Source organism: Daphnia pulicaria, chromosome 7, assembly GCF_021234035.1.
Source record: "Daphnia pulicaria isolate SC F1-1A chromosome 7, SC_F0-13Bv2, whole genome shotgun sequence".
Taxonomy (NCBI): Eukaryota; Metazoa; Arthropoda; class Branchiopoda; order Diplostraca; family Daphniidae; genus Daphnia; species Daphnia pulicaria.
The window spans coordinates 3,333,544-3,455,439 of NC_060919.1; the positions used below are offsets into that span (position 1 = coordinate 3,333,544).

The 121,896-nt window shown below is 39.6% G+C and overlaps 26 protein-coding genes and 6 long non-coding RNA genes across 46 annotated transcripts in view; 17 read left to right on the plus strand and 15 right to left on the minus strand.

The window, feature by feature from the left end:
- LOC124349504 (E3 ubiquitin-protein ligase MIB2-like) overlaps positions 1-7,079 on the minus strand; it is an 11,930-nt gene extending 4,851 nt beyond the window's left edge. Inside the window, exons 1-7 of one of the 2 annotated variants that reach the window (XM_046800175.1) lie at positions 6,718-7,079; positions 2,293-2,608; positions 939-1,094; positions 802-877; positions 459-658; positions 293-395; positions 1-222 (exon numbers count right to left, since the gene is read on the minus strand). The exon at positions 1-222 is cut by the window's left edge and continues 153 nt beyond it. In XM_046800175.1, the coding sequence (XP_046656131.1) occupies positions 1-222; positions 293-395; positions 459-658; positions 802-877; positions 939-1,081 (744 nt within the window). In that variant the 5' untranslated portion in view covers positions 1,082-1,094; positions 2,293-2,608; positions 6,718-7,079. Of the gene's footprint in view, positions 223-292; positions 396-458; positions 659-801; positions 878-938; positions 1,095-2,292; positions 2,788-6,717 lie in introns of those variants that run through there. The other variant, XM_046800176.1, reaches the window with a different exon arrangement.
- A 1,089-nt stretch (positions 7,080-8,168) lies between these two features.
- LOC124350327 lies at positions 8,169-9,217 on the plus strand. Its single transcript, XR_006920779.1, has 4 exons — positions 8,169-8,331; positions 8,457-8,721; positions 8,776-8,944; positions 9,113-9,217. It is a non-coding gene; the product is annotated as an uncharacterized LOC124350327 (long non-coding RNA).
- Positions 9,218-15,165: 5,948 nt separating this feature from the next.
- Positions 15,166-18,164, minus strand: LOC124350411. Its single transcript, XR_006920917.1, has 2 exons — positions 17,422-18,164; positions 15,166-15,365 (listed from the first exon to the last, which is right to left on the minus strand). It is a non-coding gene; the product is annotated as an uncharacterized LOC124350411 (long non-coding RNA).
- A 7,565-nt stretch (positions 18,165-25,729) lies between these two features.
- On the minus strand, positions 25,730-27,906 carry LOC124348501 (E3 ubiquitin-protein ligase mib1-like). Its single transcript, XM_046798725.1, has 8 exons — positions 27,682-27,906; positions 27,400-27,612; positions 26,851-27,320; positions 26,586-26,745; positions 26,374-26,525; positions 26,174-26,282; positions 25,823-26,114; positions 25,730-25,740 (listed from the first exon to the last, which is right to left on the minus strand). Exons 1-8 carry the CDS (start codon positions 27,904-27,906, stop codon positions 25,730-25,732), a joined length of 1,632 nt encoding a protein of 543 aa, XP_046654681.1.
- A 40-nt stretch (positions 27,907-27,946) lies between these two features.
- LOC124350464 lies at positions 27,947-28,330 on the minus strand. Its single transcript, XR_006920991.1, has 3 exons — positions 28,312-28,330; positions 28,120-28,222; positions 27,947-28,038 (listed from the first exon to the last, which is right to left on the minus strand). It is a non-coding gene; the product is annotated as an uncharacterized LOC124350464 (long non-coding RNA).
- A 4,177-nt stretch (positions 28,331-32,507) lies between these two features.
- Positions 32,508-34,249, plus strand: LOC124349919 (inositol polyphosphate multikinase-like). Of its 2 annotated transcripts, XM_046800853.1 has the most exons (8): positions 32,508-32,579; positions 32,642-32,839; positions 32,896-33,072; positions 33,141-33,265; positions 33,331-33,466; positions 33,532-33,553; positions 33,617-33,948; positions 34,062-34,249. In XM_046800853.1, the coding sequence occupies exons 2-7, from the start codon at positions 32,746-32,748 to the stop codon at positions 33,888-33,890; spliced, it is 828 nt and encodes a 275-aa protein (XP_046656809.1). In that variant the 5' UTR covers positions 32,508-32,579; positions 32,642-32,745; the 3' UTR covers positions 33,891-33,948; positions 34,062-34,249. The 2 variants fall into 2 exon arrangements, with proteins under 2 accessions (XP_046656809.1, XP_046656810.1); XM_046800854.1 differs by lacking the exons at positions 33,532-33,553; positions 34,062-34,249 and having other exon boundaries at positions 33,617-33,760.
- A 1,837-nt stretch (positions 34,250-36,086) lies between these two features.
- On the plus strand, positions 36,087-44,213 carry LOC124349384 (Ig-like and fibronectin type-III domain-containing protein 1). The gene is made up of 21 exons (XM_046799937.1): positions 36,087-36,280; positions 38,029-38,098; positions 38,216-38,422; positions 38,495-38,524; positions 38,615-38,725; positions 38,802-39,044; positions 39,146-39,307; positions 39,426-39,670; positions 39,737-39,802; positions 39,873-40,027; positions 40,100-40,971; positions 41,037-41,354; positions 41,419-41,554; positions 41,621-42,060; positions 42,136-42,314; positions 42,371-42,508; positions 42,576-42,729; positions 42,794-42,940; positions 43,019-43,130; positions 43,266-43,468; positions 43,535-44,213. Exons 2-21 carry the CDS (start codon positions 38,050-38,052, stop codon positions 43,876-43,878), a joined length of 4,311 nt encoding a protein of 1,436 aa, XP_046655893.1. The 5' UTR covers positions 36,087-36,280; positions 38,029-38,049; the 3' UTR covers positions 43,879-44,213.
- A 4,058-nt stretch (positions 44,214-48,271) lies between these two features.
- LOC124350487 lies at positions 48,272-48,536 on the minus strand. Its single transcript, XR_006921017.1, has 2 exons — positions 48,490-48,536; positions 48,272-48,384 (listed from the first exon to the last, which is right to left on the minus strand). It is a non-coding gene; the product is annotated as an uncharacterized LOC124350487 (long non-coding RNA).
- An 823-nt stretch (positions 48,537-49,359) lies between these two features.
- Positions 49,360-51,927, plus strand: LOC124349538 (cytokine receptor-like factor 3). Of its 2 annotated transcripts, none has more exons than XM_046800228.1 (9): positions 49,360-49,696; positions 49,751-49,947; positions 50,018-50,356; positions 50,424-50,587; positions 50,667-50,868; positions 50,927-51,124; positions 51,185-51,412; positions 51,475-51,586; positions 51,646-51,927. In XM_046800228.1, the coding sequence occupies exons 1-9, from the start codon at positions 49,477-49,479 to the stop codon at positions 51,885-51,887; spliced, it is 1,902 nt and encodes a 633-aa protein (XP_046656184.1). In that variant the 5' UTR covers positions 49,360-49,476; the 3' UTR covers positions 51,888-51,927. The 2 variants fall into 2 exon arrangements, with proteins under 2 accessions (XP_046656184.1, XP_046656185.1); XM_046800229.1 differs by having other exon boundaries at positions 50,939-51,124.
- Position 51,928: 1 nt separating this feature from the next.
- Positions 51,929-53,174, minus strand: LOC124350125 (protein BUD31 homolog). Its single transcript, XM_046801144.1, has 5 exons — positions 53,038-53,174; positions 52,777-52,879; positions 52,395-52,517; positions 52,132-52,298; positions 51,929-52,073 (listed from the first exon to the last, which is right to left on the minus strand). The coding sequence occupies exons 2-5, from the start codon at positions 52,868-52,870 to the stop codon at positions 52,023-52,025; spliced, it is 435 nt and encodes a 144-aa protein (XP_046657100.1). The 5' UTR covers positions 52,871-52,879; positions 53,038-53,174; the 3' UTR covers positions 51,929-52,022.
- A 174-nt stretch (positions 53,175-53,348) lies between these two features.
- Positions 53,349-55,708, plus strand: LOC124349695 (V-type proton ATPase subunit S1-like). The gene is made up of 8 exons (XM_046800488.1): positions 53,349-53,533; positions 53,637-53,742; positions 53,803-54,067; positions 54,129-54,214; positions 54,273-54,448; positions 54,510-54,662; positions 54,727-55,014; positions 55,093-55,708. The coding sequence occupies exons 1-8, from the start codon at positions 53,430-53,432 to the stop codon at positions 55,259-55,261; spliced, it is 1,347 nt and encodes a 448-aa protein (XP_046656444.1). The 5' UTR covers positions 53,349-53,429; the 3' UTR covers positions 55,262-55,708.
- A 7-nt stretch (positions 55,709-55,715) lies between these two features.
- LOC124349394 (myosin-2 heavy chain-like) lies at positions 55,716-63,330 on the minus strand. 3 transcript variants are annotated; one of them, XM_046799956.1, is made up of 20 exons: positions 62,947-63,330; positions 62,387-62,723; positions 62,190-62,326; positions 62,053-62,121; positions 61,757-61,984; positions 61,495-61,685; positions 61,302-61,431; positions 61,062-61,245; positions 60,274-60,998; positions 60,027-60,208; positions 59,757-59,966; positions 59,560-59,694; positions 58,432-59,502; positions 58,287-58,338; positions 57,932-58,199; positions 57,505-57,811; positions 56,665-57,427; positions 56,449-56,590; positions 56,065-56,190; positions 55,716-55,981 (listed from the first exon to the last, which is right to left on the minus strand). In XM_046799956.1, the coding sequence occupies exons 1-15, from the start codon at positions 63,205-63,207 to the stop codon at positions 58,113-58,115; spliced, it is 3,999 nt and encodes a 1,332-aa protein (XP_046655912.1). In that variant the 5' UTR covers positions 63,208-63,330; the 3' UTR covers positions 55,716-55,981; positions 56,065-56,190; positions 56,449-56,590; positions 56,665-57,427; positions 57,505-57,811; positions 57,932-58,112. The 3 variants fall into 3 exon arrangements, with proteins under 3 accessions (XP_046655912.1, XP_046655913.1, XP_046655911.1); XM_046799957.1 differs by having other exon boundaries at positions 57,505-58,199; positions 60,027-60,196; XM_046799955.1 differs by having other exon boundaries at positions 57,505-58,199.
- Positions 63,331-63,377: 47 nt separating this feature from the next.
- Positions 63,378-65,493, plus strand: LOC124349547 (GPI mannosyltransferase 4-like). Its single transcript, XM_046800239.1, has 2 exons — positions 63,378-63,597; positions 63,671-65,493. The coding sequence occupies exons 1-2, from the start codon at positions 63,483-63,485 to the stop codon at positions 65,395-65,397; spliced, it is 1,842 nt and encodes a 613-aa protein (XP_046656195.1). The 5' UTR covers positions 63,378-63,482; the 3' UTR covers positions 65,398-65,493.
- On the minus strand, positions 65,484-70,263 carry LOC124349424 (histone deacetylase 6-like). Of its 2 annotated transcripts, none has more exons than XM_046800007.1 (17): positions 70,075-70,263; positions 69,854-69,984; positions 69,500-69,781; positions 69,262-69,435; positions 69,000-69,192; positions 68,694-68,753; positions 68,502-68,591; positions 68,322-68,428; positions 68,019-68,263; positions 67,873-67,954; positions 67,373-67,801; positions 67,128-67,317; positions 66,927-67,056; positions 66,374-66,858; positions 66,145-66,312; positions 65,952-66,080; positions 65,484-65,887 (listed from the first exon to the last, which is right to left on the minus strand). In XM_046800007.1, exons 1-17 carry the CDS (start codon positions 70,171-70,173, stop codon positions 65,813-65,815), a joined length of 3,069 nt encoding a protein of 1,022 aa, XP_046655963.1. In that variant the 5' UTR covers positions 70,174-70,263; the 3' UTR covers positions 65,484-65,812. The 2 variants fall into 2 exon arrangements, with proteins under 2 accessions (XP_046655963.1, XP_046655962.1); XM_046800006.1 differs by lacking the exon at positions 68,694-68,753 and adding an exon at positions 68,827-68,886 and having other exon boundaries at positions 70,075-70,262.
- A 1,250-nt stretch (positions 70,264-71,513) lies between these two features.
- On the plus strand, positions 71,514-72,247 carry LOC124348502 (speckle-type POZ protein-like). The gene is made up of 2 exons (XM_046798726.1): positions 71,514-71,531; positions 71,579-72,247. The coding sequence occupies exons 1-2, from the start codon at positions 71,514-71,516 to the stop codon at positions 72,245-72,247; spliced, it is 687 nt and encodes a 228-aa protein (XP_046654682.1).
- Positions 72,248-72,650: 403 nt separating this feature from the next.
- LOC124349730 (F-box only protein 9-like) lies at positions 72,651-74,948 on the plus strand. Of its 3 annotated transcripts, none has more exons than XM_046800540.1 (11): positions 72,651-72,845; positions 72,933-73,015; positions 73,085-73,167; positions 73,251-73,386; positions 73,466-73,635; positions 73,707-73,760; positions 73,828-73,875; positions 73,937-73,998; positions 74,068-74,224; positions 74,285-74,572; positions 74,650-74,948. In XM_046800540.1, coding segments are annotated over exons 1-11 (1,275 nt in total). In that variant the 5' UTR covers positions 72,651-72,843; the 3' UTR covers positions 74,842-74,948. The 3 variants fall into 3 exon arrangements, with proteins under 3 accessions (XP_046656496.1, XP_046656495.1, XP_046656494.1); XM_046800539.1 differs by having other exon boundaries at positions 72,652-72,849; positions 72,934-73,015; positions 73,463-73,635; XM_046800538.1 differs by having other exon boundaries at positions 72,652-72,845; positions 73,463-73,635.
- Positions 74,949-75,128: 180 nt separating this feature from the next.
- On the plus strand, positions 75,129-77,050 carry LOC124349909 (out at first protein-like). Its single transcript, XM_046800843.1, has 6 exons — positions 75,129-75,410; positions 75,499-75,657; positions 75,730-75,837; positions 75,909-76,055; positions 76,136-76,302; positions 76,369-77,050. The coding sequence occupies exons 1-6, from the start codon at positions 75,282-75,284 to the stop codon at positions 76,517-76,519; spliced, it is 861 nt and encodes a 286-aa protein (XP_046656799.1). The 5' UTR covers positions 75,129-75,281; the 3' UTR covers positions 76,520-77,050.
- On the minus strand, positions 76,780-78,739 carry LOC124350016 (ras-related protein Rab-1A). Its single transcript, XM_046800990.1, has 6 exons — positions 78,564-78,739; positions 78,161-78,233; positions 78,037-78,084; positions 77,919-77,966; positions 77,627-77,854; positions 76,780-77,551 (listed from the first exon to the last, which is right to left on the minus strand). The coding sequence occupies exons 1-6, from the start codon at positions 78,575-78,577 to the stop codon at positions 77,351-77,353; spliced, it is 612 nt and encodes a 203-aa protein (XP_046656946.1). The 5' UTR covers positions 78,578-78,739; the 3' UTR covers positions 76,780-77,350.
- A 226-nt stretch (positions 78,740-78,965) lies between these two features.
- LOC124349982 (transmembrane protein 179-like) lies at positions 78,966-80,386 on the minus strand. Its single transcript, XM_046800946.1, has 7 exons — positions 80,146-80,386; positions 80,030-80,076; positions 79,830-79,959; positions 79,641-79,769; positions 79,493-79,577; positions 79,315-79,427; positions 78,966-79,244 (listed from the first exon to the last, which is right to left on the minus strand). Exons 1-7 carry the CDS (start codon positions 80,244-80,246, stop codon positions 79,181-79,183), a joined length of 669 nt encoding a protein of 222 aa, XP_046656902.1. The 5' UTR covers positions 80,247-80,386; the 3' UTR covers positions 78,966-79,180.
- Positions 80,387-80,565: 179 nt separating this feature from the next.
- LOC124349410 lies at positions 80,566-85,631 on the plus strand. Of its 3 annotated transcripts, XR_006920283.1 has the most exons (8): positions 80,566-80,920; positions 80,989-81,031; positions 81,089-82,837; positions 82,898-83,205; positions 83,269-83,605; positions 83,667-84,911; positions 85,002-85,083; positions 85,164-85,631. XR_006920283.1 is itself a non-coding variant. In XM_046799987.1 (6 exons), the coding sequence occupies exons 1-6, from the start codon at positions 80,742-80,744 to the stop codon at positions 84,444-84,446; spliced, it is 3,396 nt and encodes a 1,131-aa protein (XP_046655943.1). In that variant the 5' UTR covers positions 80,566-80,741; the 3' UTR covers positions 84,447-84,914. The 3 variants fall into 3 exon arrangements, 1 of the variants encoding a protein (XP_046655943.1); XR_006920282.1 differs by having other exon boundaries at positions 85,002-85,631; XM_046799987.1 differs by lacking the exons at positions 85,002-85,083; positions 85,164-85,631 and having other exon boundaries at positions 83,667-84,914.
- A 237-nt stretch (positions 85,632-85,868) lies between these two features.
- On the minus strand, positions 85,869-87,158 carry LOC124349912 (synaptosomal-associated protein 29-like). The gene is made up of 3 exons (XM_046800846.1): positions 86,732-87,158; positions 86,558-86,659; positions 85,869-86,488 (listed from the first exon to the last, which is right to left on the minus strand). Exons 1-3 carry the CDS (start codon positions 87,050-87,052, stop codon positions 86,063-86,065), a joined length of 849 nt encoding a protein of 282 aa, XP_046656802.1. The 5' UTR covers positions 87,053-87,158; the 3' UTR covers positions 85,869-86,062.
- Positions 87,159-87,407: 249 nt separating this feature from the next.
- Positions 87,408-89,885, plus strand: LOC124349679 (TBC1 domain family member 10A-like). Its single transcript, XM_046800463.1, has 8 exons — positions 87,408-88,027; positions 88,098-88,194; positions 88,265-88,479; positions 88,549-88,729; positions 88,793-88,867; positions 88,942-89,056; positions 89,114-89,268; positions 89,333-89,885. The coding sequence occupies exons 1-8, from the start codon at positions 87,546-87,548 to the stop codon at positions 89,429-89,431; spliced, it is 1,419 nt and encodes a 472-aa protein (XP_046656419.1). The 5' UTR covers positions 87,408-87,545; the 3' UTR covers positions 89,432-89,885.
- On the minus strand, positions 89,579-94,085 carry LOC124349415 (trafficking protein particle complex subunit 11-like). The gene is made up of 13 exons (XM_046799995.1): positions 93,760-94,085; positions 93,518-93,687; positions 93,264-93,452; positions 92,798-93,202; positions 92,401-92,728; positions 92,263-92,341; positions 92,144-92,198; positions 91,665-92,078; positions 91,422-91,599; positions 90,529-91,364; positions 90,227-90,464; positions 89,957-90,151; positions 89,579-89,884 (listed from the first exon to the last, which is right to left on the minus strand). The coding sequence occupies exons 1-13, from the start codon at positions 93,958-93,960 to the stop codon at positions 89,858-89,860; spliced, it is 3,315 nt and encodes a 1,104-aa protein (XP_046655951.1). The 5' UTR covers positions 93,961-94,085; the 3' UTR covers positions 89,579-89,857.
- Positions 94,086-94,535: 450 nt separating this feature from the next.
- On the plus strand, positions 94,536-96,137 carry LOC124349889. The gene is made up of 6 exons (XM_046800815.1): positions 94,536-94,688; positions 94,751-95,015; positions 95,088-95,278; positions 95,346-95,590; positions 95,670-95,813; positions 95,877-96,137. Exons 2-6 carry the CDS (start codon positions 94,764-94,766, stop codon positions 95,966-95,968), a joined length of 924 nt encoding a protein of 307 aa, XP_046656771.1. The 5' UTR covers positions 94,536-94,688; positions 94,751-94,763; the 3' UTR covers positions 95,969-96,137.
- Positions 96,138-96,240: 103 nt separating this feature from the next.
- Positions 96,241-98,628, plus strand: LOC124349702 (vacuolar protein sorting-associated protein 4-like). Its single transcript, XM_046800497.1, has 8 exons — positions 96,241-96,461; positions 96,524-96,635; positions 96,697-96,841; positions 96,900-97,137; positions 97,199-97,542; positions 97,614-97,751; positions 97,836-98,064; positions 98,143-98,628. The coding sequence occupies exons 1-8, from the start codon at positions 96,438-96,440 to the stop codon at positions 98,242-98,244; spliced, it is 1,332 nt and encodes a 443-aa protein (XP_046656453.1). The 5' UTR covers positions 96,241-96,437; the 3' UTR covers positions 98,245-98,628.
- A 277-nt stretch (positions 98,629-98,905) lies between these two features.
- On the plus strand, positions 98,906-101,249 carry LOC124349592. The gene is made up of 4 exons (XM_046800331.1): positions 98,906-99,229; positions 99,304-99,476; positions 99,556-99,716; positions 99,876-101,249. The coding sequence occupies exons 1-4, from the start codon at positions 99,046-99,048 to the stop codon at positions 101,032-101,034; spliced, it is 1,677 nt and encodes a 558-aa protein (XP_046656287.1). The 5' UTR covers positions 98,906-99,045; the 3' UTR covers positions 101,035-101,249.
- Positions 101,250-101,659: 410 nt separating this feature from the next.
- Positions 101,660-107,502, plus strand: LOC124349533 (glucose dehydrogenase [FAD, quinone]-like). 4 transcript variants are annotated; one of them, XM_046800219.1, is made up of 9 exons: positions 101,660-102,092; positions 102,468-102,557; positions 102,648-102,961; positions 104,738-105,008; positions 105,364-105,599; positions 105,663-105,982; positions 106,051-106,430; positions 106,510-107,229; positions 107,300-107,502. In XM_046800219.1, exons 4-9 carry the CDS (start codon positions 104,886-104,888, stop codon positions 107,435-107,437), a joined length of 1,917 nt encoding a protein of 638 aa, XP_046656175.1. In that variant the 5' UTR covers positions 101,660-102,092; positions 102,468-102,557; positions 102,648-102,961; positions 104,738-104,885; the 3' UTR covers positions 107,438-107,502. The 4 variants fall into 4 exon arrangements, with proteins under 4 accessions (XP_046656175.1, XP_046656176.1, XP_046656174.1 ...); XM_046800220.1 differs by lacking the exon at positions 102,468-102,557 and having other exon boundaries at positions 101,660-101,805; positions 101,961-102,092; XM_046800218.1 differs by lacking the exon at positions 102,468-102,557.
- Positions 107,503-108,978: 1,476 nt separating this feature from the next.
- On the plus strand, positions 108,979-111,175 carry LOC124349696 (F-box/LRR-repeat protein 4-like). The gene is made up of 4 exons (XM_046800489.1): positions 108,979-109,100; positions 109,168-109,352; positions 109,412-109,578; positions 109,651-111,175. Exons 2-4 carry the CDS (start codon positions 109,290-109,292, stop codon positions 110,765-110,767), a joined length of 1,347 nt encoding a protein of 448 aa, XP_046656445.1. The 5' UTR covers positions 108,979-109,100; positions 109,168-109,289; the 3' UTR covers positions 110,768-111,175.
- Positions 111,176-111,811: 636 nt separating this feature from the next.
- Positions 111,812-112,874, minus strand: LOC124350027 (yemanuclein-like). Its single transcript, XM_046801005.1, has 4 exons — positions 112,807-112,874; positions 112,565-112,714; positions 112,399-112,482; positions 111,812-112,326 (listed from the first exon to the last, which is right to left on the minus strand). The coding sequence occupies exons 1-4, from the start codon at positions 112,810-112,812 to the stop codon at positions 111,967-111,969; spliced, it is 600 nt and encodes a 199-aa protein (XP_046656961.1). The 5' UTR covers positions 112,813-112,874; the 3' UTR covers positions 111,812-111,966.
- A 462-nt stretch (positions 112,875-113,336) lies between these two features.
- On the minus strand, positions 113,337-114,816 carry LOC124349881 (calcium/calmodulin-dependent protein kinase kinase 1-like). The gene is made up of 4 exons (XM_046800806.1): positions 114,674-114,816; positions 114,366-114,588; positions 114,187-114,300; positions 113,337-114,099 (listed from the first exon to the last, which is right to left on the minus strand). Exons 2-4 carry the CDS (start codon positions 114,583-114,585, stop codon positions 113,465-113,467), a joined length of 969 nt encoding a protein of 322 aa, XP_046656762.1. The 5' UTR covers positions 114,586-114,588; positions 114,674-114,816; the 3' UTR covers positions 113,337-113,464.
- A 2,846-nt stretch (positions 114,817-117,662) lies between these two features.
- LOC124350378 lies at positions 117,663-119,644 on the plus strand. 2 transcript variants are annotated; one of them, XR_006920862.1, is made up of 6 exons: positions 117,663-117,902; positions 117,977-118,112; positions 118,178-118,307; positions 118,388-118,571; positions 118,637-118,886; positions 119,606-119,644. It is a non-coding gene; the product is annotated as an uncharacterized LOC124350378 (long non-coding RNA). The 2 variants fall into 2 exon arrangements; XR_006920861.1 differs by having other exon boundaries at positions 117,664-117,902; positions 118,201-118,307.
- A 548-nt stretch (positions 119,645-120,192) lies between these two features.
- On the minus strand, positions 120,193-121,686 carry LOC124350373. The gene is made up of 4 exons (XR_006920854.1): positions 121,352-121,686; positions 121,146-121,288; positions 120,867-121,088; positions 120,193-120,456 (listed from the first exon to the last, which is right to left on the minus strand). It is a non-coding gene; the product is annotated as an uncharacterized LOC124350373 (long non-coding RNA).
- Positions 121,687-121,896: the final 210 nt, after the last annotated feature.

The window sequence follows — 121,896 nt, forward strand, 5'->3', positions numbered from 1 at the left end:
GAGAACGGGTAGTGTGTCCGGCTGATAATGCCCACCAATACCAGCCTTGGCAATTTTCAGATCCATTTTCCCATCCAAACCCACACAATAGGGGTAGGATTTATCCATTTCATCCGGCCACTGGACCCAAACTTTGCCCGGTTTCATCTCACGGCCGGTTGGTGCCGGCACCACTTTACCTATGGGATGGTTTGGCTTATTGTATAAACTGGATCCTCCATCCTGAAATGAAAGAGAGTTTAGATAGAATCAGTTTCATGATATTAAAAAATAAGAGGAATTACACACTCACTTCGTCACCGTAATTCCAATAGCAACCTCTCCCCACTAATGCGCCAGAGAAAATTCCTTTTAATGGGATTTTTGGCTTCTCACAATTTAAATGGACGATGATTCTGCGACGTGCGAATCAATTAGAACCAATTTAGATGATTAAAATAAAATAAATAATAATATACGGATCAGATGATGGGTGTTGAAAGCGCCTAAAATAGACGTTTCGTTGATAGTGTTTTCCGTTTGCGAAGCAAAAGGTGCACAAATCGAATGGCGTCGAACAATCAAAGCATTGCCACCTCAAACCAGCAATGTCTTTCTGGCCACACCCTCGACATTCGACACCAGGGTGTTTCACTCCGACGGTTGAATTGTCCAAAACCTTGAAAGAAAAATAAAAAAAAGTGCTGAACTTTAAAAGTGAAACAATGAAAAACAGGAAAAATGAAAACAACAAACATACAGTAAAAGGGAAAAAAAAAATTAAATAAAAAAAATTTAGTCAAAATAACGTAATGAACTTACGCGTAAATCGTAAGCGTCTTCGGCGCCAATGCGATAAATAAATGTTTGTCCTGAATCCCAACGCACTTTTACCCTCCTATCACAAATAATGCATTCAAAAGATGCATATGATTTTATTTTTTGGTGTGCATATTTACCGAAAATTTTGAATATTTTCAGTAATTTCAATGACAGTTCCGACGAATCCTTCACCGCCGTCCTGCGTGTCCCATTCCCAGTCGGGACCTCGCACGACTCGCAGTCCCACCAGTTCATCCTTGGTGTAACTAATAGATCCCATTTTAATCGATAACCTAGATAGAGGTAGACGTTCTAGACGTTGTTGACTAAAAAGTTAATAGAAGCCTAATATAATAACAATGATTGCTAAAAATAAGTTATTGAAACCCTCTACACTTATTAATGTGGAACATTTTTGATAAAGTTTCAGTAAAAGATCCTGAAAACGTTAGGTTCGATGGTTAGCGTATAAACGTCAATCACGAACAGTCTATAGCAGCGAGGCAACGCCATCGCAAATGAAAACTAACCAGCAGAATAAATGAAAAAGAACTTCTCTCAACGGAATAACAGAGACGACCTGGCCGCCTTGCAGCAGCCAGAACCTCTCACCCAACCCCTTCTTCCTCCCGTCTTCAGTAACACTTGACTACGCGCGTGATTGCATGCTGACGTAGTCACGTCTATTATTATGGTGGCAACGTAGAAACGTCCAACGTTTTCAATCGATTAATACCAAATATCAAGATGTAGAATATTCGATTTCAAAAATTTCTATAATTTCAAATGGAAATCAAGTTAATTAAAAATGACACGAGTAAAACAGATTTAATTTTAATAGTTTCAAATAGCTGCACTGGAATTTTTTTACTTCTCTGACTAGATAACAGACAAATTCTAATACTTTAGCCAATTAAAACCAACGCGTGAAAATAAATTATACGCAGACACCAATCTAGAAATCTTTCGCATAAAGATTCACATGATTTTTACAAGATTCTTCTCTCTCTTGAATATGAATATACCAAACAACTGGGTAAATAGTCGGAGTAATACGGAAAAGCTTTTAGCAACGCGACTTTACAAGTTGGCTCTCACGCTTTGCATCATCCCAATCTGTAACTATTGAATATTTTCAACGGTTCATTTTTTCACCATTTGCAACACAACTTTAAACAGTCCCGACAAATCCTTCACCGCCGTCCTGCGTGTCCCATTCCCAGTTACAACCTCGCACGACTCGCATCAGTCCCGCCAGTTAATCATTGGCGTAACCAACAGGTTTCGCCGCACACGCGGGACTAGCCTACAGACCCCAAAGATGACGAAAAGACTTGTTAAAAATTAAACTTCTAATCCTATAAAACTATGGCGGTTTGTTTAAACGAAGGACGCGGTAGCGGAATAACATCGGTAATGCAATATCAATTAAATACACACGCAAAAGTTGAGTAAAGTAATTGTAAACGTATTTTCAAATGAGTTACTTACACTCTATATGGTAGAGAGACACAGACAAGGCCAGCAGCGCAGAAAACTAACAGGAATAATGCAGAACAACCGCTCTCGACGATAAACCAGCAACGACTGCAGACAGAAGCCCCCTTACACAGCAACGTTATATTTATATTTCCTCCGGGCTTGTGTATATTCTGTCGTGACGGCGTGACCACGTAGTCGCGTTCTTGTTGCGAAATGGTTCGAGGAATCCCGCCAAGAACAAAACCCCGGGTTTATTAGGCTGGCTTTTCCATTTGGTCTTTATTTTATATTTTCGACGGTTCACTGCAGGCAACTTCTCATCACTCTAGAGTTACGCACAAAACAGTGAATAGTTAGTAGATCATTTCACGAGCGAGATTGGAAAAAAATAGATAGTCCCTATTTCACTACAAAACAGGAAAGCGTCAGTGCGGCTGCCTTTTCGGTTGACACGCAGTAACGTGATGGTCGGTTGCATCAGCGATTTTTTAAATACCCAGTCACTCAGTTTCTGTGAGTCTTGGATTTTCAATACTAGACTCTATAAAAAAATAAACGGGCGTGACAACATCCGTTTACGTATGAATCCTCCCATCTAGTGGGACGCCTTGAAATTTCGTCCTCTCCTACACGTAACTCATTCTAGATCTTACAGCGTCGAACAAGTTGAAAATCAGAAACTCGAAAATGATAACACGCAATCTTTAACTTTTAAATAATTATCACAATTGAAATTTTGGCTACCGTTTTTTACCATTACCGAAGTTGTATCTCTGCGCGGTGTATGTGTTTAGTGTTTACGAAGTCACGACGAAATGCCGAGTAAAATTAACATAAATATAAAAAGGCGACTCGTGCGACGACAGACGACAGAACAGCGAACTCAAAGCATCAGCACACAGACTGACAGACACTACACACACGTTTCATTTATTGAAGGGTCAAGAATTACGCTTCGCCGCTGGACCCACAATGTCGATGTGTGTTTTTTTGCTGTTGTCTGAGAGCGTGCTGATAACGCAGCCACGAAGAAACGAATAACCAGCCAGAAATAAACAAATTAAAATTCGACATCCACCATGGTCAGTCACAATTGCGAACTGGACTCGTACAAGACAAAAATAAAGTTGAAACAATTTTAAGATCAACGTCTGTTATTATGTTTGTCGGTTTTAACAAAATATAATAATCCGAGTAAAAACAATGATTTCAAAGTGGAAGCCAACTAATTAGAATATAAGGAAGGAAAACCGATCCTGATAACCAGCAATGCCTCGCTGTCACTGGCAGAACTAACTTGCATGCATTTATGCACTTAAAATTGTTCATTTAACTGCATTTTGATAATTATCAGGTGGCGAAAGAAGGCCAATATTACTCCCACGCCCTTGGGGAATCCCTCTCTCATTCAAGATCATGCAAATTTAAAAGCGGCACACTTTTTCCCACTTGATCGTATAAGTCTGAAATAAGTAACGTCACATTACGGAATACTGTCAGACTAATGTTCACACAAGTAACGACCATAAATAAATACTAATCATATTTAGCCTTATTGTACATTGTTACAGGTATATCGAACGTAAAGTGCGAAAGCTTGCCTCAAATAAGAGGCAGGCAACTATAGAAGGGGTAAGGTCGGGGGAGGTTGGCGTGCTGTCAAGTGAGTGTCTGTGAGACTGTGACGTCATATAACGTGAACTGATAAAGAATTAAAAAAGGGGAGGGGCAAGCGAAACGTAGACGGGACTGCTGGAGGATTCAGTTCATTCATAAAACCCCACAGAAAATCATTTACTCGTTGGCCATCTCCATGAACAGAGGTGATTTCGACTTCTCTTTCATTTTCGTGCGATCAGATAATAACTGCACGCCGCCGTTTTTATTCATCGCCTTTCCAACAAATTTACTGTAAGTAAACTTCAGCCTGAGTTCACTTTCGTCTAATTCTTTCCCCTTACAACATATCCATCCGGTTTTATTATAAACGTTGATCCTAATCAGATTTGTATTTGTGTTACTTCAACAGTCAAGATGCCTGAGCCATTGCAGTCATTGCTAGCGATCCACATTTCGTGGGAAGACCAGTGCGTCCTAGAAATTTCTTTGCTGGGATCGCTGCCCATCACGGTGTCTGCCGCCGAACTCGGGGCCGAAATATTTGTATGTGCCCGATACTTTTGGCGTGGATTAGTCTCGTTGACAGCAGCGTTTATTCCTCGAAGATAAACTTATCTCATTGAAAGCGCGATGTGATCGAGAGCCTTAATGATTTGGTTTAAAAATACAAGTTAAATTTGCACAGTTGTTGTTTTTAAATTTTCTACTTGAAATCATTTTTTCAAGACGTGATGAATTACAGGAAATAATTGGTAGAAGGGGGTATCATCGCAGATTTCAAAGGTGCGTTGAAACGTTAAATGACTGTACCAGTAGGAAGTTACGTACTTTTTTTTTCTTTCTTTCGTTGGCTTATCGGCAAAGCGTCGATAAGCCGAAATAAATTAATAAATTCATCCTGACATTCGACACCAGCTGCAATTACAGAAATCGAAAGTGTTGGAGTAGCGCCTGCATAACAGGATTCAATCATGATTTGAATGACGAAGTAGTTTAACGAATGTGAGCAAGTGTCAATCACGTGAAACGCCGAAACGCGGGCAAATGGACCCACTTGGCAAGGAGAACATTTTCCTTTTGGGTTTTCCCGTCCCCTCTGTTTTCGCCTGGGAAGGTGAAATCGTAATGTTAATGAAATAACTTTAATTAAAAGATCATCCCTGACACTGACTATATACAAGTGCATTTGACTACTACTTAGGTTTTCATTATAAACCAGAACTGTTTCTGTATGATCGTTATTGTTTTCTCCACCAAGACCCACCAAGACCACCAAGATTAAATGTTTTCAAACTCAAAACCCAACCCGCGCGTTACTTAATTTTCCTTTTCTACGTTTCCACGCTACATCGCTTCCTATAGAGTTATAAAGACAAGTGCGTGTCTTATTGGGGCTCTGCATAGCGGGGATATGCTCGCTCTAGGTGGCACGACATCTAGCGGTCAGCACTAGATTCTACAACATATAGTGCCAATAATGAGTCACGGCGGCCCCCGGTACAACATGTTTTAGATTAAAATCTGAAACAAATTGCATAGCTTATAATTCTTTGTGGATGTGCGGTAGATAAAGCTAAACACTTTTAGTATTTTGTGCTATTTAACAATACAAGAAAATCGGGGTGATGTAACAAATAAGATTTGATTTTCCTAGCCTCTTTGCACTAAACTGTTTGTTTTAATCGCCGGCTGCGGAACTATGCGTGTTCACGTTCGAATATTTTCGAGGAACCCCACTCCCGACGGCCTTGGTGGAAGCCCCTTTAAATGGGACGCATCATAGTGTTTTGATGTGTTTCGATTTACGTTTCTTGAGATAGTGCCAAGTTTCAAATGCGCCCCAACTCAGCTATAAAAAGGGTGGGTCTGGGTGGCATTGGCATTACACTAGCACTTGCTTGTTGCGTCTTTGGCGAGAAGGATCTCTGTCTCAGCAGTCTCTACGTTTAAGCATTGCTTGTTTCTTCACACATCCACCAGCAAGATTATTTTAAGGTAAATTTGCTACAATCAATTCTAAACCAATTTAACGTTAGGTAAATTAAATTATTCCTAATTGATTTTTCCAATTTTATTTCAATGAAGATGCCTCACATTCCGAATCAGGAAATATTTTCCTTCGATTTATATTTGGAAGACGGACGTTTGATTACAAGAATATCTTTACTCGGATTGCCACCTCTGGTTGTGCCGGCTGTTGAACTAGTGGTCGGGATATTCGCAAGCCTCCACTACCTTTGCAGCTCTCTTTACTAGCTAGTAAACCGAAGAAGAAAAATGGGCCAAAAATGACGGGAAGGTTGGCGTTTACGTGGTACTGAGGTGGTCTCCTTCATCCAATTCCATTTTCATTTCATTGTTTAAACTGTCTGTTGAGTAATTTACCTTCTTTTCAATTGGTTTCCTTATCCAATTTCAAATTGGTCGAAGATCTTTTCATTACTAGTCACTAGTTCATCTGGCTATTTATTCACCAGTGCCTGCAATACATTTCCTTCGATAAAATTGTCTAAAAAATTCTATTTTTGTCATTCGTTATAATTTTTGAAATAATATTGCCTCTTCAAAATTCATTTCAAACGTTTCATTTCAAAAAAAAAAAAAGCGCGACACACCAAAAACAATTCTCGGCGTATCTCTTCCCGAGAGCGTGATTACGTACTCACGCCACGACATACAAAGTAGCCTATAGCTTTAGGCGATTTTCCAATCGGCTCTACACACACTCCTTTCCCTTTCCCCCCGTTTAAACAAAATCGGGTTCGGCAATCAATTGAGCGACAGAAACAAAACAATTTAATGATTTTTACTCACATTCTTGTTGAATTCAAGTAAGTTGATAGACCTCCTGTAGATGATTAGGCAATGGTGACAAAAATTCTGATGCTGGCGGCAATCAGCAAAGGCACATTGTCACGCTTGACTGCTTGTGCACGCGCCTTATTTTTGTTGATAGTTCTTGATATTGGATATTGAGACGTCCTCGAATTACACCAAAACTATATCACGTTCATCTTCGTTTCCACAAGTTTCACATTTAGTAATAAGCGTTCTCACTTTGTCCCACGCTGAATATTTCAGTTACAGTTTTCACCACATTTTCAACTCGTCCATCATTAATTTTCAATTCACTAAATAACAACAAAGATTGCTACTAATGTTCTCTACATATTTCCTTTCTCAATGTTGTGATATCTAACGCACTTATCTTTACAACACTCGAGATTCATCCCAAAACGGGAAATGTACGAAACGACCGTAAAAAGATGAAACAAGGGATGGGGGGGGGGGAGAGGCTTCAGGAAAACACTTGTTCTATTGCAATTCCCGCCCTCTATTTCCACGTGTGAGTGGCGTGAAAACGTAAAAAATGAAGCACGTGCTGATTACAAGTACAAGTGAACGGGGCAACGGGCCCATACCACCAGACGTGATGTAACCAACAGTCGGGCTTCGAAACCCTTTCACACGCGTTTCTTTCATTTCATCCACTCAACAACGTTTCTACGCAATGACATCTCCTCCCTGTCGCATAAGCAGCACACGACAACAAAATATTCGGGTTGGAAATTGGAATACAAACAGTTAAAACTTAAACACTTCTTACACTAATAATATCACACAGCAGCCGACACAGGCACACAGCTGACAGTTAAAGAACAAAAACAACGCACCATAGCGGCAATAGAAATAACTAATAAAAAAGCAGACAAATGCATTAACAAATGTAAACAAAGGTTGAGTCTATTGCCATAGATTTAACCGTAAACAAACCTTTGCGTTTAGCCAATAAACTGAAAAAAAAAAAACATATTTCATTGGAAAATTCCTCATTCATCACGCCCTTAGGTTAAAACTAATACGTTCGGTTAACTACTTAACTTATTAAACAGAGAAATTTACATTTGAAACCCATGCTTTGTTCCAACTAGGAGGCTACTGTGACTGTCTGTCAATGTCTACACGTTTATACAGACAAGTGTCACAGATTACTGACAAATTATCCTGTGATTGTCCAGAGCACAAGTAGAAATACAAAACAAAATTTGAATTTTCGTGTATTCTGTAGGTCAATCAACACCAACATGGAAACCTGCAGTAAAAAAGCTTCGCAAGGACTTGGAAGAATACTTCTCATCCCTTCCTACATTGATAATATGTCATGCCAATCTCAAAGCTACAAACTTCACGAGTTCACACTTAATCAGAAGTTCAAAATAAAATAGGTAATCTCTATTTAGTTAATCTACTAGAACACCAAAATTATTTATAAGTTGTTGCAACACTTCCTTGCAATTCTTTCTGTGTGATGAACAGAAGATAACATTCACCTCTGTTGCTTTCAGTCACATCATCGAATTTCTTTAACACAAGGAGTCACAACAAAAATTAGATAATGGGAGTTAGTTATCTAGGCCCCATTAAGAGGTAAAGGTTATTGAGATGTCTTAATAAAATTCCTCTCACTACTTCTCCTTCTTTTGCTACTCGTTGGTAAAGTTTCCGATTCTATTTCGGTTGATTTTCTAACTCTCTTGCCCGTCGTTGTCAAGATAATCGTCATCACTGGTCGCCGGGTTGGTGTTGGCTGATGCTGCATCTCCGATTGGCCTCACTGTACCTGGAACATATTCGTTCGACATGGGAGGAAAAGAACAAAAAGTGAACTGTTACCGTGGTTGCGGAATCTCCAGTCGCCACTCCAAGGCAACGGATCTCGAAGTGACGTCATCAGTGTAACTGGCTCGTTTCCGCTTTCAACTCGGCATAGGATTTCGGGTTTGACCTCTGTCGATCCCATTCAAATGTTTTTTGCAAGTTTATCACCTACTTTTATTCACTGCTCATGATTGGTTTCATTTATTTCAATAGGGTGAGACCAGTGGTGACAGGGTGACAGCTTTGACTGTTCAAGTTCCGAGTTCTATCGAATTAGGATCAGGATAAATTTCGGTTATTTCCTTGTAGAGGAAGCAGTCGCCTATGAGTCGTTTTATGTAAAAAAACGTTAAATTTGGGAAATTCCTCTTTTTGTTACGAGGTAAGAGACAATGGTAGCGACGGAAAACAGATTTTTGCCAGAATAGTTAATTTTCAGTCCATTGTAGAGCTAATGAAGTGAAAGCGTAATTGAATGTTATAGACATCATTATCCCAGATAAACTCATATTCCGCTGCTGATCAATAATATTTACCTTGAAAATTGCAGGGGAACTTTCCTGATTTGGCCATTTGGAAGGCCTTTACCTTTCGCGGAATAAATGTGCAGCAATCAAATGGAGCATCACCCTTTTTGTCGATGGCCAGAAGGTTTGCACCGGCTATAAAACGGGAAATTGAAGCTCTGATAAAATTCCTATTAAGTGTTAAACTATAAGCTCAACGTTAATTTTTCTAATCCTTTTACCAAGACATTTAAAATTTACCCCAAAATTTTGTCTTGATTTCTTTTATTTTTTTTTTTTTTTAGTTTACTCTTGCTTTTGTTAAACTGGTTGTGAATTTGGAGTAGTGGCGATCGATGTACTGCATCGCAGATTCAAAGCTGTACTCTTCCTGAGTCAAGTTTTCTATTAACCTTTGCTACTCGAATTGCAATTATTAAAATTTTGAAATTCACGAAACACCTGACCAAATAGGAGCGAATAAAAGTTTACATTATTATAAATACCAAACCATACCTCGATCTCATCTGTCTCAAGGATAGCGCGCAAGAAAAATAACGAGAAAAAAAAGGAGAACCGATCCTTAAAGCCAACAAAACCTCACTAACAGGATTTCACCTTCATGCGTCGTAGTCTGAATTTTTGTGACTCCTCCTCCCGTCTAGTAATTCCCCCGAAGCTCAAAACGTGGCGCGTAGTAGTCTACGTAATCGTATAAAAGATGGAGTTCTTGAATTTGTTGTTGAAATATTTCATTCAAATACATAGGAAATATTTACAACGCTAGAATAAAATGTATTTAATCTCTTCAATGAACACAACAAAAATGAGGTCGCTGGTGATCGTCTCACTACTAAGATTATAATGGAAGGGACCATATGAAAACCTTTTTCAGAAATAGGATGTTTAGATGATTAGATTTGGGAGAATACCGAAAATAAAAGGAAAAGGGGAGATCGTTAACTGAATTAAAAGATGAAGGTTTATCAAGAGGTTTATTCCGTTTATAGAAGTTTACATAAATTCTTTGTTTTTCCTTTTTTCGTATTCTTTTTTCGTTTGTTGCTTGTTGATGGAACATCCGATTCTGTTTCAGTCGATTGTTTTCCTCTCTTGCCGGGCAAATGCTCTTCGTGGGCATTTCGGACTTGGCACGTAAATTTTTTTCCAGGATTAGTTTTCCATTCTTCTATTTTTCCTGCAAGATCTTTGACGTCAATTGTTCCTTTACATTTCTTTGACCCGTTTGGTTTGTTCGGAGTCGAAACGTTGGCCGTGCACTGGAAAATGTCGCTAACATCTTTCTTTTGTTGACTGTATCTCCTTCCACTTTCGTCAATTATGATCCAAGAAGTTTTGTCTTCAGCTGGTCCACCTTTTCTTTTGCGGAAGTGTTTTTCTTCAATTGTACATGTTACCTCTTCCGGGGGCCGAGTACTTCCGGCTGCTACACGATCGGCCGTGAAAGTATCAGCAGTCGGTTGGTCATTAGACATACTAATACTAGCACCTTCACTGCTGATTGTTTCGCCCGTATAGGGCACATGAGTTGTTGCCGGAATGAACCCGTTGTTGTCACTAGGTGTAATAAGATGATAATACCCACCACTGGTCGCGGTGACGGTGTTGGCTACTGTAGTTCCCGTTGGGGTCACTGTAACTGCAACATTTTCGCTCGTGATGTAAGGGGAAGAGTGAAAGGTATTCGACTGTTGCTGTGACGACGGAAATGGTTGTTGTTGCGAAATCGAACTGACAGAATAATTTACAGCAGTCACCATTCTGGTATCTTGATCGGAGGCAAAGGCTAACGCCTGGTGGTTATCTTCTCTCAAATTATTTTCGTGTTCTATGAATGAAGTACTGTCAGATTGATAGAACTGAGTTCCATACGCAACTTCGCTATTACATCCATATAATGTGTTTTGATGTATAGCCACAACAGTAACGCCTGAAAAAGAGTTGACGAGTGGTCGTTAAATATATATATTACATTTTTTGTTTTTGAGTTTAGTAATAAGTACTTAGGAATATTTATAAATTGCTCACCATTTATTTCACTCCATCTAGCAGGTTGAGAATATTGCAATGGATTGCCGACGTTTTGCGACATCGAATTGGGTTGATCAGGAAAAAATTTGATAATTTCGCCGTATAGGAAGTCGTCGCCAACGAGTTTTTTTAATTCTGGAAAGGTAATATTTTGAGGAATTCCTCCTTTTGCGACGAGGTAACAGATGATGGAAGCGAAGGGCAACAGATTTTCACCGGGATGCTTCGTTTCTAATTCATTATAGAGCTAAAGAAATAAAAGAGTAATGGAACATATACATTCATTTCCCGAATTAATTGATTTTTCGCAACTGCTGATAATAATTCTTACCTTGAAGATTGCAGGGGCAGTTTCCTGATTGGGCCAACTTATTAAATTCGTTTCCCCCATTTTTGTTCCTTTAAAAGTCGTTACCTTTCCTCGGTACAAACGCGCAGCATAATGAAATAAAGTATCTCCCTTTTTATCTATGGCTTGGAGGTTTGCACCGGCTCCGATCAGAAATTCAATCAATTCGTAGTTAAACTTCTCCAAGACAATCATCAACGGTGTCTTTCCTTTCTCGTTCGGTGTATCAATTCCCCACGACAGTTCCTCGTCTTCGATTTTATCCAAGTAAGACACCATTAGCTTGGCGATCTAGCGATAAACATAGCAATAAACATAGCGACTGCAAGAATTTGAAAATAGAATAATCTAACTGAAAACTCACCTGATTATGACTTTTGTCGCATGCTATGAATAGCGGCGTACCATCATATACGTCACCCTCACATGCCAATTTCTTTCCTTCCGGACAACTCAATAAAAACTTTGCTGCTCTGAATTATTATTTAAAAAAAGATTCCGTAAATATTAAACAGTGATACGACGATAGCAAAAAATGATACAAAGGTTTTTCTTACCCCAAATTATTATTTCCTGCGGCCAAGTGAAGAAGATTTTTCCCCCGATAATTTTTTTCAAATATGTTCAACTTGCCGGTGGCGCGAAACAAGTTGAACAATTCCACAGATTGTACAGAAGACTCAACGGCCAATCGGAAGGCTGTTTTACCACGATCCTGTAAATGAAAATCGTAAAATTGACTCAAAAGAGGTTGACCAAAAATTAATGGCAGTTAATAATTACTTTAAGTTCTAGATCACATTGCTCGTCTTCCAGCAATACCCGTACACATTCAATATGTCCTTTCATGGCTGCCAAGGGAAGCGGAGTTCTTGAATTCCAGTTGGTATCCGTAGGTGAAGCCCCGTTTTCCAGCAACAGTCGCAGTACTTCCGGATTATTTCTATATTTCAGTATTAGATTTGGAAAAAATAAAAGTGTATGTGTTTATACCGGTTATATGTGCAACAACAAAAGATGTCAATCGCAGGCCTATTTTAATTAAAATACCGTCACATACCTGATAACAGCGTGGTGAATGGGCTTTTGACCTTTGTTTGATTTGTCGCAATCTATTTTATCTGCGATGTCCACCGACGCCTTGTGCGTCAACAACAATTTCACCATCTCCACATTTCCTTTCTGGCAGGCGACGCTGAGCGCAGTAGAATTTCTTCCATTATAAGGACTTTGACAATTGATTATAATTGGGTAATTTTTCAGCAGGAATTGAACGGAAAGGATGGATTCTTTCTCGACCTCCGACAAGAGTAACTCGGCCAAATCTTTTCTAATAGAATCAACCTTTTCAATCACCGACAGATCAACGTGTTTGTCCTGTAGTTGACTAACAGGAATCCTTCTTGTAACATAACCATCGGATGTAAAGAATTCCATATCCACAGTTTCCCCATCGAGATTCACTTGCTTAACGCGTCCAAAATCGCCCGCCATCTATTAATTTTTTTAAAATGAGAACAATTAAATTAAATTGGATAGAAATTAAAAAAGTGTCCCGTACCACGTCTTGTTCCATGTCGATGCCACTTGAAAGTGATTGATCGATGACTTGCACCACGGCGCCAACTGGTGGCCACGGAATTAATCTTTGAATTGCCTTTACGGGAAGCCAAAAACGCTCCACATCATATAATGTGCTATTTCTTTCCACCTTCGCGGTGTTATTTTTGTTGTCAATCTTCTTAATTATCAAAATTTCATTAACCACCTGAAATATAGAATTAAACATTAAGTGCACCTTCCAACAATTGACACACATCAACCCATCAGTATATGAAGTTTACTACCCGTTTCATTATGTCAGGATGCCAGTAAATTCCGGAATCCACCACCATATTCCTTAGCTCCTTCAATCCGACCGCAAACTTCACCCTTTCTCCAACGACGAATGAAGGATCCGCAATTACGTCATTTGTTTTCTCGTTCACCCTCGGCTTTGAGATCACGAGAACGGGTAGAGTGTCCGGCTGATAATTTCCGCCGATACCAGCCTTGGCAATTTTCAGGTCCATTTTGCCATTCAATCCCACACGGTAGGAGTAGGATTTATTCACTTTATGCGGCCACCGGACCCAAACTTTGCCCGGCGTCATCACACAGCCGGTTGGTGCCGGTACCACTTTACCCAGGGGATGGTTTGAAGTAAAAATTGAACTGTGGTTTCCTCCTCCATCCTAAAATGAAAGAGAGAAAATTTTTGTTAAGAAAAAAATAATTTTCTTGTTATTATTTACGAACAGGAATAACAGACTCACCTCGTCATCATAAATCCAATCGGCACCAATCCTCACTAATGCGCCAGAGAAAATTCCTTTTAACTCGATTTTTTGCTTCTCAGAATCTAAACGGACGACGATTCTGCGCCGTGCGAATCAATTAGAACCAATTTATCATATTATCAAAATTAAATATGTAATAATATACGGATCAAATGACGGGTGATGATAGCGCCTAAAATAGACGTGTCGTTCATCGTGTTTTCTATTTGTGAAGCAAAAGGTGCACAAATTGATTGGCATCGGACAATCGAAGCATTGCCACCTCAAACCGGTAATGTCTTTCTGGCCACACCCTTGACATTCGACACCAAAGTGTTTAACCCCTACGGCTGAATTGTCCAAAACCTTGAAAGAAAAATAAAAAAGTAAATACAGGTGATGATAGAACTGGACTCAATTAATAAAACAAATTAGCAGTAGGTTCAAACAATAAATGGATAATAAAAGATGCAGGGCAACGCAACAAAAAAACGTATAATCATGCAGGACGAAGAAATAATGTGGTGGACTTACCCGTAAATCGTGAGCGCCTTCGGCACCGATGCGATAAATAAACTCCTTTCCTGAATCCCATCGCACCTTTACCCTCCTATCACAAAGAATCCATTCCTAAGATCTAATTTGTTTTTGTCTTAATATTGATGTACATATTTACCTGGATTTTTGTATATTTTCAACAATACCAACAACAGTCCCGACAAATCCTTCACCGCCGTCCTGCGTGTCCCATTCCCAGTCGGGACCTCGCACGACTCGCAGTCCCACCAGTTTATCTTTGGTGTAACCAATAGATTCCATTCATATACTCGACTCGAGCCAAAGAACGTAAAAAGACGTTTGAATGCTATAATAATATAATGACGATTAAAAATAAATGTGATTATGAAACATTTTACACTTTTGAATGCGATAGACGCCGATGCCGGCCGATGCAACACCGGGATCAATACAAAAATAGGAAAACTTCAAGTGCAGTATTGTTAATACGTATATGTTTTAACGAGTGTTTAAATGAATTACTTACAGTCTGTGTAGAAAGTAGACGGCAGCGCAACAAATATACTCAATAAAATAAGAGAAAAAACCGCTCCCAACAATTGAGGAAACGAATAGCAGTTGGAACTCCTTCCTCTTTTTCCCCAGTGATAACCGAGAGTGATTGCGTACTGCTCACGTCAACCGTCTTTTATACAGCTATTTTACCTGCACTGTATTAAACTGTTGTCTCTGATTAGATAAGGTAAACTGGTTACGTGATTATTTTACTTTCGTATCATGCAGCCAGTAAATAATAATGAAAATAATTTAGAAACGAAAATTGTGTGATGTGACGCAACGAAACACTGACATAAATAATAAATAAGCCTTGTATTAGTATTTGCCCATCGTTACAGAAATAGAGAATCATTGAGGTATATAGATTTCTTGTTGATTTCGATTGAAATAATTTTTCAAATTTATTTTGGCAATATTGCTGGTTTTTGTATCACTATAGCCATGGTGTTAGGGTAACATTTTTTTCCGCCTATTTCACGAAATGGACGCATCAAGTCGCATCTGAAAATAATAGCGTTAGAAAGTATATTCAGACATTTCCTATTCAGTTTAATTGTGACTCGTCATTTTTTTTTTCAATATCGGTTCACGTAAGTGGAAAGCGTAGAATCACGTTACGCTAGGCTGATTGCTGCCCTTAATTGTTATTTCCAAACAATCAAACATAGAGATATTTTAAATAATTCAAGATTACGGAGCTCCGGGAAATTTCAACCACACTCTCGGTTTAAATCGCAAAAAAGATGTTGACAAGGTTCGCTTGAAAATAACTCTTTTCGGGAAAATGTTAAAAAAAAAATTGTAAGTTCGTTTATAGATGTCAAACACATGATGTTAAGGCAGAATCGCATTCAACTTATTACACATACAAGTTTGGACCCTCTATGAAACAGTTATGAATTTTCCAAGGAATTTCCACTTCGCCGTTTATCTTGTCTCCCAATTGCACGTAACCACGTTGCCACAAAAAAACACGCTACTCATATCGTTGGTGAACCCCGGCAGTAAAAATAAAAAATACACCGTGTTTTGTGCTACTCCGCGCTTATCGCAGAGCATATCGCAATTTTGGTGTATTCACGTTCGATCGAATAATTTACTATCAGGGAACCCGATCTGCTGGCATTGGCGATGGCCAGCACCACCAACGTACACGTCACAGCCGTGACGTTACACCAACACATCATGTCGACTCAGCGTGCCAACTCAGCACACCAAGACGGCGATCCAGCCCAACCGACTCGCCGGTCCAGCCCAACTGACTCGCCGGTCCAGCCCAACTGACTCGCTGGTCCAGCTCAGCCAACTCGCTGGTCCAGCTCAACCAAGAACACGATCCAGCGAGTCTAATTACCCCACCCATTAATCTCACTATATATACACTGTACCCTAAACATGTGTCTCGCTCTCTTCTTGTACTCCCTTCAATAGCGACACACGTCAATTATAGTCTGCCACTTCAGCCAGTTTATTGTAAAGAAGTCCCATCTCTTTACAGGGGGAAGCCCGTGCAATTGAACTGGCCAAGTGTCCAGAATTTTTTTTTAAATTTATAATCGCAATTCGAACTTTGTTCACTTCCATGCTATTTCGAGATAACGAAACGAAAAAGAGTAGAAACGAGTTTTGCGGTTGTTATCACGCTACGTATAACTAAAACGTGTATAAAAGCGGAACTAATACTATGGTCGATTGCTCACTCGCTTGTTGACCTCTAACATTACTCAAAGCAATCGAGTCTCGAACCTTTCGCGTACCATTTCTCTGTATAGGCTATACCATTAGCGCTTAAGGTAAGCTTCCAATTAATTCTAAACATTTTAATCATTTTTTCCCCCGGCAAACATGATTCCTAATTGATTTTAAAATAAAAATTGTAGATGCCCATTCCAAATCTGCAAATATTTTCCATCAATTTTTATTTGGAAAATGGACGGCTAATGGCAGGAATATCTCTGCTCATCGGATCGCCTCCTCATCTTGTGCCCGCCGCTCAGTTGGTGATCGGGATATCCGCAAGCCTGCACTACCTTTGGCGATCTCTAATATACTAAACAACCGGAATAAGAAGAAAAATTGGGCGAAGAATGACGAGAAAATTGGCATACAATTCGCTGGTGGTATGTTTCATCCCAGATTCCCAGCATTTTTATTTCCAATTGTTTTATCAACCCTCTCGTTACCCAACAATTATTATAAAAGTTCATTTCTAGCATTTTGAACTTGATTGGTATCCTAAATTTGTCTTTTATCGAATTTCAAATTGTGAGCTTTATTTCCCAATAGTTTGACTGCCTTTCTTGTATTTCCTTACCCCTTTATTTTCTTCTATAATTTCCATTCCGAAATAAATTTCAAACGTGAAAAAAAAATCCTCAAAGTCCCTATTCCTGCTCAGAGCGGATAACGTAGTCACGGAGAAACAAATATATCGCGGTATAAAGCGCACCAAAAATTATAAGTTCTTATATCTTTGCACACCCTCAGCCAATGAAAATGAAATCAATGAAACAATAAAACCCAACCAAAACGATAATGATAAAAAGCAATTACTCACAGTCTTGTCGAATCTTCCGTGTAAAGTTGTTTAGATGATTAGACGACGGCGACAAAATTCTGATGCTGGCAGCAATCAGCGAAGTCAAATTGTATAACCTTGTCACGCTTAACTGCTTGGGCACACGCCTGTTGATAGTTCACGATAGTGGATATTAGGGATGTTAGTCATAGTCGAATTACAGTATACCAAAATTAAAACACATTGATTTTCGTTTTCTATATTCACGTTAATAACCGTTCAAACTTTTTCCCACGTTAAATAACTCAGTTACAATATTTCGTCAGAGCTCTGCACATTGTCATTTATTTTCAGTGCACTATGGTAACAACACGAGAAAATCCAACGCGTGTTCTTTACGATAGCTACCGGCGATAAACTTTTAAATTCCCGCCCTCGCTTTTGCACGTGAGAAACGTAGATGCGAAGAAACGTAACCATCACGTGCTAGCTATTACAGTAGCAGCAAGTATAGAGTGAATGCCACTGAATGTAATGTATCTAGCAGTGGGGCACTGAAAACCCCTGCAAGAATTTCTATCATGCCATCCATTCCACAACATTCTAAGTAATGACGTCACTCTCAGTAGCACAGCACAAAATCTTAAGCGTTAGCACACCAACAGTTAACATTTCTGTTACACTAAATCACACATCAACTATGAGAACATCTCGAAAGTCGAAATATTTAACTTAATTCAGCATTCAACCATTTCAACGTGACTCTCAGTCATCCGCCATGTCAGAAAGTAATCAGGAGTCATCGTTATCAGCACTAATCGCCAACGCCAGTGACGGATCATAGCGGAAAAAAACATAAACTAATAAAAAAATTACTGTAGCAGACAAATGCATTAAATAAATAAGCATTTTTTTGCGTTTAGCGAATAAATAGCAATAGATGCAACTAGATTTAATGCAAATTTAAAAGAATAAACAAACGGATAAAAAAATTGAAAGAAAATAAAGCCGAATAGAATGGAGAATTGTCGAGATAATATTTTTTAAAAGCAACGTCACCTCTTTTGAAAACATATATTTTTTTAAATCTTGTACCTACACTCAGATGTAAAGAGAGGGAGAAAATTATTTATCATTGTGTCACTCAAAGAAATTTGTCATTGTAAATGATGTCATTAGAAGATCAATTAGAAGAATTGATTACATTGGCATCATTAAGTGTTATTTGTTTCGTCATACAAATCGTCACATTCTACGAAAGTCTAATCCTTTCACACAAACATTGGAAAAAGAAAACAACTACTAGTCCCGAGGTAATGAAATCTCAAAGTCGTTTGAACGGCCCTTGTATTTTGCGCGCAAGAAACAATCCGCGCAAATTGGTCCGCGCATTTTACGTCGATTCGTCAACCTCAACCCGTTGCATGGTGTATTAGTAACAAGATTCTTTCGGTAATGTCCTTCGGGAATGTTTTTAAACGTTAAAGAGACAGAAAATCAAGGTTAAATAGTAGATAAATACATACTATTATGTTTGGAAAATTTTGTTTCCCTTTATTCTCTTAAATTAATTGATTCTTAATAACTAATTGACTAATAATCTGTCAATATTATCATAATATTCGTAATATTCGAAGTCGCACCACTCATAATATTATGAGTGGTGCGACTTAGGTGTGGCGGAGGATTCGCCCCACTACCCCACGTCGCACTTCATGTTTAGATTAAGTTAAAGTAACACTTATTACTATAATAACAATACAATTATATCATGCGGTCACATGTTGCATTACATGAGTCTTGGCTAATAGATAGTGAACTACCATCATACCTATTTTATCCCTTCTATTAATGTAACAATGATGGTCTAATGGTCATCAACCCAGGCTGCCATTCGCATGGTTCGGGGTTCGAATCTCAATCAAGTCGGAAAAGAAAACTAAGTTTGTAATTTTTGAAAAATTCCTCTTAATAAGCTTTCGGAGGTAAATGGAAGTGGAAGATCGGTGGTAACTCTTCACGACCGCAAGAAGATCTTGATGACCGAGGACGGCGAGGAGAGGAGAGAGGAAGAAGGGAGAGATGACCCAGAGCTTCAAAATGAATATAATCTAACATTTTTAAAATGTTCCTCAACTTCTTGGTTGATGACTTAACTGTTAAAAAAGGAGGCATAGAAATTTTACTGACAACCAAATTTATTAAAATCAAGAAAAAAATAGTAAACAAAAAGAGTTAATAATAAAACAAAAAGGGTTAAAAAAATAAAAGTGGGAAAATACAAAGTAAAAAGATGAATAAAGACGAAATCGAAATCGAACAACAAAAACCAAATCAAATAATTAATACTCTCCACTCCCATAGCAGAAAACTTGTCTTGCTAGGGAAGATCCAAACTTTTTTTTCTTTTTGTTTACACTGCTGAGCATGCACTGACAGTTGGAAGGTTACGCAAAAAAAGCGAATTCACTGCCTAGGATTCGGCAACCAGCTAGGTAACAAGTACGCAAATTAAATTTTTAAAACAGTAATGAAAACAAATGAAACCCCGTTAGGACATGTATCAAATTTTGACAGAATTATGTACAAAATTTGGTGACGATTGGTCATTCAGGGAAGAAACGTATAAAGGATAACTAAATGGACATTAAACCCTCTGAATTTCACTACTAGCTACTACTACCTTACCCCCTATACCCCACACCCTATATTGTTAAGGACCTTCGTATATAAATATACCTCAGGGATAAACGTATACTAAAAACGTATACTACGGTATATGCATGCATTTGTGCACTTGCAATTGTTCATTTAACTGCATTTTGATGATTATCAGGTGGCGAAAGAAGGCCAATATTATTCCCACGCCCTTGGGGGAATCCCTCTCTCATTCAAGATCATGCAAATTTAAAAGCGGCACACTTTTTCTCACTTGATCGTATAAGTTTGAAATAAGTAACGTCACATCACGGAATACTGTCAGACTAATGTACACAAAAGTAACGACCAGAAATAAATACTAAACATATTTAGCCTTTCTTTGTACATCGTTATATCGAACGTAAAGTGCGAAAGCTTGCCTCAAAAAAGAGGCAGGCAACTAGAAGGGGACGTCGGGGGAGGTTGGCGTGCTGTCAAGTGAGTGTCTGTGACGTCATATAACGTGAACTGATAAAGAATTCAAAAAGGGGAGGGGCAAGCGAAACGTAGACGGGACTGCTGGAGGATTCAGTTCATTCATAAAACCCCACAGAAAATCATTCACGCGTTGGCCATCTCCTTGAACGGAGGTGATTTCGACTTCTCTTTAATTTTCGTGCAATCAGATAATAACTGCACGCCACCGTTTTTATTCATCGCCTTTCCAACAAATTTACTGTAAGTAAACTTCAGCCTGAGTTCACTTTCGTCTAATTCTTTCCCCTTACAACATAATCCAACCGGTTTTATTATAAACGTTGATCCTAATCAGATTTGCATTTGTGTTACTTCAACAGTCAAGATGCCTGAGCCATTGCTGCCCATGCTTTCCATCCGCATTGTGTGGGAAAACCAGTGCATCTTAACACACATTTCACTGCTAGAATCGCTGCCCATCACGGTATCTGCCGCCGAACTCGGGGCCGGAATATTTGTATGTGCCCGATACTTTTGGCGTGGATTAGTCTCGTTGGCCGCACCGTTTATTCCTCGAAGATAAACTTATCTCATGGAAAGCGATGTGATCGAGAGCCTTAATGATTTTGTTTAAAAATACAAGTTAAATTTGCACAGTTGTTGTTTTTAAATTTTCTACTTGAAATCATTTTTAAGACGTGGTGAATTACAGGAAATAATCGGGAAAAGGGGGTATCATCGCCGATTTCAAAGGTGCGTTGAAACGTTAAATGACTGTACCAGCAGTACGAAGTTACGTACTTTTTTTTCCTTTCTTTCGTTGGCTTATCGGCAAATCGCCGATAAGCCGAAATAAATTAATAAATTCATCCTGACATTCGACACCAGCTGCAATTACAGAAATCGAAAGTGTTGGGGTAGCGCCTGCATAACAGGATTCAATCATGATTTGAATGTCGAAGTAGTTTAACGATTGTGAGCAAGTGTCAATCACGTGAAACGCCGAAACGCGGCCAAATGGAGCCACTTGGCAAGGAGAACATTTTCCTTTTGGGTTTTCCCGTTCTCTCTGTTCTCGACGGTGCGGAATCATAATGGTAATGAAATACCTTTTATTAAAAGATCATCCCTGACACTGACTATATACAAGTGCATAATTTCGACTACTACTTACGTTTTCATTATAAACCAGAACTGTTTCTGTATGATCGTTATTGTTTTTCACCTCCACCAAGCCCACCAAGATTAAATGTTTTCAAACTCAAAACCCAACCCGCGCGTTCCTTAAGACTCCATTTCTACGTTTTCGCGCTACAGCGCTTCCTATAGTGCCAATAATGAGTCACGGCGGCCCCCGGTACAACATGTTTTAGATTCAAATATGAAAAAAACTTGCATAGCTTAAAATTCTTTGTGTGCGATAGATACAGCTACACATTTAGTATTTCGTGCTATTTTAACAATACAAGAAAATCGGGGTGATGTAAGAAATTATTTGATTTTCCTAGCTTCTTTGCACTAAACTGTTGGTTTTAGTCGCCGGCTGCGGAACTATGCGTGTTCACGTTGTAATATTTTCGAGGAACCCCACTCCCGACGGCCTTGGTGGAAGACCCTTTCAACGGTACGATGCTATCAATAGTGTTTGGAATGGGAAATTCGTATCGTTTTACGTTTCTTGAGATAGCGCCAAGTTTCAAATGCGCACCCAGCGGTATAAAGGGTGGGCGCCACTGTCATTACACTACCACTTGCTTGTTGCATCTTTGACGAGAAGGATCTCTGTCTCGACAGTCTCTACGCATTGATTGTTTCTTTACACATCCACCAGCAAGATTCTTTTAAGGTAAAATTTACTGCAATCAATTCTAAACCAATTCAACCAGTTTGTGCGGTAAACAGTATTCTTAATCAATTTTCAAATTTTATTTAAATGAAGATGCCCAACATTCCAAATCTGCACATATTTGCCATCGATTTCTATTTGGAAGACGGACGTATTATGGCAAGAATGACCCTGCTAGGATTGCCACCTCTTCTTGTGCCGGCTCTTGAATTAATGATTGGGATATCCGCATGTCTGCAGCACCTTTGGCGCTCTCTACACTAAAGTAAACCGGAAGAAGAAAAATGACCCCCAAAAATGACGAGAAGGTTGGCGTTTTCGTGGGTCTCCTTCGTCTAATTCCATTTTTTTATTGAATTGTTTTAACTGTCTGTTGAGTAATTTACCTTCTTCTAAATTGTTTTTTTATTATTATTATTTTTTTTTATGAATTTCAAATTGGTCACATTTTTGGCTCATTTAAATTGGCTTTTCATTACTAGTCACTACTCACTAGTCACTAGTCTGGCTATTCACCAATGCCTTCAATATAAATTTCTTTCGATAAAATTGTCTCTACAAAATTCTGTTCTTGTCATTCCTTATTGATTTTTGAAATAGTATTTCCTCCTCGAGATCCATTTCAAAATGAGAAAAAGCGCGACAAAATATGTTGAGAGTTCGATTACGTAGTCACGTATATCCGCACACCAACAACAAAGTAAAAGGTGACGCTCGCACCCATTCTTCATTAAAATTGGGTCCAGCAAACAGCAATCAATCGAGCGACATAATCAAAACGATAATAATAAAAAATAAACTACTCACAGTTTTGTTGAATTCGAATTAAGTTGATAGACCTCCTGAAGATGATTAGGCAATGGCGACATAATTCTGATGCTGGCGGCAATCAGCGAAGGCACATTGTCACACTTGAGGCCGCCACATTCTCGTTGATAGTTCTTGATAATGGTTATTTTAGTCTTCGATCTCGAATTACACCAAAATTATATCACGTTGATCTTCGTTTACACAAGTTAATAAATAAGCGTTTCCACTTTGTTCCACGTTGAATAACTCAGTTACAAGTTTTTATTAGAGCTGTGCTCGTCAATCATTAATTTTGAATACGCTAGTTATCACAACTGAGATTCCTGCTAATGTTCTTTACATATTTCCTTTTTCGAGATTCATTCCAAAACGTAAAATGACCGAAACGACCGTAAGGAGATGCAACAGGAGGTGGGGGAGAGATTTAAGGAAACACTTGTTCTATTGCAATTCCCGCCCTTTCTTTCCCATGTGATAGTTACGTGAAACGTAAGTGAAACACGGTTACAAGTACAGTAGCCATAAAAACATAAGACGTGACGTAGCCAGTCGGGCTTCAAAAAACATTTCACGCGTTTCATTCATTTCATCCACTCAACAACGTTTCTACGTAATGACATCTCCTCCCTATCGCAGAAGCACACGATAACAAAATATACAGGTTGGAATACAAACAGTTAAAACTAAAACACTTCTTCAAGACTGATAATATCACACAGCCGACACAGCTGATAGCTAATAAGAACAACAACGCACCATGGCGGCAACAGAAATAACTAATAACAGCAGACAAATGCATCAACAACAAATGTAAACAAGCCATTGCGTTTGCGAATAAACTGGAATAAACATATTTCATTTGAAAATTCCTCATTCATCACGCCCTTAGGTTTAAATCCAATACAATCTCGGATTCGGAAATGTGTTAGATCCACACGCTCTTTCCCCCCCCCCCCCCTTACTCTGTACGTAGGCTATGATCACTGTCTAACACGCCACTATATAGACAGTCTGAGTGTCACAGATTACTGACCAGAGAATAAGTTGAGAAACAAAACAATTTTTGGATTTTCATGTTTTCTGTAGGTCAATCAACACCAACATGCAACCTGCAGTGAAGCTTCTCAAGGACCTTGGGGGAATCCTTCTCCCTTCCCATATGAGAAGATGTCATGCAAATCTCGGAGAGACAGCACACTTCATGAGTTAACACTTACAAAATCAGAATTTCAAAATAGGTAATCTTTATTTAGGTAATATACCAGACCACCAAACATATTTATTCTTATTGAAAATTATTAGAAAAATCCAAGAGTTGTTTCAATATGATTTCTTGCAATTATTTCTGTGTGATGGACAGAAGATAACATACATCTCTGTCGCTTTCAGTCTCATCATCGAATTTCTTTCACAGAAGAAGGCACAACAACAAACAGATAATGGGAGTTAGTTATAGGCCCCATTTAAGAGGTAAAGAAAATCAAGATGTCTTAATCTAATTTTTCTAATATGACGTCTTCTTTTTTCTTTTGCTACTCGTTGTTGGAGTGTCCGATTCTATTTCGCTTGGTTTCCTCTTGCTGGTCAAGTGCTCCTCGTGGAGATTTCGGACTTCGAACGTGAATTTCTTTTCTTTGTCTTTTTCCCATTCCCCCAGTATTACGTTCAGATCTTTCACGAAAATTGTTCCTCTGCACTTCTTGTAGTTTGATTTGTTGAGGGACGCAACGTTGGCTGTGCATTGAAAAATTCCGAAAACCTTCTGCTGACTATACCTTCTTCCATTTTCGTCAATTATGATCCAAGAAATGTTATCTTCAGCTAATCCATCTTCTTTTTTTTTGAGCTTTTTTTTCAATTGTGCACCTTACTACTTTAAAGGTCCGCGAATTGCCAGGGACCGGATTGTCGATGGAACTTCCAGCAGTCGGTTGGTCATTAATAGGCTCACGATTATTATTATTTGTTTCGCCCATGATTGACATGTCAGTTGTTTCCGAATCGGACACTTCGATTTCAAGATAATCGTCATCATTTGTGTTGGTTTCGGCTGCTGCATCTCCGGTTGGCGTCACTGTATCTGGAACATTTTCATTTATGGTTGAAAAAGAGCGAAAATTGCGCTGTTGCTGACGTTTCGCAATCGGGCCGGTTGCGGATTCTCCAGTCGCCACTCCTGCGACTACGCTTTGAGAAGGTAACGGATCTTGAAGTGACGTCATCAGTGTAACTGGCTCGTTTCCGCTTTCAACTCGGCCATAGGATTTCGGGTTTGAACTCTGCCGATCTCTTTGCAATGCAGATGTTTTTGCAGGTTTATCACCTACTTTTATTGACTGCTCACGATTGATTTCATTCGTTTCAATAGGGTGAGAGCCTTGACTGTCCGAGTTCTGAGCCATCGAATTAGGAAAAGGCAAAATTTTGATTATTTCGCCGTAGAGGAAGTCGTCGCCAATGAGTTTTTTCATTTCAGGAAACGTTACATTTTGGGGAATTCCTCCGTTAATGACGAGGTAACAGATGATGGCAGCGACGGGACACAGATTCTTGCCGGGATGTTTAATTTTCAGTTCATTGTAAATCTAATGAAATGTAAACCGGGATGAAAACGTAATTGAGTGTTAGAAATATGCATCATTGTCACAGATAACTCATAAATATTACGTTGCTGATCAATGTTTACCTTGAAGATTGCAGGGGCAGTTTCCTGATTTGGCCAATTGGGATGCCTTTTCTTTTCTTTGTACAAACTTGCAGCGTAATGAAATGGAGTATGACCGTCATCGTTAGTGGCTTGGAGGTTTGCACCGGATCCGATCAGGATTTCAATCAATTCGTAGTTAAATTTCTTCACGACTCTCATCAACGGCGTTTCTTTTTCCTTGTTTGGTGTATCAATTCCCCACGGTTTCCCGTTTTCGTCTTTATCCACGTTAGACACCAACAGTTTGGCGATCTAGCGATTAACATTTGAATCAAGAGTTTGAAAACTGAATAAAAGAAATGAAAACTCACCTGATTATGACCATTTTTACATGCTATGAATAGCGGCGTCCTATCAAGTCCGTCACACCCACGTATCAATTTCTTTCCTTCCGGACAACTCAATAGAACCTTCATTGCTCTTAGTTATTTAAAAAAAAAAAAAGGATTTCCATAAACACAATCGGTTGTAACCTACGATAGCACCAAATGGTATAAAGGTTGTTTCTTACCCAAAATTATTATTTTCTGTGGCAAAGTGTAGGAACCATCTCTCCGCAAAAGTATTATTCCACTTGCCCGTGGCGAGAAACAAGTTGAACAATTCCAAAGATTGAACAGACGACTTAACGGCTAGTCGGAAGGCTGTTTTTCTTTTAGAATCCTGTAGATAAAAATCGTTAAATTTACTAGAATGAGTCCGATCAAAAACTTGAATAATTACTTGAATAGCTAGATCACATTGCTCGTCTTCCAGTAGCACTCGAACACATTCAACGTGTCCTTTCATGGCTGCCAAGTGAAGCGGAGTTCTTTTATATCCATTGATTTCGATAGATGAAGACCCGTTTTGCAGCAACAGTCGCAATACTTCCGGATAATTTCTATTTTTTAGTGTCAGAATGGGGAAAATAAAAGTATATCTTGCATACAGGTAAAACAAAAATGTCTCGCAGTCGCATTACAATTAAAAATTTGTCACTCATTACCTCACAGCAGCGTGGTGAATGGGTTTTTTGCCTTTTTTGTTGGTTTCATCTTCGTCTTCGTCTGATTCGTCACAATCTTCTTCCTTATCTTCTTCATCTGCGATGTCCACCGACGCCTTGTGCGTCAACAACAATTTGACCATCTCCACATTTCCCTTCTGGCAGGCGACGCTGAGCGCAGTAGAATTTCTTCCATTGTAACGACTTTGACAATTGATTATATCTGGATAAGTCTTCAGCAGGAATTGAACGGAGAGGATGGACCCTTTCTCTACCTCCGACAAGAGTAACTTGGCCAACTCTTTTCTAATAGATTCCACTTTTTCGATCACCGACACATCAACAAATTTGTCCTGTAGTTGACTAACAGGAATTGTTCTTGTAACATTTCCATCAGATTTAAAGAAATCCATATCCACAGTTTCCCCATCGAGATTCACTTGTTTAACGCGCCCAAAATCGCCGAATGTCTATTAATTTATTTTTAAAGAAATGTAATGTAAATTAAATTGGATATAAATTTAAAAAAAAAGAAAATCTGTTCCATACCACGTTGTGTGCCATGTCGATGTCACTTGAAAGTGATTGATCGATGACTTGTACCGCGGCGCCAACTGGTAGCCACGGAATTGATCTGCGTAATGCCTTTACGGGAAGCCAAATACCATTATTCTTCCATTTCGAAGATACCACCTTCACGGTTTTATCATGGTTCAAGGTCTCCATTTTCAATTCCTCAATTATCAAAATCTCATTAACCAGCTGAAATATAGAATTAAACATTAGGCCTTCCAACGATTGACACACATCGCATCTTCAAAAATGCTTTACCCTTTCCATTTCACTATTCATCCAATTTAATTCGCAGTTCACCGACATTTCTCTGAGCTGCTTCAATCCAACCACAACTTTGACCCTGTCTCCAACGACGAATGGAGGATCTGCGACTACGTCATTTGTTTTCTCGTTCGCCCTCGGCTTGGAGATCACGAGAACGGGTAGAGTGTCCGGCTGATAATGTCCGCCGATACCAGCCTTGACAATTCCCAGGTCCATTTTGCCATTGAAACCCGCGCGATAGAGATTGGGTTCCTCTTTATCGGGCCACTGGACCCAAACTTTTCCCGGAGTCATCTCACTACCGTTTGGTACCTGCACCACTTTACCAAATGAACTGGATCCTCCATCCTAAACGAAAGGGAGAAATGATCGTTGAAATAAATTGGTTCCTTGATATTAATTACTAACTAGTGGAAATTACAGACTTACTTCGTCCCAGTATTTCCAAACGACACCTCTTCTCACTAGTGCTCCATGGAAAAATCCTTTCAACTGGACCTTTCGCTTCTCAGGGTCCAAACGGAAGACGATTCTGCGAATCAATTAGAGCCAATTCAAGTAAATACTACAAGGCTGCGTATAAATTAATTATTAAAAAATAATAATAATATTAATACATACGGATCAGATGACGGGTGATCAAAGCGCCTAAAATTGACGTGTTGTTGATCGTGTTTTCCGTTCGTGAAGCAAAAGGTGCACAAATCGAATGGCGTCGGACAATCGAAGCACTGCCACCTCAAACCGGCAATCTCTTTCTGGCCACAACCTCGACATTCGACACCAGGGTGTTTAACCCCGACGGTTGAATTGTCCAAAACCTTGAAAGAAAAATACAAAAAGTGCTGATAGAACTAAACTCAAATAATAAAACAAATTAGCAAATTTAAACATTAACTGGGTAAATGATGCAGGGCAACGGAGCAAACAAAACTTAATCAGGACGAAGAAATAATGTGGTGAACTTACCCGTAAATCGTAAGCGTCTTCGTCGCCGATGCGATAAATAAACTTCGGTCCCGAATCCCATCGCACTTTTACCCTCCTATCACAAATAATCCATTCCAAAGATCAAAATAGTTTTTGTCTCATTGGTTTGCAAATTTACCTTGAATTTTTGATATTTTCAACAACAGTCCCGACGACTCCTTCACCGTCGTCCTGCGTGTCCCATTCCCAGTTCGGTCCTCGCACGACTCGAAGTCCAACCAGTAGATTGTTGGCGTAACCAACAGATTCCATTTTAATCGAATCGACCCAGCAACGTATTACAGGATGGCATTAAAATTACACTTGTTTACGCAGGTCGGCAGGGAGTGTGAAGGGGAATATCACTGATGATAAGTTTGAAATAGCAAAAAAAAAGTCCGAAAACGTTAAATATAGTAATTGTATACTTTTTTCACAAATTACTTACCGCATTTGGTTGAAATAGCAACACAACTTTTAACAACACTTAAAGTTGAGGACCGCTCGCGAAAGAAGGACCACTCGCTATCACAGATCAAAAACGACTAATGCAGTCGGAACCCTCCACCGACCTCACATCGGTCTTCTCTACTGTCCACTTTATTACGTTGTTTGTTTTTTTCGTTTTTCGGCACCAAATGAAAACAATAAACACATTATCTTAAAGATCAATTAAAAATTTATCTTAAATAAAAATCAATCAATCATATGGGGTGCGGATTGAACACTTTTTCCGAAAAAAATGTTCAAAAATCGATTACCATATTTGATCTGAAAACAAATTGATAATCGATTCGAATATTGAAACCAAGTTGAAAATAAATTCAAAAATTGAAAATGTTTTGAAATTGATTTCATAAATTGAAAATGATTTTGAAAAATGAAAATGATTTCGAAAAACTAAAATGAATTTGAAAAACTAAAATGATTTCGAAAAACTAAAATGAATTTGAAAAACTAAAATGATTTCGAAAAATGAAAACGAATTTGAATATCCATACAATTTCGGGAGTACGATATGACACCACCCTACTCTATCCCCAGCTCTCTCCGGATGCTATAGCCACCCCGAGACAACCGACTAGCCATTGATGGCTATGTCGCTGATTCCAGCCAGCTAGGCCGTCAGCGATACTGTCAGCCCTTGCCGGGCGGTGCTGGCCACCGCTGCCGCCACAACGGCCGCCGCTAAAGTCTCTCTCGACCGCAGGCCGAGTATTCTACACAAAAATAGATTACACGATCCAACGTGAAAAGTTTCATGTTCCTGCAGTAAATGACACACAGCCTACCCAGCAACGATGAAGACGGAACGGCCGAATGGGTGGCTTTCACCTGAGAAAAGTTCCAGTCACGCCTCGGTATGACGTTCTCGCGAAGTTCTCGTCATTCCACTAACTGCCAACTGCCCGGAAAGAAGTGTTCTGGTACGTTTCGCTGGATAGGCCTATGCGTCCTGTACTGCTGCGATACTCTGCCGTTCAATCCGACGAGAAGAAGAAGGCGGACTTCTTGCTGACGTGGATCCTCATGTTGGTGCTGGCCCTGCTGGAAATTATCCGCTATCTAAGCGGATTGGGGAGCTGGACTTCTCTATTGTCTCTACGTCTTTGCCATGTGGTCCACTTGCGCCGGAAGTGTTACCTACCCGATACTCTACGGCATTTATATAAAATTGGGCCATTCCAAGGAAGAGTTCATTGGAAGGATGGCTCTGTCTCAGCTGCAGCGACGGATTGAACACCAAAAATTGGCGCAACGTCTATCTTTTCTACCATCATGGAGGCAGCGGACATGGCGGTGGAGGCCAAAGAAGAGGATCCAAATGGTCATGTTGCCCATGTCCGTTTCAACAGAAAAGCTTTTTTTTTCATGGCCGGCCTCAAATAAAAGTAGTCGTATAGGAACATGAAACTTTTCACGTTGGATCGTGTAATCTATTTTTGTGTAGGGTAATACTCGGCCTGCGGTCGAGAGAGACTTTAGCGGCTGCCGTTGTGGCCGTTGTGGCGGCAGCGGTGGCCAGCACCGCCCGGCAAGGGCTGACAGTATCGCTGACGGCCTAGCTGGCTGGAATCAGCGACATAGCCATCAATGGCTAGTCGGTTGTCTCGGGGTGGCTATAGCATCCGGAGAGAGCTGGGGATAGAGTAGGGTGGTGTCATATCGTACTCCCGAAATTGTATGGATATTCAAGTTCATTTTCATTTTTCAAGTTCATTTTCATTTTTCAAATTCGTTTTCATTTTTCGAAATCATTTTAGTTTTTCAAATTCATTTTAGTTTTTCGAAATCATTTTCATTTTTCAAAATCATTTTCAATTTATGAAATCGTTTTCAAAAGATTTTCAATTTTTGAATATATTTTCAACTTGATTTCAATATTCAAATCGATTATCAATTTGTTTTCACATCAAATATGGTAATCGATTATTGAACATTTTTTTTGGAAAAAGTGTTCATTCCGCACCCCATACAATCACTTATTTAAAAAAAAAGTTAAATCAAAATCAATCAATCACTGAAAAATATTTAAAAATCAATCAATCAATCGCGATTTGGATTTGCGATTTAAATAGTGAATTTTAAATCACAAAAAAATCGTTATTAAAAAAAAATCATTTTCATACTTCTTATGAATATGATTACATTACAAATTAGGGCTCTTCCCTAGTAAAACAGGTTTTCTGATATCAAAAAACGAAAGGTAGGCTTTTCTTGCTCTGTAGGCTTTTCAACGGTAGCAGGCGATGATGATTTCGATTGGTCGAAGTAAATGCACTCCGCAAAGTCCGCATGCTGCCCCCTGCTGGGAGCCTGGGACCCCTGAGCCTATTGGGCAGCATGCGGAGTGCATTCACTTCGACCATGCTTCGACCAATCGAAATCATTTTTGTCATGCACTCCCAAAGAGCAACCACATCGGCCCGAGCCAAATAAAAATCAGCTGTTCACGGCACCCCTTCACACTGCAACGCGCCGCTAGTGGGTCGGCTTGACCCATACATTTGGATACTAATAAGGTCTATAAGTCCCAAGGGTAAAAGAGGGTTGTAGTAAGCACGAAAAGGGTGATTTTGGTGAGCGTCGTCTACAAAGACCTCCCTTTCTCCCGTCAAATACATCGCACTTGAGCAAATAAACTTCTTTTCAATTAATCTCTGGAGTGTCAATTTTTTTATGGACACGAATAATTTTGCCATGTTTAGAAGCGGATATGTTCTTGTAAAATCTAACACTTGGCAACTTCAAGACAATCATCAACCGTGGCTTTTCTTCTTTGTTCGGCGCATCAATTCTCTATGATTTCCCATATTCGTCTTTCTCTACGTTAGACATTTGACGATCTAGCGATACAAATTTGAATGCAGGAGTTTGATGGAGTTTGAAAACTGAAAACAGAACCATTTTTAATTAATAGGCCAACCATTAGTAATCAAAAGGAGTCTCAAAAAGGAGTCTTCAACAACAGACACCCAAATACCCAATGCCCAAATGGTCTTTTTTTTTTAAATTACGTTTGAACGAGCCTGGTATTTTGCGCGCAAGAAACAATCCGCGCAAATTGGTCCGCGCATTTTACGTCAATAAGTCAACCTCAACCCGTAAGCATTTCGGCCTCAGTTTGGTTTGTACTTTGTAGATAATACTAGATTCGTGGTTTTGTTTATCTTTTTTCTTTTTCCCTTGCAAACCCGTTCATGTATCAGTAACAAGGGATTCGGTTTGGTGCATTACTTACTCTATTAGCTACCAGTGCCACAGATTTTTCGTCGTTTATTTATTAGTTAAACTGGTTAAACTGTAGGTGATTTTATTTAACACACTGCGAGTCGCTGCGAGTTTAACATTTACCAAATATTACCTTGCAGGGCATGGCAATTGGCAAGCTTTTGATGATTTGTTATTTTGGTTTTTAGGTAGGTTTTTCCTGTTTTACTTTGCACATTAAAATATATTTCATATTTATTTTTATTAGCAGGATTCTTCAAAAAAGAATTCAATTTACACAGTTTCCACAGTCTAAACTTAAATTCATCAATATTTCCGTCTTTGTGCTACATACAGAAATAAAGCTTAACTCTTATGATGTCATCTCTATTTGAGTTGCCTGATGAAACTGTTGTCTTGGAGCATCAAATTGCTGGTCACAGGCATGAACACGGAAAGCTTTACACAGGTATGAAAATATTCAATATTTAACCTACAGTCTCTCTCTAATGTTTTTGTTGTAAGGTATGTTGAAGCACATTGACGGATATGTTATGAAACCAGTCCAAAACAACCAAAGAGGGAAAACAGAAATAGAATTTTATGAGAAAGTATTTCAATCCTCTCATCCAGTCATCTCTAAACTTAAGCAAATTGTCCCACACTTTTTTGGTCTGCATCAGTTTGTTACTGATTCAGCTAGTAAGTCTGTCTTAATTGTCAGTATGCTATAAAAAGTGGTTAAACAATAACTTTTCCTATTTTATCAGCACATTACTTCATTAAGCTGGAAGATGTTGCTGCAGGAATGGCTAAACCGTGCATTGCAGACATTAAAATTGGGCGACAAACTTGGGATCCATATTCTTCCCCGGAGAAGCAACATGCAGAAAATGTGAAACAAATTTAACACATCCAATTTTTAAAAAATAATTAACTCATTTCAATTTGTGTTTATAGATGAAATATAGAGGCACCAAAGATCCACTGGGGTTTTGTATTCCTGGAATGTGTATCTATGATCTGGCATCTGATAAAGTACTAAAATTGGATAAACACTACGGGCGTAGTTTAAACTGTGATTCCGTAAGAGATGGTAACTTCATACCTTTTAAAAAAGAATATTTTAATAGAATTATGCTAATCATTTAAACACTTAAGCTTTTTTACTATACTTCAACAGGTAACACATTACAACCAATTTATCTGTATAAATCTTTTGGTAAAATTTGTCTTTATTTTCTAGTACGCAGGTAATAGAAAGGAGACTATTGGCGGAGGTGTTGAACCAATTAAATGCTGTTCGTCTTTGGTTCGAAGAGCAACGCCACTATTTGTTTTACGCAACATCATTGCTTCTCGTCTATGATGCTGACTTGTTAAAAAAAGGGTCCAACATCTTGAACGTTCGAATTCGAATGATTGATTTTGCACACGTTTTCCCGGCTCACGATTCCCAAGACTCTAATTACCTGGAGGGGTTATACAAGTTAATTGAAATAATCAGTTCAATTCAGTAAATTTTTAAAACATGTACAGGATTACTTCCAACAGAGATTATGCTGCCATCTATTGCTAGTAAGTGTAAAGGTGTTGAGGGAGTTGGGCCAGGTTTTTACACCTGTTGACTCTGTACTCAGTATTTACTACATTACTGTATACTCTATTTTTACTATGTCATCTTTCTATAGATTTACTACCGTTTCCAGCTCTGCCATTTCTAAGAACTATTGTCCGGAAGGGAAATGGATTGTTTTCCAACAAAAAAGAACCCGCTGCCTTTTGATTGATTGTTTGTTGTGTTTCTTTTATCAAAAGTATTTTCTGAACAAAAGTTGTGGAAGCAACTAAATAAAATATACCGGAATTACTGCTTCAATTGAATTCAAAATTGAAATAATTCGTTTGTTGTTCTGTCCCACAGAGAGATTTTAACGGAAGGTTTTTCCGCTTGATCAATTTACTTTCAATTCTTGTACGCGTGTGTAAATTTAGGTATCAGTGCCAGGCAGCGAAAGTGGTATGTGATAGAAATAACTTTGTATTATCTTTCAGTTATGTTCCTGTATCAGTGTTTTGTTTGACAGTTTGTTAACCCCTGAATCGCTTACTTCTTGTTAGGAGACCCGGAGAACTGTGCCACACCCTTGCACAGGTAAACTTGAGAAGTCGTTGACCTGCGTGGTGCATGTGCGCATACTATTCCTGAACTGGGATCACATTCGTATCTTTAGAATTGAATAACGTTGTACATTTGGACGTGCAACAATGACCTTGCAGGTAACAAATTTATTTTTTAAAACTCATTCTCACCACTAAAAATTTTTTTTTTAGTTAAAGCAAATGTTCCGTAATAATTTCAAGGACAAGTAGAAATAATTCTCATATATACGCTTCGTCCAACAATGGCCCAAGTCCATAACCTTGAAACATTGTTCTGCTCTTCATATTAATTGAACTATTTTATTTTTATTGATTTTCTGAGACACAATTCGAAACTTTCACTGTCGAACTTGAACAATTTGAACACACTTGTCCTCAGCGACCAAAGCCCAAGAAATCTGTCGTCATTTACGTTATTCTAACTTAAAGTCAAGTGTTATGAATTTTATAAGGAAAATTCATACATGTAATTATAGTCAAAACAAAGAGCGCTTGTTGACCTCGCTTTGTTAATCTGTTTGACTTTTTTCAAGGTCAATCTATTTCTTCTAAAAATTATTTCCCGTCAATATCCATTAACAAGAAACCAACTACTTGCAGCTCACATTTACTTCGTCTTTACAACGAAGACATTTATAGTTAATTGATGCGCTTGAACTTTGTTGAACTCGGATTCTATTTACAGTAATATTGATTTTCAGGTAATTTTCACCTATAGTTAATTTAAATAAATTTTCTTTTAAAAGTATTATTTGAAAATGTGCGTATTGGCATTGTCCAGCGAAATCGCCGATGGAACGAAAATGGTAACAGCAACGCAGCAGCAGCAGCACGCATCCATCTTACACACACACGACCTTGTTGGTTGCAACAAAACACCGACTATTGTATATTTCTTTTTTTTCCGTGATGATCCAGTATACCAGGGGACGAGTTTCAAGATAGATGAAGGTACGTTGACCTGCCGAATGAATGTATTCTTCGGTTTGCACCTGAAGAAAAGGGAGAGCAGCAGCAGCAGCAGTGTTTTCGTCTGCTGATGGAGTTGGGTGATAGGGAGGGAGTGGGTTGACCTTCGTGTTCATCTCTCTTCGGCTACCTCCTCTTTGGTTATATTTATTTCGTGTTTCGAGAGCTGCATCTTTTTTGGTCATCTCAGGCTTTATTTTTGCGCTTGTAATCCTAAAGAGACAAAATATCAATCGGTTTAAAATAATTGTCGGTTCTTTTTGAAGTATTAGCTCGTCCATTTTGAATTTCTATTGAATAACGTTTTAGTACAACAGTAACAAAATCATTATTTGACATCTCATTTGAGGTGGTCAAAAGTGACTTGTGAAATCTAAATCGACACAAAGGTTACCATACAGACCTGTGGCTTTAAATGTTGAGTTTTCGATATGTATTTATTTCGTATTGTTATTGCCCTCCTGTAGTTCTAACACAGCGCAATTCGCCTTTGATTTTTTAAAAGACCTTGGGACATGACCAGTTCGCGAGGTACTCCCATACTTATCTTGGCTGAATGTTGGAAAACTACCCTCAGTTGGTGGCCAGACTCCACAGACAACGCACGCATCGGCTCAGCACATGCTGTGAACGAATCTTTTTTACTCGACTACATTGTTATTTCATCAAAATATATATCTTTTAACTATAAAGCTTTCTCGCGTCAAGCTTATCAATTTAGAATTGTGATTCCCTTTACTTCATTCACTGGGTGAACTACAGCTGATCTCTGTTTCAGGTAAGTCAGATTATGGAAATGTTATTAGGCTATTATTTGAGCTCATTTTGAAGCGTGTTATCGATTAACTTAAAGCGTACAAAAAATTAAAATAAAGAATTTCGTGGAAACAAGTCAAAATGCAAATCAAAGCAAATCTATTATCCTCAAGGTCGTATTCATTACAGTACTTGTAAAGGCAGATTGACTATGTAACCTTCACTTTTTTCCGCCAAAAAGAATATAATCGCCAGTGTGTACAGCAGAAGAACTAACCAAATCGTGCAGGATCTAATCATCTATGTAAATCATTAATTTTAAATTTCGTAGGAACTGAGCACATTTGTGGGATTATTTAATCAACATAATGGGAGATTTGATTTTTGTTTTCTTCATTATTGGTGGCAACATTGTAGAATTATTACTTAATTAGCATATTCAATTTTATATTCGTCCTTCCAATGCGGTCTTGAGAATAATCAAAAAGCGATCAACATTTATTTATTTGTCGAATTTACTTGCCCAAAATATTTCTTTTTTGTTATTCTTTACGGTCATTCCACTTGGAAACTGCGTACAGAAAGCCAAGACTTGATGGCACAATCGCCAAATCAAATCGCGTTCTTCCCTTTTTTGTTTTTCAATTCGTTTTTCTTTTTCACGAACAGGTCCTTGAGGTAATAAAGTCACTGAATGTTTTAAAGAAGAGAAAAAAAAAGAGTTCCGCAAGCTAATGCTAATAGCCTCGCGTCAAGGTCTCGAAAGCCTGCGTAGTAGCCTAGGGCACAAAGAAGGTCTGTGATATTGGCATTGGCTACATCATCTTCAAGTTTTATTGAATATTCACGCAGTAAATCCCGAAGTTTTCGATTGTCCAAAGCTCAAATTACAGAAACATATCGATTCTGGTCGTCGTCCAATAAAAACTGAAAATTATGATGTAATTAAGAAATATTGGCCTTCACTACGACAATCAGCGGAAAAATAACTTGCGTTCTCATCGCAACAACACAATAAAATCTGTGTTTAACTAGCAATTTATTGATAGTTCGTTTATATTACTTTAGCTTTCGAATGTTCTTGACCCGATTTCTTTGAAAACTAGACTTTGTTGGTTTAACAATCGTTCGATGAGCAATTTTCATATCGAGCCTATTGTTATAAATGATCCATCCGGCCTTCTCCTTGTACGGTACGAAATTGCTTCCAGTCATTGTCAACCGTTGCGCTGTTTTCATTTGTATAGGTTGTCTTACAGTTTAACTGTAAAGCATTGATTCTTTTCTTTTATGTCATAAGAGCACTAATGCGCTAAAGGTTCTATTAGGTGCGCCAAAGACCCTCTATGCTTCTACTTGAAATCTAAAAATGAACTGTAGAAGTTAAGTCACCTCGAATATTTCTATGCGATTTACATGTAGTGCCGCCAGACTTGCCGTTAGCTCAATCAAGTTTTGGTCTCATTAAAAATCACGATCAAAGCTTTGATAGCGAAATCAAAACATTCAAAACCGTTGCTTGGTCGTTACGCCATCTAGCGGTTAAAAAAGATATCGGTAGACTTAGCAAGTTTTACCGCCAGATGTCGTGTAATCGCCACGAGATCTCTACCGCCAAAGATTTCAAAATGATTTGATTGCAGATGATTTGCTATTTTTTAAATTTTAAATCGATCAAGAACATAGAAATATTCAGCTTAGACGTGAACTGTTTGATTAATATCTTCTCATTGAAATGGATTTATTAATTAATGTTTCTTTTTGGTTCAGAATCGAATTACTTTGATCGAAATGGGGCTTCAGCTTTTAGTCGCCATAAGTTTTATCGCACTGACCAGTGGTAAGCACATTTCATTTTCATCTGACCATTTCTTAACAAATTGTATGCGTGTTTTATACTGTCCAATAACCTAACCTAATTTCTAAAATTCTAATGGAAACTTTTACAATTTCGTAGCATTGCCAACCTTGCGAGACAGCATTCGCCAACCCCTCCACGTTTTTGAAGGAGAGGACGCCCTACTGACATGTGTTGTGCGCAATCTTGAAACCAACACTTTATTATGGAAAAGAGAAGATAAGGAGCGTGGAGCTCCTCGCATTCTTACGGCTGGCGAGAACAGAGTCACTTCCGATTCACGTTTTGACATTCTCCACGATTCCGGTAACAAACAAACCAGTTCAAATCACAATATTTAAATTGGCTTATCTGTCTGACCTTTGTTCACATTTTTAGCTCCCAATGTTCCTGGAGGTGTAGCATCTGGTATGGATACAATTATTTCTTGAGATTTATAATTTTTTCGCATTTTTATAATCGTTTTTTTTTTTTTTTTTTTTTTTTTTTTAAATTTAGGTGGGGACGTGTGGGTTTTGGTCATTAAAAATTCTCGACCAACTGATACTGGCACTTACATCTGTGAAATTAACAGTAATCCAATCCTCCGTTCGTATCATTCCGTTTTTGGTGAGTCGCTCATTGTTTTTTTTAGTTTAAATTACGTAAAATTCAGATGCTAATCGTAGTGTTTATTTGGTGATAGTTGTTCCAAGCAATCTTCAACCGCCAACTGATTCGAAACCGGCCCCCAGCAATACGACAGGCGTAACCGATTCCACATCCAGCCAAATCATCGCTCACAACTACACAGAGTGTTGCATCAACTATAACGTTACTTCTGCCTGTATGGGCTTTTGTAATTTGAAAAATATATTGGACGGCACAACCGGACAAGATCCGGAGCAGTGTGAGGCCGATTTCCCTTCCATAGTCAAATGCATGGCTGGTAAGAGAAAAATCCTCTTAACCTACTACAGTGAAACTGCTATGCATCATCAATTTGTAATTTCTTCATTTTGATTTAAAATCATGTTTATTGTGTGATAGATGGTACGAATCACGTCCCGTGTTGCATTGAAGAAGGAGTACCAGATGTTTGCCAAGACATTTGTCGTGGCGAATACACAATCCCCACTGATGACATTCGTACACACGTCTCTTGCTCAACTTACACGGAAAAAACTTTGGCTTGCATCGCCGAAGGAATAGGTAAAGCTACTATACTATAAGTCTATTATTGGGTTATTTTGATCAGACACTTCTAAATTATCGCTACCAAAATATTTTTCTTGAATTAATTGTTAAAGCTATAATTTTTAATGCGCAGAGATTTTACCGAACGCTCCAGAATCCGTGTTGGTTGACATTCTGTCTGACAAGGCCTTGAAAATTTCATGGCAACGTCCTTTGAGGAACTACGACACCATCACTCATTACTATGTCAACATTTCTGCTTTGCCTGGTTTCGATTCGTTGGACTCTAAACCAGGGCTTTTCGACAGTGTTGGAAAAGATTCGGCTGGCAAGGGACTCATTGGTTTGCGCAATGAACCTTTCTTCATGCAAATCAAGGTTTGTCCATTTTAAATTACTAGGCTTCAATGTAACTAATCTTTTAAATATTCTCTTCAACTTTAGGTTCAAGCTGATCAAAACTCGACGACGGTTGACAACTTGAACTCGTTCACCATGTACGAAATCACGGTAAGTTATTTCCCATTCATACTCTTACTTAACATTAGCACAGATTATAATACATCAAATACTGTTTTAGGTGACATCGTACAACAACCACGGAAGCAGTTTGCCTTCACTAAAAGTTCGTTCACTAACCGAAACGGTCCAAAAGAATAAAACACCTGCGTTGACGGCGCCATCCCTTCCTGATATTAAGGAATGCTGCACTAAAAAGGGTGTTTACCACAACAGGCATGTATTCTTCCTCAGAATAAAATCTAGCAATGAAAAGACAACCATAAATTATTCTTTTCATTCTGACAGATGTGTAGACAAATTTTGTGATCCAGTCCGTACGGCCGATGTGAGTCTGCCGGATCTAATGATTTGCGCTCCGTGGGCTAGCGACAGTTTTTCGTGCTTAGCCAATGGAATCGACCACACGGCCTGTTGCAAGTCTCGTGGTTTACCAGAGCCTTGCATCCAACTGTGTACCGGAAATATTACGCGTGTGGATTATAATCAGTTCCGTTGCATCCAGTACATGAGCGAGCTCAGCAACTGCCTTCTACAAGGATACGGCGTCCTTCCAGGCCCACCAGCTGCCTTCCGGGTTACCAATATCAATCCGACGTTCGCAATTTTACGTTGGGAGATGCCAAAAATACTAGGCAAAACAGTAATGTCGTACAACATCCGATATCGACCCACTTCTAGCGACGGCGAATACAAAACTATCAACAGCAAAGCTGTGCCTTACATTCTAGAAAACCTGATGGTTTCCAGTGAGTACGAAGTCTATGTCAATGCCATCAACGAACACGGAATCGGCGAACCATCGACGAGAATTCTATTCCGCACTGCCGTCGGTCAAATGGAAGCTGCCTCATCGGAAATGGCTTACAACGTCACCGCTTGTTGTAACACGGTTGGAATCAGCAGCAAATGTATGCCTCTGTGTGATTACAGCGCCAAACTGAGCGATTTGAGACAACTGACTCAGACCTGCTCCAAAGAGTTTCCCAAGCTCCTGAGGTGTGGTGCTGGAGGACGGAATCACGTGAAATGTTGTGAACGACGAGGAATTCCACAACCTTGTCTTGGATTCTGCACTGGACATGTAACTGAAGAACTTATTGTCACAGCTGCCGCTTGTCTCCCGTACGTCGGCAATGTCATTCAATGTTTCGAAGAAGGTATGAATTTTAATTCTTTTTAATCATTTCAATTCATTTTGGAAATAATTTTGAATTCAAATTAGGCACTGGATTGATACCTGGCCCTATTATTGAACTGCGTGCAACTGCCATCACGGACGACAGCGTGACACTAACTTGGCAGCCACCAGTTGATAGCAACGCCGAGCAATATGTGGTCCATTATTCCATGATTGACGAGTTAGCTTCAAAAGCTGCCAGCACTTCTTTTGAAATGGATCAACAGCTCAATGTTACCAAGACTCAAGCAGTTATCACCAACTTAAAGTCCAAACAGCTTTACAATTTCTTTGTACTGGCTGTCAACGATCACGGCACTTCTCTCCCGTCGTCTGTAATTACGATCAACATCACCAAAGAAGGTTGACCCCCTTTTATTATTCTCGCCAATATAATAGACATATTATAACCCTTTTATTTGGATAGCTTTATCCAATGGAACTATTTCCGGCGTCCCATCAGCTCCGCAAGGAATTTCAGTCACTAGCCGAAGTGCCGATTACATCATAGTATCATGGCAGCAACCCGCACTCGTTCACCCCACTGACCGTCTCACCTACAAGTACAACCTATTTAATTTAAATGCAATTACGTAAATTTCAGTACGATTTTCTTTACTATTTCACAGTTTCTACTATCGCAAGAGGGACGAAAAATCTTTCAACTCCTCACCCACAAAGATTACTTCGTACCGATTGGATAATTTGACGGCTAGTTCCCAGCATATCTTTTATGTTACTGCTTCAAATGAAAATGGCGAGAGCCGGCCGTCGGAAACTTTGATGGCTTGGACCGATCCGGCGTACGAAGCGGTGGTTGAAGTGCCCACTATCCATCCGATGAACATTGTGCTTGAAGGAGGCAGCATGACTGTCATTTGCGCCGCTATGGGCACGCCAATGCCCATCGTCTCACTTTACATTTCAGGAAAATTAATCAAACAGGAAAAAACTCGACACATGGTTGCTGTTTTATCGAATGTTAGCCGCTCAATGAATCATATTACCTGCTATGCAAATAACGGATACGGTCCATCTTCAGAGGCTTTCAAACGTATCATCATTGGCCGTAAGTAGCTCATACAGTTTTACAATGTGGCCAATGAAGTTAATTCAATTGGTTTCTCTTATTGATCAATTCTAGGTCGACCTGGTATTTCAGGTTCGCTTATTACAATGGCGACACCCGGTGATGACGTTACCCTTGAATGTGAAGTTGATGCTCATCCAACGCCAAAACTGAGTTTCAGCCGAGACTCCAGTGCCTTGGACAAAATTGGCAACAGCAGCAAATACGACATCAGAATTCTTCGAGAGAGTCAAGTAAGTAATCACAGTTAGGTTAACAAAAAGGAGCTAAACGTTTCATTCCGTTACAGGAGCCCGACGCCAATTACATAATGCAGCTGACAATTAAGAATATGAACGCCTCCGACTCGGGAGTCTATTACTGCAATGCTCAAAACAATTTTGGAACTTTTGCTCAAGTTATGAAACTTCAAGCGCGTCAAAAAACGGTAAAATTTGCCATTTTTCAACTGGTTAAAAAGGATTACAGTATTCATATTGTTTCGTAATCTCTAGGCGCCTTCGGTTATGAACGTGGCGAAATGCTGTGAAGAACAAAATGTCACTTCTACCTGCTTAGATGCTTGCACTCTATTTTTAGATATTGAGAGTGTCATTGATAGGCCTGAATGTATCGGTGATTTCCACAAACTGATGCGATGTGCAGCTGGTAAATACTCGAAAATTTCAAGTTTGAAGAAAGTTTAGGTTATAATTAATGGCATTCTTAACAGATGGCTCAGATCACCGTGGATGTTGTACTCAATGGGGTGTACCTCGTCGTTGTTTGGATTGGTGCAGAGGAGAAGCGGTGTCCAGCACTGAACTGTGCGCTCTCGCTTACACAAAGCCCATCATTTCGTGTTTCCACGAAGGAAAAGGTACATTAATCGGAAACAAAGGGATCTATTTGATTGAAAGCTAAAATTGATGGTGTTTCTTGTTGGAAACATTTATAGAGCGTATTCCTGGGCCACCACGTAACGTACGAATTGAACTTGAGAAAGATAACTCGATTAAAGTTCTGTGGGATGCCCCACTTAAGAATCCTGACACAGTCGAACTTTACAGGTAACTAATAACGAATTGTATAAAATAGTTCTTTAAATTTACATTGCTACTATACAATTAGCTGATGATAAGTGGGCCAAATTATTGCATTTTTCAAATCAAAAATAATCTTGGTATTCCTGTTATTCTCAACAGGGTTTTCTGGAGAATTCAGGGTGTGAAACAAACCGACAAGAACGATACTCGCCTGACCTGGCTAAACCTTGCCGGATTAAAAGAAAACGTGCCTTACGAACTGGTCGTTAAAGCTGGAAACCGTGACGGGACTAGCACTCTGACGGAACCTCTTTCATTCACTCTAAGTGACAAATATATTATCTCGGCCAGCACTCATTCAAGTAACTTTTATTTTCGTAATTTTTGTAAGTTTCTCTCTCTAACCAAACAAATTGTCTATATTTCAGACAATCCGCACGTTGGAGTTGCCGTAGGAGTAGTGGTCGCACTGATCCTTATTATCTGCGCCGTGGTTGGCGCCGTGTATATTTTGCGGAAAAAGAACATTCTTGGTATCAAGCTTTCAGGATGCTCGCGTTTTGACAATCCTCCTTTCCGCGGAAGCAGTCAGCAACCCAACGATACGTTGCAAATTGTTCAGAATGAAGTCGTTAATGATACAAGTGAAGTGCCTAGCGCAGCTTGGAAACAGGAGTCCCTTCAGGCAGCTCCTGCCACGGAAGTTGGTCCAACACTTTACGAAGAACTGCGATTGGGGACTGACGGCGCGGGATTCAAGAGGCTAAAATAATTGGTAACAAAACAAAAAATATCTGAAATTGGAATCTGTTTCGATGGATTGGGTTCAATGGGTTGGTGGAGTACATAAAAAGTCTTATTGTTTATTTATATCTTGTTAGTAAAACAACTTTGTCACTCAACAACTTTCCATCTTTGTCTAATTAAAAACATTTACTGTATTTGTGTTAGTTTTACTTATTATTTTCAAATCAACGACGACGTTTTTTTTTTTAATTTGTTTTATTTTGCCGTTGGTATTTGCTAGTAATTCTGAAATCTGTGGAAATGCCAGGAAAATAGCCCTCTCCTTCTTAGTTAATTGTAAATAAACAAGTTTCTAAACAAGTGTGTTCTTTGATTTATTTTTGTTTGGAATTTGTATTTTCTGACGGCTAAATTTTAAACTTAAATGAAGTTGCCTGATTTTGTCATTATAAACGATTAACACAATTTTGAAAAACCCGCAATAATTATTCTTTATTGCCACCTAGTAGAGGAATTTTGAACTGCTCTATCGAATGATCGAATCATTCAACATGCATGATACTCGTCTGGCTTATTTCCACGTGGCGAATTGTTAGACCGAACGGCAAACACCGAAGAAAAGAAATTTTTACATAAATATAACTGAGATATCTTTGATCTTCTCATAATTATTTTCTAGAATTTTGTTTTTTAAAGACTACATAAAATGGAAAGAATCTAGACAAACAGTATTTTATTGTTTAAGACTCGACTCACTACTAGATGTCGCCAGTGTCGCCCATGTTGTTCTTTCATGGTGAGGCAAAATGAGCGAAACAAATTGTAGCTAATTTAAACTTATTCCTGTGATTTCAATTACCAAATTGAACTTCGTATCAAATGTATGTTTATCTTTACCTAGTTTCCTTAGTTTTTACTGTACTGTACCAACTTATTTCTTCAAATTCTAGATGCATACTGTCAGTCATTCCAACAAGTTGACTTATGATTTCCATCCATTAGGCCCATCATGCTGTCGAAAGCCTAAAACTCATGTTTGAAGCACACATATACTGGAATACAAATGTGCAGAGATAAGGTATTTCCCCATTATTGCTACCAGACCATTACAATTCAGATTTTTATTTAACATAGGTATTCTTGCTCATGAACCATAGGATCTTTTCTGATGAATCTCGCAATTTTGGTGGCGCACCCTGCAACAACATGTTTGTTGTTATTAATGTTTTTACTTCTGTTTAGAAGGCAACCCAGCTAAGAGATAGGTACAGATTTATTTCTCATAAGTAAATTTGTGTAAATTTGTAAATAACGTACCTTGTCCCATTTCCACTTAGAGTTTCAGAGACATGAATTGTGTGAAGTGAATAACCTGCCATGTGTATACACATGTACCGGATCTGCTTCATGAAAGTCAAATGCCTTACTAAATTCATCATGCATATGATAAAGGTAAGCATCAATTTTTACCACCTATCACCAAGCTAAGTTACAATACCTCATGACACTTTCTTTAGCATCAAGAAATTATCTCAACATATGGGGTAATGCTTTTGGTTACTGTGAATTCATTGTTGTATTTTCATTAATGTAAAACATTTTTTTTTACAGAGCACGCAGTTTCTTTATGGAATCGTGTGGTCCTGGCACGGAGATTCTTGTGCCAATGATGACCTTTGTCCATGACGGAAGAGGGATTTCCACCAGCGTCCTTCCTTATCTTCGCGACGCACGCTCATCTAGCTTCACTGCTTCTAAACACAATTTGTTTTACTTCACTGGCGACTTGGCGAGTTTCTGGACTACATTATCGCTTCTGTCCGCTGTGACACACCTGCAGTCACTCACCGCGGGATTATGGCCAGGTACCGGTCAATTGACTTATTTTCGTAGATTATCTACTAGTAATCCATTTGCGTTAAGCTCTCTGTCTGTTCTGTGTAATAATTCCCAAATCAGTCCCTTCTTGCGCGCTTAAGTGTTACTTAGACGTTTCTTTTTTCTAACGCTAGATGGCTTTTCGATAATTGTCAGCTGTCTAAACAGTTAGTTTCAGTTACTTTCAAATCACTTTAAACATTTATCGGCAGTTGTTGTGTGGAAATTATTAGTGGAAACTGACGATAACTATTCCACCAACAAAGCTCACTTGTTAGATTTTTAATAATGAGTTTTTGTTCCTACTTCCGGTTTGCTCATTTCAGTCAGTAGTTCAGTAAATATTCATCTGAAGTACAAAAGAATCACAAATTCGTGATCCTCGTCAAATTTGTGGTAAAGTTCATGTTTTTTTTTTGTACGTTTTCGTTCTTCCGGTTTTGAAAATTTTCCTGAACTATAGTTCAGGAAAATTCTCGATTTTGGTCAAATTTTGGATTTCGCTTAAATCACACCTAATCGACCCCAAATTTCATGGAGATCACGAATATGTGGTTTAATTTGATGACAGCTCAATGGTTGAGGCGCTGTGGTTACTTTCGGTATACTTCCGGAAAATTGTCAAAAAAAACTAGCAAGTGAGCTTTGTTCTGTTTACAGTTCTCAATATTGCAAGCTTGATTTTAAGTAAAAAAAAATGCATTTTTAAATCTTTGATCTAAAAAACCAGATTATTGTTTCTGATTAAATTTATAGCTATTAGATTATTGTATCTGTATTGTGTAACTTTTATTAGCATGTCACTAAATAAGAATTTTTTTTTTCTCTTTATTTAGGTAATGCAGCGGAAACGTCGAGAAGATGGACACCAAAACGTCGCCGGTATCTCCAAAATGTCAGCGCGGATCATCATTTGTTGTTGGTAATATGTTTTCTTTTGTGCAAGTTAACCTGTTGTCTGCCACGGATTTGTTCTCCCCTAGCTCCTTAGCACGGGTCGTGCTGTTCGGTCTCGTGGTTTTCATGCCGCGGGATCGGAAAGTCGCCAAGCCCAAAATTTGCCGCAAGGCGCCTGTTAGGCAATGCACTATAGTTCCCCCTTGTCGATTCGGTGACTTGTCAGCAATGGCAAGTCCCACCTTAGTCATGGATCCTTCAAACATGGCGAGTAGAGAAAAACCTACGGGTTGTATGGCATGGCAGCCAACGGGTTATTTTAATGTACGTATGTTTAGGTGTGTATGATTGTATGTATGTGACTGTAAAATGTGGTGGAATTGTGGGTGGAGGTGGGGGAAAAAATAGTAATTTTTTTTCTACATTTTGTGTTTGCAATAATTTTGTATTAATATATTTTCAACTCTAAATTCACATAAGTTTCCTAACTCTAAATTTCTATGAAGATCCAAACACTATCTGCAACTACTTTGTTACGCCAACTTAAGTTAAAACTTAACGTTTCTTTCGTAACGCAAAGCGACTCAGCAATAGAAGCGACTCCAAGATATGAAATAGTCGCAATGTCAAAAGGCTTAAAGGTGTTAAGAAAAGTCGTAGAAGATGTTTACCATTACAACATTTTCTCATTTAAGATCAACAACGCTTCCTAGTGACTAGTAATTGTTAAATATGACCGACAAATCTGAACACATATAAATAAATCAGAACTTTCGACAGTAGTATTTAGGAGCCTCTCTGTAGTAAACCGGAGAAGCGTAGGTTGTGATGTTATATCCAGGGGAACCTTGATGGTGTAGTAACTCGGGGCAGTGGAATACTTCGCAGCTTCGGTGCAGCAGGTCGGAACAGCCTAAGTAGTGATATAATACTTGAGTGCCTTGGTTATGTAGTACTTGGGAGCATCGGTATGGAAGCGGAGCATCGGTATCGTAGCTGAGGTCAGCGTGGGTTGTAGTGTAGTTAACTGGAGCCTCAGTGTAGTATTTCGGTCAAAAGTAGCACGAAGCAGCAGCCTCTGTGTAATAATTCGGGGCAGAGTAGTACTTGGGCGCTTCGGTGTAGCATTTGATCCCTTTGGTGGCGTAATAAGCTGGAGCATCGCCGCATCGGTGTAGTAGCTGGGAACGTAGCATTACTTGGGAGCCTCGGTGTAAAAGGCTGGGGCAGCATACGAAGTCGTGTAGTACTCCGGTGCCTTGCTGGTGTAGTACTCTGGTGTCTTGCTGTACTAAGTTGGGGCAGTGTAGGTTGCATTACTTGGGCGCTTCGGTGTAGTATTCGACAGCTTTGGTGGTGTAATAAACTTGAGCCTCGGTATAGTACCTGGGAGCAGAATAGTACTTATCATTAGTATAGTAAGCTGGAGCAGCGTAGGTTGTAATGTAATACTCAAGCGCTTTGGTGATATATCTCGGGGCAGAGTAATACTTCGTGGCTTCGGTGTAGTAGCTCGGGGCATCGTAATTTTTCGTTTAATACTCTGAAGCATTGGTGGTGTACTACATGAGGACCTCGGAGTAGTAAGTAGGTGTTGCGTATGTTGACGTTGTTGTGTAGTAAGGCGGCGACGTGGTGTAGTATTCTTTCGCTGCTGTTTCTTGGTATCCACCATGTACAGGAGACATCAGTACACCCATGGTCGACCCAATCATTAACGATAAAACACCAAACAGCAGCACGTCGCCATAGTTAACTAAACTATAAACGATTTGAACATTAATTATCGAATATAACTGGTCATATCAACTGAAAACACGATAACATTAATTCACGACTCGAAATAAAAATGAATATTTACCCATGATTCCGAATTGGTTGTACAATGAAGAAGGTAGATGCCAAATGTTGCGCTGCAGCTGTTGCCGTGTTGGAGACGCTCACTCGACTGATTTCAAACGCCTTTTCTCAATTCTCTCGCAATTTATACGACTTTTTCTCACCCTGACCCCTCTCTTAAGCCCTGCGGCTGTTGTACCTTGCCGTGCCGTGCTTGATAATAAAGCAAAGCAAACACTTCCCGTTCTCAACCAACCTCTACACCACCGCATTGAACATTGACAGTTTTACGTAATGATCTCCGTAACCTTCGAAAGTGAAGGACATGCAAATTGCAAACTAGCTTTTCCTTCTGCAGGTTGACGTTGACGGGGATGGGTCTACAACAAACAATATCAAATTAATACCAAATGGCTTAAAACGAATGGATTCACAATGCAGTACTCGTGCTCTTAGGTTATGCATGCAGTTATGCTGATAAGTAGTGTGAAACTAACTTTCTGTAAATACATCAAAGTAATCTTGATATTCATAGCTGCAAGTCTTGATTAATTGCGTTTAATTACATATCCGTACATTTCTAGATCTTGTTTTGCCATAAGGAGAAATGGTAGGAGGTGTAGTCTGAAATACAACCCGGCATGCATCGTGATAATAATCAGAATCAGAACACTTAACTATCAAGTTACACGAACACCACTCTAAATAAAGGCAAAAAAAAACTCTTGACAAGCTCAACAGCAACTAAAATACCTCATGTCCTGTCAAATTTGGCATATTTTCATCCACTTTTAAAGAGATTAACACGCGCTGAGTACACTGTACAGGGAGGGATGCCATGTAGCAAAGAGGAAGGATAATGGCTTCGAGAGAGGGGGCGGGGGTAGCGTCTGTTTTGTTTTCTGCGACACCAGCGCACAAGCGGTAATGAAGACTACTAACGAATAAACAACTTGACAGTTGCATCAAATGTAAACAAGTATTTTGTGTGTGTTTAAGCGAATAAACGATGGATACAACCGATGAATTTAATTTTCAAATAAATCACATTGTATCACAAAACGAAGCCGGATCGAATGTAGAATTATCTAATGAAATCTCTTTCAACAGCAACGTCACCTCATTTGAAAATATATCATTTTTCATTACGACCCACAAATACCCGACTGCTTTGAATTTGAATCAAAAACGAACTCTGAGAAAAGCTGCTACTAATTTCGCCCTTATTGGTAAATAATCTTCAGTTATGTAAAAATATGTGATTTGAAATTCATTTTTTTTAGATAACAAGCTCTACTATGTTGGCAAAAGCAAAACAGACAAAAGACTTGTTATCTTGGACGAAGATGGGAAGAAACAAGTTTTTGAAGATTGTCATGGGAGCACTTCTGAAGGAGGGCATGGGGGTCAGAAGAAAACACTGGAGAAAATAGAAAGCTTCTTCTTTTGGCGTGGAATGGTGAAAGATGTTGTCAACTGGGTATATCCTTGAAAAACCAAAATTTCAGAATAATTTATTTGATAACAATTACATTTTTTGCAATTTGCAGATAGCAGCCTGTGAAATTTGCCGTCAGAAAGAGGAGAAACGAAGTCAACTATGCAAAAAGGTCAAGACCATAGACTTCATTAGTGAAACAATAAGCCAGCACTCTCCAGATGTATGTCTAGATGATGCCATCACATGTAGTGAAACTGATGATCTTTATGATACAGCCAAGCACAACATGGAACAAATCCAATCCTCCCTAAAAAAAATTCAACACTATGAGAAGGAAATTGTAAACATGGCCAAAAAGGCTGATCTGGATATTGACGATGTTCTGGACTTCCTCTTGGCTAAAATCGTGAAACTAATCAGTAGGAAAAAACGTGAAATGAAAGCACAAGTAATGAATAATTCTTGTTTAACCAATAATGCAAATAGATACTAAACATTTCTTTACTTAAAAACAGGTTGAAGAACAGAAAAATAGATCTCTAAATTTACTCAAAACGTCTCGTAAGCAACTAGAAGGAAGATTCAAGACGACAAGAAAGTTCGTGTTGGATGTGGAGAAAGCTGCTAAAGATAATCAGCCGTGGGAAACACCGCTTAATAAATCAGCGATAACCGCGAAGTATTAAATTATATTAAGTCGTTCACCCCAGGAAATCTAATCAAGTCGTCCTGTTGAATATATATATAACTATATATAGTTTACCTGAAGTACCGCTAAAAGAAAACCTTGGTGGAATATGGAGTGTCTTTCATGCTGACAAAGCTCACACAGAAATCGAAAAAATTGTCATGTCCTGTGGCAGTATTTGCGAACAATCTCCGTATAAAATATCCAACGTTTTGCAACTACCAGCTTCACTACGCCTTACCATTAGCAATGTCCAGTCCCAACACCATCCCGTGAGATTTACTTCCTTAAATTATAAATGAATACATAAGTTTCACTTATTAAAAAAAGAGAATTCTAAAGTTATTTAGAGAAACCCATGAATCCCCGAGTTTTGTTCCAACTAGGAGTCTACGACTTTATCACTGTCTTCACAATCCTGACGTTGTTACAGACGATGACTTTGTACTCCATGAAAATCAAATTCAATCCATTGAGTGTTTCAGTGGAGATACTGAGGTCTTCCTCAACTGTCTCCAAACTCGTCAGGTACCTTTTTGGTATTCTTTTCTAAATTCAAAATTTCCAACGAATTTTTAAACGATTTAGGTTTACGCCATTTACATCAGCTACCGCGAAGAAGGGTCATCCGAGTGGTCACCATGGAGCTTTCAATTTCTTACCAGTACAATAATTCCTGGTTTTTCGTGGGAAGTAGCCAGTAGCGATTGGCAAATGTCTTCCGATCACAGAGTCACTACTAAAATCATAGATTCCCCCACGCCAATTTACTCGTCATCTGCGCAATATTTTCCAGGATGTCGCATCAGCTTCACCGTGAGTTCTAAATATTTTTACAAAATTATTTATTAATTTAATTCCATGTTCATCAAATTAAGTTGGACGAAGTACCTAACATTTTACACGCTGACGATGGGTTCGCTTTGATTGATCAGTGGGTGCAAGGAGGTACTCTAAATCAGGAGGGGACTCTCTTTATAAATGTTGAAGGTATTAACAATCAAATACCCATGCTCTATTAACTGATTATTCGTAATTTTCTCTTAAAGGGAAAATCTTTGTCAATGGAAAATTCATTGATGAATTCGATCCTCTTTCACTTGTAAGTTCTACCCTGACATTGGTTTGCCATCCACAAATTGAGAAGGTTGCCGATGGGATCAGAATAGAACTAACGATCTCCTGCCACAAAAAATCTCACTTAATTTACTGGCGCGTTAGGAACCACATTACCAACGTATACTTTGCCGCAAGGTTCCATCAGCCAGGAGCCCGTGTAACAGTTGGTTGAAAGAAATTTTAAATTTAAAGAATGTAAATAGTTGAATTAAATAAACGCCGAACTTACGTTTACTGTTCATTTTATCAAAAACAAAGTTTTGTCATAATTGTAGTATTAAAAAAATGGATCTCGTATTCGTAAACTTCATCCTGAGCAGCCACGGCAACCGCAATGGACACATTCGACAATTTTGCCCTAATTCAAGACAGCAGATTAGTATTTATTTAGAAGAATTTTAAAGATGTAGATGTACCTCTTCCATTTTAGCTTTGGGCACTCGGCAGATGCAGTTCGTACCAAAGTTTGTGTCTCTTGTTTGAATGCACCGGAGGCAACACAAGTTTTCGTAACCTTGCTTTTTCCATTTAGCGATGAGACTGGAATCGGCGATGTGCTCTTTTAAGCAATAGTCGTACAATTCTTAATTTCAAAAAATGAAATACAATTGTTAAGCCATGGAGTATGGGGCATGTGAAATGTGAATAATCTGCTACATGGATTGATTTGAATATTTACCTCGCGAAATAGCTTTACGCTTGTAAAAGAGATCAAAGATGTAACGGGAACGCTGATGGTGGATTTTAAAAATGGGCCACAATGCTTCAACCTTTCGTTTGCCTTCATGGGGATCAGTTTCAGCTATTCAAAATGAAAAAAATATTCAAGCAAAGTTTATCAACCGACCAATAAGGAAAAAAAAGTTAAGAAACATTAATTATCATTTAAACACTTTGATAAAAATTTAAATTTTTCATAATTTTTGTTGAATATTAACACAGGAATATGAATTATAGACCATTTTTCATGTACAAATCTCTATGATAACTTCAGACATATAGAAGCAGTCCCTGTTAAAATGAATGAAGTATTGTCAATACAAAAGGATCGTCATTCTTACCTTCCCTCATTTTTGCTTCCAATTCTTCTAATGTGGGTTCAATCAACTCCCAACCTTCTGGAGGAGGCTTCTTACTTCTCTTTACTTTGGGCATTGTGTAAGACTAAGTAAATAAAATGAAGCAAAATGAAATTATGATCAAGCAGATGTGTGCCAGTGCCACCAGAACTGATGTAACAGAACCAGTAGATGACAAGCTGAGATTAAATGCTGTATAACAGATTCACTACAACTTATTACTGAGATAATGGGAATTCAAACCTTAGAACCTGAGGTACGCCTTTAATTTTTAAAAGAAAAAAAGTATAAGATCTTGGCAGACAAAGTGACAATTCAACTTCAACAGCGGTAACACAAGCAGACTACACTTGTTCGAAACGGAACGCTCTCAACGACATAGATGCCATATGATAACATAATTTAAAATAATTTAATTGACACTACCCTAATTTTTTTTAAGAATTAGAATATTTTAAAAACTTCAATAAGCGACGTTTGGTAATTTTTTTTAGCAAAACGTAATCTAGAAATAAAAAGCAGAGTTGCACCGTCTGTGAATTTGTATCATGTGATCGCCCAGAAGTGACAGCTCGTGACCAGTCTTACGAGTCAATTCCGCAAGCCGACGGTCGCCGACGACATTCGCTTGAAAAATGATTCCTTTAACTGGAATCATCTCTTTGGTTATATTTACTCTATTTTCCAGTGCTTCGTGCTTTGAAAACAATGTACCCGTTTATATGTGGAATATCGACACGTAAGTCTTGAACGTATTGATTAAACGTATCTGGGTTGATATCAGTCTGTTAAACAACTGGTTACTAATGTCTCTTGAAATACCTTGTTATTTATTCATTTAGAGATGCTGTGGTAAATCCGTTGCATTCCTTGAATGCAGAAGAACTTGTGGGTAAAGTGTCTCTCTCTTTGGAACGGAAGCTTATTGCATTGTTTATGCAAGACGAGGTAATACAAACTCCTTAATATGTTTAGTCAGCTAATTTGCTAACCAATCTTCTTTTACAGCTGAGTGTAGAGGATTTCAAGTCAAATGATCTTGTTGCCTTGAAGTCTTTGGCTGAGATGGACAATGACGGTACATTCTATGCTCCCTCTGTCACCAAGACTAACAAGTTGCCTGAAGTTTTGGCAGCTGCTGGATATGGTGTTGTACATGTCAAGTCTCACAAAGATTTGCCTGCATCTCCACTTCCTGGCAAGACAGTCTTGGTTGTTGACTTGCCAGCAACTCAGCTTGGTGATACCCGCAAGGAGAATTTACAGCTCAACAGTACTCCATTCCTTTATTTAATTGAAAATCTTTTCTTCTATCTGTTAATTTCATTTGTTAGGTAATGCCATCAGTGAAGTTTATGAAACTTTGAAATCCCAACAACCAGATGTTGTTGGAATTTTCACTGCCAAGAAGAATTCCCAGGTATTTTCTTTGCTGATTTACATGTTCAATATGCTTTAACATTTCTATGGATCTAAAGCTCCAGATGGAAGAGTCTAGGAGGCGTATTACCCGTAACGCCTCAGAAAAGAGCGGGCATGTTAAGGAAGATGCATACGTGGACAAGTTTTTCAACATCACTCAGGATACAGGCAAATTGTTTCTCTTTTTTGAAAAGGCTCCCGTTTTGAAGATCAAGGACGAGAAAAAGAACGAGTAAATGATCATTTGTTTTGTATTTGTAAAACATCATCTGAAGCTTTATTTGTATTTTCAGATGGGCTAACTTCACCCTGAACGTGGATCCTGACACTACCGGAACTTTTGTTAACGAAACTGGCCATACAGGCAAACTTGTCTTGACTTACAAAGGATTGTCTCCATCTGGCCCGGCTAACGAAACCGGAAAGTTGAATAAAGCTTCAATCACGTGCGTAAATTTTAGTCTGGAACAAAATGTGCATAATTATGATGATTGAAATGTTTTTGTCCAGTTTCCACTTTTCCACCAAACGAGGCTACTGGTACGTGAAAGAAACCGCCATCGATTTTGATGTCAAAATCAACGATGCGACGTTTGTGGAGAACAATTTGGTTTTGGTCACTACCGACATCTCTACTCCCCTTCGACGATCGTGGCACTGCTCTCCCGCGTCGCGTTTAGCCAGTTACGGCTTCACTTACAACGGCACTGTGATGAATTACACCAACAAGGTCATTTTGAACACTGATGGCTTCCAATTGCAGCCGTTCAAGGTGTCTAATGACAAATTTGGCGATGGGTATGTTGATTTATATTTTTTTACCATTGTTTTTCAATTGAAACGATAAATTAACTCGTAATCTTGCGTTCATTATAGCTACGACTGCGTTGGATTTTTCACCGAAGGAATTTGGGCCGCCATCATCTTGGGCCTGATTATCGCCATGATGCTTGCCTGGGCCATTTCTATGGTGGCCGACATTAAGACTCCTGATCGTTACGACGATCCTAAAGGAAAGACTATTACTGTCACAGCAACAGATTAAACAGAAAACAAAACCCAATTTTCTTTTCAATTTTTCTGGCTCCCACTTTCTTCCCCAATCCACTGAAGACATTAACTGTTTTCAATCCGCCAATATTTTCTCTCTCTCTCCCTCTCTACCGTTTTTTAATTTCAGTCTTCAACAAAAATCGGCTACACAACAAGAGCCTGTATAGAATGTCTATTAGAATAATACTTATAATTAATTCCTAGTGAATTTTTTTTTTTTTTTTTGGTCTGGTGAGCAACAGAAAATTAAGCAAAAAATAACACGAATGCAGAATGATGATTTATTTGTTTTTTCGTCCTTTTTTTTCTTTTTAATTTTTTTTTGTGCGTGAAACACGTCCGTTAGTTGTTTTTGGCTCCGCTTTTTTTTTCTTTGTCTTTTACATGTACATTTGCATAATTTTGCATTCCATAAAATAAATGTTGTTTAGTGTGTTAAGACCGTGTACAAAAAGAAAAAAAAACATTTATTCAGCGATTACGTTTTTTCCGAGAATGCGCCGCACGGCGGGTGAAATTATTACATTTGCAAATATGTTGAGGGGGGGGGGGGAAGAGCAAGTAAACAAAAAAATATAGGAATGAGATAATAAGTGTGACGGGGGGGAAATTAGCAAGGCACATGTTTCCTTTGCCTACAGCAGAGACGTTCCGGTTTTCTGAGTCCAGTGTCGTTCCAATCGCTACCGCAGTACGCGAAATAGAAACCCATCTGAAAGGAATTAATGGACATGTCACGAATGGGAAACCCCAACAAGAAAGAAAAGAAAGGTGGAAAACAAGAAAATCACTCACCTCGAGACCAGGGGCTTTGATGTCGCGCGGAATGGGTCCGCACAAATCGTCTCCGATGGTGTGGCCGGACTGCTTGCGGATGCGACTTGGGTTCTCGAAATTCCACTCTTTAAGTCCCTTCCTCATCTAAATAAAAAGGGGGAAAGAAAAGAAAAAAGAAAATCAATCAACGGAAATGGAAAGAAAAGGAGAGAGGGGGAATTTCGCAGCGATGTCGGTGAGCTGCATAATTGTATAGCTCAGAAAACTTTCTAAAACAGCTGCTAGACGCGGTGGTTTTTTTTTTTTTATCTATACACGAGCTCGTTTCGTCATTATGCCAAATCAAGTGGTCGCAAAGGGAAAATTTCCCTGTCATTAAACACGAAGAAAATTTTTACTAACCACTTCGTAGCAAGTGCCGTTGTAAGTATCGACCCGCGGTGCGTTACAATCGGCAGGAAATTTCTTGGGCAGGACGAAAATTTTGGCTCGCGGGGAAGTGCCCGGATTGCCAGCGAAAAAGATTCCGCACCTCCAAGTGTCACTAATTTTTAAAAAATTTAATTAAAATCAGTAAATTAATTCTAAAAATAATTTTGAAATAAATGTAACACTTACGCTGAATCTGAATTACTGGCCGTTAGGAAAGGAAGAGCGAGGATGAAAATGGAAACGACGATCTTGAGAGCCATGGTCATCCGGAATTCGTGGAGGATGAATGAATTTCAATCAGAAAAATAAAACTGGTTATTCTTATTCTCACTGAGAAACAAACAAACAAACTTGCACTCGTTCAAAATAGTTTGGGGGGAGCTTTTTCTTTCTCTTCGGTTCAAGTCTGAATGATTTCCAGTGACAGCAAGTGTCTGAAATATATATAGCCACGCGGAGAAAGGGAAAAGTGGGAGGAGTCTGGCTTGTTTTTTCCCAATGGGGGCGGTTCGCTGCGGGGCGCCCGTGTTGTTTTGTTAAAAAAGAAATAAGAGGAAGTCTATATACAAGCACACGCATGAAGGAGAGGGGGCATTTTCTTCTTCTTCTTTTAAAAGCCCATTGAAAATTGGTAGGTAAGTCGTCCCCTCCTTATCGCCATCTACTTATCTAGTGAAAGTTGCAAAACTTCCCTCCTGGTGCAAGTTTTGCTTTTTATTTTATTTTTGTTTCTCTTCCGATTGAATCTGACTGGTTTTTTTCTTTGGAAAACTTGAAAAACTTATTTTCTCCAATTCTTCTGTTCCTACCAGTTTGTTTTTCTTCTAATTCCATTGAAGAGTTCCGAGTTCCGTTCCCCAGAAGGAGGTCTCCTGTTTCTCCTAAATTCGGATGAATTTCAACGTCGAATGTTACGAAAATGTGAAGGACGGAATTCAAGGTCCAGAATCTGAAACGAAAACAATAAGATTAAAAAATGGAAAGAATTAACAACCAAAATAATCTTTTATAGAAAGTAAAAATTACCTCCCTTTTGCGGATTAATTTCACTGGATTAAAAAAGTCTCCATCCGACATTTCAAGGACACAAGAAAATCTTTTTTTTTTTTTTTTTCACCAAAATAATTCTTAGGCGTTCGTCATGGACAGGCCATTCCATTGGTGAAAACGAAATCGAGATTGAACAAAAGCAAGTTTCTCCGTCCGGAAGGCGGATGTCCATCAGAACTCGCATGCACAGAAGGAAAGAAGAAGAAGAAAAACGGGCCCCAAAAGAGCCGACCATCAAGATGAGCTCGTGCGTGATGTGTTGTGACCTACTTTCTCCAGCCGACTTTACATAACATAAAAAGAAACAACAAAAGGAAGGGGGTAGAGTGGAAAAAGTGGCTGGAACAAAAAAGAAAAAAAAAAAAAAGAAAGAAATAAAAGACAAAATATATAACCAACTCACACGGGAGTAACACATTTTCATCGATAAATGCTGTCGAGAAGAAGAGAAAGAATGAAAAATATATATTTATATATTTTCGTTATTTCCGCGAAGAGAAAGAAACACACACGCAGGGAAGGCAGACAGTGGGGGAGGTAAAATAGAAAGTGTGTGTGTGGTTGTGTGTGTGACGGCGAGGGGTTCACGATACGTCGTCATCATTCAATTGGCAGACGAGTTGCTGCAAAGTTTTGACGGTTCGCCGGATGTCTGCCATCGGAGGTCCCTCCTTTTTCGGTTTTATAGGGAAAAAATAATTTGCCATCAATCAAAATGTATAAAAAGAAAGGAAAACAATTGGTTTCAATGTATATACCTGAAAGCTGATGCGTTTCTCTCCGTTGGGCCGTCTCGGAATTTGAACCAAACTGCGCAATCAAAGAGAAGTCACGTAGACGTTGGAGCAAATAATGAAATCACCAAACACATAACCCAAATAAATCAATAAAAAGAAAACTCACTTGACTAGACGTTGCAGGTTCTCCTGCAGTTTCATGTTGACGTTACTAATTTTAGACATGAATTCCTCGCTACTCGGCTGATTGGCCGGCGACTTGGGACGAGCATTCAACTGCAATTCAACAATTTGCTGCTCCTGTTTCCTACAACGCTCCTGCAGGACGGAAATCTGCAGTCGATGGCGGTCCGTGTTGGTTTCCTCCTCGGATATTTCCCTCAGCTGATGCTCCAATCCTTCGAATCGGATCCGCCATTGGGTGTTCTCCTCCACCAGTCGATGGATGCGCTCGTTGTCGTTGGCTTTGAATTTCAATTTATCCTCCAGGACTCGTTTCTCGTTCACTAAACGGTTCACCGTTTTGCGAAGGTTTTCTTTTTGTCGCTCATCTTCCTGGATCCGATCCTGCAATTCCTTTAATTTCATCTTCAATTGATCGATGACTGTTTGAAGTTTCTTGCGCTCCTTCCATTGATCCATGGCCAAATTCTTGACCATCATGTTCGAATGGTCTTCCATTGCCACTGGTTTCTCCGCCGTGTGGAACATGTTCAACTGTCCTTCCAGCTCCTTGATGCGTCTCAGTAAGCGGCAAACTCCTTCGTCCGGAGGTGATTGGGCGGCCGCCTTCTCGGTCGACATTCGAGTCACCCGATTGCGTAGCGACACCATCTGTCGACTAAGATTGCCTTTCTCCGTCTGGAGTTTCTCCACCAGAGACGTCTGGTCTTTCACTTGGCGCCGCAACGAGTCCACTTGCTTCCGCTGGCCCTCGGACGTCTTTTGAAGTTGAGTGTACTGCAATTCCAGGTCGGCTAAACTGATCGTACTGCTACTGGAACCGATCAGCATTTCCTTCATGGGAGGACTGGATTCAATCAGGGCAGGACTGGGCAAAGGGATTGAGATGGGAGCCGGAACAGGAGTGCTGGTGACTAGTGGCGGATGATTACCGGAGCTTTCCAGTTTAGAATGCATCTCTTCGGCCAGTTGCTTTATAAAATCCATTTGCTTTTCTTTCTTGTCCAATTCCGTCTTCAGTTTGGCCACCAACACTTGGAGCAGTGTACTCCGCCTATTATTAATAAATGTTTAGTAGATTTAGATTAAATTAAATGAATTAGAATTGTACTGTTTGTCGAAGCGCTCCTCGTTTAGTTGATGGGTCAAATCCGTCACTTTTTCGCGCTGTTCTTTCAATTCCAATTGACTCGATTCCCATTGAGATTTCAGTTGATCGACTACAAGTTTGTGGTCAATCACTAAACTGTTGACGTAATAAAATCAGCGTCAGGGACGATTTTAAATGGTGAAATGTTAATTGATTACCTTTCTTTAAATGTTTGCTTCTCTTTGCTGAGGATTTCAGCCGCCTGTTTCCACTGGGCAGCTTGCTTGCGCACGGTTTCCAGCTGACTGGATAAATCAGAGATTTGCGAGTGCAATTGATGACTAGAATCGGCTTCCGTCTCCAAATGACGCACTACAGCCCGAGTAGATGCGGCTGAAGCAGCAAATTCCCTTTGTGTTTGTTCAACCCTGTTTGATTTCATCCAAAATTGATTTCGTTTTAAATTTTAATAGAATAGTTAATCATACCTGTGCAAAGCCCTTTGCTGTTCCAGGATAGTATCTTGAAGATTCAACACCTCTTGACTGTGTTCTTCGATCATTTTGAGCTGTTCCAGTCGGACTTCGTCCAGGAACTGTTGAGATCGCTTCAATGTCTGTTCTTTGTGGTCCAGTCGAATCCTGAGAGTCACCAGTTCCTTTTCCATTCGCTAAGGAAATTGAGTTTGGATTAAACAGGATCAAAAATTTAATTTTAAGGATCGAGTAAACTTACAATTTTTATTTCATCCGTTGGCTCACTGGTAGTCTGTTCGACGCTTGCGGATGCTTTTGCGGCTTGGAGATCATTAATCATCTTCTCTTTTGATCGTAGATCCTGTTGTAGTTCTTCCATTTTGGTCCCATTTGTAGCGACTTGTTCGATCCAGTTGGCTTCACGGCGCTGCCAATCGACGACGGCCGCGTCGTGCTTCTCCGTCAAGTTATGCAATTCGTGTTTCACTTTGCCCAGCTGCAATTCAAGGTCGCAGAGTTTCACCTGGTACTGCTCCATTTGCCCAGTCAATTCGCACTGACTTTCTGCGGCTACCCGTTGCGGAGGTGCGACCATCTCGGGTTCTTTCTTGGGTGGCGTTGAAGGGCGATGAATTTCTACGGGCGGTCGAGTTTCTTCTTCAATGTGAGGATCACATCCCGAATTGGCTAGTTGGACCGAAACTTGAATGTTCTTGTCCATTTTCAGCGTTTGGTCGGAGCTGCTACTGAGGCGACTTGAAGGCACCGGAGGCGAACAAACTGTCGGTGGATGTTCGACCGTTATAAAAGTGGCGGTTTTAATTTCGCGGACCCTTTCTCTCATCAATTTGTTCTCGCCGTAGAGTCGACTGTTTTCATTCATAATATCGGCGTAAGCGTCGTAATGGCCGAACAGTCGCTCGCTGTTCAACACCGTCACCAGCCTTTCCAGAATTGGCGATTCAATTTTGACATCGCTTGTGCCTATCAATTCAATATTATTAGGTTTTTTTTTAAATGATAACATTTTTAATTTATTTAATTCACCATCATGTTGGCGCACGGATTGTAAAATCTCAATCAATCCTTTCCTGAGGACAATCACTTCGGAACAGGCCTTTTGGTAATCCTGAAGGAGTTTATCACTCGGCTGGTGAGAAACGGGAGCGGACACTACGTCAGGTTTCTCACGCTCACCCCCTCGCAGCAGAGCTCGTTTAATACTCCGGTTCTATTCAATCAATTATTATCAATGAATTAAAAATAGGAATTTAAAAAAATGTTAACCTCTAATCCTAATTGCATATTGTCTTCTTTAAGTTGCTGAATCTCTTGCTGGTAGGCATCCCGTTGTTGGTTCAACGTCATCCTCTTTAACGGCAAATCAAAAGCTTTTGGATCGACGTTGTACTTTTCCCTATCAATTTGAAAATGATTTATTCAGTTATTTTATCTTGTGATTAATTAAGTGACAAATCACCTGAGATCGCTGTTCTCCAAGGCGATATCTTCTATCCGCTCTTCTATCGTGTTGAGCTGTTCGATGAGCTTCTCAATGTGATCGTTTCGGATTTGCAACTGGTCCCTGGTTTCCTTTAGTTCCTTGTTGGCTTCAGCCAGACCGTAAGTGCTTGACTCGTAACGGTGTACCGTCCTGATAAGTTCGGCCAACTTGGATAGAAAACGCGAGCTTAAATATCCACGTTATTCTCCCAACTTTATTCAATCAATATTGCTGTTACTTGTTCTTCGCGTTCAGAGAGTAGGCGGTCGTTCTCCTTTTGGGCGACTTTTAAAGTTTCGAGTTCCTTGAGTTTTCTTTTGACACTGCTAGTGATGGCTTTTGCGCCGTCGCTCAAATGCAAACCCTGGAATCGCTCCATCAACCTGGCGCTCTCTTCAATCTCTTTCGAGGCAGTGGCCAGTTCGGCTCTCAGACGATCCACTTCCTTTTCTCTACTCGACAAGCCCTTTGGAGGTCGAAACGAAATTTGATTATTTATTCAATACACATATTGTTATGAATTATTTTGTTTACCGATGATTCGTAAAAGTCAAGTTTGGTCTGAAGTGAATTGATCGTCTTTTCTTTACTTTCAATAATTTCCTGTGAATTTTTAGATGTCGAGTTAGTGAAATACAAGTTAACCAATGTGATAGAATATGCAGGTATACTTTGCATTTGTTGATGGTGAGATCTACGGCTTCCGATATTTTGTCCAAATTCTCTTCCGTTTTGTCCTTTTGCCACTGGCACTCGCCCAGTTGGATTCGAGTTTTATCGTTTTCAATTTCTAGTTGACTCATCCGCTCTGAAATAATTCAACGTAATGTTTAAAAAAATAACGGGGAACACATTTAAGGATAATTACCTTTAAAAGTCTCTTCAAGGGTTTCGTAATTGTGAGTAGCCAATTGAAGTTGTTGGGTGCATTCGTTCAACTGTTGAGTGAGTTGCTGAATTTCATTGTTGCATTGCTGATTCTCCTGTTCCATCTTGCGACAATCCCGAAGAAGCTGCTCGATGTGGACGTTTTTTTCTCGAACAGTTTTTTCGTAATCGGCTATCCGAGTTTCCAGTTTTCGACGCTCCCATGGCGGATTATCCGAGTCGGAATTGTTTGACTGTTTCGGGTCACCCTGTTTCTTTACTTTGTCAGCCTGCAGTTGCTTGGTCTCCCTTTTCAGTAGTTTCACCATCTGTTTCAACTGGAATACAATCGACAACGAAAAGATCAATATGGATCAATGGTGATGGTTTTATTACATGTCTCACTTTCCCTCCCACATACAAGTTATTCAGTACCACCCCTGTAAATAATTAAATAACACCCACCCTCCATACTTTGTCATGTTTACCTTAGATTCACTAGGCCTACAACAAAAATGTAGAAATATTGAAGCTAATGTATTATTGAGAGATCAAACTTACCTTTCTCGAAGCCAGTTTTTCTTCATTGAGTTCTTTGGCTTGATCTTGAATGATTTTCTGGAGTCTGTTGATTTCTTCGTCTTCAGATTCGCCATTACTGTCCAACGAGGTGTTGGTGTTGAACTTTATTGGATTCATTTTCTTTGAATCCTTTGTATTGCTGTTTCTTCTCGACTTGCTGCCACGTGCTGTGGCTTCCTCATCACTTATTCCCGACGAAAGACTCGAATCCGTTTTCCTAATCGAGCGAGAGTCCGTCATCCTTTGGCAACGGTTTGTTGACCACTGATTCAAGCCATGCCCTTACCATGCCCTCACATTTCAAAAAGTTATTTGTGTTGTGAGTCAGAGCCTCAAAGAGTCGATGTAAGGTTTGTATTTTCGTGTTGCAACCGTCGCCATAGTAACGCTTGCAGACTGCACGGGCCCGCAGAATCAGCTGATTCTGATGGTATTGACTTTTTTCTCTTTTGGTGGATACCCGCCGGGTGCGGTGGCGAACTGTCATATTCAATTTTCAAATAAAAGACGTAAAAATGCATTGCTGGTCTTATTTCTTACTTTGTTTCGTAAGAATTGCACTCACATTATTACCGCAAACGGGCTATATTCATCCTGATGAATATTTTCAGTCGACTGAAATACTTGCTGGTGAGTTTGCTGCTTTTTTTTGTTCCAATGCAATGATATTCATAATCAATTATTACGCCCAACTGTGTTTTAGGTCGAGTATTCAAGCTGGAAACTTACACACCGTGGGAATTCAATACAACCTTACCCATCAGAAGCATGTTTCTACCACTGCTGACTATCGGAGGCCCTTATTCATTAATGCAACTGGCTAAAGACTGGTGGAGCCTTGATGTTTTGCAGCCCTATTTGCTAGTGACCATTCCGAGAATTGTGATGACTGCCCTGTCCTTTCTCTCAGACATGTTCATCTACAAGATTTGTGTAAACAACAACACAAGACCATGGTCCACTCTCAAGATCTGGGCAAGTTCCCATGTAACTTTGGTGTTTCTTTCTCGGACGTTCTCCAACTCCCTTGAGCTGGTGCTGTTCTCTGCTCTCCTCTACTTTGTCTCTGCCTCGATGAAACTGACTGACAGATACATCAGAAGAGAAATTGAGCTGGAAGATCAATACAAGAAGGCTGCCAATGCTGTGGAGAGAGTCAACATTGTCAAAATGCAGAGGAAGATTCCTCTGCACAAGTACAATCACAGCTTCTGGATCGGTGCTCTGTTCGCTTTAGGAGTTTTCAACAGACCCACCTTCATGTTGTACGCCTTGGTGCCCATGTTCTTTTGGATGCAAAGGGGCATGTTCTTGAGGAAAGTGGGCCTGAACGATTTCCACGATCGCATGTCCAGTTTATTGCCCACATTCATCGTAATGGCTATCGTGATTGTCGCCTCGGACACGTTGTTCTATCGAGGATTGACTTTTATGACTGTAGGTGAAGTGGTGATGACTCCCTTGAACTTTATCGCTTACAACATGGATCAGAGCAACTTGGCGAGACACGGCCTTCACCCCTGGTACCTCCACTCTGCCGTCAACATCCCCATGTTGTTCAACGTTCTAGGATTGGGTGGATTGTACTTGGTGTCTCGAGCTCTTGTCGTCGTCGTCATTTCACCCTGGACTTCCAAACCCAACTTGTTTGATTTCAACGGATTGCTCATTTTCTCCTTTGCAGTTCCACTGGCGACTTTATCCTTGACTCCGCACCAAGAACCCAGATTCCTCTTGCCTCTTCTGGTTCCTCTAGTTCTACTCCTCGGTCCGTTTCTCCTGAGGCGGCAGGGTCTTTCTGCCAAAGCCTTGCGCTCCTTCTGGTACGCCGGAAACGTCGTCTGTGTCCTTTTTTTTGGATTCTTCCATCAGGGCGGAATTTACGAGACGCAGCACTGGCTGCATCGGCACATTCACCACGAACGGGCCAGAGGAACGCACACCCATCTGCTCTACTTCCACACGTACATGCCTCCAATGTCTTTGCTGGCCCTGCCGCATCGGGCATCGATCGTTAATCACATCAACAGCACTCGATACCAGCGAGGACGGACAGTGTTTTTCGAAGACCTTGGCAGTTCGTCCCAGATGGATGAGCTTCGCCAACGATGTGTCCGATTGGTGGCCGATGCCCAGTCAAAGTATCAAAGCACAAAATTGATGACTGAAATTTTCGTTGTCTTCCCGGCCACGCTGTCGTTCCAAATGGATCGACTTTTGATGCCGTTGCCAACGCTTCGATGGAAGCACGCCCACAAGAGCTATCCGCACCTTTCCATGGAGGATCCGCCCGATTTTGGTGATTTATGCGCAAAGAATTCAACGAGTGCACTGACAGATATTCAGTGCAATTCCTTTTTACCTTGGCTAACTAAAAAGTGTAATCTAATGGCTCTAGTCGTCTACCAGTTGCAGTTCCCTCACAGGTGACCCCAGCAATCGATTTAATCAATGCGTTTCCATTAATACATCTGCATCTTTGAATTAATTAAGAAAAATAAAAACCTGAGACGATCTCATTTAAAATCTGCTGTATTTTATGTTCTATTTCATCGGGTTCCTCAATTTTATTTTGGGCAACTAAATGTGGCTTTCTGGCGGAAACAAAACTGGTTTCAATTTATTTGGCCTTTCAAACAAAAGAAAAATCGACAATTTCTTACTTTTCGATCCATTTTAATTATCTTTCTGGTCAAAAAGCGTTACAAACAAAATTTTAAGGCTTCGTAAATTTCATAGATTGCAATAAAAATGCATTAGTTCGTTTAATTCATCTTTTTAGCTTCAGGGAAGCAGAGCGTCAGTAGAACAAAATTACCAACACCCTCGATATCAAATAGGTAATTCAACCCGACAACGAAGGTGGCAAGGGCTCGCCGAACTTCTCCACATGTAGTCGGTTCTTGGCTGAATAGAATGCCTGTATAATGATCATATAAAATAATTTAGATCCAGCATTGCGTTTGATAACCAACAGTTCATACCCTGTTATCGACGTAGGAATCACATTCGTAACACCAGATTGACAGATCAGAGAAACTGAGAACCAGCGAATGACCACTCTCGTTATGATGTTCCTTCATGTGACCTTTTACGAACCGTCCACAGTTGACCTGAAACAAAGACGCAAATATGTTAAGTTACATACACCCAATTAAAGTGATTAACTAGATCTACCTGATAACAAGATAGGCAGACCCAGTTTTCTGACTTATCCTGGCAACATGAGCAAGGAGTTTGAAGGCCCCAAGGATTGGCGACATTATCGTCTGGTAGAACGTGTCCTTCTAAATGCGGACACCACGATAAAGGAACCACAGAAAACAGCGTACCCTCCTTCATAGCCTGTCAAAGACACGGTCCAATTAGAAAACTGACAAAATAAAAGAAGTTTTATTTGGTTTACCTCAACATTTTCTGGCAACAGCAAGAATTCCTGAAGTGTTTTAGGAGGAGCAGACTCAGTCACACCGCAAGCTTCCAGCAATAGTACAGTGCCCTCTACGATAGTGTCTGGCTCCTGACTGGTTGCTCCTGATGACTCGAGTTGGAGTTTCTCCAATTGTTCTTCAATACTGAGCGGCTTTTTCGTAACTTCACAAGGCGGGAGAACATCTCCTTCGGGTAAATCAACGTGGAAACAGAGGCTACTCCAATAAGGTAGCAAATGGCTGACGACCTGCTTGATGGTGCTGATGGCTGCCGGATTGAGTGGTTCGATTCTTGGCGAAGGTAGTGGGTCTCCTAGCAAAGCTTTGGCACACATGGTCATCGAGTGCGAAATGGAATCCAAATTGTAGCCGCCTTCGAGTAGGATAGCAACACGTCCTTGAGCAAGTGAACTAAGCATGTTCGTCATTTGTCCGTACCCTTCCGGAGTAATCTTGCAGCCTATGAACGTCGTATAATTAAAAGAAATCCAACGGTAAATGAAAAGGACTTTTTTAAATTTATTTTACCTCCCAACGGATCCCCCTGGGCCGCATCGAATCCAGCTGCAACGAGAACTAACTGCGGGTTGTATTGATAAGCGATAGGCATAATAATCTGCTGGAACGCAGCAAGGTATTCCGTGTCGCCCATCCCTCTCTATAAGAATGAAACAAATCGGTACAAGTTAAGAAAACAGAAGACAATAATTCAGTTTGAATAATAAATACTTTGGGCCAAGCGATGTTGACTGTGTATCCAGCTCCGGGTCCGCTCCCTACTACATTGCAATCAGATTCTTCCGGTTTGAACGGGAAGATGTCAAAGCGATGCAAGGAAATGTACAATACGCGCGGATCCTCTTCAAACATCCGCTGGATTCCGTTGCCGTGGTGTACATCCCAATCGACGATAAGGATTCTAGATAAAAGTAATTGTATTTACTTTAATAAACGAATTTGAATTGCGTCATTACCTTTCTAAATGATGAATTTCGATGGCATATTTGGCTGCCAGCGCCGTGTTGTTGAAGAAACAAAAGCCGTACGCTTCGTCGCATTCCGCGTGGTGCCCCGGTGGCCGGACGACTCCTATTCCACTACGACTCTCACCGCTCAAAATACTTTCAACAATTTGGAGCGACGAGCCGGCTGAGAGCAGCGCAGCCTGATAGGTTTCCGGACAGATGAAGATGGATCCGTACTGCCGTTCCAATTGGTTGAGAGTCGATTGCTTTTTACCGGCGGTCGCCGCAATCTCATCGATGTAGTCGGCCTGATGCAACCACAGCAATTCTTCGCGATCGGCATCTCGAGCATCTAGCCGGTGGCAGCGCTCCAACACTCCGAATTCCATCAATTTCTGGTAGATTGAAGTGATTCGAGCAGGTCTCTCCGGATGTCCACTGCAAAAGATATCGCCAAAAAATTTCATTAAAATAACACAGAACTCGAAACAATTTAAAATTCAACTTACGGTTCGTTAATGTTACGATGCAAAGCCATTCTCTCATCGTAGATGAAACAAACCCGATGCTTAGGCACTGCCAAGCTGGTTTCTAAAATAATAAACAATTACAGTTAATTAAATTGTTATTTAAAACTTTTAATCATTCATGTCACCTTTAATGAGCTTATCAAGGCGCTGATCCAAAAGGTCAATCGTCTCATTGCTCTGCACTGGGTAACAGTTTCGAGTGGCAAAAAATGTTTGTTTGACGTCAGATCCTTCAAAAGTGACACTGGGTACAAAGTGCTTTCCTTCCTTTTGACTACCCACTTTTGAAGCATCAAAACGGCCCTGGAACTGTAGACATTTCCACATAGGGCGAAGCACATAAATAGCGCTCAAAATACTTTCCTGAATACTACAATAAAGGAAATGATTCAGCCCGCATTATAGTATTCGGATAAGAATCGCTTTACCTTTGACAAGGCTCTTCGATTTTCGCGATGACTGGGCAAGGATCACCAAGCAATGTTCGCAAGGTCAGAGCAGCTCCTTCGGCTAAGGATTTCAAGCAGTACCCTCCCTAAAAATAAACACATAATTAATGACCAGCACTAGGGTTTGGTCAGAGTAATAGATGAGTCAGCGGATTATACTTCGAGAACGACAGCCAGTTTGCCTTGGGCCAGCCCCATGAGTGATGACGTCAAGTGGGAGTAGCACGCGGGAGTGATTTCCATTTCGCCCTGAATTTGACAAAAGGCGTTGACAATATTAGTCAGCGCATAACTTCCAATTCCTTCAGAAAAAAGGGAGAATATAAAATAAGAAGAGAACAAATTCTAAACCTTCTCGTCGCCTAGTGCCGAATCGAAACCAGAGGAGACGAGAACAAGATCAGGGCGGAACTATTGTCATGCAAATCACAAGAGAAGAAGAAACAAAAAAAAAAATGGATAAGTAGGAAGTCTTGTACACTACCTCGAAACAACCCAAGGCAGCGTCATAGCCGGCAGATACAATAATCAACTCTGGTTGAAACTGAACAAGATGAAGCGCGTTGTTAAATGATAAGCGTATTTAACCATAGTATTAATATGCATTGAACGATTTGAATAGAAGAAATAAAACATGGTATCAAGATGAGTTATTACTTCATAAGCCAGAGGCAATAGCAGCTGGTGCCAAATGGCCAGATAGTCGGCGTTACCCATTTTCGTTTTATTCAGTGGCACGTTCACGTTAAAGCCTTTGCCAGCTCCACTTCCAATGTAGTGAAAATCGCTTTCACGAAGATTGGGCCAAAAAGCTCCGTGCTCATAACGATGAACCGAGAAATATAAGACTCTGAATATTCAATAAAGGTAACCCTCATATAGAATTGATTCAGTATGTGTAAACTATATGCCTTTTAACCTGGGGTCTTCGTAGAACATTTGTTGAGTTGCCTGGCCATGGTGAACATCCCAATCAACAATCAGAATTCTTTCAACACCCTTGTTATCTAATGCATGCTGAGCTGCAACTGCTACATTGTTGAAGAAACAATAGCCACAGTATTCACTTTTCATTGCATGGTGCCCTGGTGGTCTAAATAAATCAGTTTTGAATTGAAACAAAAGAGAGGAGTAAAGTTGCAAAGTATGTATATTACCTGATTACAGCCATTCCATTTTGTATCTTTCCATCTAGTATGGCATCAACCATCTCAACTGTTGATCCAGCTGCCAACAATGCTAGCTCATTTGTTGATGGGTGAATATAAATGGCATCATAACCAGAGCTAATAGCTTCTAATGCTTCAGCATCTGGACTGCCATCTGTTCCTTTGAGCAATTCAATTCTGTCTGGTGTGTGAAGTTTCAACAGCTCATCTTGAGTTGCCTTTCTAGGTTGAATTTCTACACAGCGTTGAGCCAACCCATACTCACGGCATCTGCAAGGTTTTTGTACCATTATTTTTCCATAAACAGTTTAAATTTCAGACTAGGTATAACTGATAACTGACCTTTCCAAAACCCGAGTGAATCTCTCTGGGCATTCGGGGTAATTGGGATCCCAAAGACACTGGTGTTCAACCATTCGTTCATCATAAACAATTCCTGTTTGGCCACGTATCTTATCTTTAGAATCCCGAGTCTACAAGAACAGTGATACATTCATCAACATCTAGCTTCGGCATAACATTATCAAAATTAAACAACGTATAACAGTCTTAACCGTCCTTACATTTTGCAAGTGATCCACAAACACATTTAATTTTTCATTTTTTTTATTCGATGGTGAGCGACCTTTCACGAAATTCGAAAACTTTGTTTGTTTACTCATTTCGACTTGTAGGACTGCTAAATTCTTAACTGCAGCCGCTGACAGAACTCAAGTGCAAGTCAACAAACAAGCTCTTGATTGAGACATCTGGTGAGCGTCGGTTAAAACAACCTCACACTTATTATACCGATGCACGAACGAAGTTTGAATTGCCTATCGAAATATGAATATACGAGGTAATTCTTAACTACTGCGTTATTTATTGAAAAAGGTTTCTTTTTAAATCAAATTATTAAATTCCAAAGAAACGGGGTTTACCGTTGAATATGTGATTTATGCTATTAAAATTGATTACAACCACTTTAAGTAAGACTATGTGAAGTTACACTCATTCACGACCGATATAAAGCTTAATTTTTAAGCAGTTCAGATGATTAAATAATTTAGTCAAATCAAACAACATACCGAGTAGTGACGAGTACTCTCCTAGCAGACGAACGGCATGCGTTTGTTGAACGACATCTGAACGACATCCATTTTCGAAGACGAAATAGAACAAACTGAACAAATCATCGCGCAATTTCTTCTCTAGAGTTCGTCAAATTAAATAAACGAGACCAAACATAATAGAGAGGAGGACGTTTTTATTTGTCAAGAAAACTTAAGTTACATGTGTGGTTAGTCACAGCTTTCTCATTTTTCAGGCATTTTTTTTACAGGTTTATGAAAGATGACGCCCTATTCAATGATTAACAATAACATAATCTTTATGGTTGAAAGGTTAATCCCTTTCGTCGGTGGTATTTAGTTGCAATCAATTGGTCAAATTACCATTTCTCTTAGCAACATAAAGTTCTATTCCCTCGGGTTCTCTTCGGCTCTATGAAATTCTACCCCCTCCCACTCTTTCTCACACCCTTTCAGGTTTCGTTTTCTATTCGTTTTCAGCCCCTTACCCTTCGACCTTCGTCTAGTAATTTTGCTGTAACTGGCTTTAAGTAGAAACTGGCATTCGCATTTCATCTTTGTTGAGAGTAACACGTGTATGTAACAGTCGCCATTTTTCTTCGTATACTAAGCCATGCAGTCGTCAGCGGACAACGTGTGTCTCTCTGATTTTCAAGTTTCTAAATTTGATGTAGAATGGAATGTTCAATTGCCATGTCTAGAAACTGTTGCACTGTGGATGGACCCTCTAGAATCAACTTTATTTTCAGCAAGGGAAACTCCTGATCGTCTATGGAAGTTAATACTGTCTGATGCGGGCACAAAATTATCTATCCAACTTTTTCTTACAACTCCCGGAATTCCTCACTTTAGCAACGCCAAGATTAACGAGCCAGTTCGGATAAAATTATCAATTCTTAACCGGAAAAGACAGAAAGTTCTCCAGCAAGTACATGGTTTACCAAAGCAAGGTAACTGTAACTTTCTTCTGCATTTTCCTAAAATTGATATCCAACAGTACGAATGTCAGCAATTGAACGGAAGTCTCGTTTTCTACTGCGAGATTGAATCTTACGCGAAAAAAGAACCTATTACAGGCAAAGCTAATCTAATTCAAGACCAGTCAATTAGTTGCAGTGATCAGCTGATTAACCAACTTGAAAATTTGTTCGAAAACATCAAGTACGCTGACGTCACTCTGAACGTCGGTGCTCAAAAATTTCAAGCACACAAAAGTATTTTGGCGTCAAGAAGCAAAGTCTTTGCAGCCATGTTCGAACACCCGACCAAGGAGAAGCTGTCCAATCAAGTGGAAATTGAAGACATCAATCCGGATGTATTTCACGAGTTGCTACGTTTCGTGTACACTGCCCGTTTGTCGTCAAAGACCATGGAGAAAATGGCAACTCAACTTTACTTCGCAGCAGACAAATACTTCTTGGATCAGCTGAAGACCGAGTGTGAAGTCCATTTGCTTCATCATATGACTCCCGACAATTGCATGGATTTGCTGCTTCTACTCGGCAATGAACACCAACTGGTGGATGATTTGAAGAATGAAGCCGTCGATTTCTTTCGTCATAATCCAGTTGAAGTTATGGCTACTGATGGATGGAAAAAGGCGAAAAAAGATCACCCGAAGTTGTTGTGCGACATTCAAGAAATGGCCCTCCGCCCTGCTGTTTAATGAGCATCTAGCTCATTTTTTTTCTCTCAAAGAAGTTGATTCAAAATCAAGTTGAATGAAGAATTTAATTTTTTGTACCAAGAAATGTCATTTTTTTTTATCTGTTCAAGTTCTTATTCAAACGTTTGTTTATTCAATAACGTGAAAAAGGAACATTCAAAATACAACACAGTTGATTGCTAATTGTCTTAACAATTTCAAGTTCGCTAGTTACTTTCCTAGAGTCAGTTTTACCGAAGGAAAACCAAGTATAATAGTGATTCCACATACAGCATTCATGAGTAAGTTCATGGATTTAAATTTATATTAGAACCATTCGGTTTGTTTGCAAAGCAATCTTTAAAATTTGCCATAATTTGAATAAGCCGCGTGTTCCATCACTGCTTCTGCTACTAGCAGACGAAATTTTTATTTTTGTCGCGCAGCCACTGACGTATTAACTTGGTCAACATCAATTCGATTGTTTCCAGTTTCTTTTACACCAATATTTCGTATATTTGTGCATATGTGGACTTACTGTTCAGTTAAAAAAGTATCGTCCGAAAGTAGGACTGACCATATATCCAGCCGAGAGAGTTTATTATTTTTCATTCCCAATAATGGTAGGGTTGCTACAGTGATTGGATAAGAAACATTACAATTATATAATCAAATTATTTTTCGTTTCATTTTGTCATGCCAAACAGGAGTCCGAGAAAGATCCAGCAACCGAGGAACTACTAGAATCGTTTCGGCGACAATGGGAGACTGAAATTTCTGCTGCCAGATGTATAAATTTATCACTTTGCTATATCATGGTTAGTGAATGTTGACTAAACTTTAAACATAACATTGCAGTGCAGCAATCTCTGACTAGCAGCAGTAAACCCAAAAATGAGGATCACGAGTCTGGGAGTAAAGAAACGGTTGATGAAGAAGAGGTCTGTATAACAATGTACCATTCTAAAAACATATCCACAATGCAGCTTATTAGTGTTACTAAGCAATTACCCAAATTCTCTAGGCAAAAAGTTTATATCTACGTGGAGTAAAACATGAAAAGTCTGGAGAAGTTGTGGAAGCTATAAAATTTTACAAACGAGCAATGCAGTTGGTCCCTGATATTGAAGAAAGAATATACACATATCCCAAGAACAAAGGTTAATAGAAAATCAAATTTTATATTTGAAAATTTCTTGTTGTGACTGTTTGCATAAATTCTCTTGGGTGCGACAGAAGGCAGCGAGACTACTTCGGAACCAAAAAGTCACAAAGACTTGAAGGAAGAAGTTCGTAACAACAATTCTGATGATGAAGACGATGATGAACTTCCGGTTGATTTGCTAGTAAAGCTTGAACGGCTATTACTACAGGATGGTCTAGTTTGTACCCCACACGATGAACCAAAGGTTTGACGATTGAAACCTATTTAATGACTTGTGCACGTTATTCAAATTCACAAAAAAAAAATTAATTTTAGGGTACTCATATATCGGATTTACCGCGTGAAATTATTATTTACCTTCTCAAATGGGTATTTTTTAAATGAATGGTCATTACATAAATGTGCAGCGCTAAAATGAACATTTAAATTTCTTCAGGTGGTATCTTCTGACTTGGATCTTCGGTCATTAGAACAAGTTTCATTGGTAAGTAGTATTTTTTTTTGCTATAATTTCAGGAGCGTCGCTTATTTGATCTTGTTTCCAGGTTAGCCGTGGTCTCTACGTCTGTTCCCGAGACAGCGAAATTTGGAAACTCGCGTGCCTTAGGTATACTTTTATTCCGCATAGAAAGTTTTGCTTGTTGGAAATGACGAAAATGTTTGTTTGTTTCTCCAGTGTCTGGAACAGCCCAGCCAGTCCTACAACTCTTGGTTTTACCAACTATAGAGACATGTTCATTTATCGTCCTCGTCTTCATTTTCATGGCTGTTACATTAGTAAAACATCATATGTGCGGCAAGGAGAGAACAGTTTTCAAGATACCAATTATCAGGTAAAATATTGCCGAAAGAAAATGTCTTACCGTGATTTATCTTCATTTTTTTTTATTTAGCCGTGGCATTTGGTAAACTACTTTCGTTATTTGCGCTTCTATCCTGACCGAACCGCTATAATGTCCACCACTGCGGATATTCCTAGCTTGGTAGTCAGTAAACGTCTAAAAAGAAAAGATCCTTCTTGTTTCCGCGGTTTCTACACGCTCCATGGAAACGTTGTTACGTGTATCTTTAAACGAAAACGGATTCCAGAACGAACTGAACGAATCGATAACAGAAACCGAAGAAGGAATGACGAAGCAAATAATAACGGCAGCACAATGATTGAGCAGATTTTTGAACTAGTAAGTTAACTGACACCTTATAATTGAGCGGTGCAATTAACTCGTTATTTCTCTACTTTCGTCTTTGATGAATGTAGGAATTGGAAATCAAGACTATCAATAAGAAGAAACTTCATTGCGCACTTCATTGGAATCGTTACAGTATTCAGACTGTTTACCAAAATAAGGAATCCACGACTGCCAATTTTGATATAACCGCTACCCGTTTTCCGCCCTTGATCTTCAGCCGTGTGAGGTCCTATAATGCCCAAAGTGAGAAACCACTTTAAAAATCCTGCAAGGAAGTTCACTTCAATCAGATGCAACCAATTTCAACAATTAATTGTGCCTGTTTATTGTTATGGAATTACAAAAATAAAATGCAATTACAATTTAACGTATCAAGTCATATACGCAGGTATTTTATCGGGAATTGTGAATTATTGTCAATCTCTAGTCAATTTTCCTTTGGCTATTTTTGTTTTAACCTTGAAATGTTTTTTTTTTTTTTTAATTATTGTTTCCCCCTTTAACCCCGCATGCGCGCTTTACCGTCTTTCCGTTTCCGCTATTCAGTTTCCACAAATTAGTGCCCTATAAGTCGTAAATTCGTAATAGGATAGTCTGTCTCTCCAAAACAAATCAACATCAAAAGTTGTTTTGATACAGTCTTTTTACCCTTTTTACCAAAAATAATAATGAAGTTCTTTTCAAGGATGTATGACGCCTGATGCCAACAATTTTAATAGTCGTCATGAGTAGCCCTATGTTTTGGGGCGTCCATTTGGCTTGTTTAATATTTCTACTGAGTTGTTTCAGCTCCTCAAATCCCCAGCTTGTCATCAACATAAAAAATCAGGTAAACTGCTGTTCGACCACAAAAGCTTGGTATAATTGACTCTTAAATCCCTATTATTACCATAATAAATGTACATTTTATGTAAAAGGGTGGAGATGTGCTGCAGGAAGTGTTAGCTTCTAATGTCAGCGAGGATGTTGTTCAACTTGAGTACCAGAGAGCTGATGGTACAATAGTTACACAGATGCTGGATTTTCGAAAAGAGGTGCAAATCTACCGTCTCTTGATTCTGGCTGAAGAAGAACAGGTATGTTTGCTTTTCATCCAAATGGAAAATCCCTTTTAACAAACATTTCTTATATTTTAAAATATTATCTAGCTGCCTCTAAAGAGTTTCCAGCCTCCATATTATCAGGCTGTTTGCTTTGCTGCTAAATTGTCTAAACAAGATTTTATTGCTGCAGATGCCATTGCTAAACTTCGCCAGGTAATAAAGCACATCTTTAGACCTTCATTATAATCTCAAAATAACTAATAAACAATTATTCACAATGGTAGAAAAATCCACATACTGTAAGGTATCCAGAGGAGGATAATGGGCGTGAGAATGCCACATTTGAATACACTTTGGATGTGTCTAGATCTAACATTATATCCAACCAAATTCAACAATTATGTATAAATGCAACAGCAATATATGTCCAGGTAACTGCAATTTGAAAAAAAAAAAATGCTTCTTTCTTTAATTAGTTTTATTACATATTTCTTGGATTTTCAAAAAAAAGGAGACTGATTTAAGATTATGGGCAGCAATTGGAAATCCAAATGAAGCTTTTATGGTCCTTGATGCTGCCCAGCACATGGTACGGCCAGCTAGCCGTTGCAAAGATATTGCCGTCACAAATTCGAGCTCAATGCCCTGCCAATGCCGGTTAAATTTTTGTGTTCCTTGGTAATTGGCTATTTGAAATCGACAGAATAACTTTGTAGTCCTAATTCACCTGCTATTATCACATAGGTATCCTTGTGGACTGAAATTTTGTCGCGGGCACGATCAGCAAACTGGTAAGGCCCTCAGCTATCGGTGCGGTATCAAAACGTGCAAAAAGTGCCTCGACTATTCATTTCCAGTGAAGAACTTTCTATTTTGTCCGTGGGATGACTATTAACCAAACACTTAAAATTCCTTTTCGGGAAAAATTGAAGTATTGATCAAAGTGCCTCGTGAAGCTTTTTAACTATTTTACAAGATAGAATCAAGAGCCAATTGTGCGTGTTCCAGTCTTCCAGCACTGTCCGTTGATGCACACATGTGTACACTTTCCTATCTGCTTTGTAATTTACTTACTTTTCCCCCATGGTTCCTTTTCGTTGGAGAGAATATTAATTTGAAAAGCCAATTTTACTGCAAAAATAAAAAAAATTTCAATTCAACTCATTGTGTATAATAATCGCAAATTGATACGAAAATGGATCTAAATGGAATGACGAGCAAAAAAAGAAAAAGAAAATCTTTCTTTCACCGAAACTGAAACTTCTCTTTACAATCGATTCTTGCTTAATTTAGTGTTTTCTTTTTAATTAATCCAATATTTCCCCAAAATAACAGCGACAAACAGGCGCGTACAAGCTGTTTACACGAAGAAGGAGGGAGGAGTTGGCATTTTTAAAAAATAGTGATAGAAAAAAATCAACCCTTTCCAGCTGGAAAAAAATATTTCGGACCTAGATCAAACACGACACTATTTAGATGTTTTTTTTTTTTCTTATTCTCTCGTGGGTGCAAGAATAGATACGGTTGGGGTAACAAATCGATCAATGCAGCTTGAGAGAGATAGGAAAAAAGAAAGAAAATTGGTAAATTTTTTTTTTTTTGTTTAACTTTTAGACTTTGGTTGGAGGCCAAGAAACGGGAAATAGGGAGAAGAGGGGAGGTTGCGAATTTTGTTGTTATTTAACGTTGGATCTCTTGAATTTTTTTTTCCTTTTTTCTTAATCCATTAACAACATCCCGATTTCGACTGTTCCACTGGTCTAGAAGAAGAGTTGATGTTGATTCCGCCAACACCATCCGAAGGAGCGGAAGGAGGACCCATTCGATTCTTGATTTCAGCCGCCATAGTCATGAAGGCCTGTTCAACATTCGTAGCATTCTTTGCCGACGTCTCTAGGAAAGGGATACCTAACTGTTCCGCGTATTCCTTTTACAAAATCAAGAGAACGACGTAAAGTTTTAAATGAAATCTAAACCAGCTTCCTACTGTAAGTTATCTCACTTTGGCTGCGGCGTAATCGACGACCTTTTTGGTGCTCAGGTCACATTTGTTACCAACCAAGAGCTTGTTGACGTTTTCGCATGCATAGCGATCGATTTCCTGGAGCCACTGTTTCACATTGTTGAACGACTCTTGGTCAGTACAGTCGTAGACGACAATGATACCATGGGCACCTCGGTAGTAACTCGACGTAATTGTCCTGAATCGTTCTTGGCCAGCAGTGTCCCACTGTAGTCAAGAATATTTTGGTTACATTTGAAAAAGACCAACATGCTATGAATGTGTCACTTACGATCTGTAGTTTGATTGTCTTTCCATCCAAATCTATTGTCCGAATTTTCTGCATATTCCAAATCAAATTAAATTAACATTATGGACTGAGTCTGACTGGTATGAATTAGTAAACTTACAAAATCAACACCGATGGTACTGATATAACTCTCTGAATAAGTATCATCCTGTATTAAAAGAGAAACATTGGTAATAGTAACATGAAATATTAATAAAATAAATGACCACCAGTTTCTGACTTACAGCGAATCGGAGCAAAAGGCAAGATTTGCCAACACCAGAATCACCGATCAGGAGAAGTTTGAAAAGATAATCACTGTAAAGAAAAAAGAAAAATAATACTGTTACACCACTGATGACACCCAACTATTGTAAGCCATTGTTGGTAGCAGGGTGGTATGGGGCATTTCCTTAACAGTGAAATCAGCCTTGAAAACATGTAGACTATAAAAATTTACAGAAATTACATTTCAAGAATTATAAAAAAATAACCAAGAGCAAACAGCAAGTTGTTTAAAATGGCTGGAATTTGCATGGGATTAGCACTTACGAAAGCCCCCCAAAAAGCTATACGTCATCATACTGAATCGTTCGAACGTTGATCTGAACGACGAAAAGGGTTTGGCACTTGTAACGATGTACTTACTATTCGGGGTTCATTTTGGACGTATATGATCACTTAATGTACTCGATCAAAATGAAATTTTGCGCGGAGATGAAATAGTGAACGAGACTGAATTAACGACGGACAGCAGCCCCTTTTTTCTCTGAATATGACGAACAGCAAACTCCTCTACGCCTCCTTGTGTTAAAAGTTGCTTAACCTAAGCAGTTATAATCGATACCACCCACTATCGATATATAAGATTATAATCGATTTGGTATGACTTTCACGTCGCTTTTCACGGAAAAATAAAAAATAATTATTTCGTTCACGATATCAAGCTTCACGTGATCAGGAAAACATTAAGTCATAAAGAACTGACATCGGTTGGACGGGCATCATTTGTAGAGGGAAAGAATCAAAGGAATTATTACGAGCAAAAAGTGATGTTATTATGATTTATTTCGCTTTTTCTACAATCGGCGGTGCAGCCGACCGGTGCATATGATATAACAACACGTATTATTATTAATTACGTTTTACGTTGCAAAGGGATATATTCTGAGATTTTTATTTAGAGGTAAAATGAAGATTGATAAGCCAATACATGAATACATAGCTTTGCGAAGGAAACGAACAATGTACAAATTATAAACTTTTTAACCGAGCATCGCTTCATCGCTAGAGCTTCGTGGTGGAAGTCCATCTGTCAACAAACGTCTCCTAAAAGAAAATAACAAAACATCTCTTTTATAAAAAATTTTCCGTGCACGATTAAAGTTAATTGACATACCGCTCTTTGGCCATGCTGACTCGAATATTTTCTCGTTGGTGATAACGACATAACTTAAGAACTGCACAGACAGCCAATCCCACCCAACATGCCCAGGAGGCCCAAGCTCCAAACTATTAAATCATAACAGACTATTACTATTCATCTCTTGAATGGAAATTTAATGAAAAAAAAAAACCTGTGCAGTTCCCAATAACAAGTAAAATCCAGATGTGTTGATATTATCCACTTGGTCAATATTTTCATCTTCAGCATAACTGCATCTGTGATTTAATAAAAGTATGTGGTTGATATTTATTGTTATTATGAGACAAATAACTCTTTACTCTTCAAATCGTTGGGTTATGTCTCCACACCAAGTGCCAAATCCAAGAGTGATAATCATGGCAGAAGCTAAAGAAAGAAAACAGAGAAAGGCACTGCCAACTGCATCAACAAATGCTGACAAGAAAGAGCTGTAAATAATAAAGAGGTATTTTATTGCAAGTCTGATGGTCATATTTTAAAAGACTAACCTGTCAAGCCCTCTATAAAGGAAATGGCCAAGTCTGTGAATTTGAATACAACAAGCTGTGAGTGAGATCACTCCAGATATTATAACAAACACACAGTAAGCATTAGGAGCCCATGTAATCACAAACTGGCCTGCAATTGAAAACAAAACAAAAATCATTAGTTTTGAATTTCACGCTAATTGAATTATTGAAATTTCAACCATCAGTTTCCCTCCAAGTTCCTCTGGAAAACAGCAAACAATGACCCCTGAGCAAAAGAAAAACAAAATGTTTTCAGAAAAATCACAAATTATCTGTGTGTGTAATCCAAACGTACTTGAAGTCCTTTTGATGAATAATAACGGGAACGGATATACATAAGGCTAAGACTAGTGCTAAGATGTAAACAGTAATTTGAATGACCAGTAAAACATTCATTTTCACTATTACAGGAAGTGAAATTATCCAAATGAGTAATCGGCGGCAATTCAACTATTTGTCACAACTGCCATAGTACTTAAATGGTAAACATGGGGATGGGGTGCTGTGTCAGTCGCTTTCGATCGAATTGCGTATGACAGCTGAAAGAACGGTGTCGCAATGTACAAAACAAAACAAAATTCACAAATTGTGTATACGAAAAATATTCGAATTTTTTTATTTAATTTCAGAAAGGTTAATGTTTATTTAAAAATTTTAGAATTTGTTTCTGTCTTTTTATTGAAAATCAGAAATACTTTTTGCTAAGCATGAAAAACACGTGGCAACGCAGCACAGACGCTGTCTGAGCTGGAAGGCGTGTGATATTTCTGTATTAGTTTTCCGTAAAAAAAAACCCGGGAACTGAATGAAAACGGCAATAAATGAAATTCTGGTTCGCGAGGTTGATGACTAAACTAATCCACGTAGAAATCCTTTATAACAACTGAATTGATGATGGAGACAGATCAAATGGAAGAGGATACCAGCAACACCAATATCGGCGAACAAGAACCGGGAGCAGAGACAGATGAAACGATGCAAATGGAAGAGGGCCAAGTGCACACGACGACCGTGTTAGATGAACAGAGTCTACAACAACTGATGGATAGTGGAACTGTCAGTGAGGACAGGTATTGAATTTGAATCAAGTCATAGCGAGTGCCCAATCCATAATATTTACTTTTTTTGGTACATGCAGCATTATTGCTATAGTTCAAAACGAGCATGGAGAACCTCAAACGGTATTTTTATTAAATCTAACCCATACATAATAGTTGTTAAAACACAGATTTTTACAGGTGGTGCTGAGTCGGCAGGATGCAGAAGCTTTAGGCATACAGTTGGATCCTGTTGAGCAGCCTGTAGAAGATGAGCAAGGTCAAGTTACCTCTACAGATGAGTTGGAGGGGATGACGGAACAAGTGGATCAAGAGTCTGACATGCAGCAAGCAGAAGACATGACAGAGTATAATGCCGAAAATGTTGAACAGTCAGAATTCCAACAAGAATTGCAGGCTGGAATTCAATCAGATCTTCAATCCCAGCTGCACGCTGAATTTCAATCTGAACTACAAAATGATCTGCAAGACGAACTCCAAGATGAACTGCAGCAAGATGAACTCCAAGATGAACTGCAGCAAGATGAACTCCAAGATGAACTGCAGCAAGATCTCCAAGAAACCCCCAACCAGGAAGAAGAGATCCAACCGGAAATCCCCCCAGAGCTTCAACCTAAAAGTCAAGAACCTTTCCCAGTAACGGATGCCGAATTGGAACCACACGTTGATACGCCGGTTCCAGAAGCCATATCAGTACCTGATGAGAGCGTTCTCCCGGTGGAAACGCAAATCCCAGAAGTAAAAACAAAAGAGCAAGTTCCGAAAGAAGATGAAGAAATGCACACGACGACGGTGTCCTTGGATGCGGTTTCGCAGCAGCTCGCTGAAGACGCTGGCGATGGTGACAGCTCAGCCAATGATGTTCTATCTAACATCATCCAGTCTTTATTCAATCCCAATGAGCCAAATCAATCAAACGTTTCGATTGTTCCGAGGATGGTGGGTGGCAAGCGCAAATTGTGTCTCAGGCTGCCCGCCAGCACGGCCAGCGCTCTTTTGGCACAAACGGGAAGCCCACTAGCCCATTCCTTCACGGAAGGCGGTATCCCGAAGAAGATCAAGATCGTTATCCCACCCAATTCGTTATCGAATAGTGCCGGCAGTTTCGTTACAAGCCTTGCCAATTCCGCATCCGTTATCCATCAAGAAACGAAAGTCGTGAAAATTTCTACATCGCAACAAATAGCCAACAACAATTCGGGCGGGAAAACTACCGGTCCTGCACGACTCGATCCCGACACTTTACCGAACAGCAGTTCTTTCTCTTTGATGTCCTCTCCCGTCAAAAGCTCGTCGAAACCTTTTCTGGCCTCCCTCTTCAGTACCACGTCGACCACGTCTCCGAGTGCCTCGTTAACAGTGACGCCCGTTTCCAACTTACCAAAGAAACCTTTAGGCAGCACCGAAAACCCCATCCAGCTGGTCCAAGAAGGCAACAGCTTCCGTAGTCTCCAGCCGCTCACCCCGGATCAGTTAAAACACATCGCTTCGGTGTTAAAACAAAACCGACAAGCGATCCTGTCTGGCGACGGTAAAGGCGGAAGCGGTACCATCGCCAGCAGCTCAGAAGGCGATGGGGGCAAACGGCGCGTTGTCTACGATGCCAAGTCCAACACGAGGATCGTCTATCGAGTCGTCACTCCTGGCGAATTGAGGAAAACACCTTCAACAGCGGGAGTGGCGACTACAGTCACCAATACCACCCATGGTACGATAACCACTCCGATCGCCGTGAAGAGTTCCGTCACCTTAACACCGGCAGTGACTACAACTCCGGCAGTTGTCAGAGGACGTGGAAGAGGTCGAGGTCGACCCCCCGGACGCACAATACCCTTCGTTCCAAAGCGCAAGCCCGCAAGCACAGAAGAATCGGACTCGGAAGATGTGCAGGAAGATGATGCAGTCAGCACCAGCATAGACATGTCTAAGGTATAATTCCACATATAATGTTGGTAATGACTTGATTTAAAACTTTCAATTGGTTTTCAGGAGGAGCGAGAAGGCAAGAAGAAGCTGCTACCGCGAACACGATCTGGTCGAGTGTCTAAACCTCCCCGTCACATGGTCAAGGATTACAAACGACTGCACCATTTAGATTTTGCCCAGCCGGATTTGGATGACTCTGATGGTGGCTATTCAGATTATCGTATCGATCATTTGTCGCCCAACGTGGTGGTTGGGAACGAGGAAAGCAATGCGGATTCTTCGGAAGATTCCAAAGAACCTGCCAAAGCCGTTATACCAACTTCCCCGTTCAATTGCGCCACTTGCAAACGCGAATATACAACCCCCCACAGGTATGCCAACACTGGAGCCTTATTGAAGTTGAATTGCGAATGATTTATTATGTTTATTTGAAGGTTATCGAGACATTTTGAGCAGTTTCCCGACCACAGTAATAATGTAACAACCCGTCGTAGTTCAACTGTTTCGGCATCGGCCATCGAAAAGAAAAACGGGCAGCATGAGAGAGAAGAACCAGATGCCGAAGAAGAGTCAGACTCTACTGAATCGGAGAAAGTTGTCAAACGGACTGTCAGGACGTCAACTGCTGCCAGCACTATTAGGGGAAGAGGTGGATGGAGAGGCGGACGTGGTCGTGGTCGAGGAAGGGGACGAGGCCGAGGGGTTGGCCGACCTCCTTTGATTCGCTCGCCGGCTGTACTTTCAGAAAAGAGGAAAATCCGCCTTGCGGAGGTAAAGTGATCTGACTTATTTTTTAAAACACGGTTTGACATAATCTGAATTTCAATTTTAGGCCTTGGAAGTATGCACGGATGAAGAAGTGGTGGATGTTGCCGGCCCTAGACTTTCAGCCGCTATGTCAAGTTGGGAATATTTGTTGTTAAGGGTGCAACAGGAAGACGAAGGCAATAGTAGCGCTCCGCTTATCCCGCGGATTCTCAACGAAGTGACTTCCTTATTTGACCGGGTTTCTAGCATGACTGCCCGCCACTTGCATCCTCATAGTAACGGCGGCGACGGCGGTGGGAATGGAGAAGAACACGAGCCTTACCAGCTGACGAATCCTGAGACGGCCCGGTTGCTTGGCCTCCAGTGTGGCACTTATTTTATCAGCAAAGACGAACGCAAGTTATTGGAGGAAGACGCGGTCAATTCGGCTCATTTGTCTCAGACAGCTTCGTCATTGGTCGACGGCACTTCCGTCCCTCCTGCAACCGCATCAATTGCTGTAATAGAAGATCTGCCGCAGATTCCGGTTGCGGCCGTTGTCGTCCCCCCTCAATCGGAGGAGTTGACTCAACAACAAGAAGAGCAGCAGCAAGAAGACGAGGCTCAACTGAAAGCGATCCAGGCGGATTCAGCAGCAGCGGCCGCTTCAAAGTTGTGGGAGGAGCTGGAAGAAGCCGATCACTTGCCACCGACGGCAGGTAGTGAGTCCGGAATAGGCGGAGGGCCCGATGGAGACCAAGCAGACGACGATGCCGTCGACAGTGAACTGATGCAAGTGGATGAAATCGTAAATCAAGTGGTAGAAGGCCAAACGGGTGGCTCTCAGGCTCCTTCTCCTCTTTGAAATGTCGACCCCAATGACAACAACCACTACCCTCTTTTGATCCCTTATCCAGAAAAAAGTGCGAGAGTCATTAAACGCCGACAATGTTAAAAATACAGAAGGAGAAAATGAGAAAAAAAAAGTGCTCTCGCCATATTTTGTCCTCTCCCTATTTTTTTGGTGTCTTTAATTCAGCCAAAACGCGGAGCAACCTGGCAAGTTACGTTTTGTTCAAGTTATAATTAGGTTTTTTTTTTCCTATTCTTCTCTTTTCACATCTTCTTTTCTGCCTGTCAGATTTTTTTTTCTTCATTATTTTTCTCAGTACAGTTCCATCTAATTCCTGTTTCCACCCCCGTCTTGTTTGTTTTCCCTTTCTCCCCTATATTGAAAACACACACACACATCTTACGTGGCATTTGACAGTGAGCTGAATACCCCTCCCCCCATCCCCAATCCAATATGAATACAAACAAAGTCGCAACGGTTCGTTGGAATTTTTCTCTCTTCCGTTTCATTTTACATTGAATGATTTTAATTGACATATTCTTAATAATTTTTTTTTCTGTTGCTTAGGAGTTCAATTATCTGGCATCTTTTTATTTCCAAATCTAATTTGGATTGTGAGACTGGTATTATTTCGGTTGGTGCAGACGAAGTAATAGCAAGTATTTTGGTTGATTCTTAAAGTTCAAACTTTCCTTGTTCTACTCTTAAATGATAATTTGTTTAATTTAGCCGAATGATAGCAAAGTTCAGATTGTGATATCACGGCTACAAGTAAATTGGGTTTGCCATGTTTGCACATTATCCCCATTATGGCGTTTCCTGCCACCACCGCTGAAGCCTCTCTGCAATAATTATCAAAAAATGCCTTTCCACAAGGTTGTTATCTACCATCGAATCCGGAAACATTGGCTGCAAGAGAAGGACTGTGACTGTGATAAATGTGCGGCTAATTCCCCTTTTTCCACATTTCAAGGTGCCACGTTTGCGGTTTGTTTGAACTGGAACGCCGACCAATGGTCTTCTGTTTTAAAACGGAAACAGAAAACAGTCGCCAAACGAAGACAATGGCAATTTAGTGTGCGGCTAAAATCAACAAATGAACCGTAATAACAGCTGGTGCAGACATCCGCAAAGACAAGCTGGCCCATCAGGACATATTCGAAATGTTCTTGTCAACTTAAACAAGTTTCTCAAAACTAGAAACAAAATTGCCATTCATACCGTCCGGCTCGTTTCGTTCTCATGATCATCGAAGCGTGAAACAGGCAATAACACGATCACCACGTCCGCTCATCTTTCCATAACATCTGCAAAATTCCTTGCGGATGATTAAACACTCTCAGGAAAAAATTTTCTTATACTAATAAAATACCTAGTAAACTTATCCCCAATTGAATTCATGCAAATAATCATTTTTTCTTTCTTTTTATCAGACCGTGTTTCACCTAAATGTATTATTCCATGAATATATAATATATATACACACTGGGAGTGTGCTGGCAATTTACCTTGGTGCGCAAAAAGAGGGGGACAGATTTTTTTATTTAAAACAAAAGAGTTTTTTTTTCTTCATTCAATTCTAATTCTTTGTGTATCACAAGTTGGAAACAACATGGACTCGTGGGTTTTCACTTTTTCAGAAGACGTTCCATATCTTTATTTTGACGCTGGATTCTCCAGTCAGCCTTGTCGGCACCAGTCTGCAACCGATCGATCAACGTGTTCTGATCTTCCAGTTCAGTCGACAATCCCTGGGCGAGACCTTTCAGACGGGACAGGGACAAACTCATGTCACCCAGATCTTGCTCTAGCTGCTCGTCGACATTGGAAAGAGGTTTGTGACTAAAATCATTTTCAAGTCCTTTAATCCTCAATGCTGGGTGCTGCTGCTGTGATGGTGAGTCTCGGTCAATCGGTGATGATGTTTGCTCAAGCACCTTGGAAAGATTGCTACTACTACTACTGGAACTAGGCTTTAACAAAGACCCTTCAGAAGAGTTTTTGAGTGGCTCTGAAGGCTTAGAAAAGTAGTTCTTCATACTGCTAAACACACTCTAAAAATCAATGAAATCTGTGTTAAGGAAAAAAACAACCAACCAATGCATAAAATATAGATAGACTACCTTGATATTCTGTATGTGTCTCTCTGAAGTCCTCAATGAATTATTCATTTCATCCAGTCGGCTCCCAGTTCTCTCTAACTGTTCCCTCTGCCTTACCAAGTCCTGGTTGGGTATTTTCAAGGGGAAAATGAATCAAGTTTTAAGTGGTTTTCTAATGTAAGCTTATGTGCAAACCTCAGCGGTGGAGATTCCAATCTGCTCAGTCTCATACAACATTCCTTTAGCTCGCCCTGAAGCCTGCAAAGTACGTTCTTCTATTTTCTGTTTCTCCATAAGAAGTTGTCGTCTACGTTCATCGGCGCTCTGATTTTCTCCTCCGTCCAGAGGTTGGAAACTGTTATTTCCGCCCGACAAACTATTGGCTAATTTTCCTCCAAAGTTATTGAACCTATTGGGTGCCCTTTGAAGAAATTCTTCGTCGTCCACGTCGTCTTCATCGTCAAAAAATGGATTGGAACCTTTAGACTTGACGTAACGCCCACTGGATCCAGCCATAGTTTTTTCGACACTAATACACTTTTCCTTGTATGTATTATTTGTTGCTCACTCACTTTCGCATGCCCTCCGAAGCTGTCAAGGCCTTTAAAGAGACTGCCGAGAGTCGTAACCAAGGTTTGATGTCTTCCCTCTAGCGACAACAAAAGTAATGATTTAATAAAATTGTAAGTAACATAAATCAAATCAATTAAAAACATATTATTATTTTTAAGTTCATTTTAAAATTTCAAAAAATAATTCTCTATTATTATTCATTCTATGAATCAGTAATATTTAATAAAATTAGCTAATTTAAGGAATGTTGCGAGGCTTCACCAGGCTGAGGGAACAGCCCACCTCTTTCTCGTCATAGTAGCCCTTCTTACTTACTTCACTTGTTTTCCCGTGATCAAAATATCTGTGTGAAGTCACGCAACTGTCCTTAGAATGTGTCAGTATCATGAGTGCCTTATTTCCTGATAAAATAATTGCGAAATATTTGAAATAATCAATGGCCACTCGTCACGAGCCATTATCACTTCAAGTGATAACATCTCCGTTCCTTCGCAACGTCGAAACAGCCCATGATGGCAGTGCAACAACTGTGGAAAGACGTACATTTCGAAAAAGTCTTGAAAGACTTGAACGAATCAATATGATTGATTTAGAACCCTTTAGTTCTGAATCAGTCTACCGTCAGCCTTCATGTGAACAGGGTCCTAGTGGAGATAGGAAGCTAGCAAAACGACAAAACAGGCTCAGCAGAGAGATCCTTGGAGTTGATGATGCAGTGTTATCAGCTCCTGACATTGCCCAGTTCCAATCTCAGGAAAGACAGCTTCTTACAAAGAACCAATCAATGAATGGTTCCCTTAATCAAACCGATGTTGATGATGATGTCAGCAGTGTTATTTATGGTGGATCCATAGCATCAACAGTCCCCGACAGATATGGTTTCTTTGGAGGATCTCAGTTCAGTCATGACACTGAAATGTAAGTTTTTTTGTTTCTGTTGAATCCCCTGTTAGTTAACAACAATTTTCTTATTTTAAATTCAATTTAGAAACCCAGCAATGATTGCCATTTTTCGCAAAAGAGAGCTGAAGTGGTTAAACATGTTAGATGATTGGGAAAAGTATATGACATACAAATACAAAAAGGTTTGGCAATATCTTTTATTTTTCTTGTCTTTCATGTTTCTATGAACACCCAATTATTTGTAATCAACAGGTAAGAGACAGGTGTAGGAAAGGAATACCCAGTTCTATCCGTCCCAGAGCGTGGCAATATTTGTGCGGCGGTGGTGTTCTAATGGAAAAGAATAAAGGCGTGTTCGACGATCTACTCGCGCAGCCCGGAGATCCCAAATGGCTGGATGACATCCGAAAAGATTTACATCGACAATTCCCCATGCACGAGATGTTTGCCGATTCCAATGGACCTGGGTAATTACCACATATTGCATCTCAATCATCGCTAGTATACATTCTACTGTTGTTTTTTAAATTAAATAGTCAGGTGGAATTATTTCGGGTTCTAAAAGCCTACACGATTCTCAACCCTGTGGATGGTTACTTTCAAGGGCAGGCTCCTGTTGCAGCTATGCTCGTTATGCACATGCCTGCAGAGGAAGCATTCTGGTGTATGGTTGCAATCTGTGAACGTTATTTACCCGGATATTATAGCCAAGGCCTAGTAATTAGATTTTATTGAATTTTATGCCCTAAATTTATTTTAAAAATGGAATTTTAACACTAGGAAGCAGTTCAAATCGACGGTGATGTCCTGGTAGCTCTTTTAAGAAAAGTATCCCCTTCCGTCCATCGCCATTTAGTAATTATTCGCACACAATTCAAGTAAATTTCAGAATTGTTATCTTAATTATCTTGTTTGTATTTTTATAAAAGACGAAACAAAAATTAGATCCTGTGCTTTTCATGATGGAATGGTTCATGTGCATCTACACCCGTACGCTTCCCTGGTCCTCTGTACTCCGCGTCTGGGACATGTTCTTCTGCGAAGGTATTTATAACCGCTGGCATTTCATCCGCCTTTTTTAAATTTGCAATGTGTCTTTAGGGGTCAAAGTGCTCTTCCGGGTTGGCTTGGTCATCTTGAAGTACAGTTTCATGAAACCCAAGACGATGAAGGAGTGCCCGACAATGTACGAATCGATGGAAGTCTTGCGTCACCTCCATACGAGCGTCACGGAAGAAAACGTTCTTGTTCCTCGCGTAATTTGCATAACCTTTCAACAAAATCTATTTGATTATCTAATTGAATTATTGTGATTGATAGATGTTGAAGCTGCCCATCAACGAAGAAGAGATGGAACGTGTACACAAGAAAGTAGTCGAGCAAAGGAAGAAAGCTGCTTCTTCCCCTCAAGGCAATTAAAAATGCCATGCCTTATTTCCTTTTTGCTTCCTTTTCCCGTTAAAAGACAGAGTATATCATAGAGGTATTATCTCGTTAAATGTAAGAAGGACCGAACAGACGCGGTTTCATATTTTCGTTTTCTATCCCGTCAATCAACCAAAGACCTTTTTGGTTATTTTTTCCCCCTTTTTCTTTGTTATTTGCGACGTGTTTGGACCACTTGATTGAATCTTCCCCTCATCCATCCTACTCCCGCCTCTATCCCGCGTTGTGTTTCCAGTCGGTGCTTTATATAAAATAATCCTATGTCGATAGAAAAAAGATAAACCATTTTTGCACTTTTTTTTATAGATATTTTGTTATATATTTTGCAATGTGTGTTTTTCCTTTGAAATTGCATTCATTAACAACGATTTAGTTTTATTTTAGTCGGAACGTAGCACGTTACTTGTTGCCATTCTTCGCCTGCGGCTAAAAAAACGAAAAAAGGAAACGCTAATTGAAGAACAAATTGAAAACGTGATTGAATTTCCGAGAATTTACCAAAACATAAATGTGGGTAGGGACGTAACGGCTGACCAGCTCATCTAGAACCGTCTGATCCATCTCCGCTACTTGATCGATGGCCGACGTCGTGGTTTTCAACTGGAGTGGAGGCAAAGCCACAAAACCGGACAACAGCGGATACAAGTTGTACTTGAGTTCGTACTCATCTTCGGGATAAATCTGAATCTTGATCTTAAAATGAAAAAACAAAAACAAGACAATTTAAATTGTGAACATTGTGAACAAAAAAGTTTTGGTAAACTATACTTGTTTGTTTCCAGAAAACATGAAAGCGTCATTGGAACTCATGTAGACATCCAGTTCAACGTAGCTAGTGCCTGGATTGTGAATGATGATAGCCATGTTCATTGACTCTCGAACGTATCCGTGAGCAGGTAGTTTGACTTGAATTCGCAATGGAATGCTCCAGGTTTCCATTTCGGGTAAGTCGAACGAACTGGCCGAGTAAGGAATTTTATATCCTTCCACTTTTGATTGATTCGCCCTAAATTTGCCGTGTTAAGTCAAACATTTCCAGTGCCAACAACAGTGACTTGAAAGATTAATACCTTTTCCATTTCAAAGAGTAGGATCCTGTCCTTATATGGCGATTGTCCCCATTCGAAAGTGAAAGTACGGCCACATCATTGGCTTTTTCTCCTTTTTGAAGTGTCAACCCAGATAGTTGACTATTGGGCATGGGTTGATTGGTTAGCAATGGGTCGAATTTCCAAACACCTTGCTCCAACAGTAAAGGAAATGGCGACAAGTTGGTCACCGTCATCACAGCGACACAAGGCTCTCCTACGGGGATCTGTCTCAATGGCTGGAACTGGATCGTCTGAAACTGAGCCTCACACTCGACGGGTTGGACCGTTTCCAGCTCGAGCGTTTTGACGTACTGACTCTTGTAAGTGCATTTACTATTGCACACCTCGCTGGTTATTTCGTAATTTACCTGGAACGTGACGTAATGTTTACCGGGCTGCTCCATTTGAGTAAACACGTTCCATTGGCATGTTTGCCCGGTTGCGATTTCTTCGCTCTTCAACTGAACCGACAAATTGCCGTCGATTTTAGGCTGGTCGTGAACTCGGCCGTCAGTGCTGCTAGTCGTCACAGTCACCGTGACGTTGCTAATATCTTCTTTTTCCCGATTGACCAAATCAAGGTGAAGCGGATAACATTCACCACGAAGGGCCGGGGCGTCATGTCGGATCAAAAGCTCAACGTTTGCAGTCCGGGGAAGAATTTCGGCCGTGTTCAATACAAACAAACCGGACAGACCTTTCTCTGTAGCCGAAGGAAATTCAGAACGTGATGACCCAAATTCTTCACTGGAAGATCCTTCGCATCGCAAATAAGCCACAAGGTCATGTCCCATCTCTAAAGTGACTGAAACAATCTATGGATGGATGAAATTACTTTCTCTTCTTCAATTACCAATCAAAGTTAAACCTACTTGAAGTTCCGCACCAATGTCTTGAGATTGCGCAGCAAATTCAAACTCGTAGTGTCGGATCTGATTGGGTTCAAATTCCAACTCTTCCGGATCCTTCACTTGACAAAAGGGTAAATAGGCAGTATTGTTGAGAGCCACGTGTAAGCTGGTGAACTGTATCGCCTTTGGACCCGTATAACTATTATGAAATTAAAGTTATAATTAATTAAAATTTGTATTTCAAGAGTAATTCCAATTCTTTACCTGACGTGAACTTCGAGTTCGACAACATCCTCGGCAGCAAATTGCTTTTGAGTAAAAGTGGCCTTGACTTCAACGAATGACGAAATCGTGTTGGTAACGATCGTGGTTACGCAGGCGCCGCTGGCCAAACTTGCAAATTGATCAGCCCATAGTTGAGTAGCCAACGAAACCGCGGTAGAGTCGGGAGGCGGCGGTGGTATCCTCTTTTGAAGGATTCCGATGAGATTATCGAATAATTGGCTCTTTTCTTCTTGGCTTTTCATCGTCACCCGGGAACACAATTCTACGGCATATGTGAAGTATTCGGCAGGCCGACCGGAAAGAAAAGCACAACGCAAACCCAACTGGAGTAGAGATGTCAGTGGCATCCACCAGAAGTCTTTGCGGTAATCCCAGAGCAAAGGTTCGAGCAAACTAAACAAAGCGTTAATTTCCATTAATAATAAATTAAAATAAAAGTTGAAGTCAATTTTGATTACGTTAGGGCTTCCGCAAAGTTTTCCGACCGGCAATATTCTTCAGCCATTTGCACCACTAGGAGAAGAAAAATGTTAGTTTGCTCTGATACTGGTTTTTAAAAGTGCAAGTGATAAATTACATAAATACTGCTTCATCCGAGGAGATCGGTGATTTTTAAATTGATTTACTGCATTTGTAAGAGCAGCAACGATCATACCCTACACACCAAGTTAAAATAACTTGTCGAAATAGGAAATGTTTTAATAAAAGGCAGTACCGTGAGATCAACTTGATGTCTTTCGCGGATTAACATTGCAGCAATCCCGTCGTTCTCAGCTTTCATATCAGCTGGTTCAAGACTCAACCGACTAGGTCGCCAAGGTCTTTGACCAAAGAATTCCAATTGTGACGATTCGCCGAACGATAATGGAGTCAAAAAATTAATGACAGTTTCGTCGAGAGCATCGTAATCTTGGTAGCAAGCCTTCTTCCTTAGAATGGATTGCTGCGCAGACTGTTGGTAGAAGAAGCCAGGATGTTGAGTCTGGATTGCCGGAAGTCCTAGCTCAATCGCATCATCAAACAAACTGCCAAACGTCGAAAATCTTAAACAAAAGAATTCATAAAATTTAATGAAAAATCATTTTTGAAAAAACATTTTATTTTAGTTATACTGGGCAGCCAGCCAGGCGTGATGTTCGAATTTGCTCAAAGGGTTACCAATCCGCAGCCGAAAAAAGTCCATGTGACTCCTGAAATGGGCGATAGCTTCGCGAGGCAGATTGAGCAAGAACGAGAGACGCCAGACCTTGTAGCCGATGTATCCAGCGACAATCTTCACTTCAGTGACATTGGCATCTGTGATGCGAAGCTCTAGCAAATGGGCATAAGATTGGCTGTAATGCTTGTGCGCCATGGCAACGTCCTGCTTAAGCTCGTGGTAAAATCCGATTTTAAACTGATGTCTCACAAACAAGTAGCCGTGATTTGTACGGTTCAATTGGTCGCGGTGGGAGCGAACGGCCCTCGATGACAAATGATAACTACTTTGACAAAGTTCGTAAAATGCGCTCTCCAACCTGTTTCGTAGTATAGTGTAACATTATATAACGCACGACTACACTTAAAATAACGTGATACCTCAAGGTGTATCCCTGTAGATGATCGCTACGGCAAGGAAGGACAAAGAGCGATTTAGGTGGTAATTCACACACTTGGCACAAAGCTGCAGCTCTATCTGCTGCCAAAATATCTTCACTGGAAGGTAATGGAGGGCTATTTTGTAAGAGGACTAGGCAGAGCTTACTACCCCTTCCCATAAGCTTCATACTGGATAGAAAAATGATAGTTAATAACAAAATATTTGAGTTCAATTTTTTGACAGAATGATTTACCGAGTTGTTTGGATTAGATGTGCACATTCTGCATGTTTGGCCTTCCATGCAGGATCGTCCCACTCCAAATCATAGAAGAGAACCAAGACACCTGGAATCTGTTTCAGGTGTTTGGACATCCATTTTCTCTTGAGGATGCCTTTAGGAATGTACCATTCATATGACGTTCTCTAAAACAAATGAGTGAAAAAAAAAAATTAAAAAAAAAAAACTTTGATCTCTCAACCTAAAAGATAAATTACATCAGGTTTCGCCAGGGGGAATGCATGATTAACTCCAAAAAGAACGAAATGGAGGGGAGGTCTCTCGCTTCGATTAGATGACGTGAAAGAGTTCCATATCAGCAGGTGAGTCTGATTCGTTTCAACATTCAGTCCCGTCAGACCGACCAACGCTAACGGTCGATCCACCAACTCTTCGGGTAATTCGAGATCCGAGCTCATTATTTTTCTAACTTCAAGGGCGATGATGAACAATATGTAAAAACCATGAGAAGCCAAAACAAAACTACGAACAATTTCCACCCTAAAACTCTACCCCGGTAGCAGACGAAATATCAAACATAGAAAAACAAAAAATAATGCTGTATTGCCAGTTCGCCAATTTTCAAAATTTAAGGTAAACTTTCTTTGATATTTTCTTAGTTTGTTTTGTACATACCCTGTACCCAGAACAATGTTAAGACAACGCGGAAGTAATTCGCGGAAATATGCCTTCCTAATTAATTAAGCTTAATTAATTCAATAGGGTTGGAAACATTTGAAAACAAACAAAACAGCATGTTGATGGGACATGGGAATGAGTCATGGAACACCCTTTTAAATTCCACGAACTCTTTTATCATTAGGCTTTCGTAGTAATTAACAAATCATTCAAAACAAAATTGTTACTCATCGTACCGATAAGGCGATAACAAAAGAAAACTTCGGACCCCATGCCCCATGCGCAATTAAGAACGGATTCAGAGTTGCCAAATTTTGTCTGACAAATTTTAATTTTATTGAACCCATCCCTTGATTTGCCATAAAGAAAATAACCTTAGTTTATTACTCGCCCCTTTTACAGATTGCAGTCGATAAACGCCGCGCTGTAAGAGCGTCGTCACGTGTCACGTTTATTAATCCCAATTGGTACTAGTTTTATCCGTGGTTCTTTTGGCATTTAATTTAAGGTACATTAATTCTTCTCATTACTTTATTTGCAATGTTATTAAATTATTCCACGAGGTGTTAGGTTAACAAGGAAAATGGCTAGACATTTGCAACCGACACCATCAATCGTCGTGGAAGATGTCGACCGAATTCAGACTCGTTTGGAATTTCAGTCTCCACCATCGTATACACTAAAGATCCAAGACAACAACAACTGTCATTCGCCATTGAGTCTGTGCGCCAGTTTCGGCATAATCAAACCCGATGTCGACGCTTATGTCACGCCCCTCTCTCTTTGCCAACAACCGTCGACGCCGATTTCACCTTCCGTCCCAGTTTACTTTCCAGTTGAGTTTACTTGTGCAGCAATTTGTTTTGTTGTATTGCTTAAACTAATTGATTGAAAATTGAATCGACAGTCGAGAGAAAAAGTCATTGTGGTGTCTGGTGGTGCGATGCCGCCATGCTTGGCCACGTCAGGATTGGAGAGCAGCTTCACTTCCGTCGATATTGGCGGCCCAAATCACCCAGCCGCTAGATCTATTGGCGATAATGATTCTAGTTGGAATTCCGATGTTAGCCATCAAACCACTGGTTGCTTCGATCTCAAGTAAATGTTTCTTTCCATAACTTTATGGTATTTATAGTGTTTTAATTGAAATTTCTTGAACTGATAGATCGGGTCTGATTTGCGTAACACGGGCTATTACTGGTAGTGTCGATCCAACAAGAGAAAAGTGTGATCACCACCGAGTCGACATGAGTGAAAGTCCTTTAGAATTGCATCCAGTCAAATCTGGACGACCATCAGGGGTGCATGGGTCCAAGAAAAGAATGTCAGCGTGTTCCATGATTGGCATTTTCTTCATCTGCCTCGCAGTAGTCGGACTAGTCGCTATTGGAATCGCAATGTACATCGAATGTAAGGGTTTATTTGTTTTTTTACTTTTTGATCTTTGTTACCAAAAAGACAATCGCTTTTATTTCAATTGTTTTTCCAGTCGTGTCGAAGCCGTTGTGGATCGCGAAAAGTAAGCTACCGGTATTGAACGAGACTACGATATGCGACTATCTGCTTGACAGCTGTGATAATAGCACTTTGTTGGCTACCACTGCTGCTGAGCTAGCTGCAGGCAATCAAAAAAGTAAATTAAGGAATGATGTTTTTGCAAATTTGAAGGAAAGGCTAATATTTTATTGTGTATTAGATTTCACATTGGAAAGCGGTAGAGTGGAAGCGACATTTAGCAGCAATTTTACCAGCCAAATCTCCAGCAAACTTCCTGCAAAAGCAGCATGAATAATCTAGTCCTTTAAGAGACTACTCACGTTTTATTTTAAACACTAAACGAAATTTATGGTGTCGAAAAGAAATTGATATGATTTTAGATTCTTGATTGTTTATTTGCAAATTTTATGTATATGATGAGCCCATTTTATCACACAATACAGTATTAAAATATTATCTCAACTTTTTGAAGTTTGAATGCTTTTCACTACAGCTATGTGGCGCCATGTACGGCATTTTCATGAACCATAACTTCCGCATAATGGTAGTCAGATACATGGCCTTCATTTCTATCAGTCATTACCGAAAGTAAGATTAGTGTTGTCCTTTTTATTTCCTCAGGTTGTCCTAATTTTTGGCATCGATTTTTTGACTGACGATCATATTGAAAGGTGGAAGCTGTGGCAGTTAAATTGTTGTTGCATTACTGCTTAATTTGCTTTAGCTGTCAGTGAAATTTTCATTCTTTATTTGTTTGGCGATGGCGACCAATCCCGCCCTTCAGGTATTACTCATCGAACTTAATTGCACAATATCAACAATAGTCCTAATCAAATATTGTTGCAGAAAGCCATCGATCTCGTGACGAAAGCAACTGAAGAGGATAAAAACAAAAATTATGAAGAAGCACTGCGCCTCTACGAGCATTCAGTTGAATACTTTTTGCATGCCATCAAATGTAAGATTTTTGTGGAATCACTGCAGGATATTGCATAACCTATTTGTTTTTGTTGTTTCAGATGGAACTCAGAGTGAGCGAGCCAGAGAGACAATCCGAGAAAAATGCAAACACTATCTTGAAAGGGCTGAAAAGCTGAAAGAATATCTTAAAAAAGGGAAAGACACCGGAAAGAAACCAGTTAAAGATGGAGCCGCCCCAACAAAGTAAACTAGTTTGTCTCTCATCAGATTTGACTTTTGTTACATTCATTCCCTTTTTTAGGAAAAACAATGATAAAGACAGCGAATCAGATGAAGATGGTGAGGATCCTGAAAAAAAGAAAATGCAGACCAAACTGGAGGGAGCCATTGTTATGGAGAAGCCAAACGTCAGTTGGTCAGATGTTGCTGGGTTGGAGGGAGCAAAAGAAGCCTTAAAAGAAGCTGTAATTCTGCCCATAAAATTTCCTCAGCTCTTTACTGGCAAAAGAACACCTTGGAAAGGCATCCTTCTCTTTGGGGTAAAGCCTTTCTTTAAAAAATCCTTGGATTTAAGCTAATTAAATATTTTCTTCCCATTAGCCACCTGGGACTGGCAAATCATACCTTGCAAAAGCTGTGGCCACCGAGGCGAATAATTCAACCTTCTTTTCTGTTTCATCATCCGACTTGGTGTCGAAGTGGCTGGGTGAATCAGAAAAACTTGTTCGTAACTTGTTCGAATTGGCTCGCGCCCACAAACCATCGATCGTTTTCATCGACGAGATAGATTCCCTCTGTTCAACTCGCTCAGAGAATGAATCGGAATCTGCCAGAAGAATCAAGACCGAGTTTCTTATTCAAATGCAAGGTGTTGGTAAAGATCAACAGGGAATCCTAGTCTTGGCCGCTACAAACATCCCATGGGTTCTGGATTCGGCTATCAGGTATATTGAAGTCTAAAATAAAACATTTTCCATGCAAATTGGCCTCTAATAATTCGTTAATGCTTTCATAGACGACGCTTTGAAAAACGAATTTACATTCCTCTTCCGGAAGAGCCGGCTAGACTGAATATGTTTAAACTAGCATTTGGAGATACAAAACATAGCCTGACGGAAGAAGACCTCCGATTGCTCTCCAAGAAAACGGAAGGGTAAGTCTTTATTGAAACACATTTTTGGAATTTAAAAAAAAATAATAATTTTATTTATTTGTTTATTTATTTATTTTTGTGCAGATTCTCTGGAGCTGACATTACGATATTGGTGAGGGACGCTCTGATGCAGCCCGTCAGAAAAGTCCAATTAGCAACTCATTTCCGACGTGTGAGGGGTCCATCAACTGCGGATCCGAATGTTATCGTTGACGATTTACTTACACCTTGTAGTCCCGGATCGCCTGGCGCCATAGAAATGAACTGGATGGATGTACCTGGAGAAAAACTGTTGGAACCGCCCGTCACAATGGTAATTTTACTTTTATTAAATTATTGCTGAGATCTAAATCGACATTGAAAATATTTCGCTTTTGTTTTGTTGATATAGAGTGACATGTTACGATCTTTAGCCACTTCTAAGCCGACTGTTAACGAAGAGGATCTAGTTAAATTGCAAAAATTCACAGAAGACTTTGGTCAAGAGGGATAATAACAAACTGAATGACCATGTGAAATAATGCAGTTTTGCTGTGTGGAATCAAGTAAATAAAAACCACTTTTTTTATCTCCACTCCTTTAAACCCACTTCTACCCCCCACATTCAAAACCTTTCCACCCCACTACACTGATGTAAATGTGATTCTCTTTATTTCCCTACTTGACCGTTTGGGATTGCAGAAATGGTCGGATTATAGGAGAAGTTATTGAATCCGTCAAGCTCCTTCAAAACAAGTCCATTTACATGTTATTTGCATACTTTTTTTTGCTTCTTTTCGCGACCATTAGAAGGTATGAAATGAATGGAAAACTCTCCCATAATCGAAAAGAATTGGTCAGTTATTTGTAAAATTGAAATACATGCTTCTGAAGTCCACATTGATTCCATTTCTAAATTTGAACCAGCCAGCAATCCCTAATTTAATTTACTTTTTTCCCAATTTAGCAATTGTAAGTTTCTGAAGTAGCTATGTTAAGAATACTTCCTTGCTTCGCAAAATTTATAATAAGAACAATAAATGTTTTTAGATTTTAAAATACAAACAAACAAACTACAAATTAAAATGATCAAATAGCAATTAACAAAAAAACAAATAAGCAATTTAAAAAATAACTTAACGAATAAATGAAATTTGGCAACGCCAATATTTATATGAAAGCCCGACCTCATGTTCATGCATGTGTTCATTTGTTTCTTGTTTGCTTCTGGTGCCATGCCACCTTGAACTTGCATCGCTTACTGAACAAACCAATTCTCATTTATCTATGAATGTAAATTTATTTACCTTCGATTATGCCTCGTTCAAGAAACGTAAAATCTCTGAAGGAAATATGTACATTGTTTGTCCGAAGCTCATTGACAAATAGGTTCAACGAATTGATTGATGACACTACTGCAAAAAATGCCATAAACTTGTTGGCAAAAGGAGAAGATGACGAACTTAACCAAAGTTTCATACCTTTTTTGGATTTATTACGTAAGCTTAATGGTTATTTAATAAAAGTAAATTAATGGCAACATACTGCATTAGTAATTTGATTATTTTTTCAGCTTTTACACTTTTGTTGAAACTTCCCCTGCATCACATCAGACCACTACGCCAAGGAAATAGGATACTGTGGTGTTATCTTAGAATGTTGATAAAAAGGGATAGCGCAAGCATTTATATGGAAACAAAACAAATAGTTTGTGGATTCCTTGACATTGCCTCGAAAAGATTTCCAGTTAAGAAACTAATTGCTATAATTAGCTCTCTATACATTTTTATAATTTTACTAATTCCAAAATCTTGGTGAATTACAGAAATTGAAATCTTTGAGAATAGCTGAAGTGAAAGAAGACATCAACTTGCATGTTTCGTCAAACATTCACAGATTTCAGTATTTACAAAAATTATGCTTTTGGCATTCTGATATAGGAGACAGCTGTTTGATCCACATTGGAATTTTTCTTAAAGATTTGAGGTATATTGCTTATAACTTGGACATGGTGACATGATTGAGTACTTTTATAAATACTAAGTGAAAATAAAGTATACTAAATAAATGTGCCATAAACTTGAATGAAATGTATCTGTTAGCATGTAGTAACCTATATTTATTTTAATTTGTGTGTGTGTATAGGGACCTGGATGTTGGAGGCTGCCTAAAGGTTACAGATGCTGGAATAGCAGGGTTGTGTGTCAGTGTTGTTAATTCCGGACCGGAAAGTGAACTGTTGGGCAAATGCAAGTCAATAAGAAGGTTAAAGGTCCATGGATCATCCGTTTCTCGGGAAGGCGTCAAACTCGCCCTTAGAAATTTGCCAGCGCTTCAAGAGTTAGATGTACTCACTGTTCATCACTTGGCAGAGATGCATCAAGCAGACTTTATGAGCCAAAAATTGCTGGACAAGCCTAAATATTCCCTGACTGTTTTGGATATTCCTCCTCGTTATGGCTCCTACCTCTACTTGGCTGGCAGCCTAGAGTTGATTGCTTTTCTGTGCCCTGCACTTACTAGGGTGAATGTTGGGTCAATTGGATTAAAAGAAGAACGTGACCTCTTAAGCTTATCGACCCTGGAAAGACTCACCGAACTCAAAATCGTCTGTACGGTATCCGACATCCTCACTTTTTCTGGCGGTTTAGTTCCTCTTTTAAGTGTTAAAGGTAATTCGTTGACGTCACTGGAACTTTTGAATCTGCGCCCAATCCCAAGGTTTTCCACGAACATATCCATTCTTATCCAACTTTGTCCTAACCTTACCTGTCTTAAACTCTGGCGGAATTCTTACACGACAACCAGATGGATGGAAGAAAGGATGGGAACGATTCAACGAAAACGGATCAAGTTGAAAAATTTCAAGTTTAAGAAACTGAAGAAGCTTACATTATGTGGTGAAATTCTATCCACAGACTGGATATGCCTGCTTTCCTCTCCCTCACTTACGGATATTGAAATTCGGAGTTGTGATGCACTCACAGACCATGTCCTTCAAGAGGCAGTCCAATCAAACGAATTCAACCATCTTAAGAAACTAGACTTGTTTGACTGTAATTTTGTGACTGAGAAAGGTATCGAATTGTTCATGACAGAAAGCAACCCTCTCAAGGAAATCAATTTGAACTGCTGTAAAAAGCTAACCAAAAAGGATGTTGAAAATTGGCAAAACAAATCCGTCGAAAAGAATTGGGAATTATCTGTCCTGTTTTTGCCTTGTGAGTCGGATGAAGAAGATGGAGAAGAAGAAGGAGTCCAAGAAGAAAGTGAAGAAGAAGGCGAAGGAGAAATTGAGGTCTGAGAGCAAGAAAAAAAGTTACAATAAGAACGCAAAAGTGAAGATGAAATAACAATTGAATAATATTAGAGTAATAAGTTTGAAAAAATTGTCGATGCATTTTCTATTCCATGTTTTGTTTATAAAACCCACCTCTGTAATTCTAATGTTCGTTCGTCAAGCAAAATGTAAAAAAATTTCCAATAAAACGGCAGACCGAAGCGCCAACTACTTCAATATTTTAAGTTCTCTGTAGTTACTTTCTTTGCCCATTTAATTTAGTACCCCAAACACAAAGAAATTGAATTTCTAGGAAAATTTCATGTCGATTACGAAGTTCAGGTTATCTATTTATCCGTTTCTCGGGAAGGCTAAAAAAACTGTCAGCTCTTGAGGGTTGTGAGTTGTTTTTATTTTAGTTCAATACTTGGCGTTAATCGTCAAGCACATTTCGCTAATTGTATTTTTTTTTTCTAAGTGAAAAACTAAATGTTTACTGATAGCCAATTAGCCGTACTCGTAGTATAACAATAAAAGTGGAACATTTTCAAACGCTCGCGGTGAATTTTAGTGCATTATCTACCTCATAGGTGGCTTTTCCGATCACGTGACAAATGATTAATTAAGTATGTCAATGCCGCTTTTAGTTTAAAATGTGTCTGAAGGCAAATTTGACAGTAGAAAATGGTAGAAATTTAGAGGAAAACATTTTTGTTGAATTCTCTACTTGCTTGAAATATCTAGAATGACAGGTGTAAATTCACTCCTAACATTTACTTTGATCTTTGTTGCATGGTGTTTGGCTAGAACCTATTGAATCTAAAGATTAATCAGATCCTAATATGAGCTGCAATCTCTTATTTTTCATCTATTATGTAACTATAGAAGAGATTTTAAGGGTTGTAAAGAAATTGTTTATTGATCTTTAATTTGAGTAAGTTTTGTTTCAGCATATGATGGAAGAAAATGTCAGCTGTGTTACGTACACATTAAAGAATGTAAGCTGTGTATCTGGTCACAAGATATCATCAACAGTGCCCCACAACCACTAGAAAGCTGCCAGTAGGCCTACTTTGACCGAGGTAGATTCCTATTTGTTAGAATTCCTATTTCAGCTTAGAAATGAAATCGCTTAAACTCAAACATCAACCAAAAGACGTCCTTTGGAGGGTATTCTTTTTGTTTTATTTACTGTGATAGTCAGCTAGTATACTAGTGCTGAATACATGTTGATTTACCTTATATTCAATTGAATTTGAGGAAATTAGTGTATTAAGGAAATTCGTCCTATGCAGACTTCATACTTTGTTACAGTACTATTTTCATTAGCCTATTCATCCACTTTTTATGGGGTTTTGAAGCGTAATAATACATTCTTTTTTCGCAATTTTTCCCTATCTGATGGAACGATTCCGCATTGACAATATGGAACCAAATTTCCTTTTTAACACTCCGAGTGCGAGAAACGAATGCATTATCTTCTCCTCCCACGAGTATCCGTTTATACTTCATCCAATAAAAAGAACAAACAAGTTATAAATATAAAAGTAGGTAACCATGGACGAGTCTTTTTTTAACGATGTGTGTACTCATTTTTTGTTTCTAATGCTTTTACTTTTTGTTTTTTATATTTACAGTTATTTCCTAGGCAATAAATGCATAGCGAAACTCGGCAACGAACTGGTTTCTTAGTGGTTTCTAGTCAAATCAAGGACGAAGAAAGAAAAAAAAAAAAGAAAACATTAAGCTCCTTGTATTTTCTTATCATTTGTCTGGGTGCTATTATTTTCCTATTTACTTTTAGCCAAAACCCAAAACTAAATCTACTGTTCTTTACCCCAGAAGATGTCAACTTCTTTCAACTTCACGATTGTCCACATGCGATCATTCAATCTCAACTTCGGTCATCTTTGAATCTTCTCCTCACTTTTGTCAGCCACTCATTTTTCAGGTAACTGTTTAAATCAATGTAGCCTATTAGCAGTATTACCCTCCGATTTCAACAACTTAATTATTCTCATTAATGTAAAGTGTTATCGCATATCTGTTAAAGTTTTTCGCAATAAGCGGCAAATATCCAGCGTTCGGGTTGAAGCTTATAATGTCAATGCAATTTGAAACCGTTACAAAGAACCTTTTGGCTATGCATCCTGTTCTACCTACAAAAAATGAGTGGGGTAATGCCGGCTTGGAACTATTTTGAGCCAAGGTTGAGTGATTGAATCGGACAAATTCCGGTTCTATTGCTTTCGGATTTTGAAGCACCGCCGTCATTGAGAACAGGTTTGAATACTACATGGCGTTCGTAAAAATAAGAAGACTCGTGTGTTACGTGCCATTGATTGCTCCAGACACAATTGTCTTAGACAAACGCCTAATCCAATGACACTTCATTTACATTTAAAAAGTTACCTGAAGACGGTCGAAAAATTATTTAGATCTCACCCAATAGACTCATCGTGAAAAACCTAGTGATTCAAAATAACTGTGAGGAGCCCTTTTAAAGGATTTCAATCAAATGTCAAACAGGATTGACTTTCATTGCGTGATGAGTGACAGTATTCCTATTGTTGTCGGATAGACTTCCATCAAACAGCTCCGTTGCTGTAGGGTGAATTAGTTAACAGTTGCGTGCGTCTTTTGCGATGATTCCTTGACTATCTCCGGGCTACAAGAATTTCCTTGTTCGATGTGCCAAATATACGTTAAGGCACCACCGTAGACGTTGCCTTTTTTCCTTCTGTATCTTTTGCGTGTACCGTTGGATTGCGATGCAGGCCCGACATTTATTAATACCAATTTATAGTTATTATTTTGTCCCTTGTATAGTTGTATTCAAATGGGAAAAATCGCCGACTTAATTCATTTACACATTTACTAATCTTAAAATCATTCAGTTAGAAGGTTTTGGTTTTAATTGTTTTTGGTTGCGTCTAATTTTAGAATTATGTTCTAAATTTAACTGTTTACATTGATACATTTATCCAGCAGAGTAAATAACTTAGGATCAAAGTCGGATCGTTTCGCTAGAGAAGGGAATAAATGGAAGGTCCTTGGATAAGACTTAAGAGATCAAAGAGGTAAGATATTAACAGGTCCGTTATTCTTCTGTAGGTTTTCTTTTAGTGACCTTCAAATGTTTTAAATTGGCGATATCCTCGGGTAATCGTCGGTCCGCAATATGTTAATGCTGCAGGGTAATAAGCAACACGCCAAATGTGTATTAATTGAAATCATCGACTTGTTTGCAGTGGTAATTTTTCCATCAAGATCACGTATACATGGACATGTATGGACGTTGTTCCTGCCAAAAATGGCCATCAACAAGCCAAAACTTCCAGGGAGAGATAAATTATGCAATTTTATTGAATTTCGGGTTATGTGGTCATAAGAGGTACATCAAGTGTTCTTGTCTTTGCTGAAATAGTGCAGCTCCCAATCATCGAGATCTGTCCTTTTTTAGTTGGATCAGGGCCAACAGTTTTAAGTCAAAGTCATGGCCGCATTCATTCTTCAGTTTTTGTTAGCAAAGATTGCTTCTTTTTTTGTTTTCTACCTCCACGACCAGCTCACCATTTGGCTCAGTTCAAAATTTGGTGTCGAAACCTGTTCAGATTTTTTTGGCGTTCTGGAAAAATCAAGATTACGAAGGAGTGTGTATTTCACGTTAAAAACTGGAAAATTTAATATTTACATACCAACGTATGTCCTTTTTTTTAAATATTAGCGGGTCGAACTTAAAAGGGGACCACGTAGCACGTACACAGCGAATCTTAAAGTTCAATTCCTTACGCAGTCGACGGTCAGTTGTTGTTTCGAAGTGGATCCGAGTGGATGCTATTTAGAGAACGGCGTTGAATACCCCGTAGCTCGACATGTTATCACAGGTGACCGGGTCGCTGAGTTTGTGGGCGTCAATTCCGTCCTTTCTCGCCACCTATCTCTACTACAGCATGTTCGAAAATAGCAATCCGGAAGGATTTGTCACCGATGTTACCGTAGGCATTTCACAAATTTCTTAGTCATTATTAATTCCCATTGTTTTCAATTGAAAATGTCGTGTTTGAAGATTTGTATCGGTGGTCACAGTTCTACCAACGTTTTCCTCTTTGTCTTAATTCAATATCACCCGAATAAAGGAATATTAACCTCAAAGAGGTTAACTGCTTCTAGTCACGTAGCTACGAAGCTCAATTTTGATAGGAAAAACTGGTTTCTCTGTAATGATTTGGTTTGCTTTGAAGAGGTCGCCCATTTCTTGTTTCTTTGATTCATCTGTCCCCAAAAAAAAAAACAAAAAAACAACTGAACCTGTTTGATTACTGCGATCTTTTTTTAATTCTATTTTTTCAGTCGTTTTTGACGGAATATGATTTCATCGTCATTGGAGCCGGGTCTGCTGGTGCGGTGGTGGCCAACCGGCTCAGCGAAGTGTCGGATTGGAACGTTTTGCTGCTGGAGGCAGGAGGAGATGAGCCAATGGTTGCCGATATTCCCGGAACCGCTGCTTTCCTCCAACGAAGCAACGTTGATTGGAATTACAAGACCGTTCCTCAAACTCGAGCCTGTCTTTCCATCGAAGGCCATAGGTGATGCAAAATGACAATGATTAAATACAATTCGATAACTAACTCAGTTTGATTTTAAAACAGGTGTTTATGGCCAAGAGGTAAAGTTCTCGGTGGTTCGTCCGTCCTCAATTACATGATGTACATTAGAGGCAACAAAAAAGATTATGACGAATGGAGTAAAGAGAATCCTGGATGGTCCTACGACGATGTATTGCCGTACTTCATCAAGTCGGAAGACAACCGGAACCCGTACGTAGCGGCCAATACAAAATACCACGGAACGGGTGGCTATTTGACAGTCCAAGAGCCACCGTACAAGACGCCATTGGTCACAGCTTTCATTGAAGGAGGCGTCGAGATGGGATACCAACATGTTGATCCTAACGCGCATCAGCAAATAGGTCTGTCTTAAATTTTCCCTTGTTTCTTATAGAATGAGTAAAATATCAAATGATTGAAAAGTTTTCAGGTTTCACCAGTGTGCAAGGAACGATTCGCAGGGGAGCGCGATGCTCCACGGCCAAAGCATTTCTTCGGCCAGTGCGCAAACGCTCAAATCTTCACATTTCAATGCATTCGCATGTCCATAAGATCATCATCGACCCGGTAACCAAGCAAACGACTGCTGTCCGCTTCGAAAAGAAAGGCAAAATTTACCAAATCAAAGTTAACAAGGAAGTTGTCGTCTCGGCTGGAGCCATCAACAGTCCGCAAGTGTTGATGTTGAGCGGAGTGGGTCTAGCAGATCATCTGAAATCATTCGGAATTCCTCTGATTGCCGACCTGGCTGTTGGCGACAATCTTCAAGACCACCCTGAAATTATGGGCATGGTCTTTAACGTCGATAAGGTATTAATTATACTCGTGCAACTTAACCCGTATTTAAGTGTTCTTTTTGATTGATTTTTCTTTTTTTTTTTTTCAAAAGCCTTACGGGATGATGGAAACACGGTACTATAATTTACCAACGATTCTCAATTATACCCTCAACTCCAATGGGCCCATGTCCATGTTGGGCGGATGCGAGGGTCTTGGTTGGATTAAATCGAAATACGCACCAACTGAGGACGATGATTGGCCGGATCTTGGACTCACTTTTCTCTCCGGAACTGCCGCATCCGAAAGCGGCGGAATCCTGCGTCACAACTTTGGTTTCACTGATGAAATTTGGGATAGCTATTTCAAGCCGTTAGTCAATACGGACATGTTGCAGTTTCATCTTTGGCTACTTCGCCCTCTGTCGAGGGGAACCATACGGTTGTCTTCATCCGATCCTTACACTCCTCCTCTGATCGATCCAAATTATTTCAGCGAAACAGCGGATATGGACACTATCATCGAATCTTTGAAATTCGCCTTAGCTTTGGTCAAAACAACAGCGTTCAAAAAATTGGGGACGAAATTCTACGACAAGATATTCCCAGGCTGTGAAGGCTACACCCCGTGGACGGATGATTATTGGCGCTGTTTCGTCCGTTACACTTCATCCACCGGATACCATCCGTCTGGATCGTGCAAGATGGGCCCGTCCACAGATACAAAAGCTGTCGTCGATCATCAATTGAAAGTTCATGGGATCAAGGGTTTGAGAGTGGCTGACTGTTCCATCATGCCAGTGATAGTGTCGGGCAATACTAACGCTCCAGCGGTGAGACTTTTAGTTGTTTTTCTTCCATTGAAATGTTTATTATTATTTTTTTTTTTTTCGCTTATTTTAGATTATGATTGGAGAGAAAGTCTCGGACATGATTAAAGAATCTTGGCTGAAAATAAAAAAGGAAAAGAAGGAAGATGTTTCTCAGCTCAAAGAAGAGACTTTGCTTGTTGAAGAAAATGAAAAAGAGAAGCAAGATTAACACTATTTATATTATGACCATACATTATCATAAATTATCTCGTAATAAATTATTATAATTTTCTAGATTTTTTTAAAATTTGTTGCCTTTCGATTTATCACGTTTTTAATGCAACCTTTAGTGGCTTAAAGATGTGTTGCTTTTTTCCACTCAGAAAAATTGGTATTCAAATTCAGTCAGCCACATTTTTTTTATATGATTAACAAAAAAAAAATTCACACATAAAAGTAAATTTATTACCCCGGAAAATCTACTGATTGTTTTAGTACATTTCCCCAGTGTTCCACTTCCCTAGTCTCTAAATAAATACTCATTGACGTTAACGTATGACATTCTAATTATTGCTCAAGGGTCATTCCATCCCAACTCGAATTTTTTCGTCGCGGAAAAAAATAGAAATGTCTGATTTTTTTACAGTGTGTTCCTTATACATCAATCATGCACTGTGTAAAATATTAGATTTTTTTAAAGAAACCGGAAGCTGAAAATCAAATTCAAAGTTTCTGGTTTAGCAATAAAATTTTAAACCGAAATCGCGATTTTCACCTTTTTTTACCGTTTCCTTTCACGGCAAGGAAAAACAAAATTAATGAAAAAACAGGAAAAAATTCGCTCTTTCGAATGGTTTTTTTTAAATTTTTATTTTGTTTTAATTTGTTACCATAAAGTTAAGTTAAAGGTTAAAACTTTTCAAGGCCCTAGCAAAAATCTCGGACAAGGCAGAAGCCTGAAATTTAATACTTATATAGTTACCCATAGTCTGTATGAGCATAAAAATTTTCAGCGTGGGCAAAGTATGCGTGAATTAGTTATAATTATTTTAAATTTTCCAGTTCGGCCGTATCTGTTAACACGGGAAAATAATTTCAGATCATGAGATTCGAGGATAACAGAAGCCGCGACCCCCATGGGACTTCGCGTCTAGGAATTTTTAGCAAGTCCCCTCTCTTTTTTTGCGTCATCTCCCAAGACGCGAAGTCCCATGGGGGTCGCGGCTTCTGTTATCCTCGAGTCTCATGATCTGAAATTATTTTCCCGTGTTAACAGATACGGCCGAACTGGAAAATTTAAAATAATTATAACTAATTCACGCATACTTTGCCCACGCTGAAAATTTTTATGCTCATACAGACTATGGGTAACTATATAAGTATTAAATTTCAGGCTTCTGCCTTGTCCGAGATTTTTGCTAGGGCCTTGAAAAGTTTTAACCTTTAACTTAACTTTATGGTAACAAATTAAAACAAAATAAAAATTTAAAAAAAACCATTCGAAAGAGCGAATTTTTTCCTGTTTTTTCATTAATTTTGTTTTTCCTTGCCGTGAAAGGAAACGGTAAAAAAAGGTGAAAATCGCGATTTCGGTTTAAAATTTTATTGCTAAACCAGAAACTTTGAATTTGATTTTCAGCTTCCGGTTTCTTTTAAAAAATCTAATATTTTACACAGTGCATGATTGATGTATAAGGAACACACTGTAAAAAAATCAGACATTTCTATTTTTTTCCGCGACGAAAAAATTCGAGTTGGGATGGAATGACCCTGGATCAATCGGTTGTTGGTTGAAAAAGTAAGTGATAGTGGGTCTACTGTCATTGATTTACTGGAAAAAGGAGAAGATGATGAGCTTTACAAACGTGTATCGAATTTTTTCGATTTATTGCGTAAGTTTCAAAATGTTACATTTGGTAGACCAAACATTTGATGTGTTGTTTTGATCCCCTTTTTCAGCATCAACACTATTGTTGGGTATTGCAAATCTTATTCCTTTCAAATTCCGCCAGAAAGAGAGGTCTAAAGGAAATCAGTTGCTGTGGTGTTACCTGGAAATGCTAATATCTGAATGAATCGCCATGGTCAACCAAACAGCTGAAAATGTTGATGGGTTTCTTCAAGTTGCTTCAAAAAGATGTCCAGTAATTTGCACAAGTTACCCTTTTTGTTGTACATCATGACTTAATTTTAATTTTTTTAGTCGTTGAAAAATTTGGAAATCATACGTTCTCCAGGATCTGATATCTTTCCTTACAACCTGGAACCATACCTCCAGAGATTTCAACAACTCAGAGTATTGAACATTGGAGATGGTGAAATTGGGGACAGTTGTTTGGAAATTCTTGGTGCTTTTTGCAAAGATTTGAGGTTTAGCACTTATCAACTTGCTTTTCTCACTTAAAATTTGTAATAATTTAAATTCTCTTGTTTTTATTTTAGAGAACTGGATGTTTCATTCTGTTCTAAAGTTACAGATGTTGGATTAGCATCATTGTGTGTCAGTGTTGATCATTCGGGAAACAGAAATGAATCACTTGGTCTATGCAAATCAATTGTTAAGCTATGGACCAATGGAACCCAAGTAACCAATAGTGGCATTCAAGTAGCCATTGAAAATTTGCCTGAATTGGAATACTGTGATATGGCGTCAATTCAAATCTTGGCAGAGATGCATCAACGGGACTTCAGGAGCAAAGAGCAGCTGGAAATTCCCAAGTATTCCTTCGTTGATTTGAAACTCAAGAAAAAGTACTCTTCACCTTACACTTGGGGTTCACTCAAGATGGTGTTGTCTCTTTGTCCGTCCCTGTTAAAAGTGCACATTACTACGATAGCTGGATTGAGGAACGCAGATCTTTTATCCCTTATTTCTGTTGAAAGACTATGTGAGCTCATCATCAAAGGATGTGAAGATTCAAGTGAAATTACTTTCGATGATGGCGTTACTCCCCTTCTGGAAGCTAAAGGACGAAATTTGAAGGTACTGAAACTTCAGGATCTTGACATCCCTATCAATATCAACACCATCTGCGAACTATGTCCAAATCTTGACGTCCTAGCACTCACGGGTAATCGCAAGTACACTACCTCCACGTGGAATTCCTCTCGACCCAAACGGATCAAGTTGGACATTCCGAAGCTAAAGAATCTCGTCAAATTAAGCCTGGGATCCTGCTGTGCTAGTTGCCGTGGTCCCAGTCCCAACTCTTGTATTCCCTCCGAAAATCTGGCGTTTCTCTTATTATCACCTTTACTTGTGGAAATCGACATAAGAAATTGCGATACGCTCACAGATGATGTGTTACTAACAGCTGCACAGTCGAATCCTTTCTTGCATCTGGTGGAATTGGTACTAGGTGGTTGCCATTCCATCACCAACAGAAGTGTCAATGTGTTTATGCAAGAAAATGGAATCAAGAAGGTCTTGCTGATTGGCTGCAGTAAACTGACATTGGATAACATTGTCACATGGAAAAACAAAGCTATTCAAAACGACTGGAATTTCATGTTGGGCTGTATTGTGTTTCAAGAGCTTCCTATACCTGAAAACGATTAAGTTGGGATCATTTTAAGTTACATAATTTGTCCTCCGTTTTTTGTACGTTTGATGAATATTTCAATTTCAACTCTTTGTTAGTGTAAAACATTTACTCATCTAAATGTTTGCTCATCCTGAAATGTTTCGGAAATTGAATACTCAAATCACAAAACCTAAATTTGTTTAAAACAGTTTGCTGAGGGGCTTTTTTTCTTCTTTAAAATTCCCTAGAATAATACAGTTGTGTAAGTCACTTCAGTTTGATGTAATTAAGAAAAGTGCTTGGCCGTGTGAAATATTTATATAGTATCTCGCTGGCAAAATATGCGACGTTCTAATTTAGCCTAATAACAACCATAACAACCAACTTGTTATTGCGCCTTACATTCACCCTTCGCTTGTTCAATAAAGCCCCGTTAAATCCTCCGCGCTTTGGTTTCTCTTTACCATTAAGTTCGAATAAGAGCTTATGCTATGATGTATTATGTTCTGCAATATGTTGAGCGAAGATGAAGTGGAAGTGAATGCAGTCCGTTACCTTTTCTTCACTACAAATCAGTCGCTCTGCTTAAAGCCAAGTTAGTATAATCAAGTCCTCCTGAGTCCTGAATCCTGATGAATTTGGTCGTTATTATTATTGTTCTTGATTTTTTTTTTTTTTTTTATGGTTATGGCTGGTTGGCTGGACACTGGAAAGGCCATCTGGCGGTCAGAGTTACCTTCATTTATTGGGCGCATGCTAGCCCCTACCCCTACCATCTTCTTGGTTCTTTCTTTGACAGTTGAAGTGTTGGTGCTTTGTTAGAATGGGATGCGAATTTTCCTCTGATTAGGGTTTTGATTTTACCTGAATTGTGTGCTGATGGATTATGGATCATATCTTCGAAAATTACCATTGTTAAATTCGAGTGACTTCGTCTGTAAATTGTCGGTGATGTGTTCTATTCCGTGTATGTGTTGGATAACCTTATTGTTTTCTTCAACTTAGGGGACTTATAGGGAACTTTAGGGACTTGTACCGGGTACCTCCTCATTGGACAATATGCAGCAATACGTTACGTCTGGATAAAATTCTTCATTGTTAGCAAAACTGATATCTCTTTTATATAGTAGGAATATTACAATTACAATAAGTAGCACAAGATTAGTATGGCCGTAGGAAATTTAGCGTTCAAATGAAAAAAGATGTGTAGACTTTTTCTTCGTTAAAATGAACTCTAGTAATTACGCTGGCGCAGCCAATAAGGCAAGAATTTATCTTTTGCTTCGTAAACCGGAACGGCGGTGGTAGATGGAGTTTGGTAGGCCGGAGTAGAGACAACCACGACGGGGATGGACGTTGTGCTGTACTCGGGCTCCTTGTAAGCCGAGGTAATAACGTGAGTGCTGGCAGATGTGTGCTCATGCTCATATTCAGCACCAACGGCCGAAGTAGCATTTACATTTTCATCGCCGGAATCCTCATTGTTTTGGCCATCGGTAGATTCTGATTCACTTTTGGTCTCAGTATCCTCTTCGTCATCCTCTTCGTCCTCTTCTTCGTGTTCTTCTTCTTCATATGCATCGGCTTCAGCAGTCTGAAATTATGACATGCGAAAAAGAGTGACACGTTAAATTACTGTTAGATTTCTCGATTTGTTTGTAGTTACTTCGTAGGCTGCTGGTTCAGAGATAGGTGAAACGTTATCAACCTCAGAATAAGTTAGGACGGGGGTAATCGGCGTGGAATAAACCTACGATTCATGAGAATTGGTTAATAGGATCTTATTTGTATTTATTAGACGAGAGTATGTAGTCTTGAAATGTTTATCGAACCGTTTCGGTGTTAACCGAGTTAACTGGTGTGAGATAATTGGGTGCAGAGTTGGCTGAGTCGGAGTAAGTCAATGAACCAAAGTTAACTGGCGCTTTATTATTATTATAGGACGCGGCAGATACAGCCAACAAAGCAGCGAGGATAACGAACTGAAATTACCAATTTAATAGTTAGACGACGTAATGCAATTGCGTTTTTTCGGTTATACGACTGTATAGGAATTAATTCTATTTAATTTTACCTTCATACTGGAAAACAAGAACTGCGAGTTGGGGAAGATAGTTCAATCGGTTTGACTGTGCATTTGACAGTGACTGTGCCGTCTTTTATACAGAGCCACCCATTATAGTGGGGGGGTTCGTTTATCGATAAAAGGATATTTCACATTCGAAATGAGATATTTGAGAAAGCGCAATGGTTCTCGTTGTATGACGGGAACCAGTTTGACTTCAGTTGCCCAATAATTCCAAAAGTTCTCCTAAATCGGTGCTTCGTGAATGGAAGTCGGAACCAGTAAAAGTCACATGGGTGTAAGGGTGAAAGTGTCATTTATGTTGAGCCACATAAATTAGACTGTTGTGGAGGGTGGGTAAAAGAATCTCAAAATTCGTGACTGTATCTTTTGCGCAATTGCAACTTGTATTCCAGCTTGTGCTAGTTATGTGTTGATTAATCGGGATCCGAAAGTATTTCTGTCATTTTTTTTAAGGTAAATTCATTGGCTGGCGTACATGCATGAAAACGATTTCTTTTTTATATTTATCTGTTAAATTTGTTTATTCCTTATAAAGAACGAATTTCAATTCCATAATAACACCGAAGCTTCTGTATGTATGTATATTTGTACGATCGATACCCACCTGGAGCAGCGACATCTCTCTAATAGTGGCCATAATGAATTAACTGAATTTGAAAGAGGGAAGATGAAAAGAGTGTTTGAGAAACATAGTTTTCATTAGATGAGTAAGCGAACTGAAGTACGGGATGGAAGGAATGGAGAAAACTGGTGGATACAGCGGAGATTCGTCGATAATAATATTATCAAAACAATCGATGTTGCAACTGTTTTCCTCTTCTTGAAACAGCCAGGTCCCGTCACAAGTCACCCACGAATGCTCTTTCATCTCTGACACGGTAATCCTTCGACTCGGATCTTTGTCCAGCATCTGCTTAAGCAAATCCCTCAGTTGGGCAGAGGTGTTCAATTCGTCCGGAAATCTTAATTCTTGATGTTGAATTAATTTTTGCAGGGCCGAGATGTTGGTGTCGCTGAAGGGCAGAGCTCCGTAGACGAGAAAATAGAGTGTGACCCCCATGGCCCAAACATCCGCTGCCTTGCCGTGAAATTGACCCGAGCCCGCCAGTGCTTCCGGAGCGTGAAAAGCCGGCGTTCCGGCCGCGGTTTCCAGCACAATGTCTTCCGCTCCGTGGAACTCGCAACTGACACCGAAGTCGGCAATGCGCAACCTTCCGTCACAGCCGAGAAGCAAATTGGCTGGCTTGATGTCACGATGGACGACATGATTGCGATGCACTGATCATTTGACGAATACAAATTACGTCAGTAACTGTACACAATTTAATTTCAAAATAATTATAATGAACAAATTTGTTTTATTACGGTAGTCAATTCCTAACAACAAATCACGAAAGTGTATCCTGGCTTGATTTTCTTCCATCGGATTACCGTTCGGCTCACCCGACACAACTGCTCCCAGATCAAGTAATTCAAAAGCTGCAATTTTTCAAAATGAATTATAATTTACGCTTAACTTTAAATGCTTGCCAACACTATTATACCCAAGTAAAGATTGTCTTGAACTGGGTCGTCCAACACCTCCACTAATTTGACAATGTTAGGATTGCTCAATTTCTTAAGAACGTTGATTTCACGATAGATGCGATCCAGCGGATGAGATGTCGATCCAGTGCTTCCTTTATCAGATTTCTTTCTTTGCGGGGCTAGTCGACCGAAGAAACCGGCCCTTTTCAACATTTTCTTCTTGGAAAGGATTTTCATGGCCTTATTTTAAAAAAAAGGTGAAATTTTGATTAATTAATGTCCAGTCAGATTTTCCAATAATTTCACTTGGTGATAAAATCTTTACATAGTTTTGGTTGTCAAATTTGCTGTAAGCCAACTGGACGATTCCATAGGATCCCTAGACGATGTAGATAACTATTAGTTTTATTTTAAATCAAGGTTATCTGGAATATAGCGAACTTACCTGGCCGATAAATTCTCTTAGCGAGTATTGGTTGATTTGGGTCACCTCACATCTCAATTGAAAGTTAATTTGATCATGACATTTTAAGCTATTCCAAGTTGAACAATCGGAACAAAAATCCAAGAAAAATGGAAACAAAAATCGACTCTCTGTTAATGCAAATAATTTTTCCCATGCGTAGGTTGTGACGTGTGTTGCCGGAAACGGCAGAAGGAAGTGTGGAGCAATCGACCAATCGTTACTTTTCAATAATGAATTGGGCTATCAAAAATTCAATTGCGTGCACAGCTGACGTTTCCGTTTCGTGTCTTGATTAGTGCTCCGGAAGATAAGCAACGAAGACAAAAGGTTATCTACCCATGTTTTAGTTATCCTTCCTACCGCACTTATTACCAAAAATCAAGCGCCTTGGCATTGAAAACTTACTGACTTATTTTTTAAATTTAGAAACGCCAGTAAACATGAGTTAACCCAGTCGGTCGCCCTCCCGGACGGCCGCACCCCAGTCGTCTACTACAGGGCAGACAGCAACGGATACGAGGCTACCTACTCCTCAAATTCGGCCCCGGCCTACCAAGCCCCGTCTGCACCAGTCTACAGGGTCACTCACCAGCCACTCCTGCCCGTCCTAGTGCCCTACGTCCCTCCTCGTGTGGAATACCACGGCCCTCGGCGATGAGGCTACGGATTGCCGGCCACATGTGGCACAGCCACGAGAGGTAACGATTGCCTCGGCATTTGACGGAGTAACTGGGAAACGTCCGGGCGACGGTGATAAAGCTACGAGTCGCCGGCCACATGGGGCACAGCCGCGAGAGACAACGAGTGCCTCGGGTGTGGACGGTGGAGATGCGAATCGTCCGGCAGATGTGGCACCGGCCACGGGAGCAAGACCACGACACGGTCCACCGAAGATGCCGGTGGTAAACGTACCGGCGTCGGCCGACCTCGAAAGGTCTAACCCGATAGAGTGGATAGATGACGAAGATCTAACACCCAAGCAGCTCAGAGCTGAAGTACGAAGACGCGACCGAGCGCAGGCAGCGTGGAAACCGAAGCCCGCTGCTCAGAATGCGACGGGGGTTGATCCGGACCAGCGCGAGGTGCTGGACGGATAAAACCAGCTACAAACCCCGCCGAATAATGCAGGTAAACACCGACACAAATCGACGGTCCTCGGAAACTGTCGGACGGCAGGTCAGGCCCATGTGCCCGACCTTTCTCTTAAAATGGGCCGTCAAACCAAGACATTATGCGGCGGAACATTAGCTACTTTCCTATATAGGGAAGGCACCCCTGTTTATAAAAATTCTTAAAGTATGGACTTAGAAATATTTCGACGACTCTATCGAAATACTACCCCGGAGCAAGAGAGTAGATCGGGGTAGCAGATGACTATCAACTCGGTAAGATAGTCGGAGTAGTAGAGAGTTTGGTGTAGTACATTCAGCAAAGCTGGATGGCCAGACTGGAGTAAAATAGCCGGAGAGATAAAGAGCACTCCGGCGGATGGCATCCGTAGTCCCAGGATGGCCGGAAGATTGCAGCGTAGAAGAAGAAGCGCGTGCGGATTTTATCCATTGGGACTTAGAAGAAATTAGAGAGAATGGACTTAGAAGAAAATCCATTACTCGAGAAACCCAGAGGCTACCCACCCCAAATGGGCCAGCCGTGAAGACGATAAAGAGGCAAGACACGTGCCGCCCCGAGGCTACCCATTCCAAGTGGGCCCGCCGCGAAGAAGATAAAGGGCGAGACTCGCGCCTCCTATAGTCCGCATTAATTAAATGATATAATTTGACAATGTTGTTATTACCATGCCTGTAATTGTAGTTTACTTCACAGCGCCAATGCGGGCTAATAAATCACTCATTCACAAGCACTCAAACAGTAAGCATCTCTTTATTGATCTTCTTACTAGAGTCTTAGAGTCACCCCCTCGGCCTCGAAGCGCCGTTGTATTGAACACTGTTCAGGTTGCCAGCCTCAGTCGAGAGGCCAGCCTTTGTAAAACAACTTGTAAAGTTGGGACTTAGAATCGCTCTCGATTACGGGCATTCTAAGTGTCGGGACTCGGACACATCCGAAGGACTGACTGGAAGGAGCACACGCCTTGCTGTGCCTTCGAGTAGCACGGCACTCGCTCTCCTTCTCGGGCGCCTAGTACGACCAACCGTCGAACGGCCCCATCCCGGGACTAACCCACCTCTACTCCCGGCCAACTTGCAGTCGACTCTGCGAGCAGTTGGAACCGCTCGTCTATTCTGAGTTAGTGCCGAAGTAACTAACTTAGTCTGATTTGTCTTTGCAGGCCTGTACGAGAATTCACCCATTCTTCAGCCGAAGCAAGACTTACTTCTCCCGATCGAGATTAGAAAGTAAGTACCGATTGAGCGATCGATAGCTCTAGGTCCGGCCGAACAAACTGGGAGAAATCCCAGCGAAGTATCGCCGAGCTCACCGATATTTCACACCTCGTGCTCCTACTTATGGATTTGTTGCAGCACCTTCCTATCGGTATTTAAACGGAACGGAACGGAAATCTACGTCTGTCAAGTTACAAATGTTATTAATTCAACAATCATCGCTTTTTGTATCATTTGGTGGCGCACAGGCCTGCGCATTGCTTTGTTGTAACTCGCACAACTATTGAAAATTGTCTACGGCCCCCAGAGATAGTATCTGGACCGCGAAGAAGAGAGAAGTACGAGGCAAGTTTCTCCAGGGAGATGTAGTCATACTCACTAGGCTTCCGGGTTAGACACATGACCCTCTAAAAGTTTTCATTAGCTGACATTATCTATTTATCTGAAAACATTTAGTTAAGAATTCAGTGAAAATTATTAGCTACAGATTGTTTCTATTACTTAAAAACAGTTAAATTGTTATCCGATCTCCTTTGTTAAACTTTTTAACAACTTATGAAAGTTACGACCATGTCTGTCTGTGACTGACTGTGCAACCAACTTAAGATTCAAAACTCATTACTAGATGTCGCCAGGGTCGCCGATGTTGTTCTTTCATGGTGAAACGAGGCGAAATGAGCGAAACAAATTTATTTATACTTACTCCTGTGATTTCAAATACCAAATTTAACTTCGTATCTAATGTAGGTTTACCTTTACATAGTTTTCTTATTTTTATACTGTAACAACTTATTCTAGATTCTAGATCAAATTCTAGATGCATACTGTCAGTCATTCCAACAAGTTGACTTAGTGCTCAGTCAATTTCCATCCATTAGATCCTCATGCTGTCAAAAGCCTAAAACTCATGTTTGAAGAGCACATATAGTGGAATATAAATCTGCCGAGATAAGGTATTTCCCCATTACTGCTGTATCAATCACCAGACCATTACAATTCAGATTTTAATATAACATAGGTATTCTTGCTTATGAACCATAGGATCTTTTCTGAATCTCGCAATTTTGCTGGCGTACGCTGCAACAGCATGTTTGTTGTTATGGCTGTTTTTATACTTTGGTTTAGAAGGCTACCCAGCAAAGAGATAGGTAGACCTTTATTTCTTATAGGTAAATTTGTGAAAATTTGTAAATAACGTAGAGGATTTCCTTGTCCCATTTCCACTTAGAGTTTCAGTGACATGAAGAGTGTGAAGTAAACCACCTATCACCACGCTACTGCAATACTTCATGACACTTTCTTTAACTCATCAGGAAATTTATCTCAACCTGTGGAGTAATGCTGTTGGTTGCTGTGAATTCCAGTTTTACGGTTTTGTCATGATGAACTTTTCAGTGTGCTTCTTAGAAAAGGTAAAGATTGATATGCTTTATTCATTTTTATATTTTCATTAATTTAAAACTTTTTTTTTTTACAGAACACACAGTTTCTTTGTGGAATTGTGTGGTCCTAGCACAGATATTCTTGAGCCAACGCTGGCTTTTGTCCATGACCAACGTTCTGCTCCATCCTTATCTTCCCGACGTAAGCTCATCCAGCTTCTGCTTCATCGCTTCGTACACAAAAATACAACTTGTCATACTTCACTGACGAGTTGGAACACTTCAGTGGTCGCTTCCGTGCCGCTGTTACACACCTGCAGTCACTCACCACGGGGTTATGCCCAGGTACCCTACAATTTACTTATTTTCGTAGATTATCTATTTTAATAGTATACTTACTTGTGTCTGTAATAATTCCGAAATCAGGCCCTACTTGCGCGCAAACGTATTGTTACTTAGACGTTTTTTTTCTAACGCTAGATGGCTTTTCGATAATTGTCAGCTGTCAAAACAGTCAGTTTCAGTTACTTTAAAATATCTTTAAACATTTATCGGCAGCTGTTGTGTGGAAATTTGTTTGTGAAAACTGACGATAGCTATTGCCCCCCAAAAAAGCTCACTTGTTAGATTTTTAATAATGTGTTTTTTTTCTACTTCCGGTTTTCTGATTTCATTCAGTAGTTCAGTACATATTCATTCGACGCACAAAAGAACCACAAATTCGTGATCCTCGTCAAATTTGTGGCCTGAATTAGATTATTAAAAGAATTGACCTGAACTATAGTTCAGGAAAATTCTCGATTTTGGCCCAATTTTGGATTTCGTTTAAATCACACCTAATCGACCCCAAATTTCATGGAGATCACGAATATGTGGTTTAATTTGACGACAGCTCAGTGGTTGAGGCGTTGTATTACTTCCGGTTTACTTCCGGAAATTTTTTCATTAAAGTAGCAAGTGAGCTTTGTTCTGTTCACAGTTCTCAATATTGCAAGCATGATTTTAAGTTAAAAAATTGCATCTTTAAATCTTTGAGCTAAAAAACCTGACTTTGATTGATTCAGGTAATGCAGAGGAGACGTCGAGAAGATGAACATTAAAACATCTCCGTTATCTCCAAAATGTCAGCGCGGATCATCATTTGTTGTTGGTAATATTTGTGTTTGTGTTAGTTAACCCGTTGTCTGCCACGCCCTTGTTCTCCCCTAGCTCCTTAGCACGGGCCGCGCTGTTCGGTCTCGTGGTTTTCATGCCGCGGGGTCGGAAAGTCGCACCAGCCCAAAATTCGCCGCAAGGCGCCTGTTAGGCAATGCACCATAGGGACTTCCCCCTTGTCGATACGGTGATGGATTCTAGAGGTTGTGCATTCCATCTTCTCCTGTCACCGTGTCAGCCCGGACTTGTCAGCAATAGCAAGTCCCACCTTTGTCATGGATCCTTTAGACATGGCGCGTAGAGAGTAGAGAACAACCTACGGGTTGTATGGCGTGGCAGCCAACGGGTTAACTTAAGTGTTTGTATGTATTTATGTGAATGTAAAATGTGGTGGAATTGTGGGTGGAGGTGGGACAATAAAGCAATTCCTTTTAAAGTTTTTTGTTCGGTGTGTCTTTTAAATTATAATAAAATCATGTTTAGCACTTGACTTATATATTTCTTACAACTTTGAAGTTTTACATAAGTTAAAGTCAGAAGTGGATCATCATATCCAGACTCTTTAAATAACTTTTATGAGGAAACAAACACTATCTGCAACTCCTGCGGCACAGCAATTTCAGGAGAACACCAGCACAGCTACTTCAGTTCTTTTTCTTCAATCCTGTATTAGCTGCATTATCACATCTCTCAACTGGAAACAGGCTGCAAAACCACTTCACCTTGAACAGCACAGGCATAGTTTAAGTTTCGCAAAGTCCTATGGGGAAAAATGAATAATATTTTCCATGATCAAACTTAAGATGAAAAAGAAATTGTGTAAAACAAATGATATCAGATAGTTTTCCAAGATTCCATTAGCAAATGAAATTTTAAATGAAGATTCAATCCCATCAAAAGAGAATTCTTTACATGTAATTCTTAAGTGTTAGAAAAAGTTGGTAATACAGAGTGGAAATTTTTGTTCTAGTTTTATCAGAAGAAAATTGTTAACTCAAAGGAAGCTGATGATATCTGAAATATGATATCTTTCACAGAAACTATTATTTGGAAGCAAGAAATAGCACCACTTAATGTCTACATCAGATCAGAGTCTACTTGTCAGTTGAATTCTTAAAAAAAAAGACGCAAGACTTCCCAAGTTACAACCAATAAATTCAATCAACTTACCATTTCAAAAAGTCTTTCTGCAATGACACTTCAGGATAACACCAGCTCGATAAACTGCACGCAGCAGCTGCAGCTCAACTTGACTCAATCACACCTTTCAACAGCTGGCTGCAACAAAACCACTGTGGCCATGATGCCAGCCATGGAGCTCAGAATTTTTTTAGTTCTCACATTCTACAACAGTTAAGCAACAGGATCTCCAAAGTCCAACCTGAACACCAACTAATAAAATCTATAGCATCGTTGAAGGGAAATTGATCAAAAAAATTACTCTACTACCTGTAGTGTTTCTGCGTCTGCGTGAGATGAGATGTACATCCGAACAGGTACAGCTAACAACGGACGACATTTCGGCAAATGGAAAGCAGTTTCAGTCCACGTGATCGATTATTTGGCCAAGTGGAAATTATATTCCAGATTGCCTGTAAATTCACACGGCAACGTCTAGGATTAATTACATTTGTGAAATCCAAACTAGAATTTACCATTAAATTTCAATTCTGAAAATGTAGATCGACACCGAAATTCCGTAACGAATTTGGAATACCTTTTCACTTGGCGTTTCGGAACAAACTGGCGAAAATTTCGTCCTCTCAAAGTCACTCGCGTCATCTGGCGGACAACTTGATTTTAGCCACCTACTGACGGAGCCAAAAGATTCCTCCATGATTACCACGTTTGACTGTACGGAAAGGAATCAAGGATGGATGGATTGTCGGACATTTGAGATATTTAAAATTCAATGAAGTTCTACTGTCGGACATGAAAATATTTTTAGAATCGTTGGAGTTCTATTTTCGGACAATTAAAATATTTAACATTCAATGTAGTTCTATTGTAGATCTTTGCCCAGGACTTGGGCAAATCTGTAATATTATGAATATCCTTATTTGAGCTTGAGTTAAGAAAGATATTTTTCAACAAAACAAGAATAGCAGGCGTTATGCATATCACATCTGAAGTGTTTTAACTACAATGGATATAATTTTTAAATATCTTTCTTCTGTCACGCAACAATGAGATGGCTTAA

Coding starts and splice junctions, on each gene's coding strand:
- LOC124348501 (XM_046798725.1), bottom strand. CDS start 27,906: ATGGACCTGGGAATTGTCAAGGCTGGTATCGGCGGACATTATCAGCCG. Junction 26,746..26,850: donor ATTCACCACGCTGCTGTGAG/GTAATGAGTGAC, acceptor ACTAAAAAATAG/AAATTATCCGGAAGTATTGC. Junction 26,526..26,585: donor AATGTGATCTAGCTATTCAA/GTAATTATTCAA, acceptor TTTTATCTACAG/GATTCTAAAAGAAAAACAGC.
- LOC124349919 (XM_046800853.1), top strand. CDS start 32,746: ATGATGTCATCTCTATTTGAGTTGCCTGATGAAACTGTTGTCTTGGAG. Junction 32,840..32,895: donor ACACGGAAAGCTTTACACAG/GTATGAAAATAT, acceptor TTTTGTTGTAAG/GTATGTTGAAGCACATTGAC. Junction 33,266..33,330: donor AGAAGCAACATGCAGAAAAT/GTGAAACAAATT, acceptor TTGTGTTTATAG/ATGAAATATAGAGGCACCAA.
- LOC124349384 (XM_046799937.1), top strand. CDS start 38,050: ATGGGGCTTCAGCTTTTAGTCGCCATAAGTTTTATCGCACTGACCAGT. Junction 38,726..38,801: donor TTCGTATCATTCCGTTTTTG/GTGAGTCGCTCA, acceptor ATTTGGTGATAG/TTGTTCCAAGCAATCTTCAA. Junction 42,941..43,018: donor GTGTTTCCACGAAGGAAAAG/GTACATTAATCG, acceptor AAACATTTATAG/AGCGTATTCCTGGGCCACCA.
- LOC124349538 (XM_046800228.1), top strand. CDS start 49,477: ATGGATACAACCGATGAATTTAATTTTCAAATAAATCACATTGTATCA. Junction 49,948..50,017: donor TGAAAGATGTTGTCAACTGG/GTATATCCTTGA, acceptor TGCAATTTGCAG/ATAGCAGCCTGTGAAATTTG. Junction 50,588..50,666: donor AAATCAGCGATAACCGCGAA/GTATTAAATTAT, acceptor AACTATATATAG/TTTACCTGAAGTACCGCTAA.
- LOC124350125 (XM_046801144.1), bottom strand. CDS start 52,870: ATGCCCAAAGTAAAGAGAAGTAAGAAGCCTCCTCCAGAAGGTTGGGAG. Junction 52,518..52,776: donor GGAAGCAAAAATGAGGGAAG/GTAAGAATGACG, acceptor CATTTTGAATAG/CTGAAACTGATCCCCATGAA. Junction 52,074..52,131: donor CCAAAGCTAAAATGGAAGAG/GTACATCTACAT, acceptor GTCTTGAATTAG/GGCAAAATTGTCGAATGTGT.
- LOC124349695 (XM_046800488.1), top strand. CDS start 53,430: ATGATTCCTTTAACTGGAATCATCTCTTTGGTTATATTTACTCTATTT. Junction 54,068..54,128: donor GGAGAATTTACAGCTCAACA/GTACTCCATTCC, acceptor TTCATTTGTTAG/GTAATGCCATCAGTGAAGTT. Junction 54,663..54,726: donor TTGAATAAAGCTTCAATCAC/GTGCGTAAATTT, acceptor GTTTTTGTCCAG/TTTCCACTTTTCCACCAAAC.
- LOC124349394 (XM_046799956.1), bottom strand. CDS start 63,207: ATGACGGACTCTCGCTCGATTAGGAAAACGGATTCGAGTCTTTCGTCG. Junction 61,686..61,756: donor TCTCTGAACGCGAAGAACAA/GTAACAGCAATA, acceptor TTTCTATCCAAG/TTGGCCGAACTTATCAGGAC. Junction 59,503..59,559: donor GAGGAGCGCTTCGACAAACA/GTACAATTCTAA, acceptor TATTAATAATAG/GCGGAGTACACTGCTCCAAG.
- LOC124349547 (XM_046800239.1), top strand. CDS start 63,483: ATGCATTGCTGGTCTTATTTCTTACTTTGTTTCGTAAGAATTGCACTC. Junction 63,598..63,670: donor GTCGACTGAAATACTTGCTG/GTGAGTTTGCTG, acceptor ACTGTGTTTTAG/GTCGAGTATTCAAGCTGGAA.
- LOC124349424 (XM_046800007.1), bottom strand. CDS start 70,173: ATGAGTAAACAAACAAAGTTTTCGAATTTCGTGAAAGGTCGCTCACCA. Junction 68,754..68,999: donor TATTGCCTCTGGCTTATGAA/GTAATAACTCAT, acceptor GCATGACAATAG/TTCCGCCCTGATCTTGTTCT. Junction 67,955..68,018: donor CCTTGATAAGCTCATTAAAG/GTGACATGAATG, acceptor TTATTATTTTAG/AAACCAGCTTGGCAGTGCCT.
- LOC124349730 (XM_046800539.1), top strand. Junction 73,761..73,827: donor TTATTTACCTTCTCAAATGG/GTATTTTTTAAA, acceptor AAATTTCTTCAG/GTGGTATCTTCTGACTTGGA. Junction 73,999..74,067: donor TGGAAACTCGCGTGCCTTAG/GTATACTTTTAT, acceptor TTGTTTCTCCAG/TGTCTGGAACAGCCCAGCCA.
- LOC124349909 (XM_046800843.1), top strand. CDS start 75,282: ATGCCAACAATTTTAATAGTCGTCATGAGTAGCCCTATGTTTTGGGGC. Junction 75,411..75,498: donor TCATCAACATAAAAAATCAG/GTAAACTGCTGT, acceptor TTTATGTAAAAG/GGTGGAGATGTGCTGCAGGA. Junction 76,303..76,368: donor TTAAATTTTTGTGTTCCTTG/GTAATTGGCTAT, acceptor ATTATCACATAG/GTATCCTTGTGGACTGAAAT.
- LOC124350016 (XM_046800990.1), bottom strand. Junction 78,085..78,160: donor GCCTTTTGCTCCGATTCGCT/GTAAGTCAGAAA, acceptor CTTTTAATACAG/GATGATACTTATTCAGAGAG. Junction 77,967..78,036: donor GTACCATCGGTGTTGATTTT/GTAAGTTTACTA, acceptor TGGAATATGCAG/AAAATTCGGACAATAGATTT.
- LOC124349982 (XM_046800946.1), bottom strand. CDS start 80,246: ATGAATGTTTTACTGGTCATTCAAATTACTGTTTACATCTTAGCACTA. Junction 80,077..80,145: donor ATTCATCAAAAGGACTTCAA/GTACGTTTGGAT, acceptor TCTTTTGCTCAG/GGGTCATTGTTTGCTGTTTT. Junction 79,770..79,829: donor CTTTATAGAGGGCTTGACAG/GTTAGTCTTTTA, acceptor TATTATTTACAG/CTCTTTCTTGTCAGCATTTG.
- LOC124349410 (XM_046799987.1), top strand. CDS start 80,742: ATGATGGAGACAGATCAAATGGAAGAGGATACCAGCAACACCAATATC. Junction 81,032..81,088: donor AGCATGGAGAACCTCAAACG/GTATTTTTATTA, acceptor AGATTTTTACAG/GTGGTGCTGAGTCGGCAGGA. Junction 83,606..83,666: donor GGAAAATCCGCCTTGCGGAG/GTAAAGTGATCT, acceptor TTTCAATTTTAG/GCCTTGGAAGTATGCACGGA.
- LOC124349912 (XM_046800846.1), bottom strand. CDS start 87,052: ATGGCTGGATCCAGTGGGCGTTACGTCAAGTCTAAAGGTTCCAATCCA. Junction 86,660..86,731: donor TTGGAATCTCCACCGCTGAG/GTTTGCACATAA, acceptor ATACCCAACCAG/GACTTGGTAAGGCAGAGGGA. Junction 86,489..86,557: donor GACACATACAGAATATCAAG/GTAGTCTATCTA, acceptor ATTGATTTTTAG/AGTGTGTTTAGCAGTATGAA.
- LOC124349679 (XM_046800463.1), top strand. CDS start 87,546: ATGGCCACTCGTCACGAGCCATTATCACTTCAAGTGATAACATCTCCG. Junction 88,195..88,264: donor TGACATACAAATACAAAAAG/GTTTGGCAATAT, acceptor TGTAATCAACAG/GTAAGAGACAGGTGTAGGAA. Junction 88,868..88,941: donor CTTCCGTCCATCGCCATTTA/GTAATTATTCGC, acceptor TTTTTATAAAAG/ACGAAACAAAAATTAGATCC.
- LOC124349415 (XM_046799995.1), bottom strand. CDS start 93,960: ATGAGCTCGGATCTCGAATTACCCGAAGAGTTGGTGGATCGACCGTTA. Junction 93,203..93,263: donor CTACAGGGATACACCTTGAG/GTATCACGTTAT, acceptor ACTACGAAACAG/GTTGGAGAGCGCATTTTACG. Junction 91,365..91,421: donor ACATTGGTGCGGAACTTCAA/GTAGGTTTAACT, acceptor ATCCATCCATAG/ATTGTTTCAGTCACTTTAGA.
- LOC124349889 (XM_046800815.1), top strand. CDS start 94,764: ATGGCTAGACATTTGCAACCGACACCATCAATCGTCGTGGAAGATGTC. Junction 95,016..95,087: donor CCGTCCCAGTTTACTTTCCA/GTTGAGTTTACT, acceptor TTGAATCGACAG/TCGAGAGAAAAAGTCATTGT. Junction 95,814..95,876: donor AGCTGCAGGCAATCAAAAAA/GTAAATTAAGGA, acceptor ATTGTGTATTAG/ATTTCACATTGGAAAGCGGT.
- LOC124349702 (XM_046800497.1), top strand. CDS start 96,438: ATGGCGACCAATCCCGCCCTTCAG. Junction 97,543..97,613: donor GTTCTGGATTCGGCTATCAG/GTATATTGAAGT, acceptor ATGCTTTCATAG/ACGACGCTTTGAAAAACGAA. Junction 97,752..97,835: donor CTCTCCAAGAAAACGGAAGG/GTAAGTCTTTAT, acceptor ATTTTTGTGCAG/ATTCTCTGGAGCTGACATTA.
- LOC124349592 (XM_046800331.1), top strand. CDS start 99,046: ATGCCTCGTTCAAGAAACGTAAAATCTCTGAAGGAAATATGTACATTG. Junction 99,230..99,303: donor ACCTTTTTTGGATTTATTAC/GTAAGCTTAATG, acceptor TTATTTTTTCAG/CTTTTACACTTTTGTTGAAA. Junction 99,717..99,875: donor ATTTTTCTTAAAGATTTGAG/GTATATTGCTTA, acceptor GTGTGTGTATAG/GGACCTGGATGTTGGAGGCT.
- LOC124349533 (XM_046800219.1), top strand. CDS start 104,886: ATGTTATCACAGGTGACCGGGTCGCTGAGTTTGTGGGCGTCAATTCCG. Junction 105,600..105,662: donor CTTTCCATCGAAGGCCATAG/GTGATGCAAAAT, acceptor ATTTTAAAACAG/GTGTTTATGGCCAAGAGGTA. Junction 106,431..106,509: donor TGGTCTTTAACGTCGATAAG/GTATTAATTATA, acceptor TTTTTTCAAAAG/CCTTACGGGATGATGGAAAC.
- LOC124349696 (XM_046800489.1), top strand. CDS start 109,290: ATGGTCAACCAAACAGCTGAAAATGTTGATGGGTTTCTTCAAGTTGCT. Junction 109,353..109,411: donor TTGCTTCAAAAAGATGTCCA/GTAATTTGCACA, acceptor TAATTTTTTTAG/TCGTTGAAAAATTTGGAAAT. Junction 109,579..109,650: donor GCTTTTTGCAAAGATTTGAG/GTTTAGCACTTA, acceptor TTTTTATTTTAG/AGAACTGGATGTTTCATTCT.
- LOC124350027 (XM_046801005.1), bottom strand. Junction 112,483..112,564: donor ACTCGGTTAACACCGAAACG/GTTCGATAAACA, acceptor CATGAATCGTAG/GTTTATTCCACGCCGATTAC. Junction 112,327..112,398: donor CTGAACCAGCAGCCTACGAA/GTAACTACAAAC, acceptor TCATAATTTCAG/ACTGCTGAAGCCGATGCATA.
- LOC124349881 (XM_046800806.1), bottom strand. CDS start 114,585: ATGAAAATCCTTTCCAAGAAGAAAATGTTGAAAAGGGCCGGTTTCTTC. Junction 114,301..114,365: donor TCAAGACAATCTTTACTTGG/GTATAATAGTGT, acceptor GAAAAATTGCAG/CTTTTGAATTACTTGATCTG. Junction 114,100..114,186: donor GTTGTTAGGAATTGACTACC/GTAATAAAACAA, acceptor TCAAATGATCAG/TGCATCGCAATCATGTCGTC.